This window comes from Calonectris borealis, chromosome Z, assembly GCF_964195595.1.
Source record: "Calonectris borealis chromosome Z, bCalBor7.hap1.2, whole genome shotgun sequence".
Classification (NCBI taxonomy): domain Eukaryota; kingdom Metazoa; phylum Chordata; class Aves; order Procellariiformes; family Procellariidae; genus Calonectris; species Calonectris borealis.
In genome coordinates this window covers 12,146,082-12,290,260 of record NC_134352.1, presented here as the reverse complement: position 1 = coordinate 12,290,260, position 144,179 = coordinate 12,146,082, and the positions used below count along the sequence as shown (strand labels likewise).

Here is a 144,179-nt window from a genome sequence, read left to right as displayed (position 1 = left end):
ATAAATCATAAAAATTTTAAATACATTTAATTGAAAAGTAATGTTTTCTGAAGAATATTAGGAGCCTTTAATTCTAGTGGTAATCTTTTGTGATGCTACATCAAAGACTTCTACACATAGTAGAATTTTATTGCTATTACACATAGTAATAAAACATGCATGAGAAAGATAGAAAGGTTTGTATACGCACAATTTTGCTCAGATGGCCTGGTACTTACCTTTGGTAGGAACTTCTGTCACGTAATTCACTAGTTAAATTAACAACTGTACCGATACTGGCTTTTGTCTATGTTTTGGTTCTTTCTTTTTCTCTATTTTCTTTCCATATTCCTGAAGCCTTTAAGCGTGTCCAATACCTATTCGAATCAGCGACGGGAGGTGTCATGGAGGGAAAAGAGAATTTGTGCTTAAAATGCAGTACAGCTGAAAAGAGCTATTGCATCACATTTTTCAAGTATATAGTAAAATCACCTGAAACTCCTTTTCAAATTTTCAGCTTTTCATTACAGGGATTCTAGTGATGATGGAAATAGAATTTCTCATTGATTTTGACTCGCTTTACCCATTTACAAAATGTATGATAAAAATGTATTTATCTCACAAGACAAAGAAGACACTGAATTAAATTCATTCTAAGATGTTTGAGTGAAAGGCACTTTGAAAGTAAAATATAGTTTTACATTAGAAACAAATCACTTGAACCGTGTTACCAAAATAAAACAAAAGTGTCAGTCTACTTATCTGTCTTTAAATCTTTCTTTGCCTAAAGGCAAGGACTTGTCTTCCAAAAATCTATCTTTCATTAAAATGCTTACAAGTTTATCTTGTTCAAAAGAAAATAATGGAAGTACACGTTCCCCCTAAGATTACATCAAGTTAGTGTGAAAAACAGGGTAAATTTCCTCCAGCAACCACAGAGTCTCCTGGTGATCACTGTATGTGCATTAATGCACATATCTAACCGTAGTCCTCGTAATGAGCCTGCTTCCACTGCTGTTCAGTGACCAGCCTCCAGAGTGGCTTAAGCAATTCCTGAAAGAGAGAAAAAGCTCTTTGCCATGCAGCTAGATAAAAAGGAGTGAACCACATACAGATATTTCTCATTAAGATGAAAAGCATTCTCATAAGGTCTTTTTTCTAATGGATGGGGAGTGGAAGTAGGGGAGAAATAAAGGGAAAGTTATTTCTCAGATGTAGTGGTGTGATTCCCATGCTTCTTGTTAATTGTTACAATGGATAAATAATGCAACCCTTCAAATTGTACACAATTTGGATGTGCAGACATCAGCTAGATGGTCTCTCATCACAACTCTGAAGTCCGTTTATTCATTTCCTGAGTGAAAATTGTTTTTTGAGTTCATACTCTATTGATTTTTAAACTACATTTTCATGTTTGTTCCCATGTTTTCACATTTAGTGGGGTTCTTTTTATTTCCTAACTGAAGGCAAAACCTGCAAGGATGGCTATGGAGGACTGAAACAGAACAGCAGCTGGAAGGACCAAACTGAAAGTTAACACACTTCCTATCCAGGTGCTCCCAAGCAAAAATAGGTACAACCTTCTGTAAAAGAGTCGCTGGCATATTTTTTCCCCTACACTTTCTTGAATAACTAACGTAGAAGGAGTGGAGGTTCACAACAGTAGCAGTCGTAACATCACAGAACAGAGAGAAATCAAATGCCTTTGCTGGGAGGACCAAGAGGAAAGATGGCATCTCTCTAACCATCTTGAGGACATAAAGTGGAGTGAATCTCTCACTGCCTTTTGCAACTGGGCTTGGAATGGACGGAGTGGAAACTAAGTGATGTTGCATCTGATTCATTAAACTCAGTATGTTACGACAATAACTGATAATGCTGATCCATCATTAGCTATTGATACAAAGATGCCACAATGCAGTGGTTTTGTGGCTCTCTGCAGTACTGTTTGATGACAAAATGTATCTCCTACTGCTAAAGGTTGAGTACTTCTGTGTTTAGAATAAGAAGACATTACTCTATTAATAGACAAAATTTACATACTTTATTCTGACCCTGCTTTCCAGATGGTACCTAAATATCTCCAGGCCCCAGGGCAGAAGAGAAAATTTGAAACTGCTTATGCAGAATCCCAAAATGGAAGACAAAAAGAAACAAGCCAACTCCTGTCTTTTCAGTTAGGAGACTCCCATGCTTTTCTGCCTCATGTGTGGCTATAACTTAAGAAGTTCAGCTACATTGGGGATGATAGACCAAAGTCACCTCAGGTGCCAAGAGATATATAGAGCAGAAAGCCTAAGCCATCTCATCTTGGCAGAAAGCCAAGGCCAAATATTTATAATTTATTAATATTCACTCTCCAGAGTCCAGAATGAAGACATATTTTCACCCAAATCCACACTGAACAATGAAGCTTATCTTTTTTTTTATAATGCTATTAATAAAATAAAACACTTGAGTAGATAGATACTGAGCAAGTTACATCTAAAAATAAGTTCACACACATAAACTGAAATGAAAAATATTAGCCATTATCCTAGAGGATATAATGAGAAGAATGTAGCAAATAGATTATATTCTGATGATATTTGCATTGGCTCATTAAAATCCGAGGGCATGACATTTGCCTAACAGCTAATGAGAAACTAATTGTTCTTTGTTTGTCATATGTTACATAAATAACATTGACCTAAAAACACAGATTGTGAGAGCATAAAATCTGCTGAAACAGTGAAGACAGATATCCAAAGAGGAGATGCAGTTTTATTAGAAGAATTTTGGCTTTGAAATGTCTTATAATCAGACATTTTAATTACCCAAGAGCTGAAACCTTACATCCATACTTCACTCAAGTTCAGCTACCTGCAATCTGGTATAAAATCCATCAGAACAGGAGACAAGCAAGAACAACCTCCAGTAAGAAGAACAAAAAAGCTCTCAGTCAGAAAGTTAAGTGATCCATGGTAATCCACATGGTTGTATATTATCTGATCAATTTTTATTCTCAGACATATTTCTCAATACGTCTGTAGACTAACCAAAGGGAAATCTTCACCGTCTACTCTAACGTTCCATATTAATTACATCTTTTTCTCATTCATTACATTTTTGGAGGGACAGAAACCTCATCCGTGTAAAGGACTCCTTTTTTCAAAGATGCGATCATCCTGATCTCCATGAATTCCAGACAACATTGAGGAAATCCACTAATTTTCAAAATGTTTTCAGTAATTTAAAACTAGTTGAACATAGAAAGCGGGATAGAAATACATGGAAGAATCTAAGGGCGGACTAAAGAAAAGAACTTATATAGTCCTGTAATATAACTTCCTGCCTAGGAGTTTTTTGGAGCAAACATATCCAGTATATACTTTCTAAATAAGAAAATAAAAAGAGAAGTAGTGCTCAACATAACCTCCATTTTTTCTTACTTTTATAATTTCTTCCATCACAATCCCTGCACAAATGCTGACCACAACTTTGTAACTGTCAAATGCTTAGGGACTTTGTTGAGGGCTTTGTTCTTCCCAACATTTAATGACAAGCTATCATCCCTTGTCATTGTGCAGTGGGTCTCAAAATGAGCCTTCATGCAGGAGCAGAGCAACATTTCCATGTGCGCTATGGGTGGAATGACCCTTTCTCCAAACACAAACCCTCACCTCTCTATCCACAGATATGGGTTCCTGTAGAGGCCAGCATAATGACTTACCAGGAAAACATTAAACTCGGCTCTCATCTCCCAGTTTCTCTGGCATGACTGGGGTCCAAAACTAGACATGGTTGTCATGCAGTCAGCCTATTGTGTATATTTTTATGCATGAGAATAGTGCTAATTTTTAAGTATGCATTCTGTGTATATCCTTTTTGGAAATAAAATATCTGAGATTTTTTTGTGTATTCTGCTCTTTAGATCAGGCATAAAGAAATGCAGCTAATATACACAGACTGTCTTTTAGTATTCTTCAGTAAATACAAGCATCTCAGCAATGTTAATAACAGTATATTCATGGTGTTTATCATAGGTGGGGAAACAAGAGAGAGAAGATAAGCCAGGGCAAATAGAGGACTTTCAAGAATTTTAAAAATTTAAGAATTAGATACTCCAGGATATGCCTTTGCAGCACTGCAGCCATATGCCTTTGCAGCACAAAACCCAGAGTATACAAGGTCCCTAAACAGCACATAGGGAAAAATGCTTCAGTAGAGTAATTCAGAAATTAACATTGAACAGTTTTAATCTTATGTTAAAAAGTTCCCAGAATAATCCTGAAGTTAGAGACCAGAGAGAACTTCTATCCTATGTAGGCTAACAAAGGTATAGTTATGCTCTCTCTTCTTTCTCATCTTTTTATCCTCTGAATCTTTAAGTCCTTACAACATGCTAGCACAGCTTGAACAAAAAGGTAGGTAGTTCCTACTCCTGGAAATTTTTCTAGCCATGCTGGGAGTTGGGAGATGTGCCTTTGAGCATCCCAGGATGAAAAATGAATTCCCGAATTCCTCACATTTCATACCCGAGTTCTCTGACTGGTACAGCGTCACGTATCAGATGGGCAGCATCAGCAGCATCAATACCAGCACCACAGCTGCCTGTTGTGAAGGATCAGGTGAAGAAGAGGTTGGATAAAAGCAAGGAGCAGGGCTACAGAGCTGTCTGTCCTCTGCACCAGGACAGATTAAAATGAGCCTCTGGAGTGGCCAAGGCACCTCCATTCTGAGCAGCTTTATGCTGAAGGTCTCAGGCAGTATTTGGGCAGCTGGAGAAATGAAATTATCAACTAGGAAATGTTCACAAGGAGGTGAACCTAATAACTCCCAGGCCACCATAGAGCAAACCAGATTTTAAATGTCCACAAGTTCAGGCATCCACAGTCACTATCCCTTGCAGCCCCACTCCTTTTGATTTGATTCATCCAAAGTGGCTCATCCAAACTCATACCACAAAGCAAAGGAATGAAGTGCACCCTCGTGCCAGGACAGGGATCGACTATTAGAAAGGTTTTCAGTGGACAGCCCAGGGGCATGAAAGGAAGTTGCTGAGTGAAAGAGGAGGCAACAGTGTGAGCTCAGGATGTGCAGGGAAGACAGATGGGGAGGCAGCCAAAAGGTATCTATTTTCCAGCCAAAGGTATCTATGGCCATGGGCTCCACAGCTCCATGGCGTGTGGGCTATCAGAAGGGTTATAGCAGAGGGGTGATGCCAACCTCTGGGAAGGAAAGGAGGAACAGTGTGGGGTGGGGTGGGGTATGTCAGAGCAGGGTATTTTGCAAACATGAGAGTTTGTATGTGGATGTCCCTGACGACCACCAATACTCCACCTGGCATTTGACAACACAAAACCCCTCCTCCCCAACATGAACAAGCAATATCTTCCTGGAGAAGCATTTTGGACAAGATTCATTGAACTGATGGTGTTACACCTCCCCACTGCAGGGGCTGAGGCAGAGTAACAGCTTTAGGCAAAGGCAAGGGTGCCAGGAGGGTAACACAGGCTGCCCAGGACGGGGGAAGCCAGTCCCGCTGGGGCAGCGGCGAGGAAAGGAGTGCCGCTGGTGATGCGCCTGCACCAAATCAAGTGCATGGAGAGAATGAGGAGAAGGGGGGAATATCTCGACAGGAGCTTGAAATAACCGGGGGCGTTCAGATCTGATGAGGTGAGCGCCAGACAGCCGGCGGGCTGCAGGGCGGGCTGAGCCGCCGACGGACGGGGACGGTGCGTCCCGGCGGCGGTGCGGGCTCCGCCAGCAGCATCCCCGGGGCGCGGCCGCCGCCCAGCCGTGCCCCCGGCTCTGCAGGCAAGTGCGGATCACTCTGCGTGCCGGAGGGTTTTGCCCTTCTTTTTTTTTTTTTTTTTTTTTTCTTTTTTAAGGTGGGCGTTTCCTACAGTCGGATGGGAGCGTGGATCCCTCCCCTCTACCCACGCCTCTCCACCCACCTACCTTGCTTTTCCTGCGTGGTCTGGAGGGGCGGGGGGGAATGTTTGGTCCGGGCTGCTCGCCCTCCTCTTGTGCGGTGATTTCTAGATGTACTTTACAGCGCCGGCAATTCTCCCCCTTCCCCCTTCCCTCTTTGACCCTTGCACAACTGTTTAGAAAATGCATAAATACGTGTGTGTGTGTGTGTGTGTGTGTGTGTGTGTGTGTGTGTGTGTATGTGTGGTTTTTTCCCTAAGCCCATGACAAAGCACTATGAGATCAGAATGGTAAGTGTTTTTTTTTTTTTTTAATTACTGTAATTTCTTCTGGAATCGGGTTAAAAAAAAAAAAAAAAGCAGCAAGCATCGTCAGCAGGGGCAAGTGAAGGAGAAAATCCTCGCACATAAACCTCGTGTCTACTCGAGGTGCAAGCAGGAAGCTCCGCCGCTGCCCCGTCGGGCGGCCGGGCCGGGCCAGGCACCCCCGCAGCAGGGATGGCCCTGTGGGCGGCGGGATGGGGGCTGCGGAGGCGGGGAGGGGGCAGTGGGATGATCCCGCTGGTACTTGTGACTGGTAAGGTCACACTTTGAATACCGTGTTCAGTTTTGGGCCCTTCACTACAAGAAGGACATGGAGGTGCTAGAGCGTGTCCAGAGAAGGGCAACGAAGCTGGTGAAGGGCCTGGAGTGCAAGTCTTATGAGGAGTGGCTGGGGGAACTGGGACTGTTTAGTCTGGAGAAGAGGAGGCTGAGGAGAGACCTCATCGCGCTCTGCAACTACCTGAAAGGAGGTTGTAGCGAGGTGGGGGTTGGTCTCTTCTGCCAAGTAACTAGCGATAGGACGAGAGGAAGTGGCCTCAAGATGCGCCAAGGGAGGTTTAGATTGGACATTAGGAAAAACTTCTTCATCAAAAGGATTGTCAAGTGTTGGAACAGGCTGCCCAGGGAAGTGGTTGAGTCACCATCCCTGGAGGTATTTAAAAGATGTGTAGATGAGGTGCTTAGGGACATGGTTTAGTGGTGGACTTGGCAGTGCAATGTTTACGGCTGGACTTGATGATCTTAAAGGTCTTTTCCAACACAAACAATTCTATGTCCACAAATGCGGATGGCAGCTGGTCAAATCCTGCTCTACGCCTCATCACTGCTGTTAAATACCAGGAGGTACCCCACCTTCCCAAGGGCACATTGGGGATCCCTCCCGCTGCTCCACGCTGCCAGCCTCCCTCCCACCCACGGTTTTGCAGGGCAGGTCAGGTCTGATGCTGTCTGCAAGCGACCTTCACACCGGTTGTCTGTCCTTTACAGACCGCTGCTGCAGGGGATGGGTTTAAAAATAGTATCTTTGCAGGCTGAGACATCTATTTGTACAGCAAAGAACCCCGTCTCACTCCTGAGGAGCACTGTCTCACAAAACAAGCCGGGCAGTGCTTTTTTTGCTGTTTGATTATTTTATTTTATTTTATTTTATTTTATTTTATTTTATTTTATTTTATTTTATTTTATCAATTTGATTTTCTTTATTCTTTAAGGGATGGATACTTGAGCCAGCTAAAGGAATAATGAGGAAGTTTCCTCACTTCATGATTACCTGAGGTAACTTTACTCATTGCAACATTTAGCAGTAGGTTAGATTTTATGGCATATGGTAGACAGTAATAATTAACTTGCACTGACTTCTTTCTGTGGATATCAGAATCATTTCTATAGAAAGTAGCTGTAAGTCAGTATTATTTAACTTCACCATTACTTAAAGCAATACAGATAATCATCAGCACTGGTAAATCTAGTCACTGTTCTGATAACACTTTTAGGCTGCTGTCTGTTATTGAAAGTGACCAGAACTTCCATGTAGTTTAAAGTGTATAAATAGGGAGGAAAAAGAAAAAAGAAAAGAAAAAAAGAATTTAAGTCTGCAATGCTTAAGAAGAAGCTACAGACTTCTAGCTGTAGCTACAGACAGGGTTTTTTTTCCTAAGACCATTTCATCTTCTATAAACAAGTTTTTGGTCTTTTTTTTTTTTTTTTTAAATATTTTCTGTCCAAAGGCAGTAATGTTTAGGTTGATATTTCCCACAAATACAGCTAGATGAACATGCAGGTATTCCAGCATTAGCTTGCCTCAAACTGTCTTCTTTTCTTTTCAAAAATATTATTCTTCCTCTGACAAAGTCAGTAAACTGTGAAATATAAGTGTATGAGCACATTCAGTTTAATATGCGTTAGGGAGAGTAACTTCAGCAGGGTTTGACCCTGTGCTGGCTGCAGTTAGCTGAACCATTCTAATAGACTGCAGGTGGTAAACTGTACACATATTTCTGTAGCCAGGGTTTTTTTCTGTCAGAAAGGCTGTTTCTCCAAGGAAACTGGATCCACCACATGTATTAATATTTTCCTTTTATAGCAACCACACAGAATATAAGTGCTAGAAGTATTTATAGTTTTGAAGTCTCTTTCACTAATGGCTCGCTCACCCTTTATTTCCACTATATTTTAAGCACTATGCAGGAGAAAAGTGCTGAACATGGAGAACAAAAGATGTTGAATTTATCAGGAAACTCCCCTAACTAGAAGGGAACTCGCTTTTCTTGCAGATATTCTCCACAAATGCGGTTAGCTTCATGGCTAGGGAGTAGATAGATTTACCTGTGCCCATTAGTCTGTTTTCTCCTCACCTCTCAAATACATGCACTCAGCCTCAGTGGCAGCAACCACCCACCAATTACGCAGCCCTTTCTGCCCCCTGCCCAGAGCCCACCCATTCTGCCGCAGCATGGTGGCGCAGGGGGTACCTTCATTCACCCTCACCTGCATCTGCTTGTGGAGATATCACAGGTTACATGTTAGTGACACTAGACATTAAAAAAAAAAAAAAAAAAAGGCAATAGATCAGATTTAACCCAAATAGCTGATAAAAGGCTTTGACATCCAAGAACATGGGGATGCAAGATTTGATCAAATTATCTTGCTAGACAGTGGCTAAGACTTTGATAGTCTGGGTAGATGATAGTAGAGGAAATGCTTTGTGTTCCTCTGTGATTAGAAATACCTAGGAAAAAAGTCTGCGTGCTCGTGCAAACACATTGTGTATGTTACCTTCCTGAAGAATATATGGATGGATGTTCTGGTGGAAGTGTTACTGAAAATTAGAGCAGTCATTGTGAGCAAAATATACACAGAGACTTCTGAGTGAAATTACAAGGAGTGGGATGGGAAACCCATATACACACCATACAGCAGACAAGTAGGAAATGAGTTTAAATTCTTCCGATCCATGTGAATATCACACTTTCTTACTTCAAAGTCCAGCCTTAGTGTGAAAAATGAGAATTCAAATTGAAGGGCAACAGGAAAAGTACCAGAACTGCATCAAATAGTAAAGATTTTCTTGAAAATTTAAAGTAAAGGTGATTGTCTGGAGCTTCCTGGGCACCCTCTCCTGCTTCCTCGTGAGTTTCTAAATGATGCTTTGAGATTATTTCTTTATAAAACCACCTAAAAGGTGTGAAAGTCCCTGTCAGTTGCAGATACCAAGTACCAAATATGTACAGAAGGCATGGGATATTTTTTCTGTTAGAAGAAAAAAGTTAATTACAGCAACAATTTCATACTTAAGGCACTTACGGAACAACGTAACAAGCACCTCTTGTTTTAGCACCTTAATATAATTGTTCGTTTTATCTTGAAAAGTTATTACTGTCAAATAATTGTACAGAAAGATATTCATATCAAATAAGTACAGTTCAAATGCTTTAATATCTGCCAAAGTATTTGTATGACTTTATTAGGTCTTGATTTGTGATACTTTTCAACTTTATGTTTTGCAGACATATATAATCAAGGCATGATTTCATATTGAACTACTTACTGGTTCAACTACTAATTTTAGTAATGATTCTCCTCAGAAAAGGTTTTGAAATTTTGGGAATCAAAGTTCTAAATGAGACTCCTTTGCCCATTTTTACAGAACAGATTGGAAATTGTGGAAAAATAAGATTGCAGTTGTTGCAGGGTTTCCATCTTCAAATAATGCAGATGTCTATTAGTCAGAAGTGTGAGAAACATTTAAGAATTGATCTCAGCCTAATTCAGGAAGTCAATGCAGCACCTTACAAATTTTAAGCTTAGTTAATTGCATGCTTAAGTCTTCTGCCTTCTGAGATTTTACATGTGGAAAAATAAAAAATAAAAAAATCACACTGCTTTGTTTAGAAGCTATCTGGGTCTTTTTGGACAAATATTATTAAAGCCAGTTAACCTTCCTAACTTGAATGTTTGGTAATTCATATAAGGAAAGCTGCTGACCCAAATCCTGCAAATAGTTCTGCATGCCTGTAAAGTCAACAAAACTTTAGAAATTATCTTAAAGAAATGCATATATCTTTGATGTTCCCAAATGTGTGGTTTAACCCCCGCCAGCACTAAGCCCTACACAGCCGCTCACTCACTCCCCCCGGTGGGATGGGGGAGAGAATCAGAAGAGTAAAAGTGAGAAAACTCCTGGGTCGAGATAAAGACAGTTTAATAGGGAAAGCAAAAGCTGCGCATGCAAGCAAAGCAAAACAAAGAATTCATTCACTCCTTCCCATCGGCAGGCAGGCGTTCAGCCATCTCCAGGAAAGCAGGGCTCCATCACGCGTAACGGTTACTTGGGAAGACAACGCATTCACTCCGAACATCCCCCGCTTCCTGCTTCTTCGCCCAGCTTTATATACTGAGCATGACATCATATGGTATGGGATATCCCTTTGGTCAGTTGGAGTCAGCTGTCCCAGCTGTGTCCCCTCCCAATTTCTTGTGCCCCCCCAGCCTGCTCGCTGGTGGGGTGGGGTGAGGAGCAGAAAAGGCCTTGACTCTGTGTAAGCACTGCTCAGCAGTAACGAAAACATCCCTGTGTTATCAACACTGTTTTCAGCACAAATCCAAAACATAGCCCCATACCAGCTACTATGGAGAAAATTAACTCTATCCCAGCCAAAACCAGCACACCAACAATACTGTTAGGTGTCCCTGCTTCCATTCTATATTTATAACAGGGTATTGACAGATATACTTGCATGGATACACATGCCTCATATTTATTACGGAGAACTAAACATTTGTAATTTTGCTTAGTCCTTGGAATTAAATTTCTTTAAGCGACATAGAAATGCAAAACACATTAAAATATATATGTTAGGAATTATCCTTTAAGTCACTAAGTCTTTTAAAACCTCAATGCTTAAAACGAACTTTTGCTTTTTTATGTATTGGTGGTATTAAGATCAATACTTCAGATTTCAGGCATTCAGAGACCTCTGGCATTAGAAGAAAATGTGCATAAGTATCTGTGAAGAAGAATCTGCATTGAAACTGAACCATTTAGGCAGCAAAGAGTGTCATTCATCAAAGCTGTGTTTTTCTTGAAAGTTGGCTTCACAAGTTGTGTTGCTTGCCTTGGGTGTCGTTTGGTGACCCGGTGACAGAAATGTCAGGCTAGTCTACCTTAGCAGAAATAGAGCGGTGTTTGTTAGAAATTACAGGTATAAAAATCGGGATTAACAAGACCGGGGTGTTATTCTACTGAGCGGATAGTAAATAGTTTTTATGGCTAGACAAGTTGTTTCTGTGAAATGCACAAGGTATTGCTCAGTCTTTTGGTAGTGTTGTGATGTTGGTCCCTACGCTTTTCTTAGGGTTACGAGGAGAAGACTGCCTTCCCCTGTTCACCTGATGCTTACATTCAGTCTGGGAGTTAAGACTTATTTCTCTTCCAGAAATGAAACCGACACAGGCGTCTACGGCCACAGAAGTGCAAAATTGGCACATTTCTGAGAACTCTTTTTTTTTTAAGTATGAGGTCTAAATACTTAATGTCATTAACAATGTCAAGAGGTATAGCCACATAGCATAGGGACAAACCTACAAATATTCCAATCTCAAACACCTTTTTTTTTTCCTCCAACAACACAATTTAATGTGAATAAAGTGTTTCCAGCTTCAGTGACTACTTTTTCTACATTAGGTCTTAGCTGCTGGGGTCAGCATGGTCTGAAGTAAAGCTGGTTATTCCCTCTAGGCATGATTTCACACTTTCTTGTTTCTTTAGCCCTACTGACCATTCAGACAATCTGCAGAACTGGTGATTTAAAAACAGAGTGGCAGGAGTGGGCACTGAGTCCCAGGGAGTACCCAATGTTTAGTTTTAGCCACTATTTACCAGTAAGTAAAGATTTCAATTCTTCTGAGCTATATGAAGACCTTAATGCCTGTTGAGTTCATTTTGTCTCTCTAGTTATGCAATGTTCATTTAAGCAGGCTAGAATACTAAATCCAGATGCTGTAAAATGTTTTAATATATGTATTAAAATACAACATTTAAAATATATATATAAACCAAGACCAAAAAATTAAATACAAAATTTAAAAATTAGAAGGCCAATTTTTTTTTTGGTGGGGTGGGAGGGGGAAGAAACAAGAGCAAAACTACTTTCCTGACTAGTGTCCCACCTTCAGTTATGATTTCTTTAAAAGTGAGTGACCATTGGATTCCACATTAAACTAAATGTGCTGTGGGTTTTTACATCCCATGGTACACTGTGCTGTTCAAACATGCAGAATATGAAACAGATGGCTTGGGAAGACTGTCAAAAAGACCTGCTGGGCACCTTCTCTGGTATTACCTTAAAGCAAGAGAGAGGATGAGTAAGTGTGCTGTAATTTTTGGCCTTAATACAGCGTTCAGGAAGTTCAGGCTTTTGAAGGAATGCTTACTCAATCACAGTAACACATATAAAAACAAGTATCTATTTGAGGATAACAGAACAATAAAAATTATTTGAAATTGACACTGATAATGAAAGGAAGAAAATGGAAAATTGCAGTGGAGGAGGGGGAAGGGCAGATGTTTGCTTGAAGATGCTCATCACAAGGCTGAGCAATGCGGAAAAATAAATTTATTCAGGAGTTTCACAGGCCATCTTTAAATATTTTTGTGTACAATGTAGTAGAAGCTAAATCCTGCAATCTTTAATTTTGTCTCTTTAAATTATGATTTCAGAGGTCTCCTTATGGAAATAACAGTTGTGCCTTCAAGACCTGCTTGGTTTTGGTATCAAAATCTCTAAGCATGTAGTATCTTCTAACCAAAGGCAAACAATGTATTTTATACTAGAAAACCTTAGGCATGAAAATCATTGTATAAACTTGAATTTGCAAGACAGTGTCTTTTTGGGTCTTTTTAGGTTATATTTAATATACTAGAATATATGCTTGCAGTTTTTTGGTATTATAAATAGTAAGCAATCCAAATTCCTTCTGTTCTTGTCCACAAAAAATTTTTGGAAGAAGTTGGTTTTTTTGGAATCTGATTCCTGCAGCTGCATACGGTCTTACTTAATCTTAACTGAGAATGAGTAGACCTAGTATTTCACATCAAAATTACTAAAAGTACTATATATTCAGTAGTATTAAAAAAAGTAATTCCATCTTTGAATTTACAGTTTACTGAAATGAAGATTTATTTCCAGAAGCTCAAATTATTAGATAACAGTTCTAAATGTGGACATTGCAGCATAAAGAAAACAATTTTCCTTACTCATTGCTGAATTTGTGTTAACTATAAAAATGACCATCTAAAATGATCACTGCAAGCTTCGATTTTTTTATGCTACACAGCTAGTGTCATTGTTTGCAACTTATTTTATTGTCTGTTGTTAGCTTCCTTTAGGTATTATCATTGCTCAGTTGTCTGATAAAGCTGAAATGTGTAACTATCTGTCTCAGCAATATTTTATTTTTCAGCTCTGGAGTATAGCACATGGCTTAGCAATACAGTTATGTCAGAGCTTTGGGAGATTAATACCTGCTAAAAATGGTGTTACAATACCTAAGTTTATTTGTTATTTTGAAAATACACCTTTAGCCTATTTTTACTTAGTCTTTTTCTTGGCATTGGGTTTTCATTTCCATGTTTTAGGAAAATCCTCTAAATGTTGTTATGTTACTACTTTGAAAAGGAAAAGAAAGGAAGAAACATGTAAAATACTCTTGAACTCATTTTGCTTGTGATTTTGAATAGCTTTCAAATTAGAATGATTTTCCCAGATTTTTATAGGCTTGCCCAATCCAGCTGTATATTTTATATGCTAATCTAAGTTCTATTTTTGTTCCCCTTGGGATTTTAAGTGATTATAATTGTTGCTCTTCAAAAGCCAAACAGATGATGATTGCTGCTTCAGGAATATACCAAAAGAAACTGGCTTTCATTAAACCTGCTCATCCACTTCATAATTATCTCCATTTTATCTCACTAAGAAGCAGGAAAATGGCAACTACAGTTCATTGAAGCCAGTTCAGTTATTTAAACATCACTTTACTGAGATAACAGGAGGTGTTAAAGCGGGGAGGCTTTTTTTTTTCAAACACTAAAACGTAGCCAGTACTATAATAGGGTTGCCAACCGGGAGACCAGACCCTTCATGCCAGCTTGAAATACAATGCTAGAGGCCAGAGACGGCAGAAGATACTGTGGTCTCTGCTGTGGCTGGGGCCACTTCTGAAGGACAAAACATAAAGTAGATTGACAGCTGTTTTGCAAGGCATCTGCTGGTCTGACCTCTTCACAAGAAATGAGAAATCAGAGCAAGCAGAAACATGGGAGAGGAGGAAAGGAGGTTAGAGCAGGCACAAGCACAGAGACTAAAGAAGATAATAAATAGGTAAATGATACAAGCTTTGATAATAGGTTCACTCTTCATATCTGTCAGATCTAGTGATGTTTGGAATGAGCTGGGCTAGTCCAGAAGGTTTCTCCAGAATTTGTCTCAGTAATAAATTTCAGTTTAGTTCCATTTTAAGAACGTTAATGGAGAAATTTTGCAGTGAAAATCAATGTCGGAGAGGAACAGGTCCCTGTGAATTGCTGTAATATCTGGCAGTCCATGAACACTGGCATAAACAATAGTAAAAAGGCACAGAGGTTTCTCAAGACCTAGAAATGTGTCACCAGTTCTTTAGTTCACATAATTGGTTAAAAAACTCACACGTTCAAATTTCTGCATGTATCTTCTAATGTTTCCTTATCTTACAAATGTAAATAGGTTTTTTTTCTACCTGTTCTCTGAAGTGAGGCTCCGGCAATTTACAGGAAGAAGTCTGACCATATGTCTTGCCATTTGTCCTCCGCTGCTTTCTTTATGCTGGCAATCAGTGTAGCGTTTTTGTATAAATCACAGCTTACCACTCAAGGGGACCTGTAAAAAACCAGTACCATCAACAGTTTCTTCTTCAAAGACAGACTGCAGCAGCTGTCTGAAAAGCTGGTTCTTTCATCAAAGACAGCAAGAATCTTTCACAGTTTTAGTATCCCACATGACATGTTTATGCCAAGGAGATGACCAGGAAAAAAGTAGGAATTCACAAAGGGATGAATGTGGATTTGTATTTCTTAAATTTAAATACCTGTATGACAGCAGAGGTTAAACTTGGCCAACCATCAGAAACTCCTTTCCATCAGTTACAGAACCAAAACTTCTGTCAACTACTATCTTTCTAGCTTGTCCAGAATGTCACTGTGTTTTGGCTATAGCAGTGTAAGCTGAGAGAAAAATTGCAGGGCCTACAGACTGGGGAAAAAGAAGTCTGTTTCAAATAGAGAGAACAGAGCTGAAACATCCACTGATTGCAGTTTTGTTGGTACAGCATCGTGAGTCAGGCACTCACTCTTGCAAGCTAATGAGGCCTTGTAAGCATCAGCAGTATGCCCAACACCTCCCTGAGACCAAAAGGCAGACGGTGCAAATCCCAGAGCACAGCTACAGGAACTGCCAGGAACACAACTTGCGCAGTTCCCAAGCAGCTGTGTTCAGTACCACCAGCAGCTTCGGGTCACTTTCACCTCCAGCTACAGTGTCCCACAACACCAAGTCAAGTCTCTCGTGTAATGCAGGAGCCGCAGCAGCAAGACCTGCCCCTGGCAGGAAAGGTCGTCGTATGTAGCAGTATGGCCGGGCAATAGCAGAGGTGCTTTTCCTGTTGCAAAATGCTTTCAGATGAAAACATTATTTACTTCCTCCAAAGGCTTGAGACTGCATCTACATTCTTCTCCGTTTCCCTCGTTGCAGCACAAGTTCCTCACTCTTGTCCGAACCGAGCTGCGTTTTCCTCCCTCCCTTGCCCCACTGGGGCAGGAGGAACCCAGAGGCTGCAGCGGCACCTTCCTTGCGCAGCTGCTCAGGAAAATGAAATCGCTTGCTTAAAGAAGAATGGCAACGCTGTCCTGTCCGTAAGGCAAGTAAAGAATAGGTGACTGATGATAAAAGCAGCTAATGTAACAGTTTATCAGAGCTATCACCTACTTTTCATTCATTATCAAGAAACGATTGATCATGTCACTACCGCCTAAAAATCAGAGCTCAACCCAGAGCAACAGGGGTCAGGAAATCCTGAGCTGTGAATCCTATCTCAAAGTTTTACTTCTTTGCTTTGCTTTCCATCCTCTCTCATCTAATGTGAATTTATATTAGATCAAACTCTAAGTGTATTTAGGACTCAGTTTTCCCATTGCTGGGAATGCAAATTTGTATTTGCAAAATGTCATCCGCTTAACAGGGAAGGGAGCGGGAGGTGGCTTTAGGAAAGCAGACTGTTGAAAGAGAATTTTGTATTAATTCTTTTTATAAATGGTTTATTAAATGAACCGCTATATCTAGGTTCTAAATTTATTACCTTTTCTAAGGTAGCTTAATTGCATATGTGCTTCCTAAACTATTCAAGATGTGTTTCTGCGCTAGTGAGTTTATAACATAACGATGTGCGTTCTGCCATATCACGCTCAGACCAAACTCTTTTAGACAGTGCATTTTCACAATGGCAAATGGTACTTCATAGTCCGCATTACAAACTAGCCACTACGTATTTCTAGTAACAAAGTGTTCTTAGATTCTACAGCTGGAGAAGTATTTATGCTGCTTCTGAATTACTTGCTTACATTTACTTCTTTTTACATTATCATTCGGAATAAGCATCCTAAGCCAAATTAACAGGGAAGGTATTGAAAACATATGCAAAATAAGCATTGGAAGAAAACTGTGCAAAAGTAGAATATTTCATAATAAATTGCAAAATATAATTTTCCACATTAGGAGTACCTTATTAAAATGGAAAACAACTGTAGTTTGTATTTGGCTTTATTTTTATTAGTTTTCAGGTTTTGCTTTATTCATGGTAGATACCTGACCTTAGCCCTACATTGTCTGCTTCTGGTGTGATTGTCTTGTTTAATTTAGAATTGAAATTCGCAGAATTAGAAAATATTCCTACAGAACCAGTAAACACTAATAAATTAGCTGTGATCTTATAAAGAAATTGATGAAGATGATGCCTCAGTACTTACAGCTATGAATATAAATTGACTAGATATGTTGTTGAGAAGGGTTTGTTTTTGAAGTATGGTATCTTTATTTTCAAGTCTTTTTTGTAGAGTTCTGTGAATTGTAAAAAAAAAAAAAAAAGGACAAAAAAAGCACAGAAAATTAAAATCTAGTACAGATAATGGTAATAAAAGGAAGGCAAGAAAAAAGAAAAGGCGTAACTGAAAATTACCAGCATAATAGGAGTTAAACAATGTAAGACTAGAAAGGATTCTTCTTTCCTCTGAAACCTAACGGAAGTATAGTAAGAATAAAAAGAGATGTTTCATGAAACAGTACATTCATGAAAATATCTGTTGCTACTCAAACAATTCAAAAACATCTTTATTACGATTTACATTAAGGCATTTGACTTATGATTACTAAAGCAGTTCCTAAAGCAACAAAAATATTTTATTTCTCATATGAAATTGCAGAATGAAGGAGGTGGCGCTTTTGGGGTACATTGCTATTCCATTTGAGAGCAGCTCCTACATACAGTACAAAAATTATCATCTCATGCAAAATGATACATGTATAGTGTTAAGTAATACAAGTTCTGGGCAGTTAAATAGATCAGAAGTGTTCTGCACATTTGACTTCACACACTGTAAATACTTCCATTTATCTCAGTAAGTTTACCATAACAAGGAGAGCAAAGTATGTGTTGAAGTTTCCACAGTGTTATGGCTCTACAACACTACTCCTAAGCCTTACCCAAATAGAAATGACAAAAGTCATTTTTCACCACAGCAGCAAAACTTATAAGCAAGGAAGAAAACATTCTGTCCACTCATTGGGACTATGCAAACATTTTCCAGGTTTATATCTTTGTTTTTAAGGAAAAATAGAAAGCATAAAATCCTGTAGTTATCTCCTCTTTTTGTCTAAAGCATTTTGACTACTCAAGACAATACTTGAGTATGGCTGAATCAGCACTTTACAATGACAGTTGGGGGAGGGAATAGATGGGAGGGAAAGTCAGAGAAGCAGCAATTATATAAAGACTAACCCCAGCTTTGTTATTTCAAATAACCTCGTTTGTCCTTGTCTCAATATTATCAAGAACCAGGAGAGCCATAGCCCTGTGGACAGATGGGAGATGTTAGAAGATGTCTTCAAACAGCAGAACTTGATCAATTATTCTCAGGTGCTCTGGAGATGCAAGAAGGGCTGAGCCTCCTCTCCCTCTTTTATTAGCTTGGGGATGAAGTTCCAGGGGAAAATTTTTGTTCTGAGGAATGAAAAAGCTCTGTTCTGAATTCAGTCTACACTTTTCCACCTCCCCGGTGTAAATCTCTCCCTCCCCAAGCTTAACCAGGGTAACAACTCTTGTTTTTTTATTTTGTTATGTGGCTCCTTATATACCCAGGGTCTCTGTTTCTTGCTGATTTCTCTCTTGTGTGTAAATAAGGCAGTCTCTCCCAACTCGAATACCTACAGCCTAAAATACTTTCTTTATTCATTTATTTTCCCGTTCCTGAATACCTCAGTTTTCTTTCCATAGAGGAGACATTGCATGACCTCACGCTCACAGCCCATCCAGCTGGTGGTGGTGCTCGTTTTCTACCCACACTTTCCAGACACTGGGTGATGCAGCATTGCCACAAGTTAGCACCAAGTTACGGCAAACTAGGTGGTGATGCTGTATAACAGGCTGTAATGAGAAACTCTTTTGCTTGTGACTTTAATAGCCTTTTTATCCCATGTTGTGGAAGTGGGCAGCACGTTAATAAACCATCTTCACTGAAGTATGCATTTAGATATTGACCCTCTTAAGATGTACACTATATGGAAACTATGGTGACTCTACACAGGTACAAGTTATAAATAGTTCATCCCTCTGTCTTAGTCTTCCATGGAAAACGCAATTATTCAAACAGAAAATGCCACATAATAAGTGACTGCCTGAACATCATATTACACAATGTATTTGCATGACACAAACTGCTCATTTGCATAGTTATTGCATAGTAGGCTTTTCAGACCTGAACCACCCAGTCAAAATAAAAAAAATACAAGAAAGTATTAGCCTGTTTGAACATGCTAAAGAAACAGGGGGATCTGAATATATAAAAGAAAGACCGGGAGAACTAATAAGATCCCATTTGAAGGCAAATAGATATCACACGTCTGAGTGGTATAAAGTGAGAAGATGGATGTAACTTTCACAGTTCAATTATTATGCTCTTGTTCTGAATGCTCGATGACAGTTAGAGGGATGTTTTACAAGAATTAAGGAGGAACTGTAGCCAACAAGTATTAAATAATTATTTGGAGACTAACCTGATATTTACCTTTTGTCTTAGTGTAGCAGCTAGCAGCACTGATTAAGTGCTAGCTAGAATAAATACGTCTGGTATAAATCTTGTCAATTTCAAGATTTGCCATGCGGGGAAAAAGAGGAAAAGGACTGTGGATGGAAAGATTAAGTAAGCCTTTTTACACTATTTTTACTAATTGTGGCTTAATTGTTTTTGTTCATTTGCTTTCATTCTCTTTCATGCACATTGGAAATGTGGATCTCCTGTCTTTGGGAAGGAGCATTATGTTTTCAGAATTTAAAAGGCAATATCCAGTCATCCTATAATGCTAATTCTCTCCCTTTTTTCCCTGTCAACACATTTAAAAAAAAAAAGAAAAAAAAAAAAAAGAAAAAAAAAAGTTAAGTTCTATACTATTAAAGGGGACTTGAGGGAGGAAGGCAAGTCTTAGGTTTGGAATGCAAATGTGAGTAACAAGACAGATATTTTACAGCTTCTTGACACGATGTGACTGCACTTTCTGTTTTGTATTAAATGTCACATGATTTAAATCAGCTTTAGGTTTCACAATGTATCTTCCGTTTCCTGTAGAGGATGAAGAAGTATGGTTGCAGAAACGTTGGGGAGGAAAATCTAGTAGAGTTTTGCACTATCAAGAAAATACTGTGGAAAACCAGTTCCCATCATTAGGACCTATTTCTAGACGATGAAAATTGAATTCTAGCCCCTAATCACATTTATTTCAGGATTTTGTTATTTGAATGTGAAAAGCAGATCTGTCATTGTAGTTTCACTTTCTACAGATTACAGGTGAATCCTTAGCATTGTTGATCATGTTTGATAATGATGTCTAAAATGTAGAATTTTTTTCCTTCTCATAGAGATGGAATTTGGTAGGCATGTGCATTTGTGCTACTGATCCAGTGGTTTGTAGCCCAAAGTTTTCATTAGTAAGTTAATATGGGAATTATGAAAGGACGCATGATTTTTCAGAATGCAGATTGTCTGCAGCTAGCTTAATTTTGGATTCCCATGTCTCAAGTGGACCAAAAAAAGGCAAATTAAAAATCAACAGCCAAACGCTGAAAGGCACTTTGAAGATAGAGGTCTAGGAGATCAAGAAAACAATCAGTCTTTGAATTCATCTGGAAAAAATGCTAGAATGTAAATAGCTTTGTTCATCAGACTCATATTTGCTTGGTTTCAATGCTTATTGACAAAAGATGAAAAATATGTAGGGAATGTGTTTAGTACTTTACAGCTTTTTTCCTCAGCCTATCAGATCTATTTATTTCTTGGGTTTTTTTGGTTTTGTTTTTGTTTTTTTTCTCAGACATTCAATTGATTAGAAAGACAAAAAGGGAAAAAACCACTATTTAGAACTTTAGTCATTTTGGTGGTGGGCAATGATATCAATCAGAAGTGTAAGTCCCTAAGGAGCTTGAAGAGATCAAATAATCTGTCCTAATTCTCTGAGGAAAAATAAAGTGTATATCTAACGTTGAGCCTTAGCAACTCACCTAAGTAATGTGGTCCAATACTTAACTACTCTTAGAGAATGTTTTCCAGTTGTTAATCTAGATTTTGTGTTGTGAATTAAGCCATTTTCATTTTTTTTAACTTACAATGCACATGAAGACTATTTGATCATAATCTGCCAATTATGATCACTTCTAAAACCAATTTCATATATCCTTTGTCACTGTTCCTGTTTCTAAACAATTTCTCTCTTAAAATATATTCATAGGTCATGTTTTCTAAAACCTTTACTTTTAAATATGCTTTTATGGGCTTTCTCCAGTTTTCTTAAAACATGGAAAGACTGGATACAGCATTCTGTTTTCAGCTCATCAATGTCAAATAAGAAATGTATTCATGTATGCCTTTTCAAATCACGCTCTTGTTTATACATCTCAGAGTGAAATCTCTCTTTCTTGCAATGTCATATTCCCATGACTTTTTTAGTATGATGCAGTAGTGTCCTAAAACCTCTTCTTCAGTACTGCTTTTATTCTGTTTTTTATTTGCACATTTGATTATGATCTTACTTTTCTAAAAATCACAATCACTTGCCACTTATCCTTATTGAGCTTTATCTTGCTGGTAAGTCTCTGTTCGGAAAAGATCATTTTGTATTCAGCACTTAACCACTTATGTTTGTAACCATTCTGCTTGCTGCAGTCCACAGTTTTCATAACCATTCACTATGTTCCATCTTCCAAAACATGGACAGAAATACTATCTTGACCTTAAAAGATATACTCCAGTAGGTCCTTATTTGATACAGCCATTCATTTTGCAATGAACTACCATTAAGTATTCTCTAGATATGTCTTTGTATACCTTTTTTACAGTAATTTAATTAACATTATGCTTCCTTTTTATCCCATGAGAATGCAATGCAGGTTGGCAACAAACTTTTAAAAATCAATGTATACTACTTATCTGTCTTATGCAACATGCTATGATTGTCAAGAAAATAGGATTTGCCCAACAATTTGTTCCTGACAGATCTACGTTTCTTAGTGCTGTAATTTTGGGGGCTTCTTTTGAATTAAGAAGCAGAAATAAGACTGAGCAGTCTCCCTTTTCCTGAATCTCTGTTTAAAAAAAGGAAAGAATATAGTACCTTTAAACCCATTCTGCAGCATGTATATATATTACCTAATGACCAGATGTACAGGAAAACTTTCAGCAATGAGTAAATGTCCATGACATCATCAGAATCATTTGCTGTAATTTTATCACATATTTTATTCCACTAAACCATATTACAGTGCAGTACGTTACTATTAGTTTGAATAACCTTTTAGATATTTGCAGCTACATGATCATTTACGGTCTGGATTTTGCTGATGACTCATCTCCAGCAGAATCAAAGTAGTACTGAGCTATGCATAATACTTCTGATGCAAAAACTGAGTTGTATAAGCAGAAGAAACAAAACCTCCAGCATTTAAAGACAAAAAAACTAGGCCAGCACCAGTGAAAGACCATTAAGTCATCCACAAGTGAGTAATTTTGACATTAAAAAAGAAGAAAAAGTAGTTATTTAGATAATTTTTAGCCTGATCCTTCAAAGCAAGATCTTGATGATCATTGTAAGTAAGATAAGGCAAATGCTTTTTGGAAGTGAGATTTGATCTTCATAGCTAGTAATTGCAAGGAGTAATCAGCAAAGTCTAATTCTACTGCTTTGACCCACAATATTGAGCCACTTCCTTACAAATGAATTGTAACAAATAAAAGTAAAAGAAAAATATGAAGAACCGGGTGAAGTTACGTGACAAGCATGAAGGGGTACATATGAAAAAGGAGGTAACTGCCTTTAATGTAATGCTAAGAAAAAAGCATTTTTAATATCCCTTCTCAAGAGTGTATAGATAGTCATCCACTCCCCACCACTGAGCAATTTTAGTAGGTGCATGTTAGAAAAAGATTAACTTTATTTGGAGAAGGAGGAAAATATACTACTTTCATACACCTCTAAACTCCTACCCTTACATGTTAGAGCAGAAGACCATGTGTACCTCTACTGAATCATAATTGCCAGCTGGATTCGTATTATCTTAATTGAATAAAAGAAAAGATTCAAGTTGATAATTAAAATTATGTAGAATATATTTAAAGAATTGCTTTACAAGATCAAAAAAAAAAAATCCGTCTACTACGCATGTGATCTGATTATCTGAAAATTATCTAATTATATATTATACAAACACTCTGGGGTTTATAAGGACTTTTTCAATAAAACAATGTTAGCAACAGCCACTATTTTACTCCACTATGCTGTCAGCAGAAAATATGCTGGCATACTAAAACAGCTATCTTTGTGTAATACATGCTTTTCCCTCAACAAATGAAAACAAATACAGGCTTTTGAAAAAGTAAAATCCATCTTTTAAGTCAATATTCCTATAGCTTTAATACCATGAGAGGATATACTAATTACAGCAAGTTTATAACCATACGTCTCTTTCCTGGAGAAACTTATTGTTATGGTGGAAGTCTAATCTAACTGAATTGACAGTATTTGGGATGATTCACCAGAGAACTTAAAAGGACTTGTTATTTTTGGGTAACAAACAGCATTAAAAATACTGATTACATTTTTGCTTTAGATTGTCTCTTTTACACAAGGTTATTTCTCCTCACATCTACACAGTGCTTCCCTGGCAAGGGTATCAATCACTTCAGGCTCCAGTTACGTATTCCCCACAAATTAGAAGGGGCAAGGGCAAATTGTTATAGCTGAGTTCTCTGATTTGTGACCTTCATTAAACTATCTACCTACTTGTGAACTACTGAAACGCGTCTTAAAAACCAAATGTTTTTCCACTTTTGGAATAGCCACTTGGTTCTAGTTTACATCTGTTAAAACCATACAGTCCACCTAAGTCACTGAACAAGTTTAACCTTATCCACATCTGCCTTCTGCTCTCTCCCAGTCACCTTGCGGTTTTACTCTCTGCCACACCATTAGAAAGGCCCCCAAATTTCAGGGACAAGCAGAGAGGTGCTTCCAATAAAGTGCATGTGCCAAAGACGCCTCCCTTCCCACCTCACCCGGTTCTGCCTTTCCTCTTGACTCCTAGAAAGCTTACTGTCTTAAAACCTGAAAGAAATGAGTCATCTTCTGAGTCCTTATTACTCCTCTTCCTCTTCTTCCTTGCTAGGTCCTGCTGTCAGGTATGTTTAAGTGACAGGCTAAGGCCAAATATATGTGGTTAAATTATCAGGAAGATAGAACTGGTCTCACCTCTCTGCCCTCCATTTAACAAGTCTGAGTGGTAAGTCTTTATGTTTCTGTGCAGGTTTCAAGTTCCTCTTGGCACAAGTACCTTGCAACTTGTTTTTTGTTAAGAAATAAGGTTAACTTTGTCTTAAATTATTACCCAAAGAAGATGGAAAGTTAGCCTTAATGGCCAAAATTAGATAACATAATGGCTTACAAGCCTATACAGTTACCCTGGCTCTTCAGGAATAAATCACAAGGAGTTAAGTGAATGTAGCCAACCCTTCTTTACAAAATAATGCTCTGTGACCTCAGGTTATATGCTCCATTTACATTCCATTTAACTGCATTTTCCACAAAGCTTTCTTAAAAAAAATGCAGATCAAAGGTAAACTGAACTCAGCCTAAACTAAGTATTTCTGATGGAAAAAGGTGGAGCTACAGTATTCTAATCTGACGCCATTAGTCAATCAAAAAACACAGTTTGAAACAGGATTTTCTGCTCCTGTAAAATGTCTTAGTGTGTACTACGGCTTATGTTTTTGTCAAGTGAATAATTCCAAATGTCATTATAAATCCTTTTCACATCAGCGATTAATTTTTGTTTATCTGTGCTCACAAACACATGCTTCTATTGTCTGTTACAGAATGGAGCTTGTGTGTTTTAATGTGAGCTTGACTGTTTATTAAAAATCACAGTGCAGTTCCTTCTACTGCAGAGGAAATGGGGAATTGAAAATAAGCTACTGCAGTTTCAAAGTGGAAGTGTTTTGACCTTTGTGAAGAACTTGACAGCCAAATGGACAGTTTGTTCTGGGACTCAAAGACATGTCACAACAGTGAAACAGACAAGGAACCCCCACCCCAGCTCAGGTACTGCTGGGACAGTGAATTGGGATGGGGGTGTTAAGGTGTTTTCATTAAAGCTGCATCAAGTAAGAGAAACCTATTTCTCTTTGCTGAAAACATCCTAACGACAGTTTACTTCACTGGATTATCAGCAACATGCTGGCTGTGCCACCTGAATTTCAATTTCTTAATTTACAGCAAAGATAAAATAGAATAGAGCTGGATCTCTGCTGCTCTCTACGCTGGGCTGGTCTTATCGAGCGTGAAGTTTGGCGCATTGCAAACCTATTCAAGTCATTATCTGTTGAGGACCTCTTGAGCCATCACCATCTCTGCAATGTGCTGATAAGACAGCTGTTTCTGTAGCTGCAGTGTCTCTCTGGGCCTCAGTCTTCTTTCAGTGCAAACTACAGCTTTGTCACTGTGCCCTGATGCTGTCACTTTCTCTGTTGTGCAAGCGTTTGATCCAAGCACAAAAGAGGTTGATGGCAGTGATTGACTGGCAGGTGACACAGTCCTATTATTTTACAATTAAACGTGCATTACACACCACTGGAAATACAAATCCACTATAAAAGAAGCTATCTAAGCTGTGGTGCAGCAGAGATCTGCCTTTGCCTGGTCACAGTAGGAAACAAGCAAAGATACAATAATTTGAATAAATGGACAGCTTCTTTCAGGTACTATATTTATCTGGGTTAAGGTTCCACAGTTTGTAGAAAATCTGAGCAGTTGTGGTTACCTTGTGTGGAACTGAGTTTTAAGATACCTTTTTAGTCTCAGTCGAAAACAGTGAAACATTCCCCTTTCCTCTCTCCCCATCCAAATGCTAACCTCTTTTTGAAAAATAGTTTCTATTAATATTCAGACATTGAATAATAGAATAGAGAATATAGCAGCCTCAGTTGCAGTGTTCATACTACTGTAGTTTTATACAATATCTATATCTTATGACCACAGAGAGGCTTAGAGAAGAAGGAGGTAAAACCACCATGCACCTACACCGATGTGCAGAGTCCATGCAAGTATGTTTTGCACCAGCAAGTGTCTGTCTGAAGACTTGATCTGAAGCCTTCATGTCTATTATCGTTTATTTGTCAAAGTAACGGGAACAAACATAAGCTTGCACTGTAAAAACGACCCGTGGGTGCAGACACAGACACACACACAGACGTACCCGTGTGAGCGTACAGTTTCACACACGAACTCGGCCGGGCAGGAACCGCTTGTGTGGAGTGCCCTCGGGAGAGCTAAGCCCACGGACACCTCACATACCTTTTTCCGGGGGGGGGAAAGGGGGGGAGCCCCATTTGGCGCGGTGCCCTCGGTGCTGCAGCGCCCGCAAGCCAGCCGGCCCCCGGCAGCGAGCCCCCGCCTCCGCCGCAGCGCCCGCCGGCAGCCGCGGGCCGGGCCGGGCCGGGCCGCGCCGTCGGGCCGCGCCGCTGTCCGTGGTGCTGATGCGGCCGGTCGCTGCCGGCCCATCCCCTCCCGCGGGGAGCCGCCGCCTGCAGCCTGCGGCGAAGCGGTGCTTTCCTTGGTTTCTTCTTTTTCCTTCTTTCCCCCCCGTCCCTCGCTTTATGCTGGTTGTTAAACCTCTTTCCGCCAGCGCGTTGCAGTTGCCGCTTTCGCTGCCGTCCCTTGACCTCCCGGTCCCGGTCGGAGAGTTCAGCATGTCTAAACAAGCAGTCCACTTTCCTCCTCCTGCAGCTTTCCCATGTCCAAAGAGTCTTTAATAAGCCATACACGTTTTAGCTTACGGCTATGTCCGGACAGCCAGCTACCACTAATCGTAAAGACTTCTTTCCAGGCATATTACCCAAGCGAAGGGGAACTTTGCAGAAAAACGTGTTTTTCCTGGGAGAGGGGAGAATTTAGCTTTCCTTCTTCTGCCGTTGCCGGCACCAAGGGCCTCTGGAAACACACCAGAGACGAGAAGGGCTGGTGACAAGACAATTCACTTTAACAGCTATTTTCTGCCTAATTACACTTTAGCACCATGTATCAACAAACATGACAGACGTGAGTGTGTTATTGGTAGAGATATTAAGCCTCGAAAGAAAATGCATAAAATTTGGGTTTTGTCGCTAAAACCTGGTCACTTATTACAGCTGAAGGATTGTTCCTTTTGGGAGGGAGCAGGTGGGGAGATGAAATCGGAATCCTCAGTATCAGACCTGACAGGGAAGCTGCTGCGAGCAGAGTACTTTAATTTCCTGAAAGTTGAGAAAGACACACTTCTGGTTTCTAACATCATACATTTTGGCTTCCCCTTTAAGCCAAATTTCCTTAGTTCTAGGAACAGCTGTGTATTCATACGATTTTTTTTGGGGGGAGGGGGTCAATGCATTGAATTACTTAGGAATTTTAGACAGCTTATTTATTTTCTTCCTTTCTTCCTTTCTTTTTCTTTTTCTCTTCTCATGCATTGGTGATGTTCTGCTAAAGAACACTGTTGTTTGCTTAAACACATTCAGCTGGATGAGGTGAGAAAGTAATGAGCAACTAAATCTAGTAATTCCAAAGACGACAACATAGTGCATAGGTTTTGTACATGGTCTGTACTCTAACCCATGTTTCAAAACTCAGCCTAGAACAGTCACTTTTTTTTTTCAAAAGATGTGTACGAAACTTGTTGATGTATGCACCCACAGCATAAAGAACACGAGCAAGTTCATTGTTAATTGTGGTATCATTAGGAGACTTTCAAAAGCAGTTTTGCTGTATCAAAGGGTGAAAGTTGCCATAATTAGACAAGACTGAGCATCAGACATAAGCTGAGCACCAGTGTAATACTGGTGCTAATACTAACAGATACTAATCTCTAATACTAACAGATTCTCTAATACTAACAGATTCTAATACTCTATATATTTCTCTAATACTAACAGATACGGCTGAGAGCACATTTTACACATGCAATTCCACAAACTGTGTGTGAATAGACATCACTTCATGTAGGATTTTTGTATAAGCAGTTTTGAGGGAGTAGCCACCCCCACCCCGTCCTTTATTCAGTCCTTAGAGCCACCAGCTTGGCACTTGTTCCACCAGAGAGTTACTCCCTTTTTCGGAGTGCTGCTGATTCAAAACGTTGGTGATAGATTGTAAATAATCAGCTAAAGACCGTGTGTTCTAGAAAAACATCAAACACATTCGGCATATAACTAATTACATAAAATATAAAATCAGGCCCTGTAAAACACTCAGTTATTGTCACAGTGGTAGGACAGGGAGATTATAGGAAACAGACGATACATAAACAAGCATGTTTTCTCCTTCATTGTATTAATCATTTATAAACACTCAAGGACACTCTCAAGAAACGCTATTTTATGTCTCTATTTGAAATCACATGCCTCTTTATTTTTGTGCCTTGCTACATGCAAATACCAGAATATTCTAAATAAGCATTTCCTTTCTGGAGGGTGTAAGTGCTTTGCTATTGGAAATACATTATATACACTTGTGTGTTCTGTGTCAGAAAAGACACAAAAGAAAAGTCATGCCTAGGAAGCACTTCGGATTCTAGAAAGAAATTACGATCAAGTGCAATGAAGGTCAAGCAGTATAAGGAATAAAAGGAATGTTTCTGAATACCATGCAGAATTTTTTTCTTCCGTACACCACCACCTTTTTCTCTGCGAACATTCTCATCTGGGCAAGGCATAGGAATCGACTGGATAATGATTAAAAGCTCTTTTTTTCCTCCTTCCTTCCTTCCTTTCTTCCTCTCTCCCTCCTTCCCTTCCCTCCTTCCTTTTTCTTTTCCTTCCTTCCTTCCTTCCCTCCTTCCCTTTCTCCCTCCCTCCATCCCTCCCGCCCCTCTTTCCCTTCCTTCTTTCCCCCCAGAATGTTTGTTACGAGAAATATCACTCATTAATACGGCCACTCTCAGAAGGGCAAATCGCAAAAGCCATCCCCAGGCAGCAATACAAACTTTACATGCGCGGTGCCAACACACGTATGGCCAGAACTGCGTGAAGCGGGCAAAAAAAAAAAAAAAGAAAAGAAAAAAAAAAAAAAGACAAAGAAAAAAAGGGAAAAAAAAAAAAAAAAAAGAAAAGAGGAAAAAAAGAGAAGGCTGCTTTCCCGGCGGCTCTTCACGCGAAGGAATGGTGCACCGAACGCCGCCCCGGGCCGTGCCGTGACGCACCGCCCCGCTCCCACGTGGCTGGCCGAGGAGACACCAGCCGCCGCTTCCCCCGGCAGCTGTCCGCGCTGCCGGAGCAGTGCCCCGCCGCCCTGCGGCGCGGCGTGGGGAGGCAGGCGCGGGGCCGCCGCGCTGTGCCGAGGAGACACGCGTGGCCATGGCCGGGCCCGCCCGCAGACCCCCGCCAGGCCCGCCCGCGCCCGCGGAGGCGGCCCCGCGCGCCGCAACGCAGCCTGAAACGCGGCGCCATGGGGCCTGCCAGAGTGGCGGCGCCCGCGGCCAATGGGCGGCCGTCGCCTCGCCGGGGGCGGGGAGAGTGGGCGGTGGCCGGGCCAATGGGGGCGCGCGGCGCCGCCAGCGGATTGCGTTGCGCCGGGGTGCGGAGACGCTGCCGCGCGTGGCGCCGGGGTAGGCGCGGGGCGGCCGCCGGGCGGGGGTGGGGGGTGGGGGCGCAGCCGCCCGCGGACACACGCCCCCCGCGCGCACCCCACGGCCGCGCCGCCGGGCGCGGCACGCAGACGCACGCACCCCGGCGCGGCGCGGCGCGGCGCGGCGGCAGGCAGGGAGCCGGGCGGCGGGGCTGCTATAAATCTGCGGAGCGGTCCGCCTCCCTGCAAGGCACGGCACGGCACGGCGCGGCTCCGCACCGCACCGCACCGCACGGCGTCCTCCCCCCGCGGCCCCGCGCGCGCTCCGCGATGCAGCAGCTGACTCCGGCGGCGAGCCGCTAGGAAGGGACCGGCAGGCAGGGAGGGAGCGAGAGAGAGAGAGACCGTCTTTTAAATCGCCCTTCCATCCCTCTTCTCTTTGTTCCTTTATTTCTCCCTCCCTCCCCTCTTTTTGTTCGACTGGGTTGCGAAAGGAGGGTAGTCTTGTCACTCTCTCTCTTTTTGAGTTCTCCCTTTTTTATTTTTTAATTTTCCTTTTTTTTTCCTTTTGATTTTTTTTTTTCCCCAGTGTTGGACTGTTGGGGGAGGGGGGGGAGAGGATTTTTTGTTTTGTTTTTGCTTTTGGGTTTTTTTTTTTTTTTGCTTCCTTTTAGAACTGTCCCCAATTTAGCTCTTGTGTGTTGTCTTGAGAGAACTATCCATCTGCCTCTTACTCCTCTTTATTGGGAGAACTGCACCGTTACTTTTTTTTTTAAGCCGAGGAGAGGAAGGTAAGTTGTGGCTTGATTCTTTCCGTCATTGTACGTGTGCGGTGGGGTCCACGCGAACGCCTGAGGTGCATGCCGTGTAGAATTACGTTGATTACCTATGTTTGCTCCGCATTAACACCATTCGTGCCGGCGGCATTGACTGAGGCAGTTCGTGCATATCGCAGCGTGCCCGCCGAGCAGAGTTGCTGGAAGTGTTTGCAGCGTGGGGAAGGCAGCCGCCGAAGCCGGTGGACCACGCCGCGCCCACGCAGGAAGGCGTGCGCATCCCTACCTGTCCTGGCCCAGCTGCAAAGTTCCCCACGCCGCCGCGCCCGCCCCGATCCGCTCCACGTCTCCTTGCGGGGAGTGTCCGAGGGGACGAACCCGCACCCGCGGGCGGAGGGCGGCGTATCGCTTTGAGGAGATAAACCTGCCTTTGCAGATTAGCCGGGATAAGACCCCCCGCGCCTAATTGCATTAGCCGCACGGCCTTTCGTGGCTTTCCTGTGGGGCTGGGAGGAGGTGGCGAGTCACGGCGCACAAAGACGTGGCCGGCCGGAGCAAGAGCGCGCAGCGCGTACCGTCAGCGGGTGCGGAGAGCGGGCGGCGGGGTGAGGAGAGCCGGTGAGCTCTCCCTGGGAGAAGTTGATGACCGTCGCGGGGGGGCCGTGTCTTTTCGTGGGGATGATTAACCCGCTGCGGGAGGAGGCGCGTCCCTTTGTTCGGGGCGTCGGGGCGCTGCGCGGTGCTGCGCGGCGATGCACGGGCGGCGTAGGCGGGGCGGCGTGCGCGGTGCTTGCGCGGCGGCCCTGATCTCTGTCCGTGGTCCTACCGGGGCGGCGGGGGACGCGGCGAGCGGTCCCGGGTGCGCTCGGGGGAAGTTTGCAGCCGGCGACCGCGGCGAGGATCCGAGCGGGGCTCCAGGCAAGGGGACGGACGGGCCGTCCCGTCCTCGGGAGCGTCTCCCGTCCTCTTGCCCTCCGTCCCCGCGGCGATGGGAGGGTCCGGACAGCAGGAGGAGGAGGAGGAGGAAGAGGAGGAGAAGGAGGCGGCGGCCGTGCTAAACGCTGGCGCTGCAGCGTGTGCTCCCGGCAAGGACCGGCCTCGGGCACTGCCATTGTTGTTTAATTTATGCCCAGCACGTTGCTTCCTACCCACCTATTTCACATAAGAAAATAATCAATGTGGGAGCTATACAAGCGGAACAAATTGGTAGTTGGACGTGTTCCGTCAACTCGTTTCCAAGGACCGGTGGTGATGCCGGCGTTGAGACTGTTTATTTTGACTAGTCCTTGCGTGTTGCAGCGCCAGGAGGGCGGAGGGCGCACCAAGCCGTGCGGCCGCCCGGGGATGGGACCCCCCCCACGCGGTGACACCCCATAGAGGCGCTCCCCGCGGGACGAGCAGCGGCGGGCCCGAAGGAGCAGAGCCGCTCTTTCTCGGGGAAGGAGGGCGGGGGCGTCCCCGGGAAACGGGACGGTGCTGTCGCAGCGGCTAGTGCCCGCCGCGGGGGCTCCGAGCCAGCACGGCTGCCCGGAGGGGTCCGCAGAGCGCTTGCTACCGCTGCGCCTCGTCGGACGGGCGGCTCGGGGGTTCGTCCGGCCCGCCGGTCCGGTTTCGGAGAGGAGGCAGCACAGGACCTCCAGGGCTGGGCGCTTTGCAGGGAAAGGCGGCAAGCCGGGGAGATGAGCCAGCACTGCGGGGGCCCTGCCCGCGACGCCGCCCCTGCCCCCGCCAGGGAGGCGACGCCTGAACACCGACGGGAACGGGAAAGGCAAGCGCCCGCCCCCGCCCCATCCTGCTCGGTGCCGCCCGCTGCCGCGCTCCCCCCCCCTCCCCGCCCCAGCCGGCCTCCCAGCCGCCCGCAGGTGCTCGGCGGCGGCCGCGGGGCGGGGCCCGTCCGGCCTCACCGCTGCGGCGGGGAGCGGGGCGGCCGCCGCGGGGTTCCGGCTGGGCCCGGGGGCGCGGCCCCGCGGGCGAGGGGCTTCTTGAGTGGCCGCCGGCGGCGTCACTCAGGCGGCGGCCGCGGGGGCGGGGGCCTTTATCAGCCCGCCACCGCCCCATTGCCCCCTCCTTCCGGCGGGGTGGCTCTGGCTCGAGGGGGTGGCGGTGGCACCGGCACGACCAGAGACAGCGGGTGAGGCGGCCGCGGGGCGCCGCGCAGCCCCCTCGGGGCAGCGGGCCCCCCCCCTCTGCTCCCTACCCCGGGCGGCGGCAGCGGCAGCGGCCACACTCCGCGGGACCTGCCGCCGGCGCCCCCCGCTCCCCCGGGGCAGCGGGCGGAGGCAGCGGGGGTCCTGGGTTAATAAAAGGAGGGTGGGTCGAGGGAGCTGGGAAGGGCGCGGGGGGGGTTGCGGGGGAGCCGTCGGTGCGGTCCCGGCAAAGGTCCTCCACGGGGCACGCGTGGAGGAGAAGCGGACCCGGAGCGGGGCTGCAGCCCGCGCGGGGAGTAAGGGAGGAGGGGCGGCCTGGGCGGGGGGAGGCTGAGTTAGGGGCTGCCGGTGCCTGACCAGGGCCCCCCTGAAAAGGGGTGAGAACCGGCGTGTGCGAAGACCTTCCCCCTCCCCGGTTGTTGCAGGTGACCGGCGGCTCTCCGCTGGTGTCGGCTTGTTGCACTCCCAGCTGCAAACTCCGAGGTGTTTGCGGCGTTACATCAAGAGTTGCTGGCTGTTTTTTTTTTTTTTTTCCTCCGAACGGCTTCTCTCTCTTCCCCTTCCCCCTTTCTGGTGCTAGATGGGCTTCATCGCTTTTTGTTTTACCCTTTAGGATTTTCTGAATGTCTCTCCTGCCCCCTCCCCCATTTCTCATGTGGCGCTAATTGGGCGAGTTTAGCACCTGTTCTCCTGACAAAACATTGCTCAATAAACCCTTTGTTTTGTCTGCAACGTCCCTCTGAATGACTTTCTCCCCCACCTATTCCCTTAGCGTGGCCCTACCACTCGAGCGTGGCTCCCATTCTTCCCGCAAGCTGCACCTCTCTTTCCCTCTTGTTTAGGTCTGACCTTGCGCTAACCGGATTGCTTATGTCTACAATGGTGCATCTGCCGCCTCCTGCCCGCGCCGTCCTGTCTGGCGGGGGAGCTGCCGCCGCCTCAGCCCCGGGGCAGCGCTTGGGCACGGGTGAAGCGGCGCGGGGGCCGTCGCTTGCTGCGGAGGGGTGCTGCGCCTCCCGGGGCGGCTGCAGGCTGCGCCCAGCGTGCGGGGACCCGGCGGCGGAGCAGCGCCCGCGGGTAGGGTCGGCGGGGCTGCGGGGCTCCGTGGCCGGGGGCAGCACTCGCTGCGGTGGAGGGAGGCGCGGTAGCACCGGGCCGAACACGCGGTCCCGACCCGTCTGCGGCGGCTGCCCGGGGAGGTCCCGCCATGCCAGTCGGCGCTGCCGGGGCCGGGGCTCGCCGCGCTGGAGAAGGGAGCCCAGGGGGTGGGGGCTCGGCTGGGTGCACGGCTGGTTTGTCATCTGTTCTGCGTTGTTTCGGGGGTTGCTTCATGCTTACGAGGCAGGGCCTCACGCCGGCTTGGCGTCGGACTGAGGGATCGCCCGGTCACCTCTGATGGTTGCAGGGGCTTTTCCTAGGTTGTGTGTATTGCCCGCCTTCTCCGTGCGACCAGCCGCGGGAAGGTGAGGTCTCCTCGTTCTTGCGTGGAGCGCATGGGGGTGAGGTGGCTTTGTTTCGTCTGCACAGCGCTGGGGGTGAGGTAGCGAGTCCGAGCGGCGAGGCAGCGCAGTATCCCTCTCGCCTCTGTAATCCCCTGCGTACATCCCTTTAAATACAGGTATGATTTGTTGGAATAGTAAAAATGATCTTTATTTTAAAAAGGAAAAAAAACCCGACAAACCGCAAGACAATACCCAACAAAAACTAAATAAAGTAGTCTTACTGTAGTTGATTTAATTGAAGTCTGTAAGACTAAAATATGTTGCTATATTTATGGAGTTTTGAAGACAACTTTGGTCATACGGTTTAGTAGCTACATAGGACTTCAGTGTCTGGTTTTCCTACCAGTGAAATTTGATAAATGCCGATTAATTGAGTATTTCACAACATATGTGTTTGTATTTTCTCGAAAGGTAAAAGGTTCCTGTTTTTTTGTGCTAAAAAACTCCATGCCATTTGATTTTGTTATTTATCTCTGCCTTGGTGGCCAATGTTAAATTAAACGGAGGGAGTCCGGAAAATATTCCAGTGAGGGGGAACCTGTTCTGTTGAGGAAACAGACACCAGGGTATTAGCTAGAGCTTCAGTTTTGCATTTTTCCTTTTAATTTATGGATTCTGAATCCTGAAATTACATTCAGTTTTCATCCTCCCTCTCTTCCCTGGCCTTTTGGAAACGTTGTATTGGTGGTGATAGTTTTGAGAGTGGAGTTTGAATCTGTTTTATAGCTATTATGCATAAATCATGTTGTTTGCAAATACAGAATTGGTAATTCTACATACTATTTAAAAGTGGATATTACTTAATCAGAGAGAAATGTAGATATTTGAAGTTTTTGCTGTGATATATTGAGGGCATTTGCAACTATAGACATGTACAAATGACCTTGAAACTGCTAAGGAATTTTATCACACTTACTAAAATCTGACAAAGCACATCTTTAACACCCCATTCAAATGTCGTATGGCTGTACCTGAACTGATATTTCCGCTCAGCCATAGCTGTCTTAATTTTGTATGTTTTTATTCTGGTGGAGTTCTTGATCCTTTCTGTATGCAGTAGAGATTTTTAATTGCTGTAGTCTTTGCGACGGATACCTCTTTGATATGTTCATATTTGCATAAATTTCTTCCTATTATTGGCCTAATCATACTAGTATAATATTTCTGCATGTAAATTTATTGTGACTTTTCCCATACTCATGTGAACATCAATTTTCATTCTTCTCCCTGGATTCATTTTAAACGCTGTTTTTCAGTGAGAAAGAAAATCCTTTTATCGGGGTGGTTTTTGTTGTCATTGATTTATTTATAGCCTCTTCAAAAATTGTGAACTACCATACTTCAGACTGAGCTGGGTGATCCAGGTGTAGTGAGTTGAAACTGTTCTAAACAGCTGCTAGATCTGGGGTATCTGCTTTAAAAAAAAAAAAAAAGGAGGAAAAGGCTTTCAGGTTATTTCCCAGGTTTCTGGATGGCAATATTCAAACTACAGTGAAGCCCCAGCCTGAATTGTCTTAAAGCCCCTGTAATGCTAAGCTAGATTTTTGGGGAGACAAAGCTAAGCTTGCTTTATTTGGGGACTAAGTAGGAAATAGATGACGTGTGATCTAGTGTTCTAAAAGCCCAAGGAATACTTCAGCTTTTCTGTGTTTCTTAAAATAAGTCAATGCCATTGCAGAGGTGGACTTTGCAGGTAAAAATAGTACAAGGATGCAAGCACAAGCTCCTTCCTAGTAACAGTGATGTTCAAATACTACTTTTATAGCTAAAGCTCTTGCTGTTTCACAACGTGGTGGCTTTTGATTATATTTGTTGCCACTGATGTTCTTCATAGCAATAAAACAATAAAATTGTTACCTAATTGATAAACTCAATTTGTGATGAATATACATTTCAGTCTTGCTTTAAAGCCATCTTTGCTTTTGCTGTAATGCTTTTCTAATAGATGCTAATATCTACAAAGGGTGGTGAATGTTACCAGCTGTTGCTAAGACTTTAAAAGTGAGAGAACGTTGCCTTTGTGCACAGAGCTTCTTTTCCTGACAGTGCCCAAATCAATTGAAAAATCGCAATACTGTCCAGCAGGATTAGCTGATGGTGCTTTGGGTTTTGACATCTGTAGTTCTAATTCTGAAGGAAGCTACTACATGTTTTTTGGTCTGTTGCCTGTGTAAATCTACTTAATTTCACTTACTCAGAAGGATTAGTTCTGGAGAAGCTGGTATAACAGAGTTAGAATTCATAGCTTTCAGCTACTACAACCGGTGGGCCAGATCAAGATGTTTTGTTGCCTAATCCTTGTTGTTGAAATTTAAAAAGTCATCTTGAGTTTCTGGTGGCAAAATAACACAAAGAGGCAGGCTCCTTGATTGATTCCCACTGAGGTTCGGAGAAACTGCCAGTATTGAGCAAGCTGCTTTTGCCCAGTAGGCATTGCTGTTGATTCCTAGCATCTAGTACTTTGCCACTGAGCAACTAAATATCATGCTAAATGTGACAGAAGCTGTGCTTAGAGAACAGCTAATTGTTGGTCTTCCTGGTATTTGGAAGTGCTTGCTGTTTCGCGTAGACTTTTTGGCATACAGCTCAGCAGAAAATACACCTTGGAAAGATGACCTCAGTGAAACACTTGGCTTTAGTAGTCAGTGTTTCTGTAGGGAGTGCAGTTTCTCAGTTTTAAAATGAAGTGAAATAGTTACAAACAGCTTATGGCAGAAATCTTAAGAAAAGTATGCTTTCTCAGAAACTTACTTAAAAATTCTAAACCCACATCAAGTTTTTGAAATAGCTCACAATCTAAATCTGACTTTGCTGGCAAAATATCTGGAGTTCTAGGAATAGTAATTATATAATGACAAAAATTGTAATAGGAAGGTCTTACTTGCATACATTTGAAAAATGCAAATTGCGAACAAGCTAAAGCTTTCCAGATGGAGCTTAAACTAGTGTCACACTGTTTTCTATTCTGTTCGAGCCGCTGTTCCTCGTGGTACTCTAGTACTTAAGCAACAGGGGTTTTCATTTGTTTTGATAGTCATAGTAAGCCTGGACAGAATGCGGGTTTGGAAAAAGCTATTGTTCCCTAATAGAAAGTTGGGATGAGTGTTAGGTGTTCAAATGTCTTAGCAATGCTTCATTATTGCGAGTGCACTAGCCTGGGATCAGAATGAGAATCATTCTAGGCAGTTCTAGGCTTCACTTCAAAAAACACTTGTGGTGCTGATTCTCCATTCCCTCATACGGTCCTGACATCGCTGGTGACTCAGATGGTGCTGCTGCTGATGAGAAACTGCGCAAAAGATGCTTAGGCTAGATGAGGCTGTAAGGCGTTGCAAGAATGAGTATCTTGGTTTGCTGTGTTTAGCAAAAATCAGGTATATCCCAGTAAACCTGCAATGGCTGACCAAATGACTCAGAAGCTAGAAAATACTAAAGTGCTGAGGACACTGTAGGGTGGTCTTAAGGACTCCAGACACTTTCTCTGGTCTTCAGCTGAGTGTAGAGTAGATGTAGAAAAGGTTATAGGCTGGACAGTTACTGAATTGCTAGAGCATAATGTAAAGCATGTATGTGCAGTTTCTTGAATAGGGAAAACTTAAACATTCAAATGCGTTGTAAAACAGTCTACACAGAGATAGGAAGGGCTGTTCAAGGTGTCCTGGAATATTCACTGTGATGTATCCAGCAGCCTTTCTGTAGGTCTGTGCTGGCTGCATTTGCTTTCAGACTCCTCCGAGTGAGTTTAACTGAATAAACTTACGTATTTTTGTGGAATGAAACTGCCCTTGCATGATTGCTGGAGTACTGATGTTCTTCTATAAGTCAAATCTTAATGACAGAAATGAAATTAGTAGGATTTGTTTTACAGAATATATGAACAGAGTTAATTTCTGGGAAATTCAAATAAATATTTGTAGACAAATGCCTTAGTCACTTTAGTGTATAAGGGTTGAGAGAAGGAGATTCAGCTATGGAAATGGAAAAGTAATATAAATTTAACTTCTCTATCAGTAGCGTCCCTCCTTCTTACCCTGCTGATAATATTTTTCAATACTGTTCTTATATATTTTTTCAGAAGTAGAATTGGTCAGAAGTGGTAGTTGGAGTCATCTTCCCTGTGGCTTTTCTTTAGTTGCCTGTTGTTTCTTATTGTATTGATTTGCTGAAGATTTCTGCCATATTACTGAAGTGAGGTAGGAGAGGAGGCAGGAGAAGAAAACAGGCAGATACTCCTTACGCCATTTCCACCTGGCTGAATTGCCAGGATAAGGTAGTGGTTCCAGTGGGTTCTGCAAATATTCAGATATCAAATACCTACATGCCACGGGGCTCAAACATGTGAAAAGGGGCCCTTAGGCTGGCCTTGTCTTTAATTTCAAGGTGAGTAGTGGATACATTCCAAGCATTACCATTCATAGTATCTAAATTGAGTTTGGTAGGGAAAAATGTGTGGTTTTGAAAGTCTTGAATCTAGAGCTGTGTCTCTCTGTATACTGAGATTTGGACAGTCAACCTTTGTGTGCAGGGGGCTGCAGGCATTTGTTTCTAGGTAATGACATGGGAAGCTTGCTGTTAATATACCTTAATGTAGATAAAATCAGCTAAGGATTTCATGGTTATGTCTGTTGTTAATAATGGAACTGTAAAGTGCCTTCAAGAAATGGAGTTCCGTGTTTTAGGCTTGCCGCAATGAATATCAAAAATGAGAAATTAAATACCTAAGTACCAGAAAAAGGGCAAGGGTTTGCCTGCCTAGTGTTTATACTTGGCCTTGTGAGCTTGGCACTTTTTGTTTTGTAAATGTTTGCAGCATGTGATTTTAGCTTCAGTACCAAAGTGGAGTGCTCCTCCACTTCTTATCTGTGATTAACTTCAATATTTTCAGGGTATCTGTGAATGCATTCTTGAAGTTATATCTTCTCCCTTACATGCTGCAGAAACAGCTATGCCTGGACTTAAGCAGCACCTTTGGAGAAGAGTATGCTGAATGGCCAAGTAGCTTTTGATAGGTCATGGAGCCAGTGGGGCACAAATGCACTTGTTTACCTACAAAAATAGTTAAGGTTCCTGCCACACTGCTCCAGGTGACCCTGTGAGAAGTGCATGCAAGGTGGGGAGCTCTGGTCTAGCAAAGGGCTGTTTCTGATGAGGAAGCTGGGTGCAGGAAGAAGTAGGTATTGTGGCTGTCATGGCAGAGGGAAAGATTGTTAGGGGGTGTTTGGACTTCGGAATTTGCTTTGAGCATATACATGCATAGCCATTGTGCTGAAATGGGTAATATGTCACAAGAATGCCTTCACTATGTTCCTATTTTATTTTTGTAATGGAGTCTTTGTTTCAGTGCTGTCCATTTTGTTCGTCCTCTTGAAATGCCGGAAAACTAATGCTCTGACCTCTGTTTTTACTCGTCCGTTAGCATTAAATTTCATGTGCGTCAACCCAGTTTAAAGGCAGAGCAAGAGCTTGGGATTTACTTTTTCTGTATCTAATGTTCATCTCCAGTCTTTAACCAGCAAACATAGCTAGTTAAAGGTAAGAGGTGAACACTATTGCTTGCATGTCATAGTTGATTTAAGAAGAGCTTTTAAATCTTCTAAATTTAAATCTTAAAATTCTAATACCTGTGATAATTGTAATTAAAGATATTATTTTTATCTCTAGTAACATGCTTAAAAAACTTGTCAGACTTCCTGCTGTGGTTCCTTTCTACCCAAATATGCATTAGAAGCTGCTTTCTGTTTCCAAAAGAGGGACAACTAAAGTTGTAACTCTAAAATGTACTGCATGCATGCAGTAGTGAAGAAATTAGTTTATTAATGAGTTTAACTTTTTCATTTTGATGTGCTTACACCTTGAGCTATAACCCGAAATTGAGTTCCTGACCTAAAACTGCTGTTGCTAATCTGGCCAGAGCACCCATTCTGAAAGGTACTGGAAAATTGCTGGCAAAGAGAAGTGCATAAAGTGAGGAAGACTTCAGAAGCTGCTTCTGCATTCAGATAGCTAAACTGTGAAACTTGGCATAGCAATAGGACTTGCCTTGGACTGCATCCATGGCTGAGATGTTGGTAGGCAAGATGAGAATTACAGCTTCATTAACCAACTGAGAGCTGAGTGTTTTTCTGTAACAGTTGAGCAAACTGAAAGAAAATTAAATGGAGTCATGCTTGTCTTTTGATAAAGGCTATTTTTGTAAGGAGAGTGGTTCTTGTAGTGAAATTCCGCTGAACCAGAGTGCAGCTGAAGGATATAAAACTAGCCATCCTGATGGCGACTGAGGCTTTTTTTGTATACAGCTCTGATGATCAAGGATCTCTTCTCTGCTGAAATTATAACTGGGCTGTAGGTTTACCTTTTTTGTGTGGAATATTTCTTGCACAACTCAATGTTTATGAAATGGTTACTCCTTCCACATCTAGTGGAATTCTTGTGGAAGATGTTCTTGCCAATGGCAGATGATATTTAAAGGTCACTTCCAACCCAAACCATTCTGTGAATCTATGATAAAGTGTCTGTAAGGGGGGCTTTCTTTTGGAGTCGGGTAACATTAGGAGAAATGTAGATTCCATTATTAATTTTTGGGTTTGATAATCTACTCTTTCAGAAATAGCTATTACAAAAGGAGTAGATACTGTAGACTTTTGCTGTGGCAAAAGTACAACCTGTTTTTCTTTTGCGAATATGGCCCTTTTTGATCTTTAGAAATACTGCATATGTGTAACCAGGTGAAGTAAGGATTACCTGTTTTGAAACACATTTAGATGTTTTGAAACAAGGGATGTCAATGTTCCTTAAGAAATGCTGAGTCAAGTTGCCCGTCTTTGGTGTGAATTGCATAGAATGATCAAATGCACCAAGTTTCCTGTTTGAAGCAATGCATAAGAACAGAAAATGAGTTGATAGTTTTTTTAAGAACAGTTTCCTTTTCTGACTTAAATTAACGGTACAGTATCAGATTTAACTTACACTTCTGTGTATCAGTCTCACATAATCTTGGTATGTACTGTCAGAGTGCGCAAAATCAGGGACCTAATTTTAGTGGCTGTTCCTAGTACTTGCTCAAATACTCTAGTACTGAAAATTAATGACCATAATTGTAACTGTCCTCCTGTTTGTTAAATTGGGTTGACTTGCCCTTTTAAAAACTGATTTATATATCTTTTCGTGATTTGCTTACCTAAGAAGGCTGTGCTGCTTTTATCTGTATACATCTGAAAACTCTCGCTATTAGGAAGAGCTGTAGGCATGTGATTTTAATCATATGTTTAGTCCAAATTAAGATAACTGTGAGTAAATTCCCATCAAATGCAGTACATGTATGCAGGATTTTCCACTGACCTACATAAATGGATATGAAATGGTACACTCAGGTACAGTATGATGTAGACAACATCTAATACTATCCCGGCAGCTTTGAACACTTGATTGCGGATGGTAGGTGTTTGTCATGTGTAATGTGTATGGACTGAAGGATTATTTAATCCTCAGTAGAAAAATACTGAAGTTGTACAACAGGATTTATATGGGAATAGGAGCATTAATATCTTGAAACATAAAAGTATTTGAAGTATTGTGGATGTAGCAAAGAGGTGAAGATGCCTTTCATATTCAAATGCAAGATGAATAGTTTGAGCAGTGTCTGTGATGCAAATTTGAGAACTTGTAAAGCTGATCAGTCTCTTGGGACATCTGTTAAGGTATGCCTGACTCCATGTAACTTGTAGTGCTCTTTAAAAATGCAGCAGGCAGTGGGTATAGCTCATGAGTCCTTAGCTTCCAGATGTGCCCTTCCTTCTGGTACGTGTCAGTTCTGTTTTTTCTTTCTGACCTGAGGAAGATGATGAGCTTACTTGCATGCTTACAACACTACAATCTTAAGTCAGTGACAACCTCCAAATCAAAACTTTGGTGACATAATCATGCTTTCATGCTAAACATCTAAAAAAGTTTGCTTGAAGGCTTATGCTACTTGGTCTACTTACTACAGAGGTTCTCAAAGAGGTTTGCCCTGCTTTGACTTGAAGGTGGATGGGCAAACATGGAAGATTTTTTTTTCTTAATCCTAGATGGTAATTTTTTTGTAGTTCCTAAGTTTGGCCAGGGAAGTTACACACTATATCTCTTAACTTGAAGAGTTATTTTTCACAGCTTCTTGAACCAAAAGAAGTGTCAGACCAGGCTTTCTGCTACTGGCTCAAAAAAAGTGTTCCTTGAAGAGCAGTTTCCCACAGGTGGCTCTTCTGTACCAGGTAACCTTAGCTGAGAGCCCTGAGCCTTCCTTGCTGCTGCTAGCTGTTGTTCAAAAATGGATGCTTTGTGTGTAGCACAAAACTAGATGGGACTAAATGGTGAGAAACTATTCTCATAGCAGAGGGATCTCTATGCCCAGCTCCCTGCATAGATAGTTTATGAAGCAGACTGCTTCCTTGCTTATTCTTCTATGGGGATTTCTAAAAGTAGTTTTTCCCCTCCTGTTACACTTCCCCCACTTCCAGCAAAATAAGTCCTCCATGTGTCTCCATCTGAAGCTTGAGGGGTGAAGTTGATTTTGGTGAGCTTGGACATGCCTTGCTTTTTACCAGCTGGTGCCGGATCCCATAGAGGCTGTTTGGTGAAGCCAGTGTCTTGCAGGAGTGGAGGCAGGTGGAGGCCCCTGGGGCCTGCCCTGGTGTTTTGGGAGATGCTGAAGGAGTGACTGGGCTCGTCTGGGCTTGAGGAGGCAGGGGAAAGAAGATCCCATACCAGGGGCGACGGATCTCACTTCCCTGAGCAGTTGAGGGCAAAATGATCTATTTCAGTCTCTCTATAAGGAGTTTGAAGCTTGGAGCCAAAGTAGCATGGGGAAAGTAAACTTTGTCCGGCAGTTTCTCCTGCTGCATGTCAGTGGAGGACTTCACATGGTTGTAGGCACCCAGATGGGGTGCTTCACCCCAGGAAAATACTTCTGTTACTACTTACGTGGCCCTGTGCTGGCTGAGAAATTGGAGCGTTGTCTGAAGTCTCAGCACTTTCCATAAATTGCTGCTGTTCTTCTGAACTCCCCAGATTTTGCCAGGAAACTTGAAGTAAGGCTTTGAGGAGGGCTCCCTCCTCTTTCTCCATCTAGGAGCTTCCTAGTTGGGCAGTGCTGATCTGTGTCTGGACTTGGTCGAGAGCTGGCTGCCTAACTTTCCCTCGGTGGAGCGGTAGCTTGCCGTGTTGGGTGTCCAAGGCAGGGTTTTGCGGCAGGGCGAGCTCCCTGGGAGGAGGTCTGGGGCTGCCCGTACCAGACACGGCCGGTTCCAGCCAGGTCTGCTGCAAGACCCAGCCAAGCCTGTCGGGGGAGTCTCCCATGGTGCCTTCATGAAAACCGACTTAAGAAAGGACAAAATTATGCACAGGTGGAGGCGAATGAGGGGAACAAAGCCTGAGGAAACAGCCTGGCGAGCACCAAGGTCGGAGGCAGGTAGGAGGAGGTGGTGCAGCTGGCCCAGGGCAGCCATGGCCCTGCAGCCTGGGGAGGAGACCACAGTGGAGCAGGCCCTTCCCTGCAGCCCATGGAGAGGACCGTGCTGGAGCAGAGGCACGCATGGCAGCCCGTGGAGGACCTCGAGCCTTAGCAGGTGGATATTTCCTGAAGGAGCTGCTGGCTGTGGAGGGCCTAGCTGGAGCAGGGGAAAAGTGTCTCTGTAAACCCCTATCCTCCTTGACCTCACTGCGGGGGGGTGGGGAGGAGGCAGAGGAGTTGGGAATGAAGGATTGAAATTGAGCCAGGGAAGATGGGGGTGGAGGCGAGGGGAAGGTGTTTTAATTTTGTTTTTGTTTGTCACCAGCTGAATCCATTTTAATTGGCAATACACTAATTTTCCTCAAGTTGAGTCCATTTTGCCCATGACACTAATTGGTAAGTGACTTCCTTGTCTCTTTCTTGACCCATGAGCTTTCTCATCCTGTTTTCTCCCCCAGTCCTGTTGGAGGCCGGGCAGGTGTCTGGCAAACCCACCACGCAGGTCAGTGGCTCAGTCTGTGTCAGAGGGCAGTGAATCTCTGAAAAGCAGGCAGTGTACCAGTGGCCAGACATAGTTGGCTAAGCAGAAGGATTTGTAAGGGTGAAGATGGCTGTGCTGTGTGTTAAAAGGCTTCCGAATTTAGGTATGTCTGCTCTAATGTTTGTGTGCCTTTGACATGTGGCTTCTCTAAACTCTGTCACCTAGTTAACAAGGAATAAGCAGGCTTTAAAGTGGCCCAGGAATGCGCATCCAGGGTATTACTAGTGAAAGGCTTTGTATTTTCTTCTATACTTCCAAGTTGTGCTTGCAGGAAGAGATGGTTGCTGTGTGTAAGTATTGTAGGTCCCCAGGCAGGATAGCTGCTGGATGCATTTCTCTGAGTACCTGACCTGACAACAGATTTTTGTCTTCATTCATGCTGGCATTTGATGAAGTTTTTAAATGTTTGTGGAACAGATATTCCTGTCAGATCAGGTATTCCTGACAGCCACAGATCCTGTTCTTCCCAAGAGGGAGTCAAAAGCTGGAGGTTTTCTTAATTTTTAGGTGGGGAATAGTTGCATGGCATATGACTTCCTCCATTCTTCTTTTGTTTTCTAAACAAAGAAATCAGCTGTTGAAGTTGGTCCTACCACCTGTCTGTGGTCTAGGCAACTGTTGTTAATGTCTTGTGTTCACTGCCATGATTAAAGATACGCAGTCACCCTTCCTCAGCAGTGACAGACCTTAAATTGTCTCTCTCTGCTAAGTCTTTGTCCCTTCTTTCGAGCAGTGAAAGAGTTAGGGTATTAGTGTTGGTGTTAGGTGGTATACTCAGATGCATAGTAATTGCAACTTTGATTTGCTGGTCAGTCCCCCTTAACAAGTGGCTGGGTGTTAAACCTTGTCTGCTGAATTGTCTTTGCTTTTTAGCCAGTGATAAACTGGTGGTCAGTTCGCATTGCTATCCTGTGTCCTGTTTTTCAGTATCCATAGTAAATGAATGAACGATGATCTGAATCCACAGTGTCAGTGCAGAACCATAATAACTACGAGTGTATACAAGTAGGGGCTGATGGTAGTGGTCAGAGATTGACTTTAGTGAGGTGCAGGGCATCTGCCTTACTGATATGCTGTTGTGAGAGGGTCATTGCTGTCAGATATCTGTGATTCAGGATGCTCTAGAGGGCTTGGTGAGGCTCGTCCAGCTCCTGGACAATTGCCCACTGCTTGCCGCTTATCCCTGTGGGCAACAGAGACAGCCAAGGGAAGACTGAAGTAAATCAAGTGGACCACAGAGGTCTGGGAGTGCAAGCAAAGGACATGGGAGCTCTGGAGGAGGTCTTCTCAATCCTACAGTCGACGGGTAAGAGTTTTGGTGGAAGCAAATGCTATTTGACAGGTAAAAAATGGCTTTGGCTAGTGTTGCGTAGAGTATTTTGCCTCTTATGACAGTGTGTCCCTCTTTGAGGTACAAGGACTGAGTGAGAGATGTGGGACAGCTGACTAAGGCAAGAGCATCTTTGCTGAAGGGTTTGCCAACCTGGGGAGAAGGACTTTAAACTAGGTATGGCGGGTGGGGTGGGTGGGTGTGGGCAGTAGTAATAGCGTAAGTGAGGAGAATGGAGGTTAGGACTCTAAATATGGGCAGTGTTACAGGAATGAGAGAGCCCTTGGGAAGTATAAAACAGGCCAGAAGAAAGCCCACTTTGAGTGCCTGGACACAAGTGTGTGCCCAGGTGACAAGCAGTGGGAGGCAGAGGTCTTTGTGTAGGTCAGAGCTGTGGGACTGCTGGAGGAACTGAGATGTGGTGGGACTGATGTGACTGCTGTCCAGTGATGGGGGTATACAGGCCTTCTTGGAAAGAGAGGGAAGAACAGTCTGTCCTTTATCTGGAAGAGCAGCTCAGATGCATAGAGCTCTTCTAGCACTTAAGAAGATGAATAGTCATATCAGGCTTGGTTGTACAGGAAACTCATGACTGAGTTGCGATGCAAAAACAGAGGCATATAGGGGATGGCAGTGAGGACAAGACATAAAGGAGGAGCACTGCCAATGAATAAAGGGATGGTGTTAGAAAAGCTAGAACTCAGCTACCATTGGTGAAGGACGTAAGGGGCAACAAGATGGGTTTGTACCAATAATGTAGCAGCAGAAGAATAAAAAAAGGAGATTGGGCTTGCTGCTGAATGGAGTGGATGATTTACTGACAGCAGACAGACAAGGCTGTAAGGTGCCCAGGGCTTTTATTGCCTCAGTCTTCACTGACAGGGTCTCCTGAGCTCTTTCTGGAGAGGGTGCAAGGAGGAGAAGAGCTGCTGGGAGTAGAAGTCTGGGATCTCTTGAGAAATCTCAACTGTTTCAGGTCCATGGGTCTGAGAGTATTGAGAGAATTGTCTGCTGTCGTGGTGAGGCCACTAATATTTTTGGCAGATCAAGAAGGTTCCTGATGACTAGAGAAAAGCAAGTTTTGCTGCCATGAAAAGTGAGTACAGTAGGGATTATATGGGGAGCCTCGGTACAGTCCCTGAGAAAATTATTGTGTGAGTTGTCTTTAAAGTCATTTCTGTGCAAGTTAAAACAAAGGTGATTGGAAGTAGCCAGTGTTGATTTACCAAGGGTAAATTGTAGTGGAACAGACTATCTTTGAAATTAATAGGTCTGAGGATGAGAAGAAGAGTGATAGATGTCATCTACATTGAGTTGAGCATGACTCTGTGTGGTTTCCCACAGAATCTTTGTAATAACTTTGGGATATGAAGGTTTAGGTGGGTGGACAAATAAATAAATGGAAAACTGGTAGGATTTGAGAGCTTGAAGTTCAGCGGTGAAAACTTCATGGAGGTCTTCCTGGAGGCTTCTTACAAGTGGAGGTCTTGGGGACTCTGCCACCTACTGCATTTACTGTTTTCTTCAGTGACCTGGGGAAAGGGAGTGGGCAGTGAGCTGAGTAGGCCAGGGAGGCTGGAGATAAGGGAAAGCTTTTCCCCCACAAGTACAGCTGGACAGTGGGCCTGGGGTCCAGAAAGATGGTTCTGTCTCCCTCCTTGGAGGGTTTCTGGCCCATACAGGATAAAGCCCTGGGCAACCTGGTCTGACCGCTGGGCTGAGTCTGCTCTGGGTGGGGAGTCAGACTGGAGACCTCCTGAAGCTCCTGCTGGCCTGAATGGCTCTGATCTGTCTACTCTTTCGCCTATGAAATGCATTTATTGGACAGAGAACTGAGGCATGGCGGGGTCCTTTGGTTTGAGTCTTACAGAAAGAAGAAACAAACTCAACTCTAGTAAACAAAGCCCTTGTTTTCATAGTGTGGTTGGAAGATCTTTTTTCGGGGGGTAGCTTTGACTTGCTGTATCTGACCTAAAAAACTTGACTTATATTGGAGGGACAGACTGGTGTAGGTAGAAGATGTCAAGATCAGATTCTGCTTTGTCATGTGTGCTCTTTAAGAGGTCACTGGTTTGGAAGATGTGCTGTAGCTTTCAGCTTCGTGTGACGTAAGCTTTATGTAGAGAAGAAGCTGACAAACCCAAACTGGAATATTTCAGTAATGAGAAATGCCAGCACAGTATGAAACCACTGGCTGTTCTTAAATGGGTGCCTTTTAAGGTGAAATTGAGTCCTTTGCACTGTTTAACGGTTGTAATAATACTTTGACACTCTCTCCCTGTCCTTTCCTTCAGGCTGTAGGTATTTGGGATAGCAGTTAGACACTTAGTATTGTGGGCAGCTGCCCTTATGAGTCTACTTTATGCTTAATGCATATCGTCAATAAACAGTTTTTCCCCAAGCTTTTTCATGAATAGTAGTAGAGCCAAATGTTTACTGATTCTGAGGAGCTGTGTGGTATTGTTCTTTTGAGAGGAAAGAATTTAGTTGTCTCTTCCTCTGTGTAAGTTGACCTATTCAGAGAATAAATAGTGATCTGTCTGAACTTGTTTTCCTGATGGGGATCAGCCTAGAGGCAAACAGGCTCCATATTTACATTTTAAGTAGTCTTCAGAGCCCTCTTGGAGCTAAAAGGATGCACCTCTGCATGAACCAGTCTTGAGAGCAGTGACTGTCAGAAGTCTTTTCTAGAAATCCCTAAGGGAGTTCTGGGCCAAATGAGGATCCTTTGACAGCTGGCATGTTCAGCGTGGGGATGTTAGTGATGCTTTCTCTGGGTAAGAAGTGAGCTGTAATGAGAGAGCTACTGGCCAATGCTGACCCAATCTGCCTGTGCCAAGTAGAAGCTATTCAGAGTTGTTGCTTGTATATCAGTTTAAGTATGGAGTTTGGCTTTTTTTGAGAATATTAATACTGATTCAGATGGCAAATGGGGTTTTAGGCACACTTCTAGGATAGCTTGGCCAGTTTTAGGCTTTTTCAGAGGCAGATCATCCAGAGTCCTATGGATCAGGGTAACTTGGTGTGGGCAATATCCATCTTTGTTGGAACAGTCTTTGGTGCAGTAAGAGAGGAAATGTGGCTTGAGAAGAAACGAAAAATGGAAAGATGTGGCTAATGAATCAGAAGACTGAAGATGATCTTAGTAAACCTCTTCATGCAGCAACATAATGTAAGTCTGGTTTATTTTATAGCGTGTTAGACTTGGACATCCCTGTTCTTCCAGAGGTAACTTTTGCTGCTTTTCCAGCTTCCTGATTTGTGGAAGTGACTGTGGCATCGTATAGTTAAATGGTAACTTAAATAGGGGAGGCAAAGGACTAGCTGCTCTTCTGTGCTTTTGTGCAATAGAGGGACCTCTGTATAGCAAATCAAAAATGTAAAAGCTTTGTCTCTAACCACTTACTTTTGACAATAATGCTTCTTGCATGTAGTTCTGCTCCTGGTTATGAGCTGGTAATGTTGCAGAAGAGGCATCTGTAAGCAGCATGACTCTTCTGCAATTAGCAGTATGTGACCAGCTGGTCACAACTTGTTCTTATCAACTTGTCCATTTTTCTGTGTTATATAATACTGGGTGATCTCAGGAGGATTAGGATGCAAAGATGCAGTGAACTCTGCTGAGCGTGAAAGGCAATGGTGGCAGAGGTGGAGGGAGGGATCGTAAGTAGTTGAGGTATTGCATCTGGCTCAGATATTTTAACAACAGCTAGCTGTCCTTGTTCTGTGTTTACTTCACTTTGCTGCAAAAAATATTTAACTTGCAGTATGATGTGGACAATTTTCTTAGGACTTGGAGGTAGGAAGGAACTGGATACATGTTTAAGCAGTCTTTCCCAGTGTCTTCTGTGGGACCAAGAGTAGTGGTCATGAAAACCAGGTGACTACTTGGAGGATTATGGAGAATTGGAAAACATGACTATTTTAGAGTGAATGGCTAATGATTGTGCTTCAGCTTCTTTGCCTTGATGCTGACGTGTTCTGCACTGCCTGCCGTCCTTCGAGTGCAATGCATACCTCATGTGAGTGGCCTCTAAAGGCATTTAAAAATAAGGATCTTAAACTGCACTTCGCATTCCACCTCATGGCCATTCATTCCAATTAGCAGTTGGGATTGTTGATGCAGATCAAAACCAAAATGGTTGCTGTTTTCTACAGTCATGTTACCTCTTCAAACCCAAAAGATAGCTCTTAAAAGATGAACAAGAAATTGTTCTCCTTAAATGGCAGAAGATAAGTGGATCTAAAACTGCTCATGTGGGACTGCAAGTAACTAGTCATTGTGGTGTTGAAATGTGGCACTTTTTGTCTTGGGCTTTATAAAGCTAAACGTTAACTGAAGTTAATGTTTCAGTCTAATAAAATAGAATTAGTGATAAAGTCTTGTTCTCTCTACCTTCCTGATTTCCACTTGTCTCAGGAGAAGCCCATTGCTCAGGATTTAGTCCTGAGAATAGTTTTGATGCATTGGAGTTGAACGAGGTAGACTGAATAGATTGTGGTGGGGCTAGCAAAGGTCCAGCCATGCAACCAAAATGTGGGAGTGATGATGTGGGGAAACTTGCTTTATCCAAGCTGCTGAATCCATTCATGTGAATGGGTACAAAGGAAACTTGAGAAGCCTGGAAATAGGCTGATATCATAGGGAGAAAGAAAACCTCCAGAGCTGTAGTAGTCAGATGAAACTCTTGGATGTCCTTATTTAATCCTCGTTCCATGATTAGATGTTCATAGGTTGTTCTGCTACAATAACTGCTCTCTAATATCTAGGCAAGACCTTCAAACTCATCCTTTGCAAGTGATGTCAAGAAGAAATCATATAAAAGGAATGCTTGATGACTTGATGACTGCCTGAATTTTTGTGCATCTTTTCAGTCGAATGAATTGTAACAACCTTTCAACATAATGCTAAAGAATAGGCTCTCCTCAAGGTCAGGTTCTGGAGTGAACCAGGGTGATGTCATCAGTTTATTAAGAAGAGTGGCATTTGGAATACTCTTAACAGTGAGCAGCTGGCAATCTCTGTGGCTCTTCCTCTAAAAGCACACTTCACAACAGTTATCTGCAGTATATTTTCCTTGAACTGCTTTGCTGTTCCTTGATTAGGAAGTGTTTATGACTTATTGTGCTGTGTGGGTGTAGCCAGAGCACAGCTTCTTGCTGGCTAATCAACATTTTCTTGCTTTTTTTGCATTGTGAAACTAATCTTGCTCAAGCTAAATGTAGCTACCCTTAAAACCTGCAGCACTACTGCTGTGTATCAGTAAAACATCCTTGGAAATGGTACAAAACACAGACCAGTGCTTGTTTTCTTCCCTCCTTCTTCTTCCACCCCACTGCCACAAATATTTGGGTAGGGAAAGGGTTGTGTTAACATATGGGTTGTAAGTGACTTGGGATTTACGTATTTTCTACTCTTTTGTGAGAAGCAGAGTGTAATATTCTATGAAGTTGTCTACTCTATATGTAATATTGTCTGATTTGGAGAAGATGAGTGGAACTTCTGAGGACTTCAGGTAGTCATGTTCATTGTGGGGCCTCCTGCCAGTGAGCAAACGATACCGCACTTGTGTACTTTTCAGTCCAGCAGCAATAAGCTGCTATTGTTCATATTAAGGTATCAGCTGTCTTCTCCTTTTTTCATGTAAATCTTATGCGAAATTTATGTAAGATGAGTCAAGAGTGAAATATGCAGCCCTGCTGGAGTTCTCACCTGCCTGATGCTCTATGTGAAGTTCTTGGAAGCAGAAGTGGCCACTTGTGAATAGCTGTGGCTGGTTCTAGTACATGCTGTTTCTGATGGCAGTTTTCTCCTTCAGCATGAGCCAAGACACTGGTAAGACTAAGAAAGCCAGGGCCACTGATAAAGCAACACCAGGATTGTTCATCTTAATGCCTCCTTAAGCGTAATGTGTATGATATTTGAAAACCTTATTCTACGTGAAAAAAATGAGTGTATTGAATAACCAGCAGAGCTAAGAATAGTGTTTGTTTTGTTGAACTTCAGTTAATTTTTTCTGGTTATGGTTCTGCTTAATAGGCAGGCACTTGTGTTTTGGGGTAGGTATTTGGTGAAAGTCAAGTTAACTGTAGATATTAAGCTAGAAGTAATTAGAAGGTGGCTAACTTGAGTGGTGTCACTGAACTGTTGTCCAGTCATTTTTCCTTCAACATTTTGAAACAGTGTCTTGAAATTTCTCATTGTGGCATCCATCAGGATGGAGGGTAGTGGGTGGGAAGCAAAAACACTTGTTAACAGCTAACTAAAGTTGGAGCTGCTTGATAGCTACAGCACTGCAAAGGTGGTTGTAACAGAAGGACACAGGTGTACTCAATAATCTAACAAGGGCTCCAGGCAAGAAAAGATTAAACAGATAGGGGGGTGGAATTATTTCAGTGTAACACAGCTGTAAAACTTAGTGCTTTCAGGAGATGTCAATGGAGAGTCTGCTTGGTGAAGAATTCCATAGGCAAGACTTGATATGTATGGGGAGGGGAAAAAACCCAGAAAGCCAGATCGGTGATGATGAACTTGCACAATGGATCAAGCAACAGTTGCTGTTCAAGGCAATTTCCTTCTGCTTCAGTTCATTCCCAAGAGTGTTTTTTTCTTTTCTTTTTATAGCTTGCATACAACTGTTCCTTAGCATTGAAGAATTCAGTTCTGAAGCCTCTGTAAAGGCATGACACATCTTGTCTGTCTCCAGTTGATAAGGAAGCTGTCACAAACAGCCTTGAGGAGGTAGACTGTGCAGTAGAAATGTCAGAACAGAACTGGGGAGATATGCCAATTTGATATATTGGGAGTTGTATCTTTATAAAAAAAATCTGAAGCATAAAGCTTTATTTCCCAAGCTTCTTTGTTAAGTCTGTTAATTCATTGAGTGCATTGACTTACTTAGAAGGTAAGGGGAGTGTTGGCAGGACTCTTTTGAAAGAAACAGTGTCTTGACACAGGTCTTGCTTTTACTTGCATATTTATGCTGGTAACAGTGGCAGGGCAATAAGCTTGGGGAAAAAATAATGCTTATTAGACGAAATGGGCTATTCTCCTGAGCATAGGTGGAATGCTTTAATGTACTCTTGAGAACACTGTTGCCCTGGGCCAAATTCTAGAGTGTATTTTGTTTCATAACTCAAGAATGGAATTGCGTGGTAAATGGAGGACTGCGTAAAGAGTTGTCATCTAAGGAGTGCGTAATAAGCAGTATTGAGCTAATGTTTTAAAAGTTGAATGCTACTTCGCCAAATAATTTTTCTGGTGTCTTGTGTGTGTGAATTCTTTCTCCATTTATTCTGGTTAATTGAGTAACACAAGTATATCCTTTGCTTTACTGTTGGTACTTTCTGTAAGGGACACTTAAAGGTGTCAGTCCATCCACAGGACGTATGGGTGATATGCCATCTTATTTTTCCCCAACATTCATGTGCATTATAACACAGTAATAGTTTGAAACTTTACTAATAGCATGACGTTGGGCTGGGAATTTAAGTCTTGGATATTCCTTAAGTCTCTCTTCCCCTCTTTTTCATTGCCTTAATCTTGCCTGTTAAGCATTGTTGCTATTGACACAATTGTGGAAGGTAAAAGTTGATGTGTAGATTTACCATAATGTATTCCTGTACCTGCAAGTGCATTTGAATGTTAATGAAATACAGTATAAACGAACTCCATTTGTCATTGCAGATAGAATAATAGGATGACTATATGATGGATCTGTAAGTTTCCACCACTTATGGATGGTAGAAACTTCTCAGTAACTCTTTTTACAGCTGCAGGAAAACAGAGTTAGTGTATTCTGCTTGTGTTCAATGCTGTTTTAATGACTAGAGCTAGTGCTAGTGATTAACAACCCTCTACTGCATACTTTAGCTTTTTTAGTCCATTAAAAACTATCAAAGGTATATTAATGAGTTAATCACTTATATTAATGACTGAAATGATTTAGAATTGCAGAGGTTGGCAGGCATCTCCGGAGATTTTCTGATTCAACCCTCAGTTTAAATCTGGGTCAACCTAGAGCAGGCTGCCCAGGACAATGTCCAGTTGGGTTTTGGATGTCTCCTGCTCTGCCCAGAGAGAGTCTGCATCCCCTATGGGCAAGCTGTTCAGTGCTTGTCCATGTTCACTGTGGGAATAAGTTTTTGTATGTTTAAACATAATATGTTGCCTGACACTGGATGCCTCTGAAAAGTGTCTGGCTCAGTCTTCTTTACTCCCCTCCATCTGGTATTTGTACTGGTCTTACCAGTAAAGGTCAGGGTGAAGAAGGCATAGACTATCTTAGCCTCTTCCATGTCCATTGTCACCAGTTCCCTACCCCATTCAGCAACAGGCCCACATTTTCTGTGGTCTTCCTTCTGCCTTTTTCCAAATGTCTTTCTTAAGTTGACCTAAGTCTCTAGCAATGCTAGTAGGTTGAATTAACTTCCACAGTTTTAAAGTACATATTGTGTAATTAGCCAGCTTGCTAGCTCTTTAAAAAAGGTGCTCAGAATGCTTTTTTGTCCCTCTATATGAAGATATATGTGCTTGATTTTTAAGAGCTTATTTTCACTGGCTGTTTTTAGTTCTGCTTTTTACACTTCTTACCATCATCAACAAAAAGAGCTATGAAGTGAAGATCTGCAAACTAAATTCTTCTGACTTAGAGAAGTTACCATGCTTTCCATCTTACTAAGAACAGTTAATATCCTTGCGTTTCAAGATGCAACTTGGGCAGTAGTTCAGAATCCTGTGTTACACCATGGGTATTTACTCTTTTTTGTTTCCTCTGCAGCCTGTTAGACTAGAGTTGGAGACTTGCTATTTATCGAGTGCATGATTGACTGTTCTTTTTGAAATTACTGTTTTATTCGTAAACTACTTTCCATATTGTGAGTTGCCTCAGAAGGAAGCAATAGTTACTGGAGATCTGGTTTTGGAAAAGCTCTGGATGTGCAATACTAGCTAAATTCTTGTTTTGAGGACTTGCCTAAAAGAATGTGTCCAGTAGGGGGCCTAGATGAAGGTCTTTTTGACCTTGTCAGAATGCCAATAACAATCAAGTATATCTAAAGTTTGCTTTTCATCTCTAACCTTTAGGGGAGGAACCTTGCACTATCTAAATAGTAATTTATGTTGATGTTACATAGGCAAAAAAAAAATCAACTCTAGTGTTGCAGAAGAGGAGTAAAGTGCATTATTTATCATCATCTAATAAACTGGTGAAGACTGAAGGCAATTGATGGCTGAGCAAATGTGTACTAAGCTTGTTGTCTTTGAGTCTGTAGAAGCTATTGCTAAATCTCAAGAGAGACCTTTGCTACAACTGTCTCCACATCGTTTCTACAACCTTTGACTGAAAGTGTTTTGGGGGTAGGAGGTCTTTCATCTGCATAGTACTTTACAGACTTGTTAAAAGAACTCTTGTCTCCTCTGTTTGGGCTTCACTGCTAACAAATAATCCTCAGAGTTCTAATCTGCATGCAAGACCTCTTGGATTCTAGTGATACCTGAAATTATAGTAGCACTTCTTAATTAGAAAGTTGGCTGTTTCTTTTGGTAAGTTTGTGTTTTAGTTGAGAGCTAATGGAAGAAATCCTCATTTGTAATGTTCCTTGAAAATTTCATTTGCATTTACCCTTTCTGTTTGTGGTGTTTGCTTTTCTTTTTGCTTGTGTTTTGCATGAAGGGTGCTACATGATGGCTTTCTGTCTGTGAACTGATGTACCAAGAAAAATCAAAGATAATGTTGAAGGTAAAAATCATTTTCTTGTTATAGAAATCGCTCAATATCTTACTTTTCTGAGCGAGTTCTCTAGCATCACTCTCCTATTTTTGACGAACTGAAGCATTTCCTCATCTTAATTTCAATGATTCCTAAATAAAGGACAAAAATACTAATGATGGAACTGAAAATAAACTGTCATAAGTCTTGGAGCTCAGCAAAAAGGATTTGTAGTACTTTTCCATGTCACTTCTGTAAAAGTGCTCTATATTGACAAGTTTAGCCATTGACAAGATATGTGGGAGAAAATGTTATAGCATATCAAAGGCATGATGGTTAGAAGTATCTCTTTCTATCTCTGGGAAGACTTTATAGAAAATACCATAGATTCTGGACTGTTATTGTGTGAGAGAAAAATCCCATGAGTTAAAAAATGCTTCAGTTATATTTGTCCTTAGTGGACCAAAGTTTGAACTGGAGCTACTGTTTGTCTGGTTTGAGCAAGACTGAAGTACCTTGGACAGAAACTCTTGTGTTGGCTGACTCAATAGATGTTGGCCAGCTTAGCTTTTGTGGCACAAATAGGAACTCCCATGCTTTAACAGGTTTTGACTTAAATTGTTTCTTTTGAGTAGAAGAAACAGCAGATGTCTGGCATCTGTTTATGTAATAGAAGATGGTGATGAAAAGGTAGAAGACAGGTTGAACCTGTGTAGGGGTAGCCTTTCAGAGTAAGTCTACTAGACCTATAGCTTCAGAGCAATAACTGCAGTTGGCAGGTTCATTAAGTTCCCTGGCTTATCAGAAGAACAGGCTTAGTGAGCACATCCAGGCTTGCATGGCTCTTTCTCTTAAGACTTAAACTTAAAGGATAACTGGCCATCTGTTTTAGGTTGTGTATAACTGTCAGTGTTTAAGTAACTTCGTTCTGTGCCAAAACTTTGTGTCCTGTTGAGCTGATGCAAAGAATAGAAAATAGAATTAAAAGCACTTTGGCAATCTGTACAAAAATGAAGTGTGTTATGAGCTAAGAAAAAGTTACTGTTTTGTGCCTCGTGCCCATTAACACTTCCAATAAGCTTGAATCATTCATTATGTGAGAATTCCTGGTTGTGAGACAGTGTTACCCCTGTATGACAGATTGCACTGAGGAGGAAGGTAAGGGTTTAACTCACTGAGTTAATGGATTGAAAGAAATTCAGTATAAACAAATTTGAATGGCAGTGGAACACTTGATGCATTACAATGACTCTAAACCTGATTTAACAAAAGGGACTGGGTAGGGTGGTAGTTTGGGAAAAGTCAAGTTGATGTAGCATGTTGAGACAGCCTTGTACAGTTTCCTTTTTTTTTTTTGAGCTCAAGTTTCTCTTCAGAAGCCAGGTGGTATGGTGCACAGTGTGCTGGGTAAGTGCCAAAACTTGATATTGAATGCACATGGTTCCTGAAGAGAAGCAGGTAGTCTGAAAATACTTGTTTTAAAAGCTAGAGAAAAGATGGGACTGGACTTCCTTATTTTTGAACTCCAATTGTCTCCTGATGAAAACAATTGTTTTTAAAGTGAGGTTTTTTTCACAGAGAATATACAGGGAAACTTTTAGAAGTCTCTTACCTGACAGTTTATCTGCCAGAATTGGGTGAGGTTGTTGGTACTGGTATATGAAAGATTAAAGGAAACCTGCTTAAAGAAACAGCTTGTCTGTTGCAGCATTTCTTGTGCCACAGGTTTATTGGAGCAGTGCCAGGAAGTAAATGGTTTGCCTTAAATTTGAGACATAAACTGATGGTGCTGCTAATTATCAGTAACTTTTGATGCCTGTATATGTATACTGCTTATCACTGTCGAATTTGGGATTTCCCATTTTTGTGCAAACACTATACGGTTTGGACTTCTGAAACTTCAGGTGTAAAGAAAGTTGCCTTTTAAGTGTGTTTAGAATTACAGGCAGAACTTCAGGGATTATTGGTATGAAAAAGCAGAAAAGAGAACTGCAAGGTTGGGTGTTTCACCTGATAGTGCCCTGGGTAATTAACCACAGGGTTATGTTTTTTTTCTGTCTTCATGATTTGTATCTTTTTGTGTATGTGTACTTCTTGTAAAGATGCAAGGGATCATTGCCAAGCTCTGAGACTTCACACAGTAGGTAGAGGTGTATCTCTTGTGTGGCATCAGTGAAAGAAGTGCTTTCACACTGGAAATGGGAGAAATGAGATTTTGCATGAATCTCTTTAACAAATTCGAACATAAACTCCTAGGTCATGGTGTCTAGGGTCTGCATCCCTAACAACTGAAATCGGGTATCTCATCTTTCAAGGAAATCCTTTGCAAGTATATCATGAGAACTGCTGTTTTCTTGATTCAGGTCTCCTGGATTTTTGGTTCTGTGTCAAGCCACTGAAATGGGTAATACTCTAGCTGTCATGACAGGAGAAGGCTTCAAATGACTCTTGCTTACAGTGGAAAGTTAGAAAATTACTTGTCACTTAGACACAGGAACTGTCTCCTTAAGTTAACTCTTGAAAACTTGACCAAAATGCTCTGATTGTGAAATTGTTGGGGAGTGATGGTGGAGGGTTGAGCCTGTTGCATTGCATTTTTACAATGGTGTAGATTTTACTGAAGTACTAAGTTAGCAACCAGTGGTATCTCACATGGATAGGGTTTCACATCCATTGATATACTTCCAGCTATTTTTGCTCTTTTTCAAGATCTTGAGGTAAGGTTCTGTGTTTAGTTATTAGGAATGAAACAAATTTAACTTTAACGAAGCCTCTGCCTCGCTTATGCCTAGAAGTGGACACTCTTCTGGTCTCCCGACTTCAAGAGAGACATGGACATACTAGAGAGAGTTCCGTGAAGGGTGATGAAGACGATGAAGGGACTTGGAGCATCTCTCCTATGAGGAAAGGTTAAGAAAGCTGAGACTGTTTAGCCTAGAGAAGAGAAGGCTCAGGGGGATCTCATTAATGTATATAAATACCTGCAGGGAGGGTGCATAGAGGACAGAGCCAGGGTCTTTCCAGTGGTGCCCAGTGACAGGACCAGAGGCAATGGGCACAAATTGAAACACAGGAGGCTCTGTCTGAACATCAGGAAACACTGCTTTTGTGGGGGTGACTGAGCATTGACACAGATTGCCCAGAGAGGCAGTGGAGTGTCCCACCTTGGGGATGCTCAAAAGCTGTCTGGACATGGTCCTGGGCAACTGGCTCTAGGTAGCCCTGTTTGAGCAGGGAGTTGGACCAGATGATCTCCAGAGGTCACTTCCAACTTCAAACATTCTGGGATTCTGTGATTTAATTAGTCAGGTATTTTAAGAATAGTGTATATGGTGCTTTACTGAGCTGAATTTCAACTTTGGAAAACCTTTGGGAACCAGAAGCTGCTACTGCTGGAGCAGCTGTGGGAGTTGAAACATGGCAGGGTCTGCAAAATCAGGCTTGCAGGTGAAAGGTCTCCTTTGTCTGTGTTCTGTGCGTAGATTCTGAAATCTCTAATAATGCAAATTCAGTTAAGAACTTTGTGTTTGGCCTTTTTTTGTTGTTGAATACTGCTTTTTGCAGGTGACTTGACATTTGATAGATACTGGGATTAACCACTAATGTCCCATACTAGGACTTTAGTCTTTTTTCGCTTTAGCACATCAACTTTGTCTTGTTACTAAGTTTAGAAAATCCCCCAAAGCCCTGGAGCTAGAGGAGTATGGTGTCGATAGTCTGGGTTTCCAGACAGGATGGAAGCATGCTTTTTCTAGGAGCAGTGATTTGATTGACCACTCAGTACCACTGACAGTCTTGGAATGGCTAGCATATATCTAAAAGCCATTTCCTAAAAGCTGTTGAGACGCATCTGACTATAGCAGGTTGTAAGGATTGATAACTGGTAGCTTTTTTAAAGGGGTAAATGAAACATTCAAATATGCAAGGCTTCGAAATAAAGATTCTGTGTAATGGAGGACTTCCAGCACCCTAGAGCTTACCTGATGAAGATGTTGTTCGTTTCTCACTGTCATCACTTACCTTGTACTGATATGGTTTAACATTTTATGTCAGTTTTGACTTGGTATATCCTCCTCTTCTTGAAGCTTCGTGTAGCTGCTGCTTGTAAATATTGATAGTAAAATGCTAAGGTATTGAGTCTTCAGGTTTTTTTTTTTAAAGCTTTCAGGAGCACCTGTTTTTAGCTAGAAAAACTTGACTAATAACTCTTTTTCTGTTTTGCAGTCCTGTGCAGCACCAGTGTTCGGGGGACACAGCTTTGTGGACTGAAAGAGTTTGTTTCATGGAGGTGGTAGTAAGACCGTTTCTCTCCATAATGGCCTCCCAAGATCCCATGATTATGTGCTGTTGAATCACTGAATCACAAACACTTTTTGCTGAAAACCAGAAGGAACAAGCAGTCCCAGGAGCAGATTGCTCCCTGAGGTGAACAGAATCTGCTAGGTCAGTTTACACTGATGCAGTTTATTCTGGGTCAGGTAATCCAATTGTGATAGGCTTGCAAAACAATTGATAACACTTTTCTCCACTTGCTTGTCAAGTGGGCTCTCTCAGCCAGCTGAATCGCTTCTATCACTTCTTTCTGAGGTCTGTTGAAAGATTCCTGCTGCTTCTTTTCTGCCACCTGTCTCCATAAATGCAAAAATCCACCCCCGGAGTCATACCTCTTCTTAGTGCTTCAGAGAAGAGTCTTGCTAATAATGTTAGTCTGTGTAGCTAATCCACTTACTGTAGAGGATTGTGTAGAGAAATATAACAATCTGTACTTTGCATAAGCAAATTAGAATGTAACAGACTGGTGTGACAGTTGGGAGACTGCACTGCTTACTGTTTTTTAAAATATTGGAACTAAGGATTGGTTTTGGGTTTTGTTTTTTTTCTCTACCATTTTATATTAGTTTCTGGTTTACTGTTTAAAGACTGTTTCCAATCCAGCACTGCCTCTGCTGTTTTTGGGAGCCTATGGGGGCTGGTAGGGGGAGAAATACTTGCTACCTGTGTTGTAGGTCACCTATGAGGAAGCACTTCACTGAACAGATAGTGCTTACAGATTATTTTTTGAGGTTCTGGATGAATAGAACATAAAATGTTTTTGGTGCTGTGTGAAAGATCAAAAGGGAAGATAAATACAAGAGCAATTCTGAGGGAAACAAACTGCCTAATTTTAGGCTGTAGTGCTTGAGCATGCTAACATATTTCTGAAATACCTGTTAGTGTCTCATCAGCTGGAATACTATTTAAAGGCACTGCTGCTGTGTGTTACAGCTTGGGGTGTGGTTGATTTCTCTTTCTTGAGGCTTACCTGACATCCTTCTGAAGGGTTTATTTAAGGATGCTGACTTAATTATGTATTTTCTTTGACTAAAGAAGTAGAAAGCGCAAAGCTCTCTGTAGCACAAACAAAAAAAAGTAGTTTATTGTTAAACATCCTGGAACAAAATGCTTTTTCTCGCTCCCTCATTCTGTGTCTCCCCAGTGGATATGTGAATATTTCCATGTGTTAAATGCTGCTGCAAAACAAGGAGTGCAGCTGTCAAGAGTAAATTGGTAACAGGAAAGTGACACTTATGCTGAATACAAGAAACTTCACCAGAGATGGGAGACCTTTAATCTTACTGATTTTTCCATATAGACAGTGCTTTTTGAAGCACCTGGTGTGGATCAGTCTTTGACAAAACTGAAAACATTGAGTAGCTTCTGAAGCTTTTCCTGCACCACATCCCTCCCTTCCCTCTCCCCTTTCTGACATAGAAGATGAAAGAAGATGAAGTAAATGCATTTATTTAATCTTGAATACTTTAGATTACTTAGTAAGTTTTTAGATTTATGTATTTTATGTACTATTCTGTTTGGGACTGGATAACTTGCAGTCAAATGACTCAGTCAGGAGACGCTCTGGAGACCGTAGGTGTTTCCTAAGACTGGAAAAATGCTTGTAAAATTTTGGAGGAGGGTATGATGAACTTCCTGACACAACCCTGGTCTTAAAAAATGACCTTCATAAAAACATGCTAGTATATCAAAGGCCAGTTGATGACTCCCAGTTGATGACCAATGAACTACTCAAGCTCAGGTTTGAGAAGCTCTTGGTAGAGAGAACTGACAATATTCCAAAGTCTTGAGTTTAGTAATCTGTCACTGAGACTTAGAGTGTGCTGTATGCTTCTGTTCATTTTAAATAAAACTTTCACATAGTTCTGTGTGGGAATCCCTAAATGACTTTTTTTTGGTGTAAAACTAATGCATGGATCTGTTCTTAACTAGTATTTGTCCAAGTTGCATCAAGACCTGATGTTTTTAGATCACCCATACTCACCTGTTGGAAAGGTGAGCTTGAAAATCCTGGAGGCAGCTTGGGTTGTTCACCTGATTTCAGTGTGGCTGATCACAAGCTCCTATGTTGAAGTCTGTGTATTAGTTATCTTTACAAGAAGGACTTCTGGTCTTAATTCTTAAAACAGGTGAGTACTCCAAGGATCAGACATCAGAATGCAGACATTCTCTGCCAGCAACCATCTGAACACATCAGGTAGCATACAGTGTCTGATACCCCCTTGGTAATGTATACAAGAGATTACAAATGGAGGGGGGGTGTTGTCTGTTTGGTTTTACATGCTTAGCTACAGAACAGAGATCATTCAGTAGCTGATGCTGAGTACAGCCAACTGAAGGATGCTGGAAACTTGGAGAGTGTTCAGCCACTGAGCTCTGAGCTGTGTTGCTTTTATTGTAGTAATAAGCTTTTCTTTGTGGTTCATTAGATGCAGCTGCAGTGAATTAGAACCAGCTCAAATATAACTTGGCTGATCTGCTTTGAGTGCTCTAGGTATTTTTGTCGAAAGTTACAGGCTTGCTTTCCTTTCAGGTCCTTACTAGAAAGGATGTTTAGTTGTGGCAGCTAAATGCACTTTGAAGGGGACATAGTTTTTGAGTTTGAGCTATATCAGTTCTAAAAATTATCCCAACTTGCCTTTTTATGCAAAGGATAAAAATCAGCTGAGGAGCTGGTAGTTTGGAGACACCCATGTGATTTCTCTAACCTCTGATACTTAACAGTCTAAAAATAGTTACCATATGGGATGTCTCTATTGTGAGGACAGCCTCTGCTACTTGAGAACCCTCCTATGTTTAAGTACTTTCTGTACCTAAACATTTTTAGCTATTTCTTCGGCTAGATGAAGTCGTCATATGGCTTTGAATGAGAGCTGCTGTCATTGTCCACGCATCTAGGAGGAAAGGGAGTTATTTTCTCTGAATTTAGTAGGGGTGGATATGGCAGTATTCTGTGTTTGATCTTTTTTTTCTACTGGGTCTGTTTTAGATCTCACTTAAAAACAAAATGTAAAAAACTTTGATCTCACACCAGTGAAAAATGCAACAAATTTTAATCTTAACACCTGACTTTTATCTGTTTCAAGCCTGTTTGTTATAGTTGTTTAACCTTCTAGCAACCTACTGAGAATTTGTAGCTACAGTGGAGGTTATTCGGAGATGTGCCTGATAGACCCTACTTCTAGTTGTTCTTGCTGCTCTAAGGGGTTCACAAACTGCTGAGAGAAGTAAGAAAACATTTGATACTTGGCCCATGCTGGTCCATTTTCCAGTAAGCTGATGTATACAAACAGAATAATCCTTACAGAGCAGTTGCATGTCGTTTCAAGATGCACAGTAAAGAAGGCGAAATCTAAACTTGCATACACTTGTGTGGCACAGATTATAATTAGTGTATCTAATCTATCTGGTATTTTTCTGCTGGCATTTTGTGGTAGGCTTGGGAGATAAGTTACCAATAGTCTACTTTTTGCAAATTGGAAGTAATTACTGTGCTACAAGCTCTTTTCATCATCAGTCAGATGATGCTTGATGGCAGGTCCTCGGTGTCAGGATGCTCTTCGTGTTTTAGTTGTGCGGTATCCTGATTTCACTCTCCCTTTGTCTCTCCTGATGGCATGGACTTTCTCTAAAGTGACTTGTAGTTTGTGACTTCAACTTTTCCAGCCTTCCCATGCACTGGCTTTTTAAAAGCCTTTGCGACATCAGGCTCCAGAGCTTTAGTATGGTTAAATGAATTTCTGCAGTCATAAGTCTCAAACCAATGTTCTTTTAATATTTTTTTTTCTATAAATTAACAAGTTTAGTGCAAATGTAGCTACTGCTAGCCTTAGGCAAGTAGTCCTGATGTGCTCTCTCTGCCTAAAGAGCTGTAAAGCTTTTGCATTGCCCGTTACACATAGGCTGAGCACTTCCAGATCTTTCAGCTGAGGCACTGTCTTGCAGAACTGACTCGCAGGTAACTTGTAGTGACCATGCATTTTGTACAGTATTTATGCAGGATTTGCAGTAAGAAAGGTTTAAGTTCTTTTTCCTTGCTGCTGTTGCTAGGAAGCATACTTGAACCTATTTTTCTGCTACTTCCCCCAAAAACTTTACAAAGCAATGAATAAACTTCTGAAGGTTAAAAGTTGAGCATTGACTGAAAGGTGTATTTAATGTAGAATGGTATAACATGCCTGCAGAGTGAAATAAATAAATGAACATCCTTTTTGACTTCCGACTTGGTTAAAAATAACCTAACAACCCTATGTTCTTAGTTTTTTATGTTGTACCTATATAACGGGACAACGAAATACAGTTTTGATCTTTCAGGCAGAGATGTGTGCGTCATTGATATCAGGACTTCAGGATTTAGAGGTGCTGGTCTGTGTATTAGGAAATAGGTAGAAGACCGTTCCAATATATTTTGACTTCTTTTTGGTAGCAAGAGAGGAGGTGAAATGATGGCTCTACTTCCAGGAAAATGTAATATCTTTAAGTAGTTACCTACAGTGCAAAAAAGGAAAAATCCTTGTTTTCTGGCTGTGAGACAATATAGCACTTTGTATAACAGACTCTATTCAAATTTTGGCTATCCTGACTTTGAAGTGGATGATTGTTTGTCTTATGTCTGTGTCCTTATGTTCTTAGTTATGCTGTTCTTTTAAATGCCCACATTTAAAATGTGGGCAGCAGAGCTTAAATGAACAGCCTGTCCAAATGAATAATGTAGAGTAAATAGTTTTCTTCCTGATAGGCTTTCTTTTAGAGCTGGATCATGCTGACACCTAATGAAACAGACTTTTTCAAACTCAGAGCTGCTTCTATTATAATTTGTTGAAGAATCTGTTCCAATGTAATCTGGATGGCACTTTTTTGAAAATGGGATCTATGGAAATTCAACTCCTACAAACTACTTAAGTAGTGTAACTTCTACCTTTTTAACTGTTTGGAACTCCTGTGTATATTTAGTGGGAATGTATGATCATACAGGACAGTGAGAACCCATATCTGATACCAGCAAGGACTTCAATGCTGACAATAGCAGTCAGTTCAGACTTCTCCATAGCACTGATGCCTTTTGACCTGTTGTCAGCATGTCTCCAGTGCTTACTTTTGATTTATTTTTTTCTGCTGTAGTAAAACATATTCTTTACTTGATGCTGGTAAAGGGTATGTTTAAGTACCCTGTACTTCAGGAGATTCAATTTAAACCACTGTCATCTTTTTTGCAAGATAAAAGTGCCAGGAGGGAAGATGCATACTGTTTCTGAACAGCCTTTATTAATTTATTGATGCCTTCGCTTCACAAGACATCCCCTTCCCTCCCCAAGCATAATGTTCACCCTGTGAAAGTGGACTTGCTGCTGTTCTGGAAGTAATTCATTATGAAACAAAAACTTCCAAACTCAGATTCCTCTCTCCATGTCAGAGGGATGTCACAGCATAAAATCCACCATTGGGTTTATTTTGAGGTATTCTTCAGCACTTGAGAGGTCAGCCTTTGAGTACCATGGTAAATAATGTGATTTGTCAGGCTTGCTATAAAGGGTGCTAAAGACAAGCAAGGTCTTAAATTCCTGATCTCAAACTTGGGTGCTGGGTGAAAGCAGCTGCCCTTCTCCCATGCCTCAGAGTCAGTGCATTGCTGTAGTGAAATGGTAATAAAAATATGCAGGTTAGCCCATACAGAAGCAAGGGTATCTTAAGTCAGATAGCATCAGCATCATGTTTTCACCTGTTGGTGTTCTCAAAGTAAACTTTTGGTTGCTGCTGTATGTCTGATTTCTCTGTCCAGGTTCTTTTTTGTCCTGTAGTGTGTGTTGCAGGGAGATTTTTGGGGCATAGGGGACGTTCTAGTGCTTGATGTACATTGATACAGGGCAGGAAAATATACTCAGAGCTGTATGCTGTTGGACTGACTCCGTTATTGCTATCATGCTATCTTGAGACTTCTCACCAGCTTTTTTTCTAAACAATTCTCTTGATTTTCCTTTGATATTAAAGTTTGAAAGTGTGCACAGGAGAATAAAATAAATTTGGAAAGATATGATTCTCAGTATTTGGGAGTTCTGTTGCATAGTGTACTCCTGTGACTATTGTTTCTCTCACTATTGAATTAGGCATATGATTAGTTTTACTATAAAATGGTATTTTTTGATGCAATGATAAATCTCCTAATACAGTGAAGTCAGCTTTTCAAAACTAATTTGAAAGAAAATTACCTAATGTAGAATTTGCTGTTACAGGGTCTAGATTTCAGCAATATGTATATACAATGTTTAGTGGGTTAGACATAGGTAATAGAAATGTCTACTGCATAATACATGAAGTTTTAATAGGTTTGGGTATAACACCTAGCATAGGATAATACGTGAAATAATATAGCATAAGAATCAAATAAAAACATGTAGGTTAGCCCATGTAAGGAACAAGGGTATTTTAGGTCAATTTAGTGATACTTAGTTTAATGGAAATTGGAGAACTGGAAAACACTAGAGGTGGAAGACTAATTAGATACAGCTTTCCATAAACAAAAGGTTAGGAGAAAGAGCTAGAGTGTATGGAAGCCAAATGGCCCCAGAAACTTTGTATTTTCTGGACAGAATGATAGGAAAATATGATAAACAGAATTATTAACTATGATGTATCAAATTCTTAGAGATTTAACAAAGGGTTCTGGCGTCTTGGCTGCTGTGTTCTCGGTTCTTGAATTTATGTTTGTGCAGGGGTTCTCATCCACAGAGGTCAGAAACCTTAAGACTTGGGTAAGATTTCTGTGCTGACTGAAATCAAGAGCAAGATTATTTTAGAATAGGAAAACTTCTTAGGTATCCCATCTCTCTGCATTTTTAGTTGGATTATACAAATAAAGATTTCTGCACATAAGTCATCTCAGTACAGCATATGGATCTGTCATGTTATGTCTGTGTTGCATTATTCATTACTCATGGATAGCAGGATTAAGAAATAAAGTTCTCTTCATCTGCTGCTGGAAGTCTGTGCTGCATTCATGGAACCGCAGTGACTTCCTACTGGTGGGGCAGGCAGGGAGGAGTCATAGCTGTCTTTAAACTTGTTTTTTCTAAAAGATGTGATTATTAACATCAGACTGTTAAGAATGTTAGAGACTGAATAATCAGTCTTTATCTGTAATAGGTGTTCAGAGTAAACTGGCTTTTGGCCATATTTTTTCATATTACTTCATTCTGAATTGTCAGACAAGAATGGCTTGTGATGTCTTTATTCTTCCTTGATGATCTTAAATCTTTTCTAAGTAGTGAAGTAATGGAAGCCTCATAAGGCTATAAGTGAAGTCTGAGCTGCTCTTAACTGAAGAGGTCAGAAAATGCTGACTGGAAGTGTTTTGGTTTGAACAGTGTTCCTTTTGCTCCTCCAACCCCTCATGGCCAGCTGTGAAAAAAATTATGCAGCTCAAGTCAGTTGGTGCTCCAAATCCTTATTTTTTGTCTTACATGCTACTTTGAGGCCTTTCACCAATGGGGGAAGGCAGGTATTTAGTATTTGAATAGTGTTTAACATCTGTAAGATGTGATCCTAGATCATTGAATCAATTTTGGACAACGTCATGTCCTGGGCTGTTCAGGTAGTTTGTTTGCTGTCCTGTCTGCTGTAATGCTGAGTTCACGGCAAACTTCAGTGCCTCTTGCCACATCGTGCTAGTTGAGCTCTTGTCTAACTGAACATCTCTTCTTCCCCGGAAGGTTTCCTGTCAAAAATGACTTGATTCGGTGTGTGTGTAATGGTTTCAGTTTGGTTTAAATACTTTTTCGTGTTGCATATAACCTTTGCTTGTCATCAGTCTCCAACTTGTGACATGGCTGTCTATCAGGCCACTGGTGATCTGGGCTGGTGGAGGCATATGAGTGCGCAGGCTTTGTGTTGCTGTCCCAGCCTGACACCACTTTGAAAGAGCTTTTAAAGACGGGTACGGAGGAAGGGAGAGGCATGGAGGCCTCTGGTTTTTGACTTTCAGCTGCTTGCTTTTTTTCCCTTTTTGTATGGGATTGAGGATGTGAGTTGCTTAGCTAAACTAGCTGTGTACGTGGGGGCTTAAGGGGTAGCGCTTTTCAGTCACGCAACTTCTTCCTTGCCTACTCTACATTTGAGATAAAAGTTTACTGTGAGAGAACAAAAATGCCCCTGAAGGGAGGAGATTATGGGGATTCATCCTGCCATTTGAAGGATAGGGCTGTGATGGAGATACCAAGTTCTCAAAATCTGGTTCTGTGGGTCTGCTGGGACGTGCCTCTGGTAGAATGTCTGCAATACTGCTGGGTTGTGGGCCCAACTGTCTCTCCAGGGAGCTGTGGGCAAGAGAAGTGCTGCCATGAAAAATCAGCGGAGCAGAAGTGTTCCTCTAACCTTGTCGTCTTCAACCTGGAAGATGAGTCCTGTCATCCATTGCTGGGCCCTCCGTTGCACTGAGGAAAGTTGTGGGTGCATGAGGGACAAAACCTTTTAGCTATGTTCCCTTTCAGGGAGAGGAATGGGAGAGTAAATGGAGTAGTGGGAGGCCTTGAAGTTGCTTTCTTGATCGGGAAGAAGCTGTTTTTCTAACTTTCTTTTTTAAATTTGGGCATCTCTTCAGAGTCAGACTAACCTGGTTTGCTTCCCTTTCCTGGCTATTTACCTGAAAGTAAAACTTCAACTTTTGAAATTGCCAGTGGGGTAGAAGGATGTAACTGCAGCATGAAAGAGGAAAAAGTGGAATAAAAATAAAACTAGAATAGTGAGGTAAATGCTGAAAAATTGAAGTAGACATCCTAGCCAGTTCAAGTGGAGCAGGCACTGTATGTCTAAAAGTGGATGTTGACTTTGAAACCCCTCAAGCTGTCAAGATGCTGTGTTTAAAGAGTCCTCAAGTGGTCTCCTTTCACCCCATTGAATCTGTTTTCTTCTGTTACTCTCAGTAGGCTCAAGAGGACTGCAGATATATAAGGCTGAAGGGAAATGTCTGCAGTAAGATCCTATTACTTCTTGCAGGACACATCTGCATTTTGACAGAATTGTATTGCCTTGGAGAGCACTTCACTAGAAAGCTGGGAGGTAGCACATGAGACTGGGACAGCATGTGCAAGTGTTTAAATGAGTAAGAGTAAGAACTGTAGTTAGCAAGATTTTGTGAATGGTAGTGTGCAGCTGAAAAGTCTGAGCATATCCTTTCTTTAAACAATGGTCTCATTTAAAGTATCGATTAAGTCTGGAATTGCTCACAACTTTTTTGAGGTTTGCTATTTGTTTCAGGCCTGAATGGCTCTCTGTGTAGTCCAGTGATAGTTTCAGTGGAACTCTTGCTGAACATCAGCAATATTGGCTGTGTTCAGATAGGCTCAACTTGACATTTAGTTAGGCTTTCGAATATAACAAAAGTAATTGTTTCCCCTCAGCTGGCTTTAAACTTTTTTGAATGAAAGAGGATGATGAAAAAGAGTATAATTTTGTGCTGAGTTCTTTCATCCTGTGCATAAGCTAATTAATGCTGCATGTTGATGCTCTCAGGGAGTAAGTTGTTATGTTGGTAGAAGTGGTTATGTGTCTAAATCGACCTGAATAATTAGGAACATAAAAATGGTTTTACTTTATTGGAGTCTCACTTGAACTGATCACTTAACAGAGAATGCAGGTGTTTGTTTTCTTTACAGAAGACTATTAGAGTTGATATTTCTAGTATGGTTTCTAAGATAACTTAAATTACCCTGCACATTTCCCTTCCTTTACCCCAACTGACACGGTGGTTAGTCACTAATTGCAGTCAGACAGAAGAGTACCTGCATGGTCTCTAGATTACTGCATTGTCAAGCAATGTCCTCACCTTGTTGTTCATGCATTATTTTTTTCAGAACTGCTTGCAAATATTTATGCTGGCTTTTTTCATAAGACACTAGTAGCATTGATGCAGCATTGTTTTGAGCATCCATAAGTTCTTAGGTATTTTACAGGAATAGCAAGAGTTTCCAAAAGCATTGCATACTGTGTGGAGACTTTTTTTAATCTGTGTATACATTTTTAGTGTTCCCTATAAATTTTTTACATTCAGTAGTGTTGTGGTTTAACCTGGCAGCAGCCAAATACCATGCAGCCACTTGCTCACCCCCCCCCCCCCCCGCCGGGTGGGATAGGGGAGAGAATCAGAAGGGTAAAAGTGAGAAAAACTCGTGGGTTGAGATAAAGACAGTTTAATAGGGAAAGCAAAAGCCGCGCACGCAAGCAAAGCAAAACAAGGAATTCATTCACCACTTCCCATCGGCAGGCAGGTGTTCAGCCATCGCCAGGAAAGCAGGGCTCCATCATGTGTAACGGTTACTTGGGAAGACACACGCCATCACTCCGAACGCCCCCCCTCCTTCTTCACCTAGCCTTATATGCTGAGCATGACGTCATATGGTATGGAATAGCCTGTTGGCCAGCTGGGCCAGTCGCCCTGGCCACGCTCCCTCCCAGCCCCCTGCACATCTGGTAGGGCATGGGAAAATGAAAAGTCCTTGACTAGCACAAACACTACCTAACAACAACCAAAACATCAGTGTGTCATCAACATTATTCTCACACTACATCCAAAACACAGCACTATACCAGTTAATAGGAAGAAAATCAACTCCATCCCAGCCAAAACCAGGACAAGTAGATAACTTGCCCTTTCTTCCTTCTGTCATTTTAGTGTAGTCACCAGGACTATCAAGCTCTCTTCCTGATAGCAGAATTCATGCCTCTACTGATGGCTGTTTCTTGGTCAGTTGTCTACACTTGTCCACTTGTCTTCTCATTGCCTACCTGCAAAGGGCAAGTCTGTCTAGCTGCCTCTTCATCCTTGCTGAAAGCTTCTGCAGATTAATGTTTGCAGCACCAGTCACAAGAATTAATTAAATTTGCTTACATCCCATATGACTCTTTTCATATCCATCTTCCATCTCTTCGCTCACTTTCTCACCATGCTTTTGAGGCCAAGGTATAGAAGTGTTAAGCAGTATTACTTGTTTAGTGATTCATACAAGAGCCAGTGTGAAAAGGTTTCCCTTCTAACCCGTCACCTTAGAGGGGCTATGTAGTTGGGTTTTGTTGTTGCATAGGACTCTTCTGCTTTCTGGTCTTAGTTACCTGTGTTTACATTAGTATCTTTGTAAGTTACTTTGAAAATTGAGACCACCTTATTATCAGAAGCTAATTCTAAGTTTTCTGTGAGGTTTTTATTGTCTTTGATCAGTATTGTATCACAAAGTTCTTCCTCATAACTTTGCATAAATCAAGAGATACTTTACTGGTGGGTTCTCTTGGGCTGAGTGAGTTTTCTCCTGGAGCAGTACCCTAATCTAGTTTGTGCTACAGATTTTTTCAGTAGTGTAATGGAAGGGAGGACACGAATGAGCATGCACTGCTAATGGAGAAATGCTTGTTTATGCTGTTTTAAAGCAATGGTGAAAACACAGACTAAGAAATTAACATTGTTTAGCCTGTTTGTGCAGTACTCACCAAGCACAATATGTGCTGTTAACGTGTGGACATCAGAGTAACCATCAAGCTCTCCTTGACAACTACCCTTCGTACAGGGAAACTGAAAGAGTGAGTAGTGTTTTATTCTGACAAGCAAGGTTATTGACTGAAGAAATGAAATGCCCTCTGGCCTGTATGTGCCTTTACCCATAAAGAAGATTGGGATGTTCTAGCAGCCTATGTAATAGTTTTTGCATATGCTGGATTCAACAGCCTCCATTTATCTCTTATCGTGCAGCTTTTTTGAGTATGCACAAATTAATGCTGCGCTTTCATGCAGGTTCATAAGATACTTGACTATTTGAAGGAAAAAAATGAGCCCTTCAAATTAACACCCCAGTAAAGATAAAAATCAGTAAAGAGGAAGCATTAAGAATTGCAGCTATTCGAAATACAAATAACGGTACACTTAAATATTTTTTTGAGGTATTAAAATTTTTTCCTGAGTTCTGTTTTTTAAAGCAAAATTCAGCGTCTAGGTTATGTCAGGGCTGTTGCCTTTCACTAAGCCCTCAAATAATGATGTGGGTTTTTTCTTTTTTATTTAAGGTATTTAGCAACACTTCTAACAAACATCTTATCCTTGCTGAATTACCTTCATTGCTGTTGTGAGTCAAAGTAGGTGGTATAAATCCTCTGTAAAACACCCTGAGTATTTAAATTTAAAAAAGAGAATAACTTTATTACAAGCTGAGACTAAAGTTCTGGTTTAGACCTTCATATCTGGAAGATACAAAGGACATTGTACTCAGCTATGGGTTCTGCTTGTTCTGCTATATGGTATTATGAAAACAAAATCTGTAATGTCTGCTTATGCAAATAGCAACATGTGATAATTGTCACGTGCTTCCATTCCACTGTTTGTACCCAAGAGGAAAAAGGGCAAATACTGAATTCAAAAGCATGATCTGAAAGTCTCCTGGTGTGTAACTCTTCAGGAGGATCTTCAGGAGCATGTTTAGGATCTCTTAGAATTTTATCAAGAGCATTGTATCAGCTGTGACCCTTGAGACTGGAAACATCTCATGGTGCAGCTTCAGTTGTCTCTGAACAGTGGTAACCTGTTGGAGGAGGCAGATGTGTTTAATATCTTGTGTCTGGCCACTTAGATTCAGGGTGCTGATTTTTCTGTAATCACCTTTATGGAATAATACCATTCAGAAGTATATAGCTTAACCAAGACAGGCATCTGTGCAGTGATTTTGGTGTGGTGTCTGTAAATAGAAGTAAATTCTGTATATAAAAACCTATGTGAAATAATTTTATTTCCTCAATGATGGGTATGCACAGATATGAATCAAAACAGGTAGTAGAATGGCTTTGGCCAGAAGTGTGATGCACTAAAGGTTTCTGCCTAGCATATGCACCTGAGGTGGTAACAGTGGTTGAAGGCTTTTCTGTTTTGTGACCTCACCTTAGTTCTGTCTCAACACAGCCAGGATCCAGCCTCAGCTTCTATTTTCAGCCAAACATGAGCAGTTGAGTGTTACATACCAAAATACCTGTTTTGTAGGGAAAGTTAGTAGACCACTGTGACTATTGTTTTGCTGGTCTTCATCTTGCTAGCTCCACTTTATTTTTCTAAAGCTCTCGTATAAAAATCTACTGTTGATATAATTAGAACTGTTCTATGGCAACCAGAACTAATTGTGTAAACCATATGGCTTTTTAACTCCTGATGTCTTTGGTCTTGTTTTAAAAAAAAAAACTAGTTGCTTCTCTGCTAGGCGAACCTTACTCATGACTAACTTGGAACTGCACCTAATTAGAAACTGGGATCCACAAACACTGTTTAAGAGTGTTTGGATTTAAAATCTTAACTGTGCTTGGTGAATTAAAAGTAAGTTTATTGAAAGGTAGGTGGCTCCCATGCACTGTATGTTAACAAAGGGAGCCACTCACAATTTGCTGAACTGAACAACTTTGGCTTCAGTTCCAATTCCTTTCAGGACTGTAAAGAAGGAGCAGGTTTCCTTTTCCAACTTCACTTAATTGTTCTCCTCTTAATCTGAATGTATTTTAAGACAAACTTACATTTCTTTAATAGACATAGAGCCCTGTTTCCTAAACTTACTGATATCTTAGGTTTTGAATGCAGTAATTGCTGAGCTAGTTTAATAATCTGAAGTGTAATACTGTCTCTGAGGCTAATAGCCAAAAACTGTATTAGCTTTTTAATGGTACTAGTGATTTTTCAGTAGTTCAGTATTTTGAAACTTTTTTGGAGACTATTCACAACTCGAATTCTATGTTAATGTGCCATTTTAATCTTAAAGTACAGAGTTTAGGCCGGAAACTGATTTTTAAAAAGTTACATTTTTTTCTTCGTTGTAATTACTTATATCCCTTATTTTTTTTCAGGTCAGGTGGAAGTGTAAGTAAAGGGTAAAAACTCTAGTTTTTCAAACTAGGTGTGAAAGAGCATTCTGTATAGCTTTGAAAGTAATAAAAATGATAAAAGAATTGGTAGAGCAAACATTGGTTTTGAGACATAATGGTGTGTAGTTAAAGAACTGATTTGTATGTTGATGTGAGTACCTTGTGGAACACTTCAGTGAAGATAGATGTGTTAGGCAAACTGCAAGTACTTAAAATGAGGGGTGCTCTTTGCCTTTTTGAGAAGTGCTGTGATGCTCAAGGGCACAGTGAAGTCTGTGTAGCCAGTACACTGAAGTCCTGTGCGCACAAGTAAGCTGTCCTATTGGAGTTTTCCATCTGCAGCCCGCGGCTCACAGGAAGCAAATAATCTATCAGGTCATGCTGCTTTGCTGAGAGCTATAGAGATCCAAATACATCATCTTATGCACATCACTGCAGTCTCTGTAGGACAGAGAATTTTGTAGACTGCTACTTTCATGCAGTCTCCTTAGTAAAGCTTATCTCGGCTTAAAAGTCAGTTGAGACTTTCAGTTTTTCTTCATGTAATAAGCAGTTCATCAAACATACTTGCCTGTATACAATGGAGAGCTTCAGAAGTGCAGTTGTGAGCATTCTTTTTGGGTTGAGACCAGAGAGAATGGCTTGCAAGCTTGCAGCTGATACCAAAGCTTCAGTATTTTGCATAAAAAGAGATGATTAAACATCTTTATCAACCTAAGTTAGAAATAAAGACCAGACATGAAGTCAGTTAACCATACTGGTAGAAAACTGAAATGAAGACTAATTTACACTGTTTTAAAACAGGAAAAGTGGTTTTAAAGTATGTGTTTATAAACCCTGGATGCAGCAGCCTTCCAGAATCTGAGTCCTTGGGGTTTTTTATCAAGTTTAGAATTACCTCATCTGCTAACCAGGGGCAAAAAAGGATCTCTTGTATTTACACCAGTCTCAAGCTGTGGCAACAGTCTGGAGTCTTCCTATTTGTGCCAGTATTGTGGTTATATTTAACATCTGGACTACTTGTAATCATCTGCAAATGGCCCATTAGCTTTTGTGGTATCCTCCTAGCACTGTTCAATTCAAATACAACTGGGTTTGCAATGATGTTTTATTTAAAAACAGACAACAGTGTGGTTGGGGACAAAAATACCCTTATGAAGAATTCTCTCTTGCATATTTTGCTCCCGTTATTCCACTTGAGAAATCCTTGACTCTACTGCCACTTGCATGTCCAGTGGTACTTTTAAGCAGCTATTGCAGGGAAACTTGCTGAATACCATCTGTGCAAGATTTTAAATTTACTTAATTTTTAAAATGTAGGATTTTAAGAACAGACTGGATTCTAGCAAAGTAGTTTGTCGTCTTGTGTATTTTCTTTGTGGGTGGGAAAGGCATGTAAGGGGAGCTGTTTTTCAGTGGTGCATGGTCATCTTACGTGCTAATGGAAAATGGGCTCACTGTGTTTTCTTTCTTTCCTCTTCCTTCAGTCTTGAAGATTTTACTGTTTTGTGGTATAGTTCCTTTTAGGCATGATGTGGTTCTGGAGGTGGTTTCCAGGGTAGTTGGCAGGAGTAACTAGACTGCATTATCTTTTAAATCTTCTTAAAAATAAGCATCTTATTTCATGTAAGAAAAATAACTTTAGAACTGAATTTGGAAAGATTAGATTGGAATTGCCTCAAATCCAATTAAGCCACACTGCATGGACGTGCTGGGAATATAAATGCAATTACTGTAAATTTGTACAAACTGATTTGTTGCATTATCTTGCTAATCTAACATACGGTACTTTTTGTGTCCATATTGCAGACGGCAACTCCAAACTAACATGGCAGTCAGACTGTGTGATGTGGCTTCTCTGCTTAGAAGTGGTTCGTGGGCAGCAGAGCCTTGGACTGGGGTCTGTGGGATTTTTCTTAAATTCTGTAGGCTACTTTTTTACATGTTAATAGTGCTGAGGCCATACCAAACTCTTTAATCTCCCATTTGGAACATTAACACTCTTCTATGTTTCGTTATAGGCTGTAGGTTGTGTCCCTATTCTGCGAGAGCCTAGAGCGCACTGGCGTACCATGACAACTTTTTCTATAATATGGTGATCTCCTGTAGAAATTATACTGCAGTGGCTTGCCTTTCTTCTAATGTCAATTAGATTTTAGTACTAATTCAAAATACCTGGTGAATAATTGAAGAATAGTATTGTAATAAAATGGTTTTGGTATGGTCTGAATACTAAATTACAGTAACTTTAAAAACCTGTATACTGTGTATTTATGATTACTATTTTAAAAGTGTATTTACAAGTCTTATTCTAAGAAATTGTTTGAAAACTGTAAATTTATCTCTTAAACTATTTTTCTGGGAGGAAAATATTTAGTAACTGCTGAAGAAGTGCTTTGTGTTTTATGAACAGTTGTATTCAACCTATCAATGGAATATGCATTATTTGTAAAACATATTAGTATCACTTTATTCAGAGCAGATGGTTCTATAGCTGAGAAATGCTGTAATTTCAGCATGCGCAGGCTATTGCAGCTGTTCACTTGAATGTTGGCTTAGGATCTCATTCTTGCCACCTGAACATGAAAATAAATGTGCAATTAAGTGAGGGTTGTTTGTTGTCCTTGCTAAATCCTGCTAATTTTGATCAATGAAAACTTTAAATTTGAGAAAAAAGAAAAAGAGGAGGAAAAAAGCAATTCCAGAGAGCCTCAGTCAGAGCACAGCATTTGTGGCTACTGGCTCTGCCAGATATACTGGTGTTTTGAAAAGTAATTTATCTTAATTGGGATCATCTACTTTCTCATCTTTTCAGCAGACTTGTTTCATCACAGTGCCAGGAGCAGGTTTCCCCTTGGAGTTTGTCACAAGGAAAGATAATGTTGTTCTGGTTGTAGCTCCTCAGGAAAACGTTGTGTTGAAGTAACCTCTTGGAAAATACTTCTGTATGCAGAACATAGAAATGTGTTCCCAGGAATGCCTGAATTGTAGTTTAAGACAGTAAACTTACCCCTTCTCTTGTTTTTAGGAAATTCACATTTGCATGCCCTGAGTACAGTTGACCTAATCAGCTGTTTGGGTATGCATTGATTGCATATGCTGCTTTGAACAGGACAGTTAGGACAGATGACCTCCAGAGGTCCTGACATAACACTGCGATTTTACAATAGGCTTTTTTGTGTGAGAACTCCTAGAAATTTAGGTATGAGGTTGGATTTCAGTGATTGCTGGATTTTTTTTAGTGAAACTTCTTGATGAGTCTTGCTTCTGCGTTGAAATGTTTGTTACTGGAGAATTAATTTATAGAATTTTCTGTTGAACGTTGTCCTATATAGTTGGTCTCAAACAGGGTAGGCTGCCCAAGTCTTGGATATTAGGCTGCCATTAAAAATCCACTGTATTTACTAACTGTTACCATTCAGTGACTGACTGAGATGGTAGAGAGCCTTTTGTACATGTGGTAGCTTGTGCGCCAGTACTGATATTTCTCCAAATGATTGCTGCTGTATCTGCCAATCATACAGTCAGTTACTTTTAGATGAAATACAGTAGTTCCTGGAGTGGTGATTACTCCCTTATTTTGATGTTTAAAAGTAAATCAAGTTAAGTATCAAATTTAACTGTTTTCAGGGTGCAGGGGAGGGAAGAAGTGAGAACCAGGAATTGTCAATTTAATCAAATAAAAGCATTTAGAAATTTACTTCCAACCTGTGGTGACAGAAGGTTGACCTAGAGTTTATCAAGGAAGAGTCTGTTTTCCATCCCAGCACATTCATATGTCTCTTCAAGTATCTCTTTAAATTACTAATCTTACTTTCTCCTTTTGCTTATGAGAAATAGGCTCAGGATACAGTTAACACTCACCTCTTTTTGAAAATAACCAAATACTATCACTTCAAAAGCTGCATTTCATATAATTTCAGTTATCAGTTCTAAGTTAATAGAACTGATTACCCTTGCAACAGGCCAATTCTGCTTGGTAACTTATGTACTAGAACGGCTATGATGCCCCTAAATGAAGGGAATGGGGGAGGATGGAAACTAGGCTTTGGGTATTGACTTCATTGGGAGGGCTCCTAGAAGATTTTAGCGAGAACTTTGTTTGCCTGTAAGTTTTTAAAGTATTGCCTTGACTAATAGTTAAAATCCTTCTGTGTTGGTGGAGTTTTTTTGCATGTAGAGGCAGTATTTGGCCCTGGCAATACCACTTCTGCATAGTGACAGGTCTTCTAGATTCTTGTCTGGACTCTCCTAATAGATGGTGAAATATGAATTTTGATGGTTCTTGTTCTCTGTGTTTTTCAGCAGGTAATTGCTGCCATGGAAACACAACTGTCTAATGGACCAACTTGCAATAACACAGCCCATGGTTCAACCACCATAAACAATTGCTCATCACCAGTTGATTCTGGGAACACAGAAGACAGCAAGACCAATTTAATAGTCAACTACCTTCCACAGAACATGACACAAGAGGAGCTGAAGAGTCTGTTTGGCAGCATTGGTGAGATAGAATCCTGCAAGCTTGTCAGGGACAAAATAACAGGTACGTTGGTTTTGGGATTTTCTGCATCTTTTAATTTTCCAAGCGGTAAGCTGTGAGATGGTGTTTTGCAGTTTTGTTAAATCATGGAATAAAGGCAGAAGAAAACAATGCTGATGTTGCTAGTCAGAAGGAACTTAGGTTCATCGTTATCTAGATTCTACACCCAAAAATTAAGTGTCTGTATTTGCATTTCATCCAGGTTTGTAAGAGTGCTATAAATGCTAACAGGGCATTTAAATGTTCTGAGCTTTGAAGTCTTTGGAAAGAAGATGCAGATGTAGAAATATCTGCTTTTCCACACAGTTTACTTGAGTTTTTATTCAACTCCATTGGAGTCATGACGTTATTAGCCCTTTGCATGACTATATTAGTCATGCAAAACTTTGTTTCTCAGGGATGCAGGTAATTAAACTTGTAGCTTGGGAAAAGAATGGACTTCATTTATTCAGCTTTATGGGTAAAGGCGCTTTTGCATTGCAGCACTTGAGCAATTTCTTCAGAATGCACACTTGAATCAATATGTGCTGTCTGAGAGTGCGAGTATGAACTCCAGTGTGATGTATTCTGTTAGTAATTTATTTTAGCAACAGCTGGTGCACAGGTCGCATGTATTTAAACCAGTTGTTTAACTTTGAAAGAACTACCAGATGGATGCCTGCACTTCAAAACGAGAATGAAAGGATGGTTGGCAAAGTTCAGTTTGTCTCATCTCCATTTTTCAACTCTAAGCTCAAATTAAAAAACATTGATGTACTACTTATGTCGACATTTCATTAATTTTGTTCAGAAATTGAATCAGTTGACTTTGGTACTTTATTTCCTGGCTCTTTTTTTTTGCAGAGTTCTCAAATATCCAGCTTTCAAGAACACATTTTTAACTTAGTTCTTGGTTGCAGCTCTTGAATGTGCTGGTTAGCTTCTGTGTGTTTAAAACTACACCTCTTCGAGGCTGCATGTTCTCTATGCTTTGGTTTAAGGGATGGAAGCCAATACTTTCCTGGTACCGAAAGGTAGTGGCAGAAAATGGACATTTTTCTTATGCTAAATAGAAACTTTTGTGACTCACTGTTCCCTGAGCAGCAACAGTGGAAAGTGGGAAGACAAAAGCTTTAGTTGATGCAGGTTGTGTCACATGTCTGTGTTGATGGCTTGGGTATGCTGGAGAGATATTCCCCAACTGTGTACATGAATAGTGGAGGACAAGGCCTAAAAACCTTCAGGCAGCTCTGGCACGAACCCCAGCACTTGTCTTTAGCATGCAGCGCATGCTTTCTTCTCTTGTCCTGATGATGTAATTGCTCCCCTAGCATAGCAGAAAGAAGTTACGCCACCTTTTCCCACATTGATGCAGACGCTACTGTGTCATCAGTACAAGGATGATGCTTAAACAAGAATCTGGCAGCAAAGAGATACTAAGGGGAATATTTCCCAAGTGTTTAGTTCATCTACATCTGCACCTGCTGAGGGTGAGCAGAGTGAGCCAAGTTAGGGATCTCTTCTCCTAAATTTGACCTTCTGGTCTTCTGCATAGTGAGACTGACTTTAGCCAGAGGCTGTACCTTTTTTGAATAATACAAAGTAGTGTAATTGCCAGTGCTCATACCTGCATTCTGCTAATGCACAATTAGTAAAAATACTGATATGACTCTGAATAATCCCCATCTTTTTTGAGGATGCTTTTTTCTGTCATCGTTCTGTGCATGCTGGAGACAGCATTTGTGACCGTGTCTGATAAGTTCTTTACTTCTGCATGGCATGAGAATAACCTGTTAAATATAAGGGGATGTTTTTGACATTGGTCACTCTTGATCATAAGCCTTGGCTACTATGTCCTCTAAACAGTTATGTTGTCAAACTACTTATGTTGCCAAACACTTCTGTGTCCCCAGTCACAAGGTGGATTCTCGAGCCCTACTTGGACTTCCTGCAGTTCAGCTCTATACGGCATCAGTCAATTTTATGCTTCACTTCAGGTGAAGTACCTTACAAAGTAGAAACGAAAAAGAAGGAGAAATGTCCATGTTCAGGCCTACAGAGGTGATGCTGTACTTCTGAGAATGCAATAATGGGATTTTTTTTTTAAGTCTTGATCTTTTTGTACTGACTATTCTACACACAGTTTGTTAATTTGAAAGCAAATTCCCCCGAAACAAGGGTATCCTGCCTGAAGAGTATGCCTTTTAAAAGGAACTGCCAGAACATATAGCTCTGTCTTGGTGAATTCACTAGGCCATGCTTCATGGTTGTCCTCATTTCAATTAGTGGTGGCTGGCAACTTACCCTCCCTGAGGTAGGGACCATTTAGTGACGCAAAATGAGTCAAGCTAAGAGGCTGCTTAAAGCCCAACACTGATCCTTTGGCTTCCTTCTTATTGAATAGTTTTCGGCTGACTTCTGTGCCTTTGAATGAAGGTTGCTTTGCCTTCCCTTTGGATCTGAATGACCAGCGCTTCTTCCCATAGCAGGTGGCTTGGTCTTAAAACATTAGGTCGTGGAATGGTTAAATCTGCAAAGTACCCTGCTTCAGCACGGTAGCCTTTGCTACTGAAACCACTGTTTTTAGTCCTTCTGGGCTGACCAAACCTCAAAGCAATCTCTGCTCTTCACTGTGAATAATACCGAATGTGCTTGGGGATGCCAAAGAAACTAGATGGGACTGATACCACATCTTGCTGTCTTCAGCTGAAGGCTGGTTGATGTGGAAAACAAGCCTGTCTTCTCTATAGGTAATGACTTCAGTGCTTCGAAACAAAAAAGTTCTTCACTTAGCTGTTTCCTTTTGATCCAGGAGTGGAAAGATATAACTGGTACTTGATCAGTTAGTGGGGTGGCTATTCAAAGTGTTTATCTCTGTCTTGCAGATCTGAGTTCACATATTTAGCATTCCTTATTAAAGTTGCTTAAGGATTACATGCTCCTCCCAGTTAAGAGGCTGCTGCAGGCACACAGAAGTGAGCCTCAAGGTCTTAATGATGGATGTGCAAATTGCCCACATCCTTAAATGATGGTTTTGATGTTTTATATGCTAGAAGCTCACATTGTTGCTTCTTAGTGTCAAAGGACTCCTTGCCTGGGAATGGAATGGAGCAAGACTTAATTGCAGACTTCTTGTTTGAAGGTGTGATGTCTTCTATATAGCATAAAGTGATGCCTAAGAAGGATTCTGAATTTAAATTACATTCTTAGTAGGTGAGAACTCTGGGGTTGGAACTGTTGGAGATATAGTTGTGCTTCTCCTTTATCGGAGAGCAGCTCCTCAGCTTTGAGGCATACTTTCAGCTGCCAGCAAAAACATTGTGTTAGTCTTGTTCCAAAAGGTTTTAGTATAAATAAAATTGGGAAATGTGGTGTCTGACCTTATAACTCCATTGGGAGCAATACTTCTGATTTAAGTAGCCTGGAGCAAGATTACCTTGTGTTTGTGGATGCTGGGGAGAGAATGCTCTAGTCCCAGTCCTGTTCTTGCTCATTTTCAGGTTTTCTACAGAGAGTTCTTGAAAAGTAAATTTTCCTTTTCTTTCTACAATTCATAACAGGGATTGTTACCAGGTTTCTGTGAAGGAAGAGATTTGACATGAATTTGACAGGAAATATATTGATTTAATTCCTGTGTTAAAACAGTATTTCTTTTTCATCTTAAATGAACTGTCATGAGTACTAGATACTTGGTGAGTATCTTTAATAGCTGAGAAGTTTAGGGGAGCATAGAAATCAAAATACACTTTTATACAAACTAAACTGCAAATGAGAATTGATAAGGGGAAAAGCTTTGGTCTGCCTTTGACTGTCTAATTCAGGTTGGTTCATATCAGTATTGGATACATCCTCTGGCTGCTTTGTAAGGTGAAACATCATTTATAACATGCTGGAACTGAGAGCTGTTTGCCAAGCAGGTGAGACAGCTCCAGTATAGGAACACTAAGAAATCTAGTAGTATCTGCATGGGTGAACGAAATGAAACATGCAGGTGAACCATTTCTCAGCAGTGAAACATTATTTGATGAAGAAAATAAGAAATTCTAACCTATCTGGCCATATTACCAGTCAGTGTCAGAGTCCCAGACCGTGCTCTGCTGATGTGATCCACTAGTAAATTTTAAGACATAAAGCCTGCTACATACTGGGTCACCAGTGCCACGTGTTGAAATTCAGAGGGATCAAAGATGCTGCCATCTTGACCCAAATACTTGCCAGAGTATCCTGTGAATTTGAACCAAATTATCTCCCACCCGATTGTTTAATATTCAGTCTGCAGTCAATCTGCAACACTGGAGTGCATTTAAGACTGCATTATAGCAGTGACCCAGTCCCTTGAAGCTGTTTACACAATTTAGGATTGAGATGAGTTGAGATTGAGGGCCTCCCTGCCTCTGGAACACCTACTGGAGGGAAGGGAGGCATCCTGGAGTTCACTTTTAATTTCATGTAAGCAGTCTGAAGCCCTGTTTCTAAAGGGCTGTTCTAGTAGTTTCAGTAATGCTTTTTCTATGGAGTGGAATTCGTTAAAACAACATCTTAATTGTTTCAACCAATAGTTATAGTTCCTTGCAGCGTACTGTCAACATGAAGTTTGTGTCCCTGAGGGAGGTAGGGAAGAAAGCTGAATTGCAGAAGTTTTCTGCTGGTCATCTCCAAGCATGCAGTTCATGGGCTACGTTTCTTTCTGCTTCTGTCCTGTCAACTTTAGTCTTACAGAAGCGGGTGTATCTATCTTGTGTAATTGTGCGTATTTCATCTTGCCCTCTGCAGACACTAATTTCTCAGATACTTGGAAGTATTGTCCCATTACCGTTGCACACTGACGTAGTGCAGATGCAAAATGCAGCACACAAGTCTGCAGGTGTCTAGAACTACGGTTCTAAAAAAATTGCCTAGATGTTGAACACTTCCAGAAAATTGTTGATGCATCTGTAGTCAGTATGTTTGCAATTAACATTTGTACAGAAATAGTTTTTAGTTGCTAACACTGAAATTTCTCATGCATGTTCTCTTGTTTTCATTGAAGAACCATGGTAATAAATGCAAAGGAATTCTGGGTTGGTCACAGAAAAAAAATAGAAAACATGTATGGAGTCAGATATGGTGTCATTAGAGGTGAGCTTATGTTGTTAACAGCAGTAATAGTTCTAGTAACACTGGTCATAATTCAGTATGTGCAATGTATATGCATACAGTCAGTGCAATGTTAGGACAGACTCTGTGCGGTCAGATCCTTGGTTATAGAGTGCTCTCGTCTGGTAACACCTGGTGACAATGCTGAATTGTAGTCTGCCCAAACTACTGAGGCTATGAATTGGAGAAGGATTTTTTTCTGTGGGGTAGGTGCTCTGTCTCAGCAGAGCATGGCTGAAACACTGATCTCTTAGTGATAGCTCTTATGCTGTGACTTCTACAGCAATATTCTGGTAATCAAGGGAAAAATATTGTGTGTCCTCAGTGGAAGCAGTAGAAAGTGCGTTATTATCTGACTGGCTGCTTGAATCTAGAACATGTGAAACTCATTAACCTCTGTAGTTTTCTCTACTTCTGTTATACCAATGCAAAAACTCCTAGGCCTTGTTAGTGTCTGGGAAGAGCAGAGCTGATGGAAACCTTATCCCTTCCTAGCGCTACTGCAAAGCTCCTGACTTTTTCTGTATGTGAACTTGCAAGTTTCAGAGTGATCTCATTGTTCAGTTGAGCCTAGCCTGGTAGTTTCTTTAAAGTCTCTTGTCACTGTTGCTTTGAACAGTGTTAGCTTACTCTTCAACCCTAAATCTTTCACTTGCCTTAATATACGACTAATTCTAGGGCATCTAAACTAACCTTACAGGAATATGGCAAGAAAGTGTGGTCATATACTTATGCTTTAATCTGAGACTCTAGACTTGTTGCCACTGTAGAATTACTGTAGGTGGAGATGAGGTAGGAGACAAACCAGGCAAGTTGTTTTTCTTCTTTCTTCGTGTCCCAGAGGAAGCAAGAGGAGACAGATAGTATGGCATATCTGTGGAGTGGCTTAGTCTGCAAAGTGACTATTTATCTACAGTGTAGAAAGCGTTAAACATACCCATGACAAAAATGAAAATTTTGAGGATGGTAGGGCGGCGAGTAGCTGGAATTCCAGGTATTTACTTACACAGCACAAGTGCCTGATACAGGGAGGACCACACGAACAGAGAACTACAACTTTGCCATTTTCCAAAAGAGGTTTGCTATTTTTGTGAAACTCCCCAGCTCTTTTTCCATCTCAGCCTTTACTCCCAATGTGTGCGATGTTTGCAGTCCTATACCACTCTAATCTGTCAGATGTTTCTGCAAGATTTTGAGTGCACTCTTGGTGGGAGAGTAGAGTAGTTTGGCAGCTAAAGGAGGAGCTGGCTGAAGCTGGATGCCCTTTTGTGGTGTGCTGGGAGGCAGAGGTTCTTGCTAGCTGCTGCTTAGTGGTGTGCTGAGATAAGGAAAGAGTTCTGGCAGCCTGACAATTTCTGATTTGGGCGGGGATGTGGACAAAAGGTATTGCCTGGCAAACTATCTTGCAAGCAGGATGGCTTGTGCAGACCTTGACTAAAATGTGAAATCAAGAATAAAAACCCAATGGGATTGGAGGCAAATCTTTTTTTACATATGGTGACTGTTTGATCTTTTCTCTGGAGCAACTTTCTTAATATCTTGAAGCATAGATTTTTCTGGGGGTGGGTGTGAAGGGGAGGGTTGTTCTTAGCTTTTTAATTTTCAAGATAGCCCATATTTTGAACTCTGCAGCTGTTAAAATGCAGTCTCTGATGGTGGCCTAGGGACTCGGTGTGTTGTAATACAAAGATAATAAAGTAATTTTGAACTTCGTGTGCTTCTTGGAAGAAAGTGCAACAGCAGAGCGTTGGCCTCCTTAGCTGGTGGTTCGAGTACTGTCCTCGTCTGGACTGCAGGAATAATCCTGAAGGAGTTATGTTTTCAAACAGCCTTATGTGTGGATCCAGAGCACTATGAATGGCGACTTGTCTTAAGCCTGTGAATGTTGTATCCTGTAGTTACTCTTCTCTGATTCTGTATATTGCTCTTTAATGTTATTGAAAATGGCTTTGAGGCATTTACTGTGCTTTTTTTTAACTGCATAATTTATTGCACTTTGCGTGTCTCCTGGAAGTGAGTCATGCAAGCAGGTGGAAGTGAAGGAACTTGTTTCATCTTATGTTAATGAAGATAGCGCTTGATTGTCTTTGCACTTCCATCCACTTGCTTTTCACTCTTTTGCAGGCATGACATTGTTTTGACCTTTCAGAAGTTTATAGGCTTTGTTTTTACAAATATAAAGCAGCAAAAAACAGTTTGACTAAACCTGCATAGTCTGTTCCAGGGATTCGGTTAAGTTGCCTAGTTAGTCAGTCCTTACTACTGACATTGTGGAAACATGCTATTTTTAAAATGGTTAAACAGTTTATTCATCCATATATTAACCTGAATTAATGAGCTGATCTCAATACACAGCATAAGCAAGAACTTAATGTTTTAAAACTGGAACTCTTTTTATAAGGCTAAATATGATTAATGTTCTCTCTGAATGTAGTGAATCAGAACATCATCTTCATTAAATTACTCTGCTTTTCAGGAAGAACTGTGCTTTTTGATGGGGATTAATGCAATATACATTCTCCTGCACTTTTCTGCTGGCAAATTAAAATTTGCTCTTGTCAGTGTTTGCAGTAACTTACAAGCAGCCTGTGAAAGCATTGGGTTTTGCAATTTGGTACTGGTCCTCTAGTGATGCGGGATATCTTGTGTGCTTTTAGCAGAGATAGTGCTCTTTGTTTCCACCCTGGGAGTCCCCAGGCTACCTGTTTGGCATGACTTACCACTGTTTAGTCTTTCATAGGTGCTTATAGGTATATATTGCTGTTATGTCCCAGTGATTCTAGGCCAGCTGTTTGAATAAATGTTAATTCTAGTGGAAACTAGTGTGTGTGTGTTAAGAGACCTCAAGTAATCTGAAGGTTTTTATAGGCATCTCTGCTTTTCAGGGTAACTGTGCTGCGAGATTCGTGTAATGCATTTGTAATAATTAAGGCGTGTTTCAGTGAAGTCTATCTCAGTTTGGGTAGCGGTGTTACTGACCTGCACACCCTGAAGCCCTTTCACTCCAAGAGTGTCATGTGAATTATAAGGACCTGGGTATCCTTGCAGAAAGTGGGTACTTCGTCTCAGCCACCACAAGCAGAGTGATAAGTAATAAGACTTCAAGCTGCAGATGGTCCTAACTGGTTTGTGCTTGGTCTGTTAGGTATCGAAGCAGCTAGTATATCGCATTATAGAAGCAAGACTTGTGCAAAGAACTTTCTTTAGCTTCATGTGTTTATACTTATCTTGCTATATGAAAGTACTTTATTTTTACATTTTATTTTCTTTCATCATGGTACACTTCAACTGGCAGTTCTTACAATAAAAATTTGTCAGGCTGACATTGTGTTTCTTTGTGCACAACCACAGAAAAGGATTTATTATACTATTTTCTATGGATTTTTTGTCTTCCTGGAGTATGCCAAGTGTGAGTAGAAGTAGATAGGAAGTTGTAGAAGGCGATAGAAGAAAAATGTGCAAGCCTCTAGTTTTAGTGACATAATACTTTAATGCACATGTAAAGGGAAAATAACTGACACAAATACAGCTCAGATCCTGCATTTTGTTTTATGATTCCTTTAACAATTTCTATAAACTTCCCAAGAGCAAAATTTCTGTTAACTTCCAAGAGTTATCAAAGGCACAGCAATGTTATCTTCAAGCTTTCCACACTATTGACCAGTTGTTTCAGTTACTTCGTTTTTACTTTTTCTTATTTGAGACATTTGGTAGGACTGACTAAAACAGAAGGAGACTTGTAATCTGAATTATTTCCTGTCTTCTGAGTTTCTGGAGCTATTGAAGATAAGTTGCTTTTTTTTCTCCTGGTCTTTCTGCGGCTTCATGCAGGTTAAGCCACAGTCCTTTTTGAAATGCATTTGAAGCCTAATGTTGCTGCACAGTGGTTTTGAAGTCTTGAATCTATAGCAAGATGCATTAATTATTTCCCCCTGCTTTCCCTTTTTTTTAAATAAAAAAAGCTTCCTTCAGAATAATTTTGCTGTGTTCCTATGAGCATTACTTTGTGGAGACATATTTCAGTTTCAAGTAATGAAAATGTCAGCTTTTCTCAGCATATCGTTTTCCTGTGTGTATTTACCAACTACAATGAGAACTGGCTTGTTTTCTATTACTCGGTATTGCAGATTAGTAGTTCTTGTTTGTTAATCACAGCTATTAAAACTGAAAGAAAGATATTCCCCTTTGACATAACTTGCAAGGACATATTTTTTGAGTTGACAGTTAACACTTAGGTTAGAGAAAAAATTTATCTTTTGACAACAATTTATCATTTTGTTACTGTTTTTCAATCATCAGTAAAGACCAGAAAAAACCCCACATGATTGAAAGCAACACTGCAAGTTAAGTTTTGCAAAATGGGGGAAAAATAGTTTTCAGACTTTTCATCACGGTACATTTAGGATGTCTTTCAAAACTCTGAGATTAAGTAGCAGATAGTCTGAAAGAAAAACAAAACAAAACCCCAACAATAGTATGTGTTCATGTGAAGTTTGGGAAAGGAATTTATGTTCAAGTGTGATGCTAGTTTTTTACTTGGATGCACAAATTACTGCATGCTTCTAAACACCCCAGCAGTAGAACAAGATGCTTTATCCATCTGTTCATTATCTAAGGTGACTAGGTAGTACAGTAGGGCAGAATATTTAACACTGCTGGCCGTATTCCTGATGGGGAACAAATCGACTGCAAAAGACAAAACTTCTCAGCTGCCTAGAACATGTTACTACTAATAGTGGTAACGCCAGCTTTCAGAAAAGTAGCTGATTGAGCAAATTTTGTATACTTTCACCTTAGCATAGTAAGGAGCTTCTACTTGTAATATGACAAGCTAGTTTGTAAGAAAGCGTGCTCCCTAGATCAGTTATGGTTATTTCAAGCAGTTCATGTTCTACTTGTAATATGACAAGCTAGTTTATAAGAAAGCATGCTCCCTAGATCAGTCATGGTTATTTCAAGCAGTTCATGGTTGTCACTAGTTGTGTTTAAACACAAGAGGCTGTAACAGGCAAGACTGTCAGTGTTCAACCTCCTGTAGTGTCCATAAGCAAATGCCCTGTTACTTTTGCTTGTGCGAAAGCCATACGCCTTCCCACACAGTCTCTGCTTACAACTGTGTTTTTGGGGTTGAGATTTCCTATTTGGACATGGTGTATCTGTTGGTAACCCTCAGGTAATGTCTCTTCTGGCTTACTGAATATCTTTGATGGGGTTCACGTAAATCTTAGCATCCACAATACCCTCTACCTTTGACTTTCTCTGTCTACTGTGGGGAAGAACCAGAGCTGCACCCTCATTTTTCTATCGGACATCAACAAGCTTGTGTTGATGAAGCAGGAGATAATGATGTTCCTCACATGTGAAGAACCATGCAAGATGTAAGGCAAGAGGATGGCACTAAGCTAATGAAAGGGTAGGGGTGAACCTGGCTGAGATGAAACTTCAGTGATTTTTAGGATAACTTACAGCTCTGTTAATAGCTATTTCATTACAGACATAATCTTCTTACTGTATGGCAGGATAGACTGTCAAGTACTTTGATTAGTGCTTCATCCTTTTCATTCAGTCTTCAACTTCTGTTTTTCCAGAATCAGAGCAATAGCTGAGAAACTGGGTTTGGGAGAAAGAGGCATCAAAGTATCAAATATTGAAATCTGGTAGCGATGACACTTTACAGGTGTTTCCTTGCAAGCTGCCTAGCTTGCTAGCTCAGTGGTGTATGAGTTATGAGTGTTCAGTAAATAGAATCCATCTACTGGAACTATAAGCAAACTGCAATTAAATTGAGAATTGCTCAGTGGCTCATGCCGTTTCCCTCATTTTGCTGAAGCTGCTTTTAAAATGCAGTTCAAGCCTTAATGCAAACTTCAAAGGACTGTGAAACTTGTACAATAATTTATGTTAAAAGTAAATGGGAAGAAAGCAACACTGATGGTATTCTGTGTTTATTCCTTTAGCCCTTCTCGTTAGAGAGACCATGGCTGTGTAGGTAGTTTTAGGTACAGTTCTGCAGTGAATTGCATTTCTGGGTGTGTGCTTCTAGCCTTATTCAGTGTCAAAATAATACTGTGGTAATCTCTGGCTTAAATCAGATGCAGTTGTCAGTGGTGATTTATGAAGATGCAGTACCTTTTTTGAAAAAGAGCTGGTGCCAGCTGAATGATCCCCCTATCTTGGTACACCAGTGCTCTGTGGGCTTGTCTTCTCAGGAGGATCGCTGTAGCATATTGTGGAGAATTCCGATGTCTTGAATTGCAAATCCAGACAAACAAAAGGTTTGAGTGGTTTTTTTCTTATATCTGAAGTTCTTTATTAAACTTTTCACGCTCCTGAAGTTGGACTATAGGCCAGAAGAGGCCAGAAGTGCTGTTGGTCTTTCCCATGGCCACACTGGCTCACCTTCAGGACATCGTAGGCTGTGATTACTAGGTTGATCTTAACATAACTCTGTGTCTCTTATGCAGTGTACTTCTGCCTTCGTGTGCTGGTCAGGGAACACACCTCCACTCTGAAATTTTCAAACTTGTGAAAAATTATATGGGTCCATAAGATGAATTCAAATGAGAGACTTTGTATATAGACTTGTATTGTTGTCATGTATGTTTCTTTTAACAGCATTCTTCCACCAGTGTGTGCAACTTTAGGAGTGATGAAAGGCAGAATAAAGCCTGAAGTCAAGTTGCTCTGAAGTCTTGGTTCTGTTTACAAAGATATGAAGCTGATATGTTCTTACAGTACTTTAGTGGATCTCTGCCAATTAACTTCACACACAGAGACAGAAATTTACGGCTTTAAACAAAGTTATGATTAGTTTTAGAAAATAGCATTTGATGTTAAATGAACACTTGCATGGCTGGTGGCAGAAAATATATTAATGTTCACTAGAAAATGGACTATTCTCTTTCAGTCAAGGACTGGCCTACAGATCTTCAAGGAATAAAGCACTGAAGGCAGCATATGTAGCTGCAGTTAAATTACAAAAAATAGTCCCTGGTCTGCTAGAATTCTTAGTTTTTCTTCTGTAGATTTACAGACATTGAGTTTCAGCTCCTAGACTTTATGACTTAATTTCAGAAGCATGTTTTTCACTGTCATACATTGATGTAAATAGTATGTAATTTTTTTTGGAAGATAGGCTTTTTTAGCATTTCTTTTGTGTGATGTTGTAGTTCTTGCTGCTTATATTCCTTTAATTCATTATTTTGCAAGAAGATCTTTTTTGCAGAAGTTGAAATAGCCTCAAATGACTGAAACCGTCACTACACTGAAATCAATGACTGTATTGTAGAAAAATCCTGTTTTTTTCAAATGCCTGCTTATCTTAAAAATTTTTGATTGCCCTCTGTGGAAGGTTGAATATTTATATGAATATTTATTATTTTCTATTGAGATTTTTAATTTTCCAGAGTGTGATTAGTGTGTGCTTGTGGAAAATTTTTGTACTAGGCCATGAAACTAGTTTTGTAGCTTAGTCATATGTATTAGTTTTTAGATGTATTATTGGCCAAATATAAGTGTTGTGATTTTTTTTTTGCTTTTTATTTAATATGTGTATCAGGATGATCATTTGAAATCGAGTGATAGTTTCAGGTTTTTTCTTCTAAGAATTAGCATTGATAGCACTCAATTAGTGGGGCTATTTTTCTTACATTACTTTTACCTGTTAAGGAGATCAGTAAGTGGAGGAGGGGAGCTGGAGCTTACAAACCTAGCTCTGCCTGCTCCTCAAAATGAACCAGTTTGTTTCATAGAACTCATTCAGTCTTACCTTATAAGAAGTTGAGTACATACTGAAAAGGTTTTGAGAGCTGATTTTAGTATTCATTTTGGCCCTAACTTTTTTTTTGTGGAAAAAGCAATTACCTGCAATTGTTGATTGTCTATTCCGTTTGGTCTGCAGAGCTTACAGGAATGTTTAAGAATTCCAGACGAGGTGCAGGGTTAGCTGGGTACTCTGGGAATTTAATCAACCATTATTTCCAAACGGTAGCTTGCTCAGCCCTTGCATTGGGTGTTCGATGGCTCTGATGGGAAACAGCAGCCAAGGGCTCCCTCGTGTGGTGGGTGTGCCAAGCTCTCAAAGGCATCTTCCCGCGTTGTTAAAAGGCGAGTGTTGTGGTTCACACGAGGGGGGAGAGCACATTGAAATAATGCGAGTAGTTGACCCTGGGAAGAAATGCAGCAGTAGAAGCTCTTCTAGTAGGGAAGTTGCTGGTTTTTCAGCACCTGTTAGTCATCTAGTAATAATCCCATGGTATACTACTAATGGAGCAGTGCTGAAAAGAAAATGTGTGCTCAAGCAAAGATAAAGTTCTACAACATTGGCTCTGGATTTTGTCAGCAGTAGCTATTTAGAGAGGAGAATCCTGAGGACACAGATTCAGTAGACAACTCGACAGCAAGAAACTTCAAGAGCAGAAGATAAGTAGATATCGGCCAGAAATTTCTGGGGTTGGACTTCATGTTTCTACCCAAAAAACATTCAGAGAAGACCTAGTAATTTACCAGGCTGCATTGATCAGTGTCCTGGTTTTGGCTGGGACAGAGTTAATTTTCTCCATAGTAGTTGGTATAGTGCGACATTTTAGATTTAGTATGAGAATAATGTTGATAACACACTGATGTTTTAGTTGTTGCTAAGTAGTGCTTATGCGAAGTCAAGGATTTTTCAGCTTCCCATGCTCTGCCAGGTGCACAAGAGGCTGGGAGGGAACATAGCCAGGACAGCTGACCCAAACTGGCCAAAGGGATATTCCATACCATATGACCTCATGCTCCGTATATAAAGCTGGGGGAAGGGGAAGGATGTTCGGAGTGATGGCATTTGTCTTTCCAAGTAACCGTTACGCGTGATGGAGCCCTGCTTTCCTGGGGATGGCTGAACACCTGCCTGCCAATGGGAAGGAGTGAATGAATTCCTTGTTCTGCTTTGCTTGCATGCATGGCTTTTGCTTTCCCTATTAAACTGTCTTTATCTCAACCCACGAGTTTTCTCACTTTTACTCTTCTGATTCTCTCCCCCATCCCACCCAGGGAGAGTGAGCGAGCGGCTGCGTGGGGCTGAGTTGCCGGCTGGGGTTAAACCAGAACAATAAGTCATGAAATAAAACTGCCATACTAATCAGCGGCTCTCTGATTATGATATTACGCAGAAACCGATATGGGTTCGTTTTTAGGAGTGATAAAATGTTGCAAGGCTACTGAAAATGCAGCACTTGAGTTTACTGTGCTTTTGTAACCTCATAGGGACTTTTCTTGTGTGATACAGATATCGCAGTATTTCAGAAGTAGCTTTTGAAAGGACTTACTTAACATCTGTTAGGTTAAAGCTCATACTTGTCTACCTTTGAAGCCTTTCTTTTAAGGTGTAACAGATTGTAAATGACACGAGCACTTTCAGGCAAACTCTTGTTAACAGGACTGCATAGTTCAGATGACTGAACTCTCTCTTAATATGCATTCAGCCCAGTAGCCTTGAGTAAAGAGCTGTTGAAGATGCTGCCTTTGGCACTTGTGTCTGAAATAGCATTTCTTCTTGGTTCTGAGGTCCCTACAGGCTTTAGGGAATGTTCATCCTGAAGCTGAGTGGTAGCTTGTAGGTTGAAAACATAACAGAAGCATTTTACAGCCAATCTGCGCTCCAAGGTCTGTTATAAAATAGGCTGTCATTCTTTGGCCACTGCAGGAGGGAGCAGCTACATGGAGACATTCCTGCATGTCTGTCTAGTTGCAGAAGTTTTCTCTTATTACATGCTGTGGTCCCACTTTTTTATTTACTTTCACCTGTTTTCCAGATTTACAGGTATAGGAGTCAAAAGGGAGAGGATCTCTAATTTGGCCTTCAAGGAAGCTGTCTGATCTGATGGGTCTTGTCCTTTCTGTGTTCCGTTTTGGAAGTGCAGCATGGAGGAATTTAGCTGTTATGTGGCGGGTATATTAAAGCTTTAGAAGACAAGCCACTGTCAGTGGCTGTGGCTTCTTCCAAAGAGAAAAAGGAAGGAAATGAAGGTTGGCGAGTGTACTTTTTCTTGCAAGAAAAGTTGTCAGGCAGGCCACTTCCCAGGGAGGTTGAGAGGAGGGGCTGTAAAACATCTTAATTGCTGGTCTGGTGTGGTTGGGCTAAATGGCCTGGTTCAGCTGTTTGTGTAACTCCTTGACATAACAGTAGAATCTTAATGCAGGTTTGCTGGAAAGAAGAAAACAGACTTGGTGGGAGTAGGTAATTTAGTTTGGAATGTCTTTCAGTTTTTTTCACATTCCAGTATAGTTGAATTACTGTTTGGAAATAAGCTCTGGATTTTCCAGAGAAACAGGAAGCTTAGATTTTTACTTTTTATCACAGTAAAAATCATTTGAGAAGAACAAACTACTAAGAGGTGGTAATTACATATGGATTATCTAGGGAGAGTAAAACCTTTATCATGTTATCCTCCATTTTTCTAACTGTTTGTTACTATTTACTTGTGCTGCCCTCAGTCCACTTGAGGCATAAATTGCTGCCTTGGACAGGCGATCACCACTAGCAGTCCAGCCCTTAAAACTATCTGTCATTAGACAGATGATAGCAAGGACACACCACCAGCTTTTAGAGTGCAAACACTTCATTTGAATCTAGAAAAAACATTGTGCCTTATCTTATAATCAGAATATATTACCTCCAAACTGATAACAAAGTAGATGGGGATGTGTATGCAACTGAGAATGGCAACAGACACTGCAAGAAACAAGTGATGTCAGGTTCCCCCTTCGAATGGAGGAGATGAGCTATATTTACTGTGGAAGTGGACTTCCAAGTGAAACCTTCAGACTAGAGCAACCAGCAGGAAAATAGGTGACCTGTTGCTCTGCACTCTTACTTGATAATGTCCTATTAATTGTCCTATCTAGAGCAATCTCTATTCTTATATGACAGGTCTCACTAGCTAGTCTCCCAACACTGAACTGGGGGATGCCTCAGGACTCCTAGGCTGTTTCATGCAACCAGGTGTTTCATGCATGAACACTTCTCCAGCAGAGGACTTTTCTAGGTGGTAAGATGCATCAGTGTTCAGACAGCTTCAGTACTTACTTTTTCTTTCTTTCATGTCACCACCTCTCTTGCTTATCTCTCCATTATGAATGATTTGGGTAGTAACAGGGCAATAGGAAAAATTGCCTTGTCTCTAGATCTCCTATTCTGCCCCAAGTTCATGAGAGCTTTGCATAAGTAATTAACGGTGATCAAGTGAAGTGAGCTGGCTTTTGAGCAAGTAATTGCTTTTGAGCATTCAGTAATTCAGCAGTAACCTCTTTTAGATGGTGTAAATAGCTGTGCCTCATGGAGATGTACAGTGCAGTGTAGTGGTGCATTTTTTTTATCCCACAATCCTTCTGAGTTACCTTAAGGAAAAATTAGACTTGGCTTGGATTTTGCTAAACAACCAGTTAAATTTCTCAATCTTTTTGTCATTTCTTCACTTGTGTCACATCTTCAGTAGTCCAACCTAAGTCTTCGTCATGATTTTTGCTTCCAAAATTTGGTTCTTGCAACAGGACTCTGCTATAATCTGTCTCCTTAAAAATGTTGAAGCAGTTGCTGGAAATAACCAAGGAGTCCTTTCAGATAAGTAGAGTTGTAGAGTGAGATTATTCCTATTCAGAAAGTTGAACGTTTTTGTTATCAGAAGGAGGAAAATGTTGTTTTACCAATTGTATTAAGAACAGCTCTATTCTGCTTTAAGGAATATTGCTGTTACTTTTGAAAGCAAAACATTAAGAATGGACAACAGGTGTCACTTCTATCACATCTACTTTGTATGACCATTTCCTCTGTGGATAGCATCCATTTGGGACTTTCTCTGAATGTTGTATAGCAGAGGATTTTCTTCAAGCTTTTACAGCTGTGTGCAGTATTTAATAGGTTTTGTTTATAGTAAACAAGTAAACAAAAATAAGTAAAAAACCATAAACAAACAAACAAAAAAACCAACTTGGGCAGGATGGAACTAGTTTATTTGTGATAAGTATTGTGAATTAGAGCCTGTGCATTTTCAAAGCGGGAAAAAAAAAGTGACATTTCTCAAGGCACAGTAGGAAATTCAGGAGCACTGTGACAACGGCTATACCTTCCTACTTGTTTATTTCCCTCTTCCTACTTGAAACTTTTTTGGTCTTTCACTGACCAGTGCCTCTAAAGTCTGTCTACTTTTCTTTTCTAAATACTGAATCACTGTATTCTTTACTTGCTTCTTTAATTAATGTTAAATTACTTTGTCTACACTTTTCTAGTGTGCATGTGGATCTCCACTCTCTCTTGAGTAGTCCTTTCAAAGAATGACTAGAATTACATTGTTTGAAATTACTTTTTGCCAGTCTCCTCTCAAAATCCATTCCGTATATTAACTGTGCCAGAAAGTAATTTGGCACTATGTAATAAATTACTTTTTAATTTGCATTATTGTCATCATACATGGTGGTCAAGTGATATTTATGAAGCTCGTAAACTTGAAACGTAAATGGAACAGTTTCCCCCTATTAAAGTGAGCGGTGTGGTGCTTTCCAGTTCATGTTTTCTCTTAGGCCACATACTCAGAGGTTGAACATTTGTCAGTCACCCACTTAGTGGTGGATATAGCATGCCTACGTTCAAAGAGATGCCCGACTGAAAGGATTTTTTGCCACTTGCAACAAAGTCAAATTCAAATGTAAATGTCAGTTACATAAAACATAAAACATAATTAATGAATATGAACTTTCAAATCATAACCTTTGTTTTAAGTCCTTTACTCTCTTACAGGCTTGTGAGATGCACTTCTACTGTTATGTGGGGTTTGGGTTTTTTTAATCAGATTTTGTTGAAGCAAAATTCAAGTCAGACTGCTTTTCCTCATTCATTTCCTCATTCCTTCCAGATTATTTTGTCATTTTGACTTTTCCTACTTCAGGTGATTTCTTCTTTTACCAATCATTTAGTTAACTGTTGTTTCATTCTACACCATATTGTCTAATATTCATAGTGTCCCAAACATAAAACCTAGTAGAAAGTGTACAGAAACAGCTTTAAACAGTGCTGTGAAATGGCCACAAGAACTACTGAGGAGAAGAAGCTCAACTGATAGTTTGAGCTGTAACTGCTCAAGTATTGCACACTTCTGCAAATGAGCACAGTATTCAGCTTGAAGGTGGTAAATATTTTCTTCTTACTGGCACAAGTAACTCACAAAAATAAGAAACTCACAGTCATTCCTTTCTTTAGGATAAGCTAAACTTTATAGTGTTTATAGGTCTGAGTTACAGAATAAATAGCTGGTGTGCACAGATAGTCTCTTGTCTGTGTTGAGATTGAGTAGGCCATAATTTTGAAGGTCTAGGAAAGACTAAAATGGATATTCAGAATACCTAAACACATAATAGTAGACAGAGCACCAGGACAGCTCCCTTGGAGAGGTGTCAGGTTTTTCAGACTGTGTCATTAAGCACAAATTGGAAAAACAAAGCTGAGGCAAGAGACAGATGAAACTGACCCTGTCTTAAAACAGGAGGAGGCTAAGCTGCTTTTTGATACACATTTAAATCTGAGAATTATTTAACTTGTGGACAACTATAGGTTTACCTTCTGTCTTCCATCACACCATTGTGGATTCAGACACACAATCTACTTTAAGTGTGTTACTAGACTTGGAAACAAGTGTGTGTTCTGCAGGAGATCTCTGTCTTTGCGAATGAGTTTGGTGTAGAAGAGGCACAGATGGCAGAGTCCAGAGCTGTTTTCTGTCAGTGTTCAGTTTAATCTTTGACTTCAGGCAACACAAATTAGTCATTACAATTATTAAATAATGAAGTTCCTCTCTGTAAATATTCGAAGTGGTGGCTGGTTTGGTTTAAGTGCATCTAACTTCTACTTGGTTTGTCTTGAAAGCAAAAAGTTTAGACGTTGAGGAGGGGAGAAAAGCTGCACAGCAGAACTTTGAATTATACTGGCCAGGTAGCTCTAATTTTATTTGAGTAAAATTTGGGTATGCTGCTCTTTCTCCATCTGAAATCCATAGTAAGATAGTACTTCTCTCTGGCTTGTAAAGCAGCAGTGGTACTAGCATAAGTTTGGACTGAAGTCCTGTACATCAGTGAAACAGGTAAGAACTTAGAAGCTTAGTTCTTCCTGTAACCCAGCTGGCACTTTCCCACCAAGTGAGAAATACCACCGGCTGTCAGACGTACGTTGCAATGATTGGGATATCTGATGGGTCATTTGAAATAGCTGCTTCTACTGCATGTTATGAAATGCTTATCTGGAATTTCTGAAACTCAGCCATGTGCATATGTACTGGCAAACTGCTTAAACAAGCATCTTCCCTTAACGCAAGCAGGAAGACTTAAGAGTGGTCCCTCAAGCATCTGATTCCAGAAATCAGGTTCAATTTCCAGTTATTTATACTGCTTGTTGAGAGCCAAGATTCACCTTTCTTATGTGCTTCTGTGAAGAAAGTGATTTTTTGACTCTGAATTATTGATAATGTGTAATCGAACCACTAATCTCCAGGCAAAATTTCAATCTCTTTAAGAAGTTTTACCTTTTCTTAACCTTTTCAAATATATAAGGGCTTTGGAATGTCAGATCTGAACACCTTTGAATTTTAGATGATAGCCCAAATTAAACAAAACTGAATTAAATAAAAGAAATCATTCACAGAATCATTGAGGGTGGAAGGGACTTCTGGACATAATCTAGTCAACTCCCCTTCCTCAGGCAGGTTCTCCCTGAGCAGGTTGCCCAGGACCATGTCCAATCAGACTTTGAGTATCTCCAGGAATGGAAACTTCACAACTCCTCTGGCTGGCCTGCTCCAGTGTTTCACCACCCTCACAGTGAAAGCTTTTTTTAATTGCAAAATTGCACAATAAACCTGCAGAAATGAGTTCAAGCTTGGCGTGAATAAATTACTGGATTTTGTTTGTGTAGCTTCCTAGGTTAGTCTATTAATATTCATCAAGCTTAACTAATAGAATGTCTCCAGAAGAACTGGTCATGAATTATATCCTTTCTAACAGCCGCATATGGTCTTTGCCTTCAGTGGTCTGAGTGTTTTTAATGTGAAAAATAGATCACATGAACAGAGGGGTAGTAGAAATAGTTTCTGCATGTCTTCTTCTGTTCACTCTGGAATTAGTAAGTAGTGTATGGGGAAAGTCTTACATGAAATAGCTTTTTCATAGAGATTTTAACTTCTTTTAAGGTTGTGGTTTAAATGGGTTTCTTCCTAGGAGATTAATAATAGCACCAAAAATGAGCATTCCTCTGTTAGGAGGTAAGACTAAAATAAAAGCTGTGTGCAAAAAGAGACATTCCTTTAAGTTGCTCTTTTTCGGAGACACTGCTGGGAAGAGTTTCTGCAGACAGTGGGAGTGATGGAGGTGACAGGTATAGAAATTGCTCTACTGTAATCAGACTAATAAGGAAAAAAGCACTTCAAGAATAAGGAACTTAGCTATATCTAGGTAGAGCTGTAAATGAATACAGAAATGCTTCTGCATATTTCCGTATTGTTCGTTACAGAAACAGAATTGCTGAAGTTGGAGGCACTTTGGAGATCATGTAATCCAACGTCCTGCTGAGAGCAGGGTTATCTAGAGCAGGTTGCTCATGACTTTGTCCAGTTGGGTTTTGGATGTTTTTTGTTAATAACTTTGCATATATAACCTGTTCATGACTTCATCTAGCTGATTTATTTGTTCTTGTCTGCTGTTTTGGGGAGGAGATTGGAAAGAATGGGGGTAGCTTGGGGAATGGGATGGTGGTAATGTCTACTAACTTTCAGTGCTATTGTAGACTAATTTGTACAAAATTATGAATGCCAGCAGTGGTGGGCTTGTTACTAAACCCTCTCTTGTCTTACTTAATCAATTACAAACTTCCCATCAGTTTTTTTGCTTTATTTACTGTTTAATACTTGCCATATAGATACCATACAAGATCTTGATACAGCATAGGTTCTTTTATATCTTCCCTGGCAATAAATGAATTTGCAATTTGTGCTTTGTGTAATATTGTTTATCCTTTTGTATATCCTTCATATTGTTGTATCTCCAAGCTAATCTTTCAAACTAGCATTTTGTGAATTAGAAATATTGGATGCTTTGCTTTGGCTTGTTGATTGGTTTTTGGACCTTGCTTCAGTTCCTTAAAAAAAAAAAAATAAGGAGTATGGGAGAGGTGTTTCTGAAAAGCTCTGTGCTAATGAAGGATAGTATTCTTACTAAGTGGTGTCCTTTTACTATGTTAAATTTTTCTACCTATTTGCATTCTTAGGCACTAAAAATATTTTTAAAGGGGAATGCTGAAGGCAGCTAGTTAAGGATGGTATACGTTAGGTTTTGAAGTTGTCAAGAGATGACTACTGCTAAACTCGTAAGTGTTTAATAAGAAGTGCTTAGACAGAATACACTGTTAGAAATCGGCTGTGGTTCAGTGATTAAGAGCTAATTAAAAATGCTTTATGTCCATCTATCATCTGTATTACAAATGCTAAAAGAACCTGAAAATGTTGCATCTCTGTTGGATGATATTTAGCTCATGAGCAGGTATTTGTACCAGTTATTTTGAATATAGGAACAAATCTTTAAAGTCACTGTTACTGAAAGGCTCTATTTAGTGTGTGAATAACACCTGTAGAAATGTTCGGCTTCAAATTTGGCTCAAATTCTGATATTGAAGTATATTTGAAACACACTCATTTTCAAGCACTGGTCAAGAATTTTGCCACTATATACTTTCTATGTTCAATTATAAAGTTCAAAAGTGAATGGGTAGTGGATTTTTGATGTCATCTTAACCTTGAAGCTGCTGTACTTCCTCTAGTCTCTAACAGAACATAACAAACCCCTGAATCTATTTTGCATGGCAATTTTCAGGTCTATTCATTAAACTGACTGTAGCCATTTCTGCGTTGAACTTAGGGCAGTCCATGGGAAGAGAGGAAGCTAGTTAAAAAACACTAACCATACTGGAAAAATTAGGTGATGTGAGCCTTTGAAACTTTGTATCTCAGGCAGATACTGTTCTTTAGTATAAGCAATTTTTGCTCAGTGTGTCTATATATGTTTTAAACAACTTAGTTATCCATTGCGTAGCACTGCAGTACTAATGATCACTCTTCTTTCTCTTTTTAATCAGGACAGAGCTTGGGTTATGGTTTTGTGAACTACGTTGACCCCAAGGATGCCGAAAAAGCTATCAACACTCTGAATGGATTGAGACTTCAAACTAAAACCATAAAAGTATGTAGAGTTAATTACGATTTAAAGAAACTGAAGTGTTTTTACTTCTTGTTGATCAGATGCATGATTTGTTTTCCCTTTCCAAGTGTAACTTAAGCATTCTGCTAATGTCAGTAGAATAGTCTAGGACTTCACCATGTAGCAGGTGGTTAGTCCTTTGTAGTCTGTTTAGATCTAGAGAGGTAGATTATGATTAAGTATAGAAAATGGCGATTTTTTTTTATGCACTTGATAACATTTTAGATGTGAGCTTGAATTGTTTTAACTGAGAAATTGTGTTATATGCTTTAGCTGCAGAAATGCAATATTGCATATAGTCTGAACACTGCACTACGTGCTTCCTCCTTACTTTCTCAAAGAAGATAGTATAACTTATTAATACTCCTTTTTTTTTAGGTTACCAGTGTCTTGTTTCTCTTACAAATCCTGAAAATTAAATGCTGAAACAACTGTTTTGGTTACCTGTGAATTATTGGACTCCTAGGGCTCTAGTCTCTAGGTCATTAATGTTTGGGATTCCTGGGTTTTCGTTTGTTGTAACTCCTGCATCTCTTGTTTACTAAATTCAGTTTCTTGAATTTCTAGAAGCAGAAATCTTCAGAGTTACTTTTTCTCATCTACTGTCGTATTCCATTATCAGAAGAGTGAGGATATTAATTTCAGCAATTGTTTGGGCTCTCAAATCTTGAGAGAGAGGAAATGAAATAAAATTTATCAGGGTATGCAGACTTTTGAACGTGTTTCCCAGGTGTTGGTGCCTGAAGATAATCCATGTTCCAACCAGCCCATTCTTCCTCATTAAACAGCAGGGTTTGCTAATTGACTGCTTGGGTAGTGACTGCCCTCTAACTAGGATCTTGTTTGAGCCATAAGATAAAGCTTACCTCTAAAAAGGTTTGAACTTAAAAAGCAATGCAGAGCCATTTAAAGATGACTGAGACAAACGTAAGATGGCAGTAATTACGATTAGAATGCCCTACCTGTTCTGGATTCATGAGGTTTAATGAAGTGGATTGCACTACTTGAAACTTAAAAATACTGCTGTTTAACAAATGGTGAATCATGGCTCACAATAACAACGGATGGAAGACATGGATAGATGCTTTGCTGCAGGAAGGTCCCTACGTGCTTCTGGCAGACCTCTTGCCCACAGGCAGTGTCTCCCATTTTTTACTTTGGGGGAAGATTGAGGAAAGTAATTTCGTGTTCCAGGTTTTTTGAAGCTGTCTTTTGGGTGGTGGTGAGAAAGAGAATGGGTTTGCGTTCCAGTAGTATTGCAGGTACACTGTATCTTCACGTGTAATGTCTTGGATTGGACAAATAAAAAATGCATGTGTCCAGGGTGATAAGTTGGAAGTTCTGGTGACTATATAGCCAGGCAAAAAAGGATGTTGTTATAGAGAATCAAGCCAGGTCTCCCAAATCAAAACGACAAGGGGGTATTCAGTGATATAGTTTATGCTGCCAGTATATGAATTCTTAATCCTCTTTCACCTTGCTAAGTGATTAATGCAAACAATCACTGTATTTCTGCAACTAAAAATTGATTGTAAAAAAAGTCTAGGGGAAAAAAATGAAAATGGGAGTACATGGATGTGGGTGATGACACTGGTGCTTTTCCTTTCCTGCCTTCCCAGGACGTGAAAGTAGACTTGTAGGTTATAAACACTACAAGGGACACTGTCTGGTGTCTGACTGAGACTGAGACTAAAGCTTATGTGTAAATTTTCAGGGATTTGTGCCTTAGATGTCCTTAGCTAAAGAAAATCTGAAACATTTGTGTTGTTAGAAGCCAAAATGATGACCTCTTCACCAAAATAAAAAAAAATCTCTGTTTAGTTAGAAAAAAAGTACCTGTAAATGTTGCTTGTTCATGTCACATACTGACTCTATCCACATTCAGCTCTGTTTAACTTCAACAGTATCTTTCAGTGTTAAGTGTGCATGACTTGAGGGGAAAAACTGCTTTACTCCCTTCTCCTTTACTCTTTGTCCTTCTTGGACACAAGCTGCGTTTCAGGAAAAGTTTTCATGACTGGATTCTCCCAAGATGCTGTTTGAAGAGGCTGATTTTACCTCCTTCCACACTGCAGAAGGGGCAGAGGTTAGGGGGGATCCCTGATATGTTTTAAGACTAAGGCATTTGTACATTGGACAGTTGCTTCTCCCGTTAAAGGAACTAAGATGGCTGTGTGGCAGTGACTTGAAAGGAGAATTATCAAGATCGTCTGCCTTCATCTATGAACCAGTAGAAATGTCCAGCCTACTGTGAAGCACTTTGTAATTCACATAGTCACCAGGTCTGTCTGGAGGCAATACTGAGCAGAGGCAACAACTGGGGTGGAGGGAGTCATTTGAGATCTCAGTGCCAGGACCTTTGCAGAGACTACTTACAGTTTATAGACCACAGTGTTCCTATTTATTCAGAGTCCATACTTCAATTAAAAAAAAAAATGTGGGCAAACTCAGAATTCAACCCTTAGATTTACTTTCAGCTTTAAAAAATGGATATCATTGAGATTTTTATATATACCTTCATATGAAAAATGATGGAATAGGATAGTGTTAGTGGATATTTTGACTTCAAAAGAAAAAAATTAGATGCTGGTTCTTTCAAACATTTCTACAGAAGTCCCAAAAATGTACAGAGTGTTTTGCTAGATTGATGGTTGAAAGTGTTTGTTTCCTGTTAGTCTGCAAAACTGGAAGGAACCTCATTGGTTCTGGGTTGGGGCCATGACACATACCTCTGATCCACTGCTTCTGTACCAGTCTGTTAGTCATTGGATATATTTCTCTGATCTCTAAAAGGGGATGCCACCTACTGTTTTCTTGAAATAAAATATGTTGAAAAGGTGGATTTGCAAAATGCTGGCTTAAGTTTTTGTGTATGGGTAACGATATTAAAGCCTGTTACCTGATACCTTTTTAAAAAGAACATTCTGTGGAAGGCTTTATGGAATATTTTATTGAACTATTTGCAAAGTATCTTTGCCAAATTTCAGATCCGTACCTCCAAAGCAAGTCATAGCAGTCTTAGGCTTGTCTAACCTGATACCAGTTGTGTTGCCTTCTGATTTTGACCTGAATATTAAAACTGTGGGGTGGGTGTGCATTGATGTTGAAGGCACATCTAGGTGTGTTAGAACCCCACTCTGCTAGGTAATATACTTACACATATTAGATGGTGCCCTCTGTGGTATAATTTATGGTTTATTTGCAATGTAAACAGGCTTATTTGTATTGCGGGTAGCCTGTGAAGTTTGAGCTTCATTTAATTATGCAACTTTTTAGTGTGAAAACTAGTATCTTAGAAAAGGTAAAACATTTTCTGTGGCTTCTCTTTTGGAAGAAGGCTGCTGCTGGGAAGCACTTCTATTTAAGAGCCAGTGAAAAAGTGGATTTCTGTGCCTGGAGTGATTTTTCTGCTTACCCACTTGCTTGTCCATGACTCTTTTTTCATTGGGGTTGTACTGGAAAGGTCAGTTCTTCCCAAACTCAGAGGAGCAAACAGCTTTATAAGTCACTGACTTGCACATAGTGGTAAGAAAATTTAGTGCATGGTTTTTTTGGCTTGGCTTCTGCTTGGGAGAGGGGAAGTCCTCAGTGGCTTCCCTCCCCTTGCTCCTGGGAAAAGTACTTCAAAAAAAAAAGACAGATGAATTTATTGTGAGGTTCTCCAAATAGGAATATCTTTCAGTGTGGTGTAAGAGACTTCTACATTAATAAGAAAGTGTAGTAAGATTCTCTGTCTAAAGAGGAGCGGGCAAACAAATGGCCTATCCTTGAACTGGCGTAGAGCTGTTTAAGATCCTGAATAGGAGGCGGCTTTTTGCCTAGATTATCAGGGGTAGCAGGAAGACACAGGAAAACCTCTTTGGCTTTTCTCTGTGGATGCTAGACTGCTTGAACGATGGACATGGTCTTTTGTGGATCGTGGCTGCCAAGGGGACACTGCAGATGGCAATAATGCAGTGCTCGTTTCTCCCTCACAAGGTGAAGGGGGTTGAGGAGCTTCCTGCTGTCCTGTCCCCAGCTCTCCAGTGTGAGAGGGCCTGAAGTGGCAGAGCCTCTGCACGCGAGAGCTGGCAGATGGTTTTCTTACTCATTAATGCCGGTGATACATGCACAGACATGTACGCAAATATGCGTTGGAAAGGGGAAAGAAAATAGTTTGTCCAGGCTAGAGGCCTAGGAGTTGTCCTTTTCTATAAGATAGCATTGATTATCTAGCTGTATTTTACTTAGCTAGTGCTTCTTAAAAATCAGATTTAGTAAGGTTTCCTCCTCTTTTAAATTCTTTGGACTATTAGGGTGTTTACATGGGTAATTATCACCTGTCAGGGGAATAGAGATTTAAGAAATATTTTATCTAAAGTATTAAATCTGTAGGTTTTCTTCCCACTCCTTTATAGCTTTGCATATATTTTTAAAAAAAAAAATCAGGCTTAACAGTAACATTCTGCCAACTTCCTGTTGGAATGACGTTTGTCAAATTCTTTGGCTACAAGCACAGATCACCGTCATCAGCTAGTTAAGTGCCCTACTGTAGAAAACTCTGTAACGAGAAGAGCCAGTTCTGACTTCAGTTGAAGAATGAATACTGAACTATCAGCTTTACAAATGCCCAAAGAAGCACAGTACAGCAAGGGAAGACTTGAAGTGAGGGATGTGCAACGACTTCATTAGTGTCCTCTGAGACAGTGTGTCCTGAAAACTTGGCATTATGCAATGCAGTTTCACTTCGTGCCTTGAACCATTACTTAGATTTACAATAAGATTAATTTTAAAGGAATTATCTTCTAACTTAACTGCTTAAGATCTCCACCATTATGAACTTCTACCTGTGATAGTCCTGTCAAACACTGTGTACACTTAATGGAAAATAACAAAATGCTGAAAAAAGAAACATGCTAGTTTGATTTCTGAGTTAGTTAGTTAGCAGATAAAAGATTGAGATTGTTCCTGTCTTCACCATTGATACTTGTAGAGGAAGATTTTGGTAGTGTCACTTTTTGTAGTAATTTTTTCATTAACAGATGTCCCTGGGGAGCAAGGAAATACATGCGTTGTGTAAAAAGTCTGTTAAAATACCAGAGGCAAGTGAGCTGTGAAGGTGAGAGAAACCCTCCTTACCTTCTTGATTTTTTTCTTCCAGCACTAAAGAACATTGATCTAGTGAGTAGCAAAAGGGCATCCTATTTGGAGGTTTAATTAAAGCTAGTGAGTTTTACTGATGCTATCAATCAGCAAAGATTGAGAGAGGGGGCATGGTGCCAGACCATTTAGTGGTCTTGACAGGGTAATTAAATACCTCAGGACTGTATTCTCAAGGTAAAAATTGAAGGGCTGTAGCAGATCTGAAGCAGAAGAACGATTTTTCTTGGAACAAAGGTAAAGGTGTTTTTTTTCCCTTAAATTTCTGCAGGAGTTACATAAATGGTAATTATACAATCTTTTAGCTATGTTACAGTTACAGCTTTGACAGCATTTCCATTTTAAACCCCCTCCCCACCCCACACATGCCTTTTCACCCCCAAGTAAAATTTGTTCTTCAGTGAAATTCAAATCCCCTCAGACTTTGAATGTTACTTAACTAATTTAAGCTGGCTGCTTGTTTTTCGTATTGCTGCACAATATTGAGAAGAGGATTCACTTCTGAATGCATATTGCTGTCAGTTCCTGTAAACCACATTACGGCCACACAGTTTTTCATTAATGCCTAAGCACTCTGAGGAAAATAACACAGCATGTCAGACTGAACTACAAAATGTGCTAACTTCACCTTCAGCAGCTGCATAGCTTGTTTTCTATTTGGACCCCAGGTGCTGTGTTGCAGCTGATTAGAGTTTCTTGCAGGAGTCTGTCCCTGCTTTTCCTGGGGCAGAGGATCCTTAGACCAATGCAGCTTATCCTAAGGCTGCTGAGCAGGCTTGCAGCCAAAAACCTTAGTCGTGCAGTAGGGTCCCTTCTGAGCCTGCACAGGGGGTTTCTGGTACAGAAACGGAGCTGTTAGAAGGGGCCAACAGTACTATATGGAGTTGAAGGAAGATTGTAAGCATTGCTCAAAAGCCAAGCTCTAAGCAAGCAGAAAAAGCCAACAAAACCAACAAAAAACTGCTTGTTACTACTGAGATCAATGATGCATCTTTCTGTCCTCTGCCCTCCATGTGCTATGCAAAGTCCTTTAAGTAGGATATGGCTTTCTGCATGAATGCTGCAACTGCCCAGGCTTGGTGGTCTGTCTGGTGTTTTGTTTTGTTTTATTAAATCAAAATAGTTGTTTTCTCCGTAAGAATGCTTTTACTATTGTAAAATATGGCTGCACTTATTTTTGAAATTATGGAAATCTTGAGACAAATTGACCTCTAAGCTACTGGCTTTCAAGTTTTTTGACATATTAATTAAATATTGACTCTGGATGTCTTTCATCCATGCAGTAATAGTTTTTCCTGAAATGTTGTAAGATATTCCAGTGAACTGTAAGTGGCAATGGATATGTGTTTTGTGCATTTCTGTAAGGTGTGCCTGTGGAATGAATAATGCAAAGGAGATCCAAGGGATGTGCTTGCCAGTGTCTCTGTCGGCAGCAGCAGCTCCCTAGACACAAACATGGAGAAGTTGAAGTATACTTGTTTCCTTCAGAAGAAGGGAAAACTTGTGAACAGATTTGCCTCAACTCCAAAAACAGAAGGACAGCTGGGGTCTGCTGCTTGGAGGTTTTGTTCTTGTTCCTATTATTCCTGTGAAGGGCTGGATATTATCCTGTGTACTCTTGTCCTCTAAAGTATGAAATGGTATGGGTTTTTTATTGGAAGTTTCTGAAATTTGTGGTGCTCATACTCACTGGTTGGGCATGGGGAGAGAGGGAGTGTTCATCATATCAGAATCAGGAATGCAAAGTATGGAGGAAGGACTTCGAGACTATCGGGAAGTGAGAAGTAAGAAATTGAAAATGTTTGGAGATTGTATCTCCTTTTGTTTCTTTTCTTTTTACTTAAATTATAAGTTAAGTATTTCTTTTAAAGAGACAATGATAATTACAACCGCAAATTTTAAAATGTTCTTCTCTGTTAGTCCTTTTAAAGGCAAAAGAGCAGAATCGCTATTCTGTGATTGTAGTGCATAATTCCCATCTCCTGTTTTAGTGTAGAAGGAGGTCAGTGAACTTAATTACTGTCTTTCTCTGAAAGTAGCATGATAAACTTCCGATAATACAGGTAAACTGTTGCACTATCTGAGCATTTCTGGGAAAACCTCTGATTCTGTTTTCATCCGTAATGGGATTTCCAGCTGGTTTCGGTTGTTAACATGTATGTACTATTACATTTGCTTCTGTTCACTAAATGGCATTTTGGGTCTCATGTACCTGCTTCAGACCAAGTTTTGTGAAAGCCTATTTCTGTGTTCCTTTGTGGTACATACAGCAGCAGTTTTACAAGGTCTTCCTCTTTGAGCAGTGTGCTGTCCTGAATCAGTTCTATCGTAAGGAAGACTCCCAGTCCTCTTGCTCTCAGTCATATGAAGACTGGTCTTAAGTCTAAATTCATCCTGGAAGAAGGCTGTTGTAAGAGAATGCTAGTATAATGGAAATGTGTAGATAGTGGATCTAGTAAAGAGAAACAGAAGAGGGAAAAAACCACATGAAAACCAGAAACAAAACACAGAAAAAAAGAGCATGATCAAGAGCTAGGAACTGAAGCTGCCAACTGGAGTTGAAAAGCAATGCCAAATTAAAGTTGGAGAAGAGCTAACCAAAAAATGCGGTGAATTCTGTATTTCAGTTATTCTCCTTATCCACTCTCTTCTTACAGTAGAATACATGTGTTTAGAATTACCTGAAGATTACAGAGTTAATTTAAATTTTAATGGAAGCAATGCAATTCAGAGCCCCTCCAACTTAGTCATCCTTCCTATCCTTTCTGATCTTAACCTTTGCAGCAAACAGCCCCTTTTATCTTCATCAATGCTTACAGCAGGAAATGGAGAAGGAAAGCCAGTTCACCCTTTGCAAGGTCAATCTCTGTGAACACTTAATCTAAAATTCATTGAGCCATCCTTGCAGGACATGGTAACCATTGCTTAGAGGTGTCCTCTGGCTTGATTGCTCTTTCTGTCTCTCACGCTGCCTCTCTGAGAACACAAATGCAGCTTTTGCATAACCTGAACGTATTCAAAATACATTGTGCTACCATTTTACATTTGGCTCTTAGCCCAAGCAAGGCCAAAAACAAATTCAGGAAGACTGCTTTTTTTCTGTAATGTTGGAAAGTCCTTGTCTAAAGGATGCTCTGTAAAGATCCTTTTGCTAACTTTGGCTGTGGCTTTGACTTTTTTCAAAGTCTAACCATGAAAAATTATAAGGACTTTAGAGTTTTTGTGTTTTAAGACTCTGAGGCATATTCTTAATCTATATCACAGATGTTTCTGAGGAGTGTTTTCCTCAGAGAGCTGGCAGAACCATACAAACATACAAGATACCAGGACAGTGCATTTCTTAAAAGCAAGATCAACTTGATCTGTCCTTGCTTGCTGAGTCACAAATTTATCACTCTCACATGAACTGAATTCACATATCTTTGAAATCGTTGCCTGCAGAAAATTCTTTTACAAATTGGAATAAGCTTCTTTTAGAAGCCATGTTCCTCCTGAGAATTGTGGAATAAGGGATTGTTTTCTGGTAGCTAATGAAAGTCAGAACAAGCCTGCTGATCTAATTGAAGCACCTCCACTACCCAAAGAAACCTTCTGTTGCTTGCAGACAGCCTTGTCAGACATGCAGTGAACTCTAGTTCCTAGTTTTCTCTAGGAGGGTGTAAATCCGAGGGTATAATACCGAGGGTATAAATCCTTCTGGAGCAGGTTTAGCTGCTGTAGTTTAGCTACTACACAGAGAGTGATGCCTGAAATCCCACAAGGATGACATTTTTCAACATGACTGCAGCTTTTCCAAATGAAAGATGGTTCTCTTGGATAACGCAGTGTTACCCAAGAGTGTGAGACTGAGCTGGAATCAAGCAAAGGGCATCCAACTAGCTGGGTACTCCTAGCATAGGGTAGAGGAGGGGAAGGGCCCATTAAAGCCTCTTTTGAAACTATAGGTCTGATCAGACCTGTTATGGCTATGTGTATTGAATTTGATACCATTATTGATCATTATTGCTGCTGCCTAGTGGTGAGAACTGGCCATATTTTATTAGAAAACTCATGGCATAATGGCTGGCTTGATGATGAGAAGATGAGTTGATGACTTACTGATGAAAGACCCTATGTCAACATGAATGCTCGGGTGCTTTACATAGCGAGTCGTCAGCATATGGGAAAATATCTTGGCTTCAAAAGGAGGTATTTCGGTACTTCATTTCAAGATAACCTTGGGAATAGTACTAGGGAAAAAATGCTTCCTAGAGTGGAGAATCCCATGCTTTCTTACAAAACATTGCATCTCAAGAAGAATTAATTATGGGCTTTCTCAGCTTCTCAGTCTGGTTGTCTTTAATGTCTCACTGCTGTCCTAGGCCTTCATCAGTCTTCTCATCCAGAAGAGACCTGCTCGTGGTCCTCTTAAACCTTGCTTTGCTGTGCTGAACTTGCTGCTGTATTTGCTTTAATAATGACTAAATCATTTCCCATTCTGAGGAAATCGCAAAGGTGAGTGGGAAAAGTGGATTAAAATGCTGAGCTGGGAGTTACAGCCAGAATTGAAAACAGATTTTTCCTTAGATTTAATGCTGATTCAAATAACCTGAGCGGGTAGCTCAATTTCCTAGCTTTGTGGTGGAGCTAGGGCTTTTGACCCACTGTCCGCTGGAAAGCGAGGTGAGCGTGGGCTGCGCTGCAGGTGAGTAGTGCAAGTGGCTGTGGTGGTTGGTTCCTGACTGATGAGTCAAGTACAGAAACATGGTCAAAGAGGAATGAAAGTAAAAAAAAAAATCTTTCTGAGCTCCAGTACTCATTGTCATATCAGCGATGCTCCTCTCTGTCCCATAACTAATCTGAAAATTGGTGGAAGCCTCAGATGCTGGAGACCTTATATCCAGTGTCCATACTGTGCACTAACGTGCTTAAGAGTGAAGGTGGAAGACTTTGCTGTGAGCAGTTACTTACCAAAAGCTGCAAGAGACTAAATCTGTAAGGAGTCTTCACTTTATTTCAGTGGAAGTTACCTGCAGAGAGGTCATTCCTTAGTTTTGAAAAACACATCCCTGTGTTATTTTTTCCCCCAAATCAAAAACCATGTTGGGTTTTTATTTTGAGTCTTAGCAGGTGTGATATGGTATTTTTAGCCTACAGCTCTTTGGCAAATTCATATTATCTAGGTGAAGTTATGCTAGTTCAGAGGAAGAGCTTTATAAAATGCAGGTAGTCCTGTGTTGGCTAGTCATGCTCATGTGAACTACTGTGCCCATCAGTAATCAATTTGAACATCATATTTTAGGCCTGCTTGTGTAAGAAGCTTGTAAAGGAACTGGAGCTTCAACATTGTTCTAGCTGGGCTGTTGATTTGGGCATGGAAATGGCTGTAGCCATTACAGTACACTGGTCAGTGTAGCTCTCCTTGTGTGCCAGGGTTGTAGGGGATCCTTTGTCAAGAGTGCATGTAGCAACTGACATAATCAGTCTGCGCTGCAATATCCTGAGACAATTACTGACTTTACAGGTCCCTTATAAATACATCATGTTCGGTGCGGGCCTTGAAGAGAAAGCTCTGGTATCAGGGCAGTGTATTGATGAGCCATTTGTCTCTGAAGTATAGCTTATCATGATCCCTCACCAGTTACTTCATGGGCAGATCTGGTTCTAATTGTGTCTGTTCTGTGGAGGAACAAGCTGTCAGGTTGGTTCATTCATGCCCTCAGCTACATGGGCACAGAACAGACGTGGATCCCATGACTGACCTCAGGGCTGCAACTCTGGCATTGGTTGTAACATGAAGAGCTGGCACTCTTCATGTACCTGGACTGAAATAGCAAAACCTCCTTCGATGGTAGCGCTGAAAGGCTGTTACTTTCATGGATGTGTTGAATGTGTTACTTATGGCAGGGCAGGCTGTAAAAGCAAAGCCTGTGTGGGATATGGTTATATTTATTAGCTTAATCTACACACATAAGTGAAGCTGGGTTGAGTAGCATGTTTTTGTAGTTTCACAGAGTTGAGTCTAAATTGCCCTTACAGAGGGAAGTCTATTGTGTTTCCAATTTGCTTTGCCCACAGAAACAAATGCTGCTGCAAGCTTGCACCATGAACTTAAACTCAGCACAGCATGTCCATGTTTAACAAGGCAGTCTTGTGTATACTGGGAAAAGTGGCCTTCCAGCTTTGTTTGCAATGGAACTATCTTTCATTTGAGGGGAGACGGAGAGTAAACTTGATGAATATACAGCAATGTACTCTCCTGTTTCAGACAACAACCTATCACTGGCTAGTGACAGCTGAGACCCGTTCTCTGCTGTGTGCTGCAGCATCTTGTTACTAGAAATCAAATTAAGAAGAAGAGTTCTTGAGTCATGGCGTGTCATACGCTAATTTAAGTGCAAGTTAAGAAGACTTGCCTGGCACAATGGTCTCAGAGAACATTGCTGTAACAAAAACAAAGAAATATGTCCTTGTTTTTATTGTGCTTGCGAAGTGGGCTTGTATATTCCTAATGTATTCCTCTTCCCAATATAAATCTGTCTGGTTTGCAGGAAGGTGTAACCCATTTTCACCTGCACTGGCTGCGTGGTCATTTATTTGGATTTTTTTGCTGGATTTTTTTTCCACTGAAACATGCATTTTAAAAGAACCAGATACTATCCATAAGGCAAACAGTGTTCTAAGCTGAAAGTTTACAGTGGAAGTTATTGAACGCAAACATTTACTGAAATCCTGATTTTAACATTTCAAGATTTCAGATTTAAAGACTTGCAAGAATACCTTAAGTAGAGGTGTTTAGAATTTAATATCACTTTTTCCTAAAGTTCTTGCAGGTAATACAAATGTTCTGTTTGCCCTCTATACTACTAATAAGCTAGAACATAAAAAAAAGATGGAAGTATGGTGCTGAGGTGTCCAAAGGTAGTAACAGATAGTAAGAAACTGAAACATTCATTTGTAGGGACTGGATCTCTTTATTCTTTTTGGCAACTTCTTTGTTTAACCTGTTAACTTCCACAGTTTTGACTTGAAAATTTTAAATCAGTACATATTGATGTTAAAAAATGAAATATTAAAGCAGTGAAAATACTTGGATTTGGTGTTGTAGTGTTTGCATTTCTAGAAACAAGTGTCTTTCCTACTACCTGCAGTGGAAAATTCCAGTAAAACTGTTTTTAAATTGGTGTCTCCCAGAGTAGCTGTGTTCAGTGTTGTATAGTGTATGTCACCATTAAATATTTAAAACCGTAGGCTTTCTGGCGGCTTCTTGACTTGCATTGTGTTGAATGGTTTTGACATTGCATAACCTTAATGTTCATCTATTAAATACTTACTTGTTGAAGTAGTTGTGGAAGTAATATTTTAGCACAGCTATTAATTCAGTGCATAGGTATATTGTTTGAAGAGATTGAATCTAGAACTATTGGCAATTACTGAACAAGCAAACTGACAGCATACAGGAAGGGAGATGAATCTGGAGAGTCTCTGCTTTAAATCTGTATTGTCAGTGAAATAACTGGACTTTGATTCATCAATAATGAATACAAACTGTATATCCCATACTCCAGGCAGTTCCCTTATACCAGTAATATTTTGTGGTGGTCTTGGTTTTCTCTAGTGATGCTGACTTGCAGAAATCACAGATCACTAGTAATGTTTTGCCAAAGAAAGTCAAACTTCAGTTACATTGGGTTTCTGAAGTTCTATGTTTCTTTCAGATTTCCTGCCTGGCTAGAATTTCTGGTGCTTAGCAAGATGACTAGAGATAGTGTTTGGATGTTGGTAATGAAGTACTGATTTCAGCTTGTATGTTACTCTTGTGACTAATCTGCCCAGAATCCACTATGCATAATCCAGTATGCATCAGTCAGAATACAGGAGTGGACACCGGGGTACTTTCTATGTATGATAATCTGTGATCGGCATATATTCGTAGATGTGAAAAATACCTTGTAAACACACTTCAAGAATTTAAAGGAAATGGCACTGAAACTGAACTTATGATAGTCTTTACTGGTTAGAGCTTACTGCTTTCATTTACTTGCTTTCTTTAGACTGTATAGGTCTTGATTGCTATGTCAAACTATTCCAAATAGCATTTACCAGCTAGGGCATGGGCAATAAACATCACTGGACTAACTGTCACCGTGAAAAAATTCATACTTATTTGACAGAGGAGAAGTGAGAGGAGTTTTGCAGATACTGTTTTATGTCTTGACAGAAACCAGTTCTGTAGCATAAGGTAAACTTGCAGTAAGTTAGCAAACATTTTTTGTGGATTTCCCCTCTTCTGAGGGGCTCAGAGTGAATTTATATCCTTGATATGTGACACCATGTGTCCAGGAGTGTGAATTTCCCTTTGGAAGACACTGTCTCTATTTTGAATCCCTCTTGGAAGGAATAGGAGGAAAATGACTATCATTGGTTTTATACAAAAAGCTGAGAGGGAATCCTCTGTCTTGCCTTTGTTAGCTTCACTTGATTCAAGTTACTTCCAGAAGCTGGGTAGACGTCCATTTCAAAGTATTTACTTAAGAGTTGTTATGTGTTGTTGCAGAATCACAGAACAGCTGAGATTGGAGGCCCCTCTGGAGGCCTCTAGTCCAACCCCCTGCTCAGACCAGGTTCACCGTAAGCAGGTTGCTCAGTTGAGTGTCCAGTTGAGTTTTGAACATCTCCAGCGTTAGACTCTACAATCTGAGTAACCTCTTCCAATACTTGACAACCCTTTACCGTGAAAAGGTGTTTTCTTATGGATTATCATAGAATCATAGAATCATTAAGGTTGGAAAAGACCTCTAAGATCATCGAGTCCAACCGTCAACCCAACACCACCATACCCACTACACCATGTCCCTAAGCGCCTCATCTACACGCTTTTAAATACTTCCAGGGATGGCGACTCAACCACTTCCCTGGGCAGCCTGTTCCAAGGCCTGACCACTCTTTCAGTAAAGAAATTTCTCCTAATGTCCAATCTAAACCTCCCTTGGCGCAACTTGAGGCCATTTCCTCTTGTCCTATCACTTGTTACTTAGCAGAAGAGACCAACACCCACCTCACTACAGCCTCCTTTCAGGTAGCTGTAGAGCACGATGAGGTCTCCCCTCAGCCTTCTCTTCTCCAGACTAAACAACCCCAGTTCCCTCAGCCGCTCCTCACAAGAGTTGTGCTCCAGGCCCTTCACCAGCTTCATTGCCCTTCTCTGGACATGCTCCGACACCTTCATGTCTTTCTTGTAGTGAGGGGCCCAAAACTGAACACAGGATTCGAGGTGCGGCCTCACCAGTGCCGAGTACAGGGGCACGATCACCTCCCTACTCCTGCTGGCCACACTATTTCTGATACAGGCTAAGATGGCATTGGCCTTCTTGGCCACCTGGGCACACTGCCGGCTCCTGTTCAGCCGGCTGTCAACCAGCACCCCCAGGTTCTTTTCCTCTGGGCAGCTTTCCAGCCACTCTTCCCCAAGCCTGTAGCGTTGCCTGGGGTTGTTGTGGCCGAAGTGCAGGACCCGGCCCTTGACCTTGTTGAACCTCATACAGTTGGCCTCAGCCCATCGATCCAACCTGTCCAGGTCCCTCTGCAGAGCCTTCCTACCCTCCAGCAGATCAACACTCCCGCCCAGCTTGGTGTCATCTGCAAACTTACTGAGGGAGCACTCGATCCCCTCGTCCAGATCATTGATAAAGATACTGAACAGGACTGGCCCCAGTACTGAGCCCTGGGGAACACCGCTCGTGACCGGCCACCAACTGGATTTAACTCCGCTGACCACAACTCTCTGGGTTTGGCCGCCCAGCCAGTTTTTTACCCAGCAAAGAGTGCACCTGTCTAGGCTGTGAGCTGCCAGTTTCTCTAGGAGAATGCTGTGGGAGACAGTGTCAAGGGCTTTACTGAAGTCCAGGTAGACCACATCCACAGCCTTTCCCTCATCCGGGTCACCTGCTCATAGAAGGAGATCAGGTTGGTCAAGCAGGACCTGCCTTCCATGAACCCGTGCTGGCTGGGCCTGATCCCCTGGTTGTCCCGCACATGGCTTGTGAGCGCCCTCAAGACAAACCACTCCATGATCTTCCCTGGTACCGAGGTCAGACTGACCGGCCTGTAGTTCCCTGGATCCTCCTTTTGGCCCTTCTTGTAGATGGGAGTCACATTGGCAAGCCTCCAGTCATCTGGGACCTCCCCAGTTAACCAGAACTGCTGGTAAATAATGGAGAGCGGCTCGGCAAGCTTCTCCACCAGCTCCCTCAGTACCCTCGGGTGGATCCCATCTGGCCCCATAGACTTGTGAACATCCAGGTGGCATAGCAGGTCATTAACTTCTTCCTCTTGGATTATGGGGGGTTTATCCTGCTTGCTGTCCCTGTCTTCCAGCTCAGGGGGCTGAGTACCCTGAGGATAACAACTCTGACTACTAAAGACTGAGGCAAAGAATGTATTGAGTACCTCAGCCTTTTCCTCGTCCTTGGTGGCAACGTTCCCCCCCGCATCCAATAGAGGATGGAGATTCTCCTTGGCTCTCCTTTTGTCATTAACATACTTATAAAAGCATTTTTTGTTGTCTCTCACAACAGTGGCCAGGTTGATTTCTAGCCGGGCTTTTGCCTTTCTAATTTCCTCTCTGCACGACCTAACGTGATCCCTGTACTCTTCCTGAGTTGCCTGCCCCTTTTTCCACAAGTGATAAACTCTCCTTTTTTTCCTGAGTCCCAGCCAGAGCTCCCCGTTCAGCCAGGCCGGTCGTCTTCCCCGCCCGTTCTTCTTGCGGCACATGGGGACAGCCCGCTCCTGCGCCTTTAAGACTTCCTTCTTGAAGAACGTCCAGCCTTCCTGGACCCCTTTGCCCTTCAGGACTGTCTCCCAAGGGACCTTCTCGACCACTGTCCTGAGCAGGCCAAAGTCCGCCCTCCAGAAGTCCATGGTAGCGGTTTTGCTGGCCCCCCTCTTTACTTAACTAAGTATCGAGAATTCTACCATTTCATGGTCGCTAAGCCCAAGCCGGCCCCCGACCACCACATCTCCCACCAGTCCTTCTCTGTTTGTGAACAGCAGGTCAAGCGAGGCACCTCCCCTGGTGGACTCGCTTACCAGCTGCATCAGGAAGTTATCCTCCACACACTCCAGGAACCTCCTTGACTGTTTCTTCTCTGCCGTGTGGTATTTCCAGCAGACGTCTGGAAAGCTGAAGTCCCCCACGAGAACAAGGGCTAGCGACTGTGAGACTTCTGCGAGCCTCTTGTGGAATATTTCTATAACAGACCCCCAGCAGGATATCTGCCTTGTTGGCCTTCCCCCTCATCCTTACCCACCAGCACTTGACCTCGTCATCACTACCATTGAGCTCTAGACAGTCAAAGCACTCCCTAACATACAGGGCTATCCCACCGCCTCTCCTTCCTTGCCTGTCCCTTCTGAAGAGCTTAAAGCCATCCATGGCAGCACTCCAATCGTGAGACTCATCCCACCATGTTTCCGTGATGGCGACTAAGTCATAGCTACCCCGCTGCACAATGGCTTCCAGCTCCTCCTGTTTGCCGCCCATGCTGCGTGCATTGGTGTAGATGCACTTGAGCTGGGCTGCCGATTTCTCCCCTGACATTGGCGTGCCGTCCCTACGCTCTTCTCTAGTGAGCCTGGTTTTATCCCCTTCCCCCTTCGAATCTAGTTTAAAGCCCTCTCGATGAGCCCCGCCAACTCTACGCGAGAATCCTTTTCCCCCTGTGAGACAGCTGAACTCTGTCCATTGCCAGTAGGCCCGGTGCCGTGTAAACCTCCCTGTGGTTGAAATCTATACGGAATTTCCAAATGAAGTTTTCTGTGTTTCAATTTGTGCCCATTTTCTCTTTTCCTGTTACTCGATACTACAGAGGAGAATCTGGCTCCATCTTCTTTTCTCCCTTCATCAGATTTTTATAGCTAAGATCCTGCTGAGCTGCCTTTTCCAGACTGAGTAATCCCTGCTCTCCCAGCCTTTCCTTGCTTTCCTTGTATCAGAAATGCTCCAGTCCCTTAATCACTTTTGTGGCCCTTTACTGGACTCACTCTAGTTGTAAATATCTGTCTTGTACTGCGGAACCTGGAGCTGGAGACATCCCCACAGAAGTGTCTCACTGATGCTGAGTAGCGAGGATCACCTGCCGGTAATGCTTCTACTAATGCAGGCCAGGTAACTGTTGGCCATCTTTGTTGCAAGGGTACGTTCTGCTGGCTCATGATCAGCTTGGTGTCTACCAGGACTCCAAGGTTCTCTGCCAAGCTGCTTTGCAGCCAGTCGGCTCCCAGCATGTACCAGTACATGGGTTTATTTCTCTCCAGGGGGAGGACTCTGCTTTTCCTGTTGCTGAACTTCTTTGAGGTTCCTGTTTGCCCAGTTCTCCAGTCTGTTGAGGTCCCTCTGGATGGCAGCACAACCCTCTGGCCTATCAGCCACTCATCCAAGTTTTGTATCATCTGTGAATGTTTTGAGGGTACACTCTGCCCCATCATCCAGGTCACTAGTGAAGATGTTAACTAATATTGGATCCAGTATTGATGGAGACCAGTGACTAGCTTCCAACTGGACTTCATGCCATTGATCACAACCCACTGAGCCTGGCAGATCAGCCAGTTTCAGTCTACGTCACTGTCCCACTTATACTAGTATGTACTTAATACTTGTCTAGTATGTACTTAAGTACACATAGGTGTACTTAATGTGTACTTTGTGAGGATATTATGGGAGAGAGTATCAAGTCTTACTAAAGCTGGAGAACAGCCACTGTTCTCCCCTTGTCAACCAAGGCAGTCATGTTATTGTAAAAGACTGTTGGGTTGGTCAGACATGATTTCCCCTTTATCAATCCATGCTGACTACTTCCAGTTACCTTCTTGTCATTCATGTGACTGGAGGAGGTTTTCATGATTAGTTGCTCCATCACCTTGGGAACAAGGATTGAGTTGAGATTGACTGGCCTGTAGCTGCCCAGAGAGCAAGAGTGTTTCTTACCACTCTTGAAGATAGATGATAGTTGCTTCCTCCCTCTTCTCAGAAACCTCCCTGTTTCCCATGACCTTCCAAAGACAACCAAGAGTTGCCTTGCAATGACATCCATCAGCTTCCTCAGCACTTGTGGGTGCAACCTTTCAGGCCCTATGGACTTTTGTCTGTGCAGTTTAAATACTCCTCAGTGTGATCCTCCTTCACTTAGAGTATATATTCCTTGTTCCAGACTTTCTGCTGTCTCATGGGCCTGGGATCCCTGAAGGCCAGTTGTACTGGTAAAGACTGAGGAAAGGAAAGTACAAAGTACCCTGTCCTTTTCTGTGTCCCTGATCAGTAGTTTCCCTGCCCTGTTCAGCAGTGGGTTCATGTTTTCCCCAGTCTTCCTTTTGCTGCCAGTGTATTTGTATGGATCTTTTTTGTTGCCCTTCAAATCTCTCACCAAATTCAAATCCAGATGGGCTTTAGCTTTCCTAACCTCATCCATGCATGATTGGACACCGTTTATATATTCCTGCTTTCACATCCTGTACACGTTGTTTTTATGTTGGAGTTCAATCCCTTGTTCATCCAAGCAGGCCCCTAGACACCTTTGGTTTCCTGCCTGCTAGGATGGGCCTTTGGCTTGGAGGTGATCCTTCAATCACTGGAGATGATGAGCAGGAACATCAGCATGGTTTCCAGACCTGTAAAGCTGTTCTAGCAGCTTGCTTTGGAAGAACTGTGGTATCCACACCTGTGCTGCTGGGCTGTGATAGGGGGTCCATCAGTATGATGTATGGGTAAGAAGAGAGAACTCTGATTTCATTCTCTTGAATTCAATGAACTTGAATTGTAGATCAGGCAGACCTTGTGGATTAGTTATTTGCTTCTAGCCTACCTTAGCGTCATTGACCAGACGGGAAAGAAGTTTTATGTATTAAGCATTGTCTCACAGGTCACTTATTTGACTAAAGGTTTTTCTTTGCTTTTTATATGTGTATCCTTCTCTTTTCATAAAGAACGCAACACTCTTATTTCTGCTTACATTGTACTTCCTCAGTTTTATTCTAATGTGTCGAATCAGAATGACTTTGACAGTTAGCAGTGGGCAGCTGGAGGGAGAGTCCAATTACTGTGTTAGATTGCTTAGAAAATTGAGCTATTTAATCTATCAATATCTATAGAACTACTTCTAGAGCGAAGTCTAGATAATTTAGAGACTAGGAAAACGGTATCACCATAAAGTACAGCTTAGGGGTTTTGGCAGGCCTTTGGTATCTTCTATTCATACAGACTTCTTTTATCCTGTTTGAAAGGAGTTTGTGAGGCTTACATTTTGCAACGTCTGTTCCGATTGCTTGCAAGTATACATGCTCACAGAACAGCTTAGTAACAGGTATTTATCTGAGTTCAAAGCTGTTGTGGTTTAACCTGGCAGGCAGCCAAACACCACGCAGCTGCTCACTCACTCCCCCCCAACCCCGCAGCGGGACAGGGAGAGAATCGGAAGGGTAAGAGTGAGAAAAATCTTGTGGGTTGAGATAAAGACAGCTTAATAGAACAGAAAAGGGAAAATAATAATGGTAATGATAGAATATAGAAAATAAGCGATGCACAGTGCAATTGCTCACCACCCGCCCTGACCGATGACCAAGTAGCGATCGCTACTTCCTGGAACACGCCTACCGTTCATATACTGAGCATGATGTCACATGGTATGGAATACCCCGTTGGTCAGCTGGGCTGGCTGTGCTTCCTCCCAACGCTTGTTTTGTTTTGGTTTTTCTCTTTAGCTAAATGTCCTTGACTAGCAGGGTACTTAGCAGCAACTGAAAACATCAGTGTGTTATCAACATTCTTCTCATACTAAATCCAAAACACAGCACTAGGAAGAAATTTAACTCTATCCCAGCTGAAACCAGGACAAAAGCTAACATAAAGTCCACAATACCTCCTTAATCTCCAGCAAACCATGGGGGTTTTTTGAAATGTTGTTTGACCAGCAGTTGCATAGCTTTCTTGTTAAATATAAAGGTAAGTCATTGTTTTTTCTTCCTTCTTTAGCTGATGGTCACTCCCAGGAATTCTGACTTCTCTCCAGAAGACCTGGCCAAATGCATATGGAAAGAAAAAATTGCCTCTGACAGTTTAAATAGGAGTGGATAAAACAGTTTTCAGTATATTTCAATTCCAGAGAGAGTTAAAAACTGACAGCTGAAATTGAGATGTGCCAGTGATGCATGCAGCTATATGTCTAGTTTATCTATAAGTAGTGCCTGTCCTCCCCTACTTCTGTTGGTGTCATTTTACATTAATACTTTACATTTTACATTAATACAGTCCATTGTGTTCAGTTATAAAATGGACTTTGTTGCTGTGCCCTCCTACCATGTAGAGTTAAATTTGGGGAGGTGGGGGGTGGAAGGGTTCCTTTTGAAAACAAACATTTACTTAGCTGTTCGGAACTGCTTGTTTTTGATAATGCAGCATTTTGTGTCTAGTCCTGTCCCAGTCTGTCTCCATTCTCTGGCCTTGGCTCTCCTTAAGGTCATCCTGCCAAGTGTGGCATGGAGCTGTATGTCTTAAAGCAGCTCATAGCCAAGTGGGCAAGTTGGGCAAGTTCTTTCATTCCTTAACTGTTGTATTTTTCTACCTCCTGGGTAGAAAACTTGCTTGTCCTTGCTTCAGTGGCTGAATGCAGGCAAGCTTTACTCTCTGTTTTTCTGTCTCTGATGCAGCTTACCTCTCACTTTATGCAGACTTTCTGTACCTGGGAATACCATAGGTGTATACTTTTGCCTGTAGAAGAGTAGGAAAATAACTCAAGATCTAGAAACTGTTCTTTCAAATATGGGTGTATATAGTGTGAGGGTTGAATATACAGAATAAAAAAAAGAATTTAGTTTCAAACACAACTTGCAAGTATTGGGCTTTGGCTGCACAGCCATATAATGGTAGCAGATTTACCACTTCAAGAAAAAAGTTTTTACAAAACTTCGGTGTTAAACCCTTCAGCACAGAACTGGCAAAATCAGTCTCTTGAGCCAGCTGCATCAGAATCTGCCATACAGCTGGTAGCTGAAGTCTTGATTCCTCTTCTCTTTGTCTGACTTGCAAGACTGTGCTTTCCTCTCATCTTTAATTATGTAGTTCCACTGGTACTCGTCATCCTTGACTTTGTAAATACTCATCTAAAGAAGGTTAGTTAAACAAAAACAGCAAAATGGTACAACAGTAGGGTCTCTCCTTTGCTTTCTTCCTATGAAAGAGCTAATGTTGCGGATGAGATTTGGACTTCAGTATTGAATCTACTCTAGCAAGTTTTAAGAAATCAGAATTATATATTTGCCTTTCCTGAAGGACCTGTTAAATTTCTCATCTACCTTGTGAAAGGCTCTTGAGAATCTTCATGTGCAGGAACATGACTGCTGTTCTTGTAACATCTATTATCTGGTGTCTTGTTTCCAGTAATTTACAAGATTCCATCATTGCTGTAATTTAAAGTGGTGCTGCATAGTATATGGATAAATTACTCATGATGCTGCAAAATGGCCATAATCACTTTTTACTACTACAATTCTGATAATTAGAGAGGCTTCCTATGGCAGGTTACAGGCACTTAAGTCCTGAACACTCCTGCTGTGTGAATCTGACTCTAGCTGGTAGCTGATACTGTCTTTTAGGAATAATACCATGTTGACTGTCTTAAATGGCAAGAATCAAGTCAAAATAGAAAATCTAATTTATCAATTCCCAGCTAGTCTATAAAATGAACTACTACTTTCTGTTCACACTGCATCTTGAAAAAATCACGAGAGAGCAGAGATATTTTTGAAGGGGGGGGGGGGACCAAAACTTTTAACTTATTGGAAAATTCCCATTGTCAGTATATGACTGGATTATAGAAGAGGTCCCTGTGACATGGGAAGCTGAGGTGGAAAGATTTCTCCAGGAACAAATAGCAGATTCCTGCCATGACCAGATGTCAGGAATATTTTTTTAGTATTTGGTGGGGTCTTTTTTTGGTTGATTAGTTTTTTACACTTAGCATCATAGACACTGAATCCATTTTTGCTAAAGGGTCTGTGGCTGTCTACCTGGCACCTTGATGGTGGTAATTTTCATGAGCTCTTCTGTGGACAGTTCCCTAGTGCATATTTCTAATAATATAAAAAAGTGAGGGGGCGTGTAGAAGAAAGAGGACTAAGTAATCTTTAGTTCAGTGGGTTCAGCTCCAGTGGAAAATGAACTCTTCTTCAGGGTGGCTTTACTGGAGTTGAAACAACCTGTATGGAAACTGGGAAATTCTGTCATTCCTGCTGTAAAACTGGACACTGGCAGCTTTTCTATTACAATTAAATTTGCACATCTTCACAATAAAAAGTAAATTGGGAGAAAAGGCTGAGGTCTTTCCCAGCTGCCTGTGTGGGAGATCAGAAGACAAGCACTTTGAACACAGGTCTTTAGCTCTTGTGTGGCTCTCGCGTTAAAAGAGCAAGGCACTGTGGCTCGCAGGGCTCTATGTTGGATATTGTGTTATCTTTACAAGTTTTGTACGTCAGCCGTGTTCAGCCAGGGCTATCCTTCCAGCTTTGGAAGATACCTTGCACAAAGCCTCTGGGTAGAACGTTGAACGATCGCAGCAGTGTTCAGGGTACTGCTTGTTTAGTCTCCGTAGTGTTCTATCTCGATTGTCTTTTTTGTTTTGCTTCCACTTAAGAGTCCACTGATCTGCATGGAAATGAGACAGGGGTGAATTTGAAAATAAATGTAAGAGGATTAGGCAAAAGATACATTACACAGTTAAGTTCCAGCTGCCCAAAATTGGCTGATCCTGCATTGCAGGGAGGGAAGGAAAGGAGATAAATCTGACCACTTCTTGAGGTTCCTTTTTACCTTTTTTGTACAGTGAAAACCCCAAATGAAGTATTTTGTCCTGTCCTGTTCCACAAGCATGGATGTTCTGTTCTAATCTTTCCTGTAATAAGGATAAACCACTTGTACAGACTTCAGTGGGAGGTACTGAACTCTTCAACATGCTATTTTTGTAGCATATGTCTAAGGGTTGAAGAATCTAATTGATAGTCTTAATAAAATATTTCTGACTGGCACTTTGAGGCAGCAGGTAAAAACTTCTGTCCAAAAGGACCTGAGAAGCTCACTGTTGCTTGGCATTTAGTTGTAAGACCTCTGTGTTGCAGAAATTCGCAAGCTTCTGAACAGCCAAAATGCAAGTTGCATTCCTATTTTTGCCATTCATTCTTAGGCTTATAAAAATGCTGTAGCGGAGTTTATCTTGACCTCATGAATGATTGTGTGTCACTTGATAGAAAGCTCAACACATGTTTGTCAAGTGCTGTGCCCTTTCTACACTGGCAAACCTCGAAGTGCTTTGGCCTGTCTTTCTGTGTTTTGACCTAGATATCAAGGTGAAATCTGTATTCCTTGTATTTTTTAATGCCTTTTAATGATAATTAAAAGGAAAACATTCTTAGACCTTCTTGAATTTGTCTTTTTAATCTATTGTAAGCTAACTGAACAATTTTTCTCCACCAAGGCCTGCAGGAGTGCGTACCTAGTTTTTCTCCTTTGTTTGAAAGTACTCCTTAAATTATATATGAGTTCATGTAGTTAGTCTCTGCTGCATGGTCTATGTTGCATTCCTTCAGTGTTTTCACAGAAGCCAGCACCAAAAAAAAGACTTAACTGGCTTTACAAGGTAACTTTTCTGGCTGCCCTTAAAGACGTTTCAGTGTCTCAGAACAAATGACACTGTCCTATTTCAGCTAGTGTTTGATTTCTGGATTTTTTTACTTTCTTTTTCCTAAGGTTTCCTATGCGCGACCAAGTTCGGCTTCTATCAGAGATGCAAATTTGTATGTTAGTGGACTTCCAAAAACGATGACCCAGAAAGAACTGGAACAGCTCTTTTCTCAATACGGACGCATTATTACTTCTCGTATTTTGGTTGACCAAGTCACTGGTAAGTAGGCAGTTTTGCACTTCCTCTCACTTTTGGACTGGCAGTTTAAGAAATATTTCACCTTTCAATACAATAGTCTTGTCTCTAGAATGTATGAAAGGCGTATGTAGGCCAGAAAATGCAATTTTCTGCTGGAATTGTTCATAAATATGCATGGACAAAAATAGATTGTGGAGTGTACTGAGCCAGCTTGAGTCATTTCCAACCTGAAGGTGCAGGTTTGAAGCCTGTTTTATGGCTTGTAATAAATTTACAGCTGCTATAATCTTCCTTTCCAAGCTGCTGCGTGAAAATAGTCCCTGCGCGCCTTATGAAATGCTATTGAACACTTTTTGTATAAAAATAAAATTTTATGCAGAAATGCACAGCTGATTCTCCGAGGCTAGGATTACAAAAGACCCAGACTGGTAATTGCTGCTAAGACTCTTTTCAAGGTTGCCTCATTAACTTTGGCCACATTGAAGAACATGAACTCCGAGTTCCTCAGGAGCAGATAGATTTTGTGCTTAGCAGTACCTTAAAGAACTAAGCTCTAGCAGGTTAGTTGCATTGTTACAGTATGTGTCTTAACCAGAGAGTGGGTGTCAGTGACACTTTGTGGTTACTTTTCAGACTTGGACAGTAATGCATGTGTTTTTGCTGGCTCAAATGGCTGATCTTGAGGAGCTTTATAATTTGCTGCCTCACCTGCTTCCAGCAGGCCTGTTCCAAAAATAAGCAATCAAATGAAATGCCAAGTATGTGACAGAAATATTGAGTGTGCAATGCAAAATACAAAGGAGCAGGGCTCTCCAAATTCTCATCTTTCCAAAAAGGTAGGGTATGGGGTGGAAGAATTCATTTACTCACATAATTATGCCCTGAATAATAAGCTAGCTTAGATTTTTTTTTTATAGTTGTACTTTTTCAAAGTCGCATGTCATCGTGGGTGACAACAAGCTTTCAACTGTAGGAGGTCGTGAAGTTTTCAAGAGGTCTGACTTTGAAAGGCTTGTGTATGCCAATGTTTGACATTTGGCTGACCTGTAGAGGACCTCATGTGTACTACTTTGCAATTCTGTTATGTTAACACAAATCTCAATATTGACACATAATACTTACGGAGTGTTTTAATAGTGTGAGTTGGTGAGAGTGTAGAGAGGGAGGAAAAGGAAAGCGAAAGGCCAAATAGTGACTTGCAGAAGCAGCAGATTTGCAGGTCAGATTTCCAGTCTTTGTGCAATAAATAGCTGTTTACAGTACGTTCCTGTATATTCATGTGTGGAAATGGTGGGATTTGACAAATGGGCCAAATAAGTAAATGTAATTAAACTTTTAAATGTGTACTGTAATTCTGAGTACTCATAAATCCTAGTAGGTGCACAGTAGTTCTCTGGCATAGACTGTTGTTCAGGTTTAAGCTTTTTTCCCTCCTCTTTCTTAGTAATTTGAAAGAGGTAGACTCAATGATATGAATAATAACGTTGTGACACAAACTGACAGATGAAAAATGCAAAGTTGAAACTGTGACGTTTGTCTCTTTAAAGCTTTCTTATGCTTGCTCATTGTCATTTTGATGGTTTAAATTGTCATTGTTTATGAACAGAATACATGTCCTGTCATTAATGTCTTTCTCAAGTGAGGACAAGTGTCTAACTTGTCTGTTTATTCATGAACCAAAATATAAGGGGCCTCTAAATGGATTTAGGAATATTACAGCAAAGTATGCAACTAACTAGTGTTAGCTGTAGTAGCTTTAATGTTAATTGGTTCAAGTATTGACACTTCAATCTGTTTATATTTAAACCACAGTATAAATTTTTGAGGTGTGATATTCCTAAGGCCTTCCATAAACACTTGCTGATCCCCTTGCATGTTGCCTTTGACTTTTCTATACCAAGGAAGAATCTATGGCCCAAGAAAAGTTCCCTTAAAAAATAACACCTACAAAAGTATGGTGGTATGCTGAAACTGAATCTTTTACTTAGAGGTAACCATGGACTGTTAAAACAGGGCCATAATTCCCATTACTGCAATCTAGAACCTGCATTCCATTCTCTGTCCTCTCAGCATATTTGCTCCAAAGGGAACTTCAAGGGGTGCTGCAGGAAAGCATAAGCCATTTCTTGCTGCTAGGGAGCAGATGACTAAGCTATTTACAGAATTTCTGTGAATTTAGATACTACAGAGTAGCTTGAACTGAACAGAGGTTACAGTGCAGCTGGTTCTGGGTTCACCTCCATCCCCCCCAAAATTGCTTTGTTTCAGAATTACCCTTTGGCTCACTAAGTTTAAGTCTCCACTGTGTTTTCCCTCAACCTTCCAAGCTTTCTACACAAGGTATCGTATGTCAGTTAAATTTAAAAAAAAAAAAAATTACAGTTGAAAAGTCTTACTTCTTTGAGCAAAAGCTCAGTTCTAATAAGATCAAAATTATTACGTGTTCACAGCAATTGGCCATTAACATAGCAATTGGCTATGAAAATCCAATGTTAGCATCTAACATTCCAGAGTCTCTGAATTAATTATTATATGCTTCCTTCACCCTGTGCAGGGGTATCAAGGGGAGTGGGGTTTATCCGGTTTGACAAGCGAATTGAAGCAGAAGAAGCTATCAAGGGCTTGAACGGCCAGAAACCTCCAGGTGCCACAGAGCCCATCACTGTAAAGTTTGCTAACAATCCAAGCCAAAAAACCAATCAGGCCATCCTTTCCCAGCTGTACCATTCTCCAAACAGAAGGTATCCGGCACCTCTAGCTCAGCAGGCTCAACGTTTTAGGTAAGTCAAATACATACTTCTGTGCAACTGTGCTGGAAGCCACATGTTTCCATGGGCCTGGTTTTTTCCCTCCGCTCTTTCCCTTCCCTGCTTGTCTCATTTCTGTGTGTGAAGGAAACACCTGAAAATGTTGAACTTCAGCTATGCTCCTACAATACAGCTAAAAGCAAAAATGCCTTCCATCCTATTGATAGCATTTCAGTATCTAATAAACCTACTTGGAGTTAAACTGAGATGACATCTTTCTCTTCTACACAGTCACTAAAAAAAAAAAAAATCCCTTTTAAAGGTTATTTTTAATTTCCTAGATTATTGTTGATTAATGCGGAAGTTGATTCAGTTAACATTGACCTAAGCAATTCAATTTTCTTCTTAGCCATATGGCATGCCAGCCAGCCTCCTCTTCCCCACCCCCTATCTTTCCTCCCCATTCTGGCTTTCAGTGTTTTCCTAGTCAGTTGTCTAAATCCTGCGTGCCACACTTTGTCTTTTCTTATTACAAACTTTTGTAATTAAGATTATTCAGGTATTTTCTGCATGTGTTTTTTGCGGATATATGTTCCCATCATGTTGAAACTACAGCCATACAGTTCTCTGTGATATTTAGTGTATTGAAAAGGACAGATGGTGAGAACAAAGTGAAACAAATATTGTATTATCTACATTCATGAGTACCTCGGATTTTTTTCAGTGATTTTGATCGTTTCTTCCCACCCTCTGCCCCTGGACTATGTGACTGGAATGTGTTAAACAGTAATATACTCAAACAGTTTCTATGTTATTTTTCAAGAAATAAAATCAGCTGGCAGTTTGCTTCAAAGAGAGTATACCAAACTTCAAAAGTTCTGCATTGGCTACTGTCGCTTTTAGGCCAAACATTCAGAGTTCATGGACTGCACTTCTGGCAGAACTTCTCATTCTTCTTCTCTTCAGGTTTTCAGCCTTATGTGCTGCAAGTGTCTCACAGGTGTGAAGGTCAGCACTAGAGTAGGCTTTCTGCCCTAAGGGAAGGGATAACCAATTTTATTCATTATTTGGTCGATTTTCTTACCATTTCTTAGGGAAATAATTTAAATAGTGTGCTGAATATTGATTAAAACTAGGCTTGCATTGTTCCATAGAGAGAGCACAGGGGCAGAAGTTGCACTTGCAGGTGGACCCAGGTGCATTATATGATGTAAGATCAGGAGGGAGCTATTGTACAGCCTATGTGTTATAGCATTCAACATATTTTGGCAAGTCTGGTCTGCTGGCTCCTTGAGTTCTTCTGAGTGCACTTGTTCCCAGGTATTATCTGATAGTGGCTGGGATAGCGTCTGTATTTAACCGATACTCCAGGTAGGTCTATCATGATTTGTAAAAATTCTCCAACTTTTGGAGTTTTTTCTTTGGATAGGACCTAAAGTTCTTCGCAGTTAAGTAATTACAGTGGACTATTCCTGTCCTGCAACATTAGGCTTTGAACCTTAAAAATTTTACTTGATTAATTGTGGGTTTTTTTAATTTAAAAAGGAAGTGTATTTTTATGAATGCCCATTTAAATTTCACTGGAATTTTTTTTTCCTGAGATACTAAGTGTTAAGTGATGCCTGAAACAACCATAAGAGATACCGTGATTTGCTCCACTTGAAAATATAATGGTAACAAAAAGCACTGAGTAGTACCAAGACTGTAATGAATAGGAGGGAGAGTAAAATTTTTCTCACTTTTATCAATATAGAAGGAAGAATAAGGTTGGACTGACTGGTCAAAGGGTAAACTAGGGTTGCAGACAAAATTAGATTTTTTTTTTAAATAATTTTTTGGGGAAGGCCTTCAGGCTTCTGTGTCTTCTCTGAAAGAGACAGCCTTGCCAAATTTTAAATTTTTATAACTGTAAATGGAAGTCTGTCTCTTTTGGGTTTTTAGATCTTTGCTTTGCTGTTGTTGCAGCATTCCAGCTCTATTGCTGACTACGTAGTTCAGATTACACCGCTGCTTCAGATATTTCATGTCTTGCACATGCAAAAAATCTTAGCAGTTGACATTTCAGACAGGATTACCTGATGCAGTTGCCCTGTGTCTGTTAATGATTGACAGAGGCCTGAAAACAGTCAGCATAAACTTTAGTAATGTAGAACAATAGGATCACTGCAATACTGCTTTTTTTATTAAGAAAAATCTTGAACTGGACTTTGAAAACTTTGAAAAGAAGCTATATATAATTGTTCCTCAGTTTCTGTAGGCTGTGTAACTTAAAGCATCTTTAAAAAATTGTCCAGTGAATGCCCCTGAGAATTTTTCCGGAATATTTTTAAGTCGTGCAGGTAACCGATGAAAACTGTTACGGTGATACAATTACTGTATGAAGTCCTTAGCCGATTGCTCTACAGCCAGGACCTATAAGTGGTGGTGTTTCTGGAACTCTTCACCTTCCTCTCCACCCCTAAATGTTAATGACAGTAGACCTCTGTCATCCACACTAAGTCTACTGATAGTAGTCAGGCATTTTTTAATTTCCTCTTCTCTGCTCTTTTAGCAGTTCAGTGACTTGCTTTCTTGTCAGTGCATCCTGTAAACCCTGCTCACTGCAGAATCATAATGCTCTGTAGTTTGAGATCTTTACTTAGCTGCAAACAAGGCCAAGTATTTTTTCTTCAAGCTTTTTGTGCACAAGTGTAGTTACACTATTGCAGCACTTGAGTTTGGATTCTGTACACCAGTAATGGTTCTTAAATCCTATAGCTCATTATTGGAGAGATCACAATAAAGTACAGGTCTGTAAGCTAAAAACTAAATCAAGTGTACCTTTTTTACCTAAGCTCATACTTTGTGGAGTCCTGAAGGGAACCTTTAACAAGACTTTCTCTTCACATGTTTGGGCCTTGCCAGGAAGAAACCAGAGCTTCTTTAGGGCAGACATTTTCTTAGAAAAGCACTTTAAGGGACTTCAGGAATAAGATTAATAGGATTGGTAGGCACTGCATGTTCCAGGTATTGGCTAGGTAATTCCAAAGGCTTTAGATTTGTGGTTGCACACTACAGTTTAGGAGCTTGGGGGAAACTGAGAGAAGAAATAAATGGAGAAAGCTGACAGTCTAATATGTGTGTGTATATATTCTAAAAAAACTTCATTTTGGAAAAGAGTAGGAAAATGAAAAATCTTTTTTGCAGTTCATATTCTAACATTTGGTACTGCTACAAAACCCTGTGTCTGTCTGGGTATTCATGTCAGCAAACTGTCAGAAGCCTCAGTAAAGCCTTCATCCAAAACAAGTTAGTAATCTGGAAAATTTCACTGAGGTGGTCACTAACTGTACTGTTACGCCAACAGTATTTGACTTAGACTAAACTTGTGGTAGTGGTGCACTTTCTGAACTGAACTTTTTGTGGTTGTGGATACTACACAAGAACATCTGTTTTGTATTCACTAACTGTATCAGGTGTACGCACTGTGATAAGGTGCCACAGCTCTTCCAGTGGTGATACTTTAACTTTGCATGAGGGTTCTGTACAGTGCAAGGGATGTGGCAATAATATACCAAGTTTCCTTAAGATTAAAGGGTGGAAAAGTCTGAAGACTGAATACTTTGCTAAATGTTTTGCAGGTTGGACAATCTGCTCAACATGGCTTATGGAGTAAAGAGGTAATAAAGGACTATTAGGTTCATAATAACCAGATTATTGTTAAGTATTTTGCGTGTTCTGACTTTTTCAGTAAGACTTATGTTGGATTTTTGCATATTACGACTTCAGCTGAAATTGTTCATTTTGGTGCATTGTGCATGAAAGAGACAAACCTTTTGTTGCAGTTCCATGGAATTCCTGTTTAAAATGACTTACTAATCCTCAGTGGTCTTATGGCATGCTTTTCCTTTGTTTTTCTGTGTTACTTCATTTCAGACAGACCCAGCACTGTTCCCCCTACTTGTGTATAGTGCTGTACATAGTATTTGTGCGGTTGGGGGGGCGGGGGGGGGAAATACTTGCAATGTTACCTTATTAGTATGGCCATCATGTTCATGCTGTGAAAAGCCCTGTATCATTTTCTTTTTTTATTTTGGAATTTCTTTGCTGGGATTTTCTGTGAACAGCTACTTCATGATTCTGTTTTGTTTCCCCCATTCTTTAGTAGGTTTCCTCCAATGACCATTGATGGAATGACCAGTTTGGCTGGAATTAATATCCCTGGACATGCGGGAACTGGATGGTGCATTTTTGTGTACAACTTGGCCCCTGATGCTGATGAGAGTATCCTCTGGCAAATGTTTGGACCCTTCGGAGCAGTAACCAATGTGAAGGTCATCCGTGACTTTAACACCAACAAGTGCAAAGGTTTTGGATTTGTGACTATGACAAACTATGATGAGGCAGCTATGGCAATAGCCAGCCTGAATGGATACCGCCTCGGGGACAGAGTATTGCAGGTCTCCTTCAAAACAAACAAAACGCACAAAGCCTAACAAGTTATTCTCAGTGCATTAATACATGAAAACTATACAACAAAGGCAATTTACAAGAAGCTTTATGCATTAGTAAATGCCTTTGTTGTATGCCAGTGTGGAAATGGGGATAAAATGACTACTTAGCATCCTAAGAATATGTGAGATTTTTTATTGCTAATATTTGAATTAAAACTTCTTAAATATCTTTTGTGTTTGAGTATTGACAAGAGGTACAGGGTTTTTACCTGTCACAATGCATATTCTATTGCCTTCTTTGAAGAAGGTGGACCTTTTAAAATGTTTCAGCTAAGGGAAGAAGTTTTTTCTTTTTACATGACTGCCTTTAACCTATGAGTAAATATTGAGGCTTTGTGTTACACTTTTTAAGTTGTTTTTTTATGTTATTTCTTGATTTGCCTTGTGTTTGATTTACATTTTAATGCATTGCTGTTTTGTTGTTCAAAAAAAAGTATTTGAAGTTTACATTTTATTTATAAAGTTATAAGCAGTATTTATTTTATAATTATCATTTGGGTTGGGGAATGGGAACACATTATAAAAGCTTATTGTAAGAATACTGGAGAACTTTTCGTAAAGCAGTACCTTGCCAAAGAGATAAGAGCCTCTTTGATGTGGGTTTAAAAAAGCATCTATTTTTATAAAAAAAAAAAAAAAAAAATTTGGAGAAACTTTTTACTGGTCCTGGAACAAATATTTTGACTTGAATACTTTGAGAAATCTCTTCATATGACACCTAGTGAGCTTTTAAAACTTACCAGGAAATTTGCAATTGTTGGGGAAAATTTAGAAAGATTTATGATGTAGAAATACTTTTGAGACCTTTGTATTAAGAAGTAGAGTCAATGGGATGCACTGTTGGTTTCATTTTTGTAATCATCAGTGGGGTCTTTGATCATCCTGGTTATTAAGTGATAGGTGGCTCACATTAATTTGTGATTTTGAAACAAATGAAAAATTAAAAAAAGAATATAAGAGCAAGCAGGAAACTTAAAATACTGAGAGATGGGGGAAAAAAATCTGTTCTTCCTAAAGAATTCCCTTCAGATAGAGCTCATGGTGTTTAGTGATGTACTTGCTATTGTTTGAAGAATTGTTTTGTCTTAAGAAAAGACATTGAGCATGGTTTGCACAGTAGCAAATCAGCAGAAGTGGCCTGAGTTGGGTATATTTGGAGGTATTTTGAAAGTTATGTTCAAGGCTAACACCTGAGCTTTGTGTAATGTAAATAAGACCTTGAGTTATGAACCTTTCAGCTAATTTTGATTTTAGTTTATTTTTTAAGTTACATGCCAAGTGATGTTCAATTTTGAATGTTTTTGTATGAGTTTTTTCTTTGTAAATGGCATTAACATTGTTACTTGAGGTCTGCTTATTCATTTTTGTTGTCCTGAGGACTTGAATTTACAGTGCATCAGATCTGTTGCTATTTTTGTCTGTAGATAGTCTAGCTTCAGCTGTTTATGGTGATGCTACATTTTTGTTTATAAATATGTTTGTGGTAAAAAAACGAGTATAATCATAGGTTTTGAACAAATTTCCTTACATTTTTCATACAAAACCCATAAATACCTGTATGCTATTGAAATTTAACTTTGTATGATGCTTAAATCACTATTTGGGGAAATAGAAAAAGTCTTTACCATGTATTGAAGAAATTTAAGAAAAAAAAATACAGAATATTTTCTGATTAGCATCTAGCTTATAATTAAATTTTTAAAAAAAAAGCTGAGGGTTTGATGCCTTCACCAGGATGCACTGACAACTACGTAGTTACGTCCTGCTTTTTGTATAAACTGAGATGCTCATATGCTTCCCCTTAGAAAAAGCAATGTTCTATGCATAACATAGTTGTACACTATCTTTGCAGTTGCTTTTGGTTCTTATTCTTTTAAATTGTAGTTATAAATTTTTCAGTATAGTACAGTACATATACTGTGAAGCGCGTGCTAAAGTGAATAAGCGAGTTTTCATGCTGACCCACTCAATGCTATTCAAAAATCAATTGGCTTCCTGAGCACTTCCTCATTCTTAGGTGCATTTAGATTGTTAAGGCTAATCCTCTGCATTAAAAATTGTATATACTATAGAAATCACAAACTTTCCAATGTGGGGAAAACAGTAGCTACATGCTTCTTTCCTATACTACTGTAGCAACTAACGGCATTGATGAGAAGGCATGTAAATTGGGCTTCACTTTACAGTGTTTATCAGAGCACTTAGTAAAATATAAGGCTGGTATTTATTTGAAGTTGTATAGTATGACTTAATTCACATCTGTTGGAATAGAAAATATATTCTGTTGAGTATTTAAGAGGTTGTACATGTTTTCTTTTGTGTTTGGATCCTTTGTACTTTTTCATGTTCAGTACATCAATAAACAAAGTTGAAGGGAAAACAGTGTCACGACGAGGTCCTTTACCATATTGTCCTCTGCTTTAGTGTGTAAGCAATCTGCGTGAAAGGTTTCCACAAAGTTCTCAGGCTCCTGTTAACTTAGCTTAGGATCCTGGTTACCAATGAGGAGGTAAGACAGTGGGGCTGTGTACCAGTTCTGTTATGTTTAAATTGGTGTAGAATCTTTTCACTTTGGTTTTATATGAACCACTCAGACTGATATAATAATTGAGGGTCATTAAACACATTCAGTAAAAATTAATTTGTTGTCTATCTAGCAGATTGCTATTCAGTGTAGCTATGTTAATGCTGTAGTGCGTTAGGATAAATACAGAGGAAAGGGAAGGATTTACTCTTTATTGCAATGTCCATTTGCTGTTTAATTACTGCATTAATTTCTGGGCTCCATTAATTGAGTGGATGTTCAGTTAACCTTAGTTTGTTGTTCTTTTCCCTTCCCAGCTCTTGAAGAAATTCTTTAAAAACTAGTCAACTATCTCTTGCACTTCTAAAGTACATATACTCCTAAATTCATTTGCTTTGCTCAATTGAATGAGAGTGAACTTCCACAGTGAGAATACAATTCCAAAAGTGGCTTATGCAGTGTAGCTTTTATTTTTAACTGCTTTCCTTCACCTTCTCTTTCACATCTTTAATGTGATATTTTTTGATACACCACCTTGTAGCATGTGTTGTGGTGTGGAGCATCTTCCATCACTACAGTGTGATGGAGTCAAGTTTACTTGGATGATGGGGTCGTAAGTCTGTGAACAGCACACGTAGATAATAGTACCTCAAGATGTCAGTCATAACCAGTGTTAACAAACTGACTCTTTATATTTACTTATAGAAATAGTGTGTGCTGTGACTTTTTATGCGGTTACGTTCTTTGGACGCTGGAGTAATGAAAGGATGCAAGACACGGTGCTTGGCACCAAATGAGGAGCTATATTTGGAGTTCGTATTCCAGCAGGGACATCTGTGTGTTCAGCTTGCGCTCCTTCACGGAAGGATAGTTTTAGTTCTCAACTTACACCAGTTTGAGTACAATGTAACTAGCCACAGTTGAATTATTTTGTTACATGGAAATGAGGACAAAATGTGTTTATGTAACTGCCTTCAGTTTAAAATCAAAACTGCTTATATTTTGAGAGTTAGCTGCAGATAAGCAGGCAGTCAAGGAGCAACACTGAAAATTTTCAGTTGTAAGTGCAGTTGCCCAGAGGAAAGGTCAATACTGAAAGATACAAATTCAGTTATATGTAGCTGAGCATGTCTGGGTAGTTCGAGCTCATGAGTAAGGGAACCTGATACAAATTTATACAGAGGTAGTACTTTTCTTACTTACATTAAAGTTCTATGATAAAGCTAAGGAAGAAAAAGTGAAACTGCTTCATGTGATATGGTGGAGGAGGACTAGTTCCTTTTGTACCTAAATAGTAAGAGTTCCAGAAATGTCTATAAACACCTGTGTGGTACTAACAGTAGTAGATAAGACAAGCTGGAAGGATGACCCTGGCAGAGGGTGAGCTGTAACTGGGGGACGTGAGCATTAGCTGGGCACTTGTGGAAGGGCTTCATTACTGCAGGAACATGCTTGAGGCTTGTGTGGCCTCTTCTGCAAAAGATGTATGCAGTGAAATCAACTGTGACAGGTAAAGTTCCCACCTGCATCTAGAAGAGCCTTCCTTTGGCAAGAGAGCATTTTCCCAATGTGAATGAAAAAGGTGCGTTTTTTAAAGCGGATGGCTGCCCATTGGGGTTGTACATGGTGTGTATTTGTTGGCGTAACACCCAGGGGCTGTCAAGTACTAGTAAGTCTGGGATACTCTTACCTGTATTGCTGAGCAGACCTGACTGATGTTTAAAATACATTTCCCTTTGTATTGTCAATTCAAACACACTGCGTGAAGGTGACTAAATGTATAGGAATGGTGACTTAAGTTAAATCTTGAAAAGCAGCAACTAGTTAAGACTTACTATCAGAAAATTTGTGGCTTTCTTTTATGACTAGCAGAGGTTATGTCAAGGGTTTTTTTTACTATAAGTTTGAGAAATGAACAGAGTCTGAGATATGTGCCATCATGGGTAAAATAATAGCCTGGGATTGTGCTATTTCATCCCTGGCAGCACTGTTGATCCAACTGTGTTTGCACCTTCTTCTACGTTGGGCTTTCTCTACCCAGTTTTGGCATTTGGACTTCAACATTTCAATGTGTGCTTCTCAAAACCAAGAAGAATGCACCTATTTTTACACTGAAATTTTCCTAATTAAACTTTGCTGTAGAGGCATCTGTCTACAAAACTACTGCTGTGGTGACTAATGCTTTGGGCCAGCAGATGTGCTAGCACATCAGAGGTCATCTGGGCCAAGCAGCTTAAAACAAAGCTGGGGGAAAGATGGGCTCTTTTGGTGGGAGGAGGTGGAACAGGTGTGATAACATGTGGGATGTCTGCCTTTGGGGTGCAGAGCAATTTTAATCTGAAAAGCTTGACTTGTTGCCCACACTTTTAGTAACTGACAAAAATTGAGGAAGCAATATAAACTTTCAGGTACCTTCAAAGCAACATGAGTGACTTCAGTGGATAAAAGGTTGCCTAACTTCACGCATTATTGTCTTATCTTGTAATAGTCCCCTGTTTTCTGTTTTTGACCAACATTCAGCTCTGAGACATAAATGGGAATAAGGAAAACTTACTAATTTTTTTATACTTGTAAGGCCACTCTAAAAATCAAGCATAACTGCAGAAAGTTAATAAAACATCTGATTTCTTATTTTATGTACTGTATCATGTGACTCCTAGACATAAGCGAATTTAAGTCAACATGACATTTTTAGTGACCCTGTAATACTGCAAGGAAATTTGCTACAACTGCTGGCAGAGTATTGATTTATAAACACTGCATACTTTACAAAAACATAAGAACAACTGAACTTTAATTTGAAGCAAGTCTTATTGAATTATTCTCATTTATGCAGTAGGACCCTTACTTAGTACAGCACATGCATTTCTGTTGCTTTGGGTGAGAGGATGATCTTAGTTTCAAGTGTTTACATGAATGTTCTGCTGATAAAAGCTTCTGCAGGTCACTCAGCTGCTGATATAACAGGGCTATTTGCCAACACTTATGGAAGACAATATTCTCTAATAAAAAATTAAATAGCCCTGAAAGCTAGTCCACCACTTCTTGATGTCTACCTGTCTCAAAAGCTTGGTATTAACTTCAGAAATGCAAGGTATTCTATAGCAGCCTGTTCTGTCAGAAGGAAGGTGGAGATAAGTCAAAGTCAAACACTTCCTACTTCTATCTGCTTTGTGCCATCATACAAAATACAACAAGCAAAAACGTGGTGGCAGACTTTGTTTTTTCTGTCCTTGATTAACAATGGCACTATTCGGATGGATCCAATGCGGTTCAGTTGTACCCTTCACTTCAAGCTGCCTGTCGTCCCTCTTCAACAGTTCATGTTTTCTGAGACATTACGATTCCAGAGACTTTCTGGTTGAATTACGTCTTTCTTGAACTAGTGTGTTGCATATTCATTGCAAACAGCTGCAGTATCCATTTTTATTTCCACAAACTCAGATATGTTAAAAATCTGAATTTTGAAAGTAACTGTAATGCTTGCCTAAATGGTACCCACTGATAGTGGGCTCTTTTTGTATAGACAAAGTACTTAGTAAAGTGAGTTTAGGCTTCCTCAAATTCCTGTTCATTGTGCCAACACTCAACAGCCACACGATGTGTGTTGTGCCCCATCCCACCTCTCTGATCTGTTATTAACCAACCCATTGTGCATCCAAGCCATGTAAATAGATTTATGCAAGTAACAGAGGAAAAGCTTAAGAACAAGAACGTAGGCTACGTGTTTTACAGACTTCAGGGAAGACCAGAAAGAGCAAAATTAATCTTCCAATTAGTTCCATTACGTTGCCTATACAGGACTTACATAAACTGATCCACAGCTGATTAACAAGTTACTTTCTAGTGAGAACTCATTCCTGGATAAGCTACCACTTACTTTCCTGATTGAAAACAGGGTCTTCCACATTTTAGATAGCTTAACATATTCGTTATAACCCTGAAGCTGATGCCTTAGGAATTTATATGGTCATCTCTCAGAACAATTAGAGGATGAGAAGAGGAAACCCCAAAACGGTCAAGTCTGGACCAGAAAGGAAAGTTTAAAAAGTTGTTGAAAATTCAGGTTATGTCTGAAGTTCATCAAGACTTGTCTTGTTTCAGATATTACACTCTTCAGTCCTTTGGCTTGTTCTTGCTTTCTCTGGGAAAATGGGTATTTCATTTCCTGCTACCAAGATAGCTTCTCCAGAAAAGCAGAAGAAAAGCAGAAAAGGATGTGAAAAAAATAAGGTTTTCAGCAGAAACCTGAAAAGGAGCTTTCAAATTCTGATACCAAATTTCAGCAATTCTGTCAGTTGATAGTGGGCTTCTTTGAAATCTATGCAAAGCATGGAGAGCAGAAAAAATTAAATTAAAACCAAACTAAAAAATTAGAAGTGAAATTCTAATAAAATAAAATTCTAATAAAATAAACTAGAAGTGAACTTCCTCTTCGGTTGACTGAATTGCCACCTGTGGAGTGTTTTATATTTCTTGAGGACTTCACCTGGTCATGGTAAATCTTTGAAGAGATTTTGAGAGCCCCTGCTTTAAGCATTTGTTCACAGTAAAATTCTGTAGCTATTATCTAGAAAAGGAAATGAAGAGTTGACCAAATTTCCTTCTTGATGATGGAATTTGAAGTAATTATTAGATGTATCAAAATAACTTACTTTGTTTTCTGTTCCACGCAGACATTTTTCCTTAGCAGCAGCTGTAGATGAGTATTTCTGTAGGACAATGAAAGAATTGGTTCATACCAGGCAAACTCAGTTTTCATGGAAAAAGTTGATACTTCTCCACTAAAGTTCCTGAAGATGCTGCTGCAAAACCTTTCTTTTGCCTCATCTCTGAGAACTAGGAGGTACTTTCTTCCATCGATGAAGATCAATTTTGTAAAATATTCTAGGTGGGAATGTTTTTGTTTCACTTCAGGGTACTAAGGCTGTATAGCATTGTCTAATTCTTAATCTTTTATAAACTTTGAACTGTAAACAAATCTTACAAGGTCTAATCCAGAGAATACATGATATATGATTTCAGGGAGTCTTGTCAAGGCATTATTTGACATGTTTGCCGCTATTTGACAGCGTTTTCCTCTTAGATGATTCCTAACCATGAAAGGTCCTTCAGTAGTATGGCAGTATTGTGACAGGTGTCACAAAATATTCCTCCTCACGTTCTGATCTTTAGCTTTTTCCAAAAACCGTGTTCAGAAAACAAACCTGTAATCTGGTGGGTCTACCCCATGTCAAGTATCCCTTCAGCAGAAGGGCCTTTGAAGAGTTGGGTAAACTTGCAAATTCAAAGCTATTTGGCAGAATCCAGCAGTAGTCACAGTAACAGGTACCAGCAGGTTTTTGGACTGGAAGCTCATTTGGGACTTTGTGTGGTTTTGAGCAAAGCAGTCTTCTCCAAGTGTCCACACATTGGGAGAAAGCAGTGTCAGGCTCTGGGAGAAACCCTGTTCCTATCATAATCTGGTTTCACTTAGCCACCAAGACAGATGGAAGATGAAGAGTTGAGACTTTGGGTTCAGAAAGTTGCTTTGAACGTCTTTAGTGTTTCTCCAGGAATGCATACTCTATGCAGTGGAAGTCACCAAAGTGGCAGTAACAAATGGGATGAAGTGAGCAGCTCTGCTCTTGGTTATAGGAGCCTATTTAGCCAGAAGAGGTGCACTTCAGCTTCTTAAACAGCTCAGCCTGGCTGTGGAGGAGAGGAGGTGGGGTCTGTTGGAGGCATCCAATGTGAATCTTCTGTCAGACTTGCTGACATGCTGTTCTTTACCTAAATGAACCTGCTTGCACACCAGAGCTTTGGGAAGATAGCTATATTCTTCTTCATGTTGGTACTGTCATCTCTCCACCTTGAGTAACTCCAGGCTGCCATAGAAATATCATCTGGGATCTACCTAGTTTAATTCTAGCTGTCTGTTCAGGCTCCTTTGCCTATAGATGAGCAGGTGTGTCACGTTCACAGTGAATGGCACTTCACTTTGAAGGCCATGGAGTTTTTGTCTTTCATTAGGTCCCCTTAAATGTCTTTGGATATTGGCAAACCCTACAGATTCTGAACTGTTCTTTCTAAATCCAGGCAGCTGCTCACCAGCTGAGCTTTATCAATGCTCATAAGAATCTGATTTTCTTAGTAAATGAAGCAAAGCTGGTTTGGGGGAGGGGATTTTTTTTCATCTCACAGCCTTAGCTGCTCATGTATTGTCACTTCCAACTTCAGCCTGATATTTTGTGCATAATGCTTTATGGAAGGAGCGTTGCTTCACATTCACATTTATTAATACTAGTATATCAATATTGCGAGCATGATGTTTTCAGACTCCGGAGAAAAGAGGGGAGCAGAAGGATAGGAGAGTCATTTAATTTTGAACACTAGTTATGTTTTTCTCTCCTTTTGGCTACCAACATGAGCTTGCAAGCTAAGCATTTTTCACTGAGGCTGTGCTCTTTCCTACTGTGTGGACTGAAATGCAGCGTTCAGCTCAAACAAGTCTGTATTCTTACTTCCTTTCTGTCCTAAAATTATGGCAGTGCCCTACTGCACGTATTACAGATGCAGTCAGAAGGTCATAAATTCCCACTACTACAAATGAAGTTATGAAAGAAATCGGATGCTCTAGAACTACCGTGGCTTCAGTAGATATGCAAAATAAAAATAAATCTCCCCAAACATGAGGGAGCAATTCATGGGGGGAAGGTTTAGGAGGGAATGAGAGTTACCTTGATGTGTAAATACTAACTTTTTTTTTTCTTTATTTCAGACTGCACATGCTTTCTCTATTGCTGCAAGATGTATGGGTGCAGTTGACAAGATGCATCTGTTCAAGGTGCTGGTGGGGAGAAGACCCAAAGAAGAAGATCCAACCTGAGGAGGGTGGAAAGACATTTTCTTAAGCAATTGGAAGCTCATCTGGATTTCCCTGATGGCAGAGGTCTTTACAGGTAGGAAAAGGTTGCATTGTTCATGACTTCAGCGTAATCTTCTTCCTGCTGTGCATTTAAGCACAATCTTTTCACTAGTTCAGAGTTGAAAGGAAGATTTGGGAGGAGTGTAGGACAAACAACCCAAGTGCTTTTAAATATCAAATATAGCACTGATGCTTCTGCGTGTTTAGCTTGCAGAGGCAGAGATCCCTCATAAGCTAGGCAAATCCACCATGTACTTTTGCGTGTGTGAGCAGCACTTATATTCCCATGTAAGCATGGCATTTTTCATGCCACTCTTCTCCAAAAATGTATTTCTGGCATGCGTGCTCTTGTAAGTAACATAGTGAATTTTTAGCAGGAGCAGGTTCCAAACATGCTAAATTGTTCACAGCTATAACAGCTCCCTAAAAGCACACGTTAGAAAATCAGACTGTTGTACAGTGCTAAAGGTATACAAGAGTAGCTACATGGGAAGAGTGAAACAGGGCTCTTGTTCTTCGCGTATGAGAGGTAGGATGCTGTGTTGGGTATCACCTGTGCCAGGTCTGGCAGGCTTGTTTAAGGAACCTGTCACCCCTTGTCCCCGCCTTTCCTCAGAGCCAAAGTGGAGGCAAGACAAAACCTGACTTCAGATGTAGCATGGGAGCACGGGCATCTCTGTTGAGGGTCCAGAGTTTGCTTGATCTCTTCAGCGCAAGGACTGCATGTACAGGGACAAGCTGGTGTTGGAGGACACGGTGTATCCTGGTATGGCTTCTCTCTGTCCACAGGGCTGTTGCATTTGTGGTAGTTCACTATCCGGTGCATATCTTGGCAATAAGGCAGGTCTAGCCTTAAATGTGTATGGACAGCTACTCCTTCAGAAATCTATTAAAGGTTTTTTGGGAAACTGGTGTTTAAATAGATGATAAATGTTAATACAACTTACTGGGATAGTCTAGTTTAGGTTTTTTTTTGTCCTAGGGAATTTCAGAAATTCACTGTGAAAGGTAGAAAAGTATGCGATAATGATGAGTTCAAAAGAGGAAAAATGGCACTGAGATAGAATTGCTTTATTTCTTCTAGAACAGAAATAATTCTAATAATGGTCTTTTTCACTGTGATCTTCTTAACCATTTTTTCTGTAGCTATTCATACTCCTCTCTACCTTTCAAATTGAGTTTGTAAATATATTGAAATTTTTGGAAGCTGCTAGGTGATTATTTTTCCTGAAAGTAGGCCACTTACTGTGTTTCAGTGAAGATGTTAGAAATTGTATCTGAAGGGTTAAGGTCAAATCTCCAATTAATGAAACTACTAGCCTATGTGGTGGTGTGTTCTTTTGGTGTTCAAGATTTTTCTAAGAAGTTAATGAAGCGTAGAGCCCATTGTGAAATCAAGAAGCTGGCTTTCATGAAAAAATGTATACAGAAAAATGCTTAAGTTTAAACTAGTCTTTAAAGGCCTGTATCCATGAAAATGCTTTCTCTTTCCCCAAGACCCTGGATCAAGTGGAGCTGCATTTGTTTAGTATTAGGTATTTGGAAATACTAATAATTCATTGCCTTTCAGTAAGAGTGGTTATCAATTGTTCTGTTCCGTAGAGGTAAGAGGATTCCCTTTTTCCCGACAAAGTCAAGGGAAGAAATATTTTGATCCTGTCTATTGCAGGAAAATAAACTGCGCAAAACCAAACCACCATTTAGTTTGAGCTCTGTTACGTAAATTCCACTGCTAATGATTTCTTTATTGCACATTGTCACTGTGGTGAGGAAAACCAGACTTCACACTGATTTCTGCTGTACCACTGGCAGGTGAATCTATACGCAGTTTTGCTGGAATTGCAAGATCAAAGGCAAAATGAGCTTTCCAGTTCTATGCTGTCAAAACAGTAGTTTTATGCATAGCAAGAGATGTTATATAATGAGCTGGGTAATTGGCTGAGACAATCAGTTGAGTTTGATGCTACATTCTGTAGTCTGGGAACACTGCAGCAAATATTCTGTGTAAAACCAACAGGAGGGAGAAGAAAAGAAATAAAGACCTTAAGAAAATGAAATCTTTATCCAGGTGTATCCTATTCCAAACAGATCAGTTCTTTCCAAGATTCATTGGAAAAATGGACCTATTGCATGAAACAGAGGCAGATTGGTAAAAGCAACTACAGGCCTACCCGTTAGTGGAAATGATGCTTGAAAACAAATGGATTTTCCAGGCTTTTTGGAAAACTCTGTTCTCAGAAAGCCATCTGTCTCCATTTCCTGTTCAAGACCAAGATGACCTCCAGGCTTCGAAGTGTAACACTGATCAGCCATGGTAGTTCAGATAATGCCACAGCAGTGACCCCAGTGGCATCCCATGGATGTGGTTACAAAGGCTCCATGCATGTGAGAGTGGATTCCTGCTCCTTTTGGATGTGGTTTGTTTTTTTTTTTTTTTTTTTTTTTTGAGGGTGGGTTGGGGGGCGAGAGGGTTGAGTGGATGATGAAGCCCTTGCATATGTGCAGGACAGGAATCAGCCCCTGAAATGCTGAGCCTTGTAATCACTCCTCTCCATCAGAAAAGCTGATTTCCCCTGACTTTCATGTGTATTAATCACTGAAGGAACTTATTACAACCATTATTTTTAGCACACTTGCACATACTGTGGCTGTGGCTAGGTCCATCGCATTTTATCATTGATTCAGCTGTAAGTGCTGTTGCTTTGAAACGCTGCTTTAAAACAGTTCCGAAGTGAAGAGTATTTGGTTCAATTTGAACTCAAGCAGGACTATAGTAAGTGTTGGTCAAAAAGAAAATGCTTTTGAAGAATTTGCTTCCATTGGTGGGAGTAATCCCTACTTAAAAAGCTGTTAACGTTAGAACTGATTCAATGAAGTGGCACGAAAAATCTAAAAATACTACCTTAAACTTGTTTCAGATACTTTGTCCAGTCTATTAACAAGGGCCTGGCTACAGTGATTTCATATTTGGTTCACTGCTGGGCTACATCCCTGTATTCACTTAGTTGGAGACATAAAATAATGTATGATTTTGTACATAATTGTGTGCTGTTCTTCATGGCTTATGCTGCATCTTTGCTAGTGCCTTCAGACTGCTGTACCAGTTTGCGTGATGCTAGATGCTTCTGTTTTGAAATGCCTAATCAGTGACTGATGAAGAACAAATCTGTGCTGAAGAATCACTA

At 40.8% G+C, this 144,179-nt stretch overlaps 1 protein-coding gene across 2 annotated transcripts; it reads left to right on the top strand.

Annotated features, from left to right (window-relative positions):
• Positions 1-29,920: 29,920 nt before the first annotated feature.
• Positions 29,921-132,187, top strand: ELAVL2 (ELAV like RNA binding protein 2). 2 transcript variants are annotated; one of them, XM_075136493.1, is made up of 7 exons: positions 29,921-30,444; positions 77,656-77,896; positions 100,158-100,261; positions 124,191-124,344; positions 126,878-127,103; positions 130,691-130,729; positions 131,215-132,187. In XM_075136493.1, the coding sequence occupies exons 2-7, from the start codon at positions 77,671-77,673 to the stop codon at positions 131,543-131,545; spliced, it is 1,080 nt and encodes a 359-aa protein (XP_074992594.1). In that variant the 5' UTR covers positions 29,921-30,444; positions 77,656-77,670; the 3' UTR covers positions 131,546-132,187. The 2 variants fall into 2 exon arrangements, with proteins under 2 accessions (XP_074992594.1, XP_074992595.1); XM_075136494.1 differs by lacking the exon at positions 29,921-30,444 and adding an exon at positions 75,167-75,250.
• Positions 132,188-144,179: the final 11,992 nt, after the last annotated feature.

Excerpts from the sequence above, each read along its gene's own strand:
- ELAVL2 (XM_075136494.1), top strand. The coding sequence starts at position 75,179 with ATGGCAGTCAGACTGTGTGATGTGGCTTCTCTGCTTAGAAGTGGTTCG. Across the intron at positions 75,251-77,655 it reads CAGCAGAGCCTTGGACTGGG|CAGGTAATTGCTGCCATGGA; the intron begins GTCTGTGGGATT and ends TGTGTTTTTCAG. Across the intron at positions 77,897-100,157 it reads TGTCAGGGACAAAATAACAG|GACAGAGCTTGGGTTATGGT; the intron begins GTACGTTGGTTT and ends CTTTTTAATCAG.